At 40.2% G+C, this 144,179-nt stretch overlaps 1 protein-coding gene across 4 annotated transcripts; it reads right to left on the reverse strand.

Moving 5' to 3' along the window:
* Positions 1–4,592: 4,592 nt before the first annotated feature.
* adgrl2a (adhesion G protein-coupled receptor L2a) lies at positions 4,593–99,763 on the reverse strand. Of its 4 annotated transcripts, XM_084549158.1 has the most exons (23): positions 98,356–99,763; positions 78,882–79,066; positions 60,794–61,007; positions 49,036–49,145; positions 40,674–41,474; positions 29,374–29,661; positions 28,603–28,706; positions 27,806–27,991; positions 27,299–27,337; positions 25,262–25,445; positions 24,445–24,567; positions 23,825–24,030; positions 22,996–23,169; positions 21,522–21,731; positions 20,570–20,790; positions 19,862–19,928; positions 15,906–15,997; positions 12,860–13,028; positions 12,546–12,674; positions 11,732–11,828; positions 9,983–10,111; positions 9,230–9,247; positions 4,593–7,354 (listed from the first exon to the last, which is right to left on the reverse strand). In XM_084549158.1, exons 2-23 carry the CDS (start codon positions 78,955–78,957, stop codon positions 6,507–6,509), a joined length of 4,485 nt encoding a protein of 1,494 aa, XP_084405284.1. In that variant the 5' UTR covers positions 78,958–79,066; positions 98,356–99,763; the 3' UTR covers positions 4,593–6,506. The 4 variants fall into 4 exon arrangements, with proteins under 4 accessions (XP_084405284.1, XP_084405283.1, XP_084405282.1 ...); XM_084549157.1 differs by lacking the exons at positions 9,230–9,247; positions 9,983–10,111; positions 27,299–27,337; positions 78,882–79,066; positions 98,356–99,763 and adding an exon at positions 7,979–8,017 and having other exon boundaries at positions 7,213–7,354; positions 60,794–61,537; XM_084549156.1 differs by lacking the exons at positions 4,593–7,354; positions 9,983–10,111; positions 27,299–27,337; positions 78,882–79,066; positions 98,356–99,763 and having other exon boundaries at positions 8,818–9,247; positions 60,794–61,537.
* Between the last annotated feature and the right edge of the window lie 44,416 nt (positions 99,764–144,179).

Here is a 144,179-nt window from a genome sequence, read left to right on the forward strand (position 1 = left end):
CATGACAAGGTTCCACCGCAAAGGCCCCTCTGAATCTTAATGAGCAACTACAATCCAACAGAGACATTCATAATATATTTTACATCTTCTCTTCATAGTCTCCTTGCTCATTCGCCACCAGCAAGGAAACTCAGAATCAATATTCAGTTGCAATGCACACCCATACTCAAGGTTACCACAATTTTCCCTCTATTTATCAATTATAAAGATAGAACATGGCCCAGAAAATGTAGTACATGGTTTGAACATGTTGTAGATGAAACCAGCAATTAGGAAATTAATATATCTAATTAAATGCTTTCATCTGAGTCTTATATTAGTATGCAGCAACTGGGATGGTCTTTATGGAACGTTTTACTTTTCATTCATTCTGATTTGTTTCAGGCGCATACCACCAAGTGTTACATTTCCTTGATTATTTTTAAGTTTGGCTGCGGTGCACTGGCTCTTTGACAGGAGAAAAGGTGCTGCTGATAGATACTCATGATAACTCTCTGTTTTTTCCGTTACAGGATGGTGCATTTTTCACTTCATTCATCTTGCAGCTGGGAAAATGACTCAGAAAAGGAACAAACTTCTGTATCTGTTGTAATAGCTTTTGTTAAGAAGGCCACGATTGCTGTCCCATTCCAATTTAAAAGTTACAGTAAAGTGTGTTTTCTCATATCTGTGAATCTCCTTATTACAATAACAGCAGTGCTTTGAGAATAAAGATGGAAGTGTTCATCCCACCTTCACTATTTTCTTCTTAAGTATGTTTTAGAACCAAATGGGGTAGGTAAGTGGCCATTAAGTCACATGTTCCTTCTCTTCTTGCCAGATGATGAATAGAGATGGTAATGCTGTGTGAATGCAGCGGTATAATGGATTATTTTGCATGAGACTCAGTATACCGTAGGTGTCTTGTGAGTGGGAGTTATCTATATTGGCCTGGAGAAGCTTGTACACAGCAGGAGATCCTGTAGTTATTGCTCGAGGCTTCCCTCCGGCGAGTGCCAATGAGTTTATCAGAGGAACATTAGATTTACTGATGAGATGGGAGTCTCTCTGCTGTGAGGGACCTGAACACGGGCCTCGAAGAATGTATTGTCCCTGATTACTGAAAAACGATGCGGTAACTCATGCCATTACATAAGAAAACAGATTTATTTTATTCATTAAACACCCTGGAAACCGGACGCGTGAAATGTGCGTTACCAAGAAATATTCCTGACAAACTGCATCAAGACAGAAAACAAGACTGTAGCTAACACTACAATTACTATTATTATTAAACTTTTTGTTAATCTTCTTTTCTATTCTCTTCTATTGTGTATTATCCACTATCTTTGCTTATGTTGCCTTTGTGTGCACTTTATATCAGTTATGTGATGTGTAAATTGCCGTGCAAAACTCTGGAATTATTTATTGTCCTACTGTTATTTGTGCTATTAAAAATAAATACTTGGGCAGGTCTCTAATTATGTAGATATATTCAGTTTCATTCCTGTCAAACAGAAGGATACAGCGACTTGCACTTGCGTATTTCATCTCGATGAAAATGTGTTAGTCTTACGGGGTGATATTAATGGTTTACTCCTGTGTTTGGATGAAAAGAAGAATCCTTTTTGTATGGCTCACTGTGATCAGTGCTCAGATGGATCTCATTGAGTATCGAGAGAGTAGGGCCTGTACTAAGAACAAGACAAGACACAGTAGATTATTGAACTCCTGTGATAAATGGGTGACCGTGTGATGTGTGTTCTTTTGCAGAGCTTATGTTTTCTCAGTGCTGATGCAAGGCCGAAAGGCTTGAGCAACATTCATAATTACTTTTGATTAAATGAGAAAATAATGAATCATTCTTTTTTTTCCACAGTTTAAATGCAATTAAAAAAACTTCCTCATTACACACTGTGTATTACCATATACTGTACCTTATTGTTGCCTATGCGGTATGCAGACTTAAACAAGGAAAGGAAAATGTGAAACATGCACTGAAAGTATTTTTCTGTTTTATTACTCAAAATCCTGCAGAAACCTCTGTATCATCAGAGTCCAAAGCTCTGTCTGTGTCTGTTGATGTTTCAATGAGTAGAATAGACGGTGTAGTTTGTTCAAAAGTCTAAATGCATAATATACAAGGATCTATCAATTAACCTCAGTGACTAGATCATTAGCTCAAGATCCAATCGTCCTCATATTTTTGTTAATATTCTTTATTCTGATTACAAGGGCTTCTGTCTCACCTTCACATTCAGTCATAAGCATTAGCTGTCCCTCCTTGAGGTAAATGGGAACTCTGTATACTGGCGGGGAATAGTTTATTTCATCTTTTTTTCTGAGCCAGTCGCTCTCATCCTTTTTTCATTTGAAATCCTGCATCTAGTAATTTCATAATTATGGGAGGGGATTATAACGAAGGCAGCTGGAGCTGCAGGTTAATTGGATTTTTCACCTCGACGGGACCGGATCTAAGTCGCCCATGGGCCGCAAATCTGCACATTTGAAGTTGGGGACAGGACAAAAGAGGCTGGGGGAAGAAACGAGTGAGCAGTTAAAGGATCCCCTTTGACTCCAGCAGTTTGGGAAGTTACTTTTGCGCTGCCAGTTACTGTTTGTGGCTTCAGAGGTTTTCCTTTGCTTGTACACAATCGCTTTCTTCCACGCTGATGGCATCTATAATTGGCAGTGTTTTCCATTCACGGGAGTTACTGCTGCAGTAGTCATTGCAGTGGCTATTGATAACCTCGGAGAAATCCCCAAGGATTTGAAACGGAACTTTGCAAAGTGAACTTTCAATGAATGTAGCCCTTCAAGCACAGTGATATTATTTTATATCAAAATACTAAATGATTTGGATTGGAGGCTAATACGTAAGAATTGCTTTTGCCTGTTAAAGTTGTGAAGTATGATTTAAAGTCACAGGTGTGGTGTGAATTAAAGACGCACAAAATTATTGTTACATTTCAGTAGATAATGCTTGACACAGTTTATATGATTATTATATACTATAATAATTGATATTAGTTATCAAATATTTATTAAATCTCTAAGAGGTTTTAGCAAAAGAGAGGACATGCAATATGGGAGAGCATCAGTGCATTCTGTGATTTAGTAAAAAACACACAATAAAATATTTCTTCAACAGGAAAATGACTTTCATGCAGAAATCCTCTTGCCAGTCTCTGCTCCCCTTGTTTTAGTTGCTGTTTGGTCAATAACACCTCCGTCTCCAGCAGATTCACTCCGATTCTGCTGACAGTATTCTCTGCCTCTGTTTCTAGGGGCCGACTCACGCCTCTGTGGGAGGAACCAAGCTCTCAGCCCCTCAGCTCCTGGCCTACTTCTGAATCAATGTTTGACAAAGGGCGAGTCTCTCCCTGAGCAAAAGAAGGAGAATTAGAGAGGCTCCTGTATGGTGAGAAGGCCACACGCAAAGCTAGAGGGTGCCGAGTCCACATTCTCCGTCACAGGCAAACAGTCAACCCAAGATCATATTTCCCTGCCTCTAATAATGAAAATAAACCTGCTTACCCACAAAGTTTATCCACGTCTAAGGTCAATGTGTTAGGATAAACAAACTGCAGTTGGAGAGAGGGGTGAGGAAAAGGTTGGCAATTATTTGTTTGTCTGTGTTTTAAGGTTAGTGACCACTGACACCATTAAAATATAAGACTCTGCTGTTAGTGTGGAATTTGTTTTACAGCTTATAGAGAATCCTTAACAGACAAAGCTGGTGAGAGATGGCTCCAAGACTGTTTTTTCAGAACAAAGCAAGAGACTTGCAGGTTAGAATAACTTTTGTCACTAAGGCATTGGAGTGTTTACTGCAGTGAAATCTTTGAGTTTTAATGCTGCAATGTGCAGAAAAAATTAATATATTATGTTTTTTTGTTTTAGTTTTTTACAATTTATAACAAAATTTGCTACTGTCTAATAGAATATATTTTGTCAATAAAATTGTTCATTATTAAAAAAAATATATTTTTTAAAACATATACATGCAAACAGGGTTCCTATTGCACAAGTGAAATGGTGCTTCAGGTTTTACAGCACAGGTTGGAAATCAATATGTTTCTTTTCTCATTATTATGCATGTCATTATGCCTGCCATTTCGGCAGTCAACAATCACCCCAACACTTGATTCCAAACTGACATTCAAGGGGTCTGTACAAGAGATCACAAAAAAGAACATAATTCTTCTATGACAATTTGAAGCCTCAGATAATTGCGCAAAATGTCACATAATTGTTGGAAAAGTCAAAACAACACGCAGCCCACGCAGAATTATTTGCATTTTTTTTTTTTTTTTTTTTAATCTTTGCTAAGTTCTGAGTCATTTCCTTCAACGCCAAATGGTAAACTGTGTAATTTCCAGCCACCCTGCAGAGAGCTGTCACTCTACCTCAACTGGTGTTATATTAAAAAGCTTTGTGAATTAGCATTACCTGAGGCATAAAAATGCACAGAAACCGACTGGGCTTCAGCAGCAGCACACATTAATTAGAGCAAATATGGATGTATGATATATTTCTACAAATGCAGCCAAGAGTTAAATTGACCCCTTGTTAGGTCTGTAGACACATTTCCACTCCCACATGGCGTTAAAGCCAACATCTTACTACAAGAATCCTGCAGTGGCCCAGGCCCTTTAATGGTGTCCAATGTATTGCTAATTCAATAATATACTAAGTGGACAATGCTTTGAACCAGTGTCATTTTTGAACCTTTATTAGTGTTACAACCACACAGAGGAACATTTACAATGCAATTTTCCTACCTGAGTTTCTCATCTTTGAATCACATAGAAATTTGGCTTCTCTAACACATACGGTGGAATGAGTTCTCTCTACTCTGCAGCGCTTGAAGTAATAGCAGAACAAAATGCAAATAAATCCTCTACAAAATAAATTTACCAATTTGCCTTTCAAGGTGCTCGGGACTTACTTATAACCTGAGTCAAAAGTGTATTTTGTCCATAGCAAAATAATGAAACCTGCTTTCTCAAATAGTACCAAAAACACAAACCATTAAAAAGCAGCTGGCATTTGACAAAAAATCTCACATTTATTTTATTTGTTAAACAAGTGTTGAACTTTACATCAGTCTTAAGTGATGAGCCCCCTTGATAAAATGTTTTACATTTCAAAAAAACAAAAAAAAAACAAAAAAACAAAACTAAAACCATGAGCTACAGTACAGCATTGTATACCAGTGCTGGAAAATATTCACACATTTCCCATTTATTTTTTGGAAAGATTTTAATAAATAAAATATCCAAACCCAAGCGGGAGAACTACATTTATGATAGAAACTTTATTTTCAAGAGTCGGTTCCATCTAAATTGCGCTTGCCCACCCCTCTGCCATGACTGCTGAAAAGATCTAGCTCAATCAGAATTACACAAAAAAACTGTGCAATGCATGAATCACCTTAACTGGGTGTTTGCATTCCCATTCTACTAAAGCAATGCCACTTTGGCAAAGTCAAATAAACATATTTCAATGGGCAATATCAATGGAACTCATTAAGCAAAAAACACTGTTCACAAGTGGAAAGAGTGATAATGCATCTTTGTAATTTGTTGACTCCTTTCTTTTTATAAGCCTTTACGTTCAAACATACTACCAAGGATGAAGTGAACTTGGAACCATAAACACACTGTATAACATATGTGCAACTTCTACACAATAGTCTCTCAAACGTTAAATTTTGCAATTAAAAGGTTTCTTCATATTTACGGTTTCCCATGATTTTTATTTTACACTAGCAATACAACAAAATATATATTTTAGCCATTTTCCTTGACAACAGTTCAAGGTACAGTTGAGAAAATATAAGGCCAGGGGCTTGATTGCTAGTGGTTATACAATCCAAACTTCATGGTGGTGGAGAGCGACCAGGACCTTATATTCCTTTTCTAACAGTCTGATCAGGAACATTTTTACAAACGTGTCCATGTCCTGGTCCAGGGGTCTTGTTTTGCTTACAATTAAAAACCAAAAAAAAAAAAAAAAAAAAAAAACAAACAAACAAAAAAAACAGGCTTCATCTAGGATGTTGGGGAGTGTATGTACAACCCTTTACTGGGAAATTGCTGATTGGATGTAGTCAGTAATTTTTTTTTTTTTTATTATTATTTTTATTTTTTTTTGCCTTTTTTCTATTTTCGTACCTTAAATTTTTCTCAATTATTCAACAGCAGCAGCACATTTAAATACATAGTTGGCTTGTCTCTTAGAATTGAAATCTGACTCTGCATTTTATGTACAGTCTCATTCAAACTTTGCACTGCCATTGCTGTGCTCCAAGTCTGTTGGTCTGCAGGGGATGTAGGAAGATGTGGGAGAGTGGGAGATGGCAATGCAGATGAGGAGGGGAGGTTTGGAAATGGCTTGTGTATATGACGGGGCTTGTAGGCTCTCTTCAAAAATAAAACTAACCCTTCCCTTTATGAGTGTGTCCTCCAGGAGGTCAGGGCTGCAGAAAAACAGGAAGAGGTTTGGGGATGATTTAAATACGTTTAAAGGCTTGTCACTAGCTGCATCTGTCCTTCTCGTACGTCGCCTTCGGGGATGCAGCCCTCTTTAGTAATGGGAATAATGAAACCTTCGCTGCTTCCCCTGCCTATCTGGTAATAGGCTTGGAGCTGGTGGCCACCCCCTAAGTTAGGCATGCTCTTGTAGTAAACGTCCTCATTCTCACTCCTCTTGGAAGGGGACAGGTCCTCCACAACATCGGGGCTGCTCTCGGGGTATGGAGAGTCTCTCAAATTAGGCATACTAGTGTACAAGGAGTCTCTGTTTGGGGACTGCAGACTTTCTTCTGGGTTGGTGGGTGTCAGCTCGCTGACAAAGGTATCAACTCCTCCATCGGTCCTCACCTTCTTCTGGGGTGCATACAGAAGCGAGTGAGTCCGCTGGGGGATGAGCGGCGCCTCCAACTCCTGCTGATGGTGCAGCTCGAGGCCCACTGTGTCACCCACGTGGACCAAAGATGAAGCATCGGCTACGATAGCATCATCTTCGCTGCTGCTGCCACCTACCACCGTCACCTTGGGAGGAGCCCGCTCCGTGTGGTGGTGATGGTGGTACTGTGGCGGCTGCTGGTGGTGGGGAGGGTGGTGTAAACTGTGGTGCTGCTGCTGTTGCTGTTGGTGGCTTTTGTTACAGGCACGCAGGTTGTTGTGTACTAGCTCAGAGATGATCATTTTCTCGAAGGCAGCATCGTCCAGACTGAGGCCGCAGTCTACTACCTGCACACTGTCGCCAAAGTCCCCATTGCGGAGCGAGTAGCTATTATTAAAGTTACCATTTAGCGGTAGAGTATCCATTGCACTTGTATCCCTCACCGCACTGTTCAGTGAGTGCCCTGGAAAAAGAGCAAAACGTGAGGGGATTTTACATTAGTCAACACCAATAACCATGAGAGAAACACAAGTTTAATGCTGTTTAGGATGCAGTTTCACATTGAGAACTCAAGTCAAATTAAGCCATGCCGTAAGTCTGTTAGTTAGGCACAATCCTTAACATATATTACAAAGGCATGCATTATCTGCAATGAGAAATCATTTTACTTTCTCAGATATACATTTTGACTTTACCTTCTGAAAATTGCTTTAAAATAAGCGGGGCATTGAGCGTTTAAGTCTGCCACAAACGTGACAAAGCAATGAAAAAGATCCCAAACAACATTAAGAAACAAACTGAAACAGTAATCACCAACACAACACACCGGGCAAAGGTAGATGTCCACAGGTATGAAGCCACAAACGGGCAAGCTACAACACTTAGGTTTTCTAGCAACTAATAGGTTGGTTGTGCTGAAGGAAAGAAAAGGACAGGGATGGAAAAAAATGACACAGACAAAAAAGGGAATGTAGTCATGTATCAACATGAGACAGCCATCTTTGTTCTCACTACAAGGGGAGCCCACAAGCAGCACTCCACCATCACCACACACAGCAGGTGAAAAGACTCACTTTAGACAACTCACATCATGTCTGTCTGCTCAGGCTATCTGGTCTAAGAGCAGCTGATGTACAAAAGAAAGTAAAATGATTTATTGTAACATGAAGAATCACTCAAAAGAACAACAAAATGTAAAGTAAAGGTCTTAACTGCAACTTAGCAAGAGCAAGGGTTCAGCAAATGAAGCAAACAAGCCTTAAACAGCTTTTACTTTTATGGATTAAATGCCAAAAGCCACTTCGTTGAAGTTTTTTTTTTTTTTTTTTGGAGTTAGTGTTGGTACACTTGCTGTCCATTAGTTGGCAGCTTGTGTACCCAAAGCTGGCAAAGGTCAGAGCTTGCCGGCAGCCCGGCACTTGGCATCCGTCACAGTAACAGTTCCCAGTGAGACCACGGTCACTAGCAGAACAGTTCAAGAAAACACAGCCGCTGCAGAGGTCAGCCACGGTCATGTTAGGAATTTCTTAAAGCACGGAGGTCATGGAAAGCAGCAGCAGAAAGGATAAATATTAGTTATGCTGTGATTGAAAGAGCAGATAAAGAAAAAATGTGCTCTGCTATGACTTTTGTGCTGCCTTGTTGAATAACATGTGCCAGCTAAGATGAAGAGCATGGCAGTAATTCACTGTTTGTCCAAAAGAAAAGGAGTGACTGTAAAAGACAAATAACATTTTCCAGAGCCAGTCCGAAATTAGGGGAAATGGCAATAAAGAAAAGTGGGAAAAAAAATAGAAAGTACGGGAGACTGAACAGCTGCCGCCATGACATCCATGTGTTTACGCCTGCTAGCAGGCAATTTAAGGTCCAGACAGGTGTTGTCTGCAAAGTGTGAGGGGAATACTACTGGACACTGATACTGCTGGATGCCACATGAGGACAGGCATTAGGAGGAAAAAAGGAAAGCAAAGGAGAAGAAAAAAAAAAAAAAAAAAAAAAGAAACCTTTCTACTAAATACTTCTCTCTGACAGAAACAATTGTAACACATTTTCGGTCATTAAAATCACAAATTGAGCGGAAGAGAGAAAAGCAGAGTAATTTGCGGTAAATCTGTCAGATCTGGAAGATTACTTCAAGAGACTAAAGAAATCTCTTTATTATCTTTTAGATTAGAGCAGAATTTGGAAAGATTATTTTGTGAACCACTTGCTCACTGAGTGTGTGTTAATGGCCTAAAGTAAACCAGTGATTGTGCCAGGGTTTTGGTTGTTTTTTTTTTAATAAGCATGCTGAAAAAAATTTACATTTGATAGGCAAAGTTAAGTTTTACTCCCATACTTGTCTCTCTGTAGGTCACTAGAGGGAAGCACAAGGGAGAAGCACAAAACATGACAAAAGATGCCATTTCAGTTTCAAAAGAGAAGAGCACATATTAACAGCAGTCTTTACAATGTGACATATACTTAAATGTCATGTGCAACTGAGATACTGTGTAGCGATAAAGAAAAGTTTGCATGAGTATCATCTTTTACAAAACACTATATCTATGTATGAACAACTTATTGCAACGAGGAATTATTAGCCTGCAATTTGGCACACTTTAAGGAGAATGCTCCCACTAAAGCAAACAAAAAGTAACAAATCACCTCATAAATTCAGGAGAATAAATCTTAATAATCTTGCAGTTTATACAACAGCTTCAGGTCTGCACCACTGTTTACATTATCTCCAGGCAGAACATGTAGTATCTCTTTCCCATCTTAATCATTATGTCTCGTTTAGATAAGAGAAATATGAGAACACAGAGGCTGGGTCGAGGTGCACCGCAAAAATCTCTGTTGTGCGTGAAAACGTGTGCATTTTCACACACAGACGCACACACATAATGTATACGATCTATGCCCGACAAACACACACACTGCCGTATCAAGCGTTTGGGAGACAGTGATTCAGAAGGAAAGGCGATACTGCAGAACATCCTGCTTTACATTTGGCCTGCTTTATACTCAACTGAAGAGACAACGAGGGAGAGAAAGAAAAAAGAGAGAAGAAAAGCCAGAATGCAGGTGAAAGTATATTAAGTAAGCACACCTGGCGAGTTAAACACTGGAGCCGTGGGGGTGTTACATACGACTGTCTCAGCCAGTAAGGTGTTATAAGGGTTGTTAGTGCCTTGTGGTCGCAGAAGAGGATTTGTTAGTAGATAATTTCCGGTCATTCCTGGAGTGGCAAGACAGAGAGGAGCAGATAAGATTGGCAGTCGACAGTGAAAGCTTCATGGAGAAAAGAAAAAAAGTTGGTTTTGGAGGCATGTCACATCACCCAGGATCAGCGCCGAAAATCTGAAACTACGGCGTTTATTTCAAAGTTATGAATACAGAATAACATTTGAAAAGCAACCAGGGGAGAAACAAGAAACTTTTTTGTTTTCTGCACATGCCAAAAATATTCAATTCGGCCTTCTGCTGCTTGGCCCTTCATTTGTTAGGTATTGCAATTCGCTCCTAACCCATTTATTTACCGAGCAATTTTCAACCAACTGTGCTCATTACTGGATTCTTTCATTGAGGCTTTTCATAAAAGTCACATTTACTTATTATCTTGAGCAAGTGTTGTTTATCACGGCCTGTGATTATGCAAAGGTTTCACAGTCTGAACCAGGCCCAAATATAAATTGTCCACTATGAATGATAGGGGACACCTCTCAAGTTTTCAAATCAACATTTTTACGAGCCATTTTTTTGCGAAACCTTGTCTTCCTTTCTGATTTTTTTTCCCAGCTTGCAGTGTGTTTTAAGGAGTTTTTTTTCTCCACTGCCATTTATCACCTGTGTTAAATGCCATCTGTCATGTTGAGAAGTCTCCAGGGATGTTTTTAATGACAGGGAAGTGCTTCTAGGAGATAGAGCCCTCCTTCAGTGCACTGACTCTCCGGGGTAACTAGGCTACTGCACCCCGGAGTGATCAATATCCAACCTTTACATTAACATCTCCAGGAAATGGTTCTATAGGAATAAAAAGCCCTACTTCTATATTGTTACTCATGTATCGGCAAGTCAAAATGTGCTTCAAAGCCCTGGGCGTAATGTTTTACCTTGTAGGAATGGCAGCAAAAAAGAAAGAGGAGGCAAAGAGGAGGCAGCAGCAGGAGTCAGAGGAGGAGAGAGGAGGGAAGTTAAACTACCTTGGTGTAAACCCCCTCTCCCCTCGCATGCTTGGAAAGCCATTTCAAAGGCAGCAGAAAGCCTAACAACACACTAAGCACTCCAGGTCAGCCAGAGTTGAACATCATCTTCTCATCATCATATTTGTGCTCAAGCTAAATAATAAATGACAGTTTTTTTTTCTCTTCCTCCCTATAAATCCTCTTGTAAAGTAACAGAGGTCACCTTATGAGGCAGGGAACAAATAGCCTTTTGCTGCGTGTTAAGATTTTTCGAAAATAAAACTTTTTCACTCATGTTTTTTTAGTTTTGTCTAGGCTTCCCATGAGGCTGGGTATGAACTTTGAACAGCCAGCACTTAAATAAAAAACGTTCTTCCAACCCTGCCCCAATTTGTGTCTGACTTTACCGGCCAGAATGGCGGCGCACAGAGTATTTGAGGACGGATTTTTGTAATCCTTTGCTGGCAGTACAGGGAGACTACTCTAGGCCTAAATCTTTTTTTCCTTTTTTTTTTTTTTTGCTCTGTCTTCTTAAGTTGAAGGCATTTATTGCGTTCACCACAGTAAAATCCTGTATTGATGGTGAGATTATTGGAATTCGAAAAAGGTATTTTTAGGGATGATGAATTGTGTGCATAGGTGTGCATGTGGAGAGAAATGGGGTGTGAACTGACCTTGGTTAAGGGTGGAGGTGCTGTTGATGTCACCTGAGATAAAGGAGGACTCAGATTGCTTTCTTACGGTGTCATTCCACATTCTCCTGATACGACTCTGTCAGGTCAACAAGGGACAGTCATTAGGACTTTAAACAAGCCCGCTCACCTTTCAGATCAACTTTGATTTATTTTCTATGTACATACTACGGCCTATATCACTGGGCTATTAATATTCAACGAGGCAAGGGAACTACTAATGCTCGTGTTCTCTGTGTTCCAAAGCCAGTTTTATGTAAGTCAGCTTTTGAACAACTTCAGCTCCAATCATGACTCCTTTTAATAAGGCTGGAGGTTAAAGTGTGATTGGGATGTTTCTCTATAAGCAGAGTACATCTGGAAGTATTGTCTACAAAGGCTCGTTAGCTTTTAATAAGAAAGATATAAACCAAACACGTATGGTTTTTTTATGCAATTGTGGCTCTCCCCGCAGTGTGCCTGCAATACTCTTTAAACAGTGCACTAGTATTTCCTATGCACATGACGTTAGTGAGAAAAAAAGATAAAAGCAAGTGCTAAAGGGGGCAGCACAGAAGAAAGGTAGTCATGCAGTGCAGCAGAAGCTGCTTGTAAAATGTGGAATAATGTTTGTGTCCTTGATCTATCTCTGAAGCTTAAATGCAGAATATGCATTTTTTTAACATGATCATGATAAAAGTACATTCTCCTGAGTAATTGCTTAAACTTGTGTGCGCATCTGTCTAGGAAACTGTGTTCTGTTCTTATTGTTGCACTGTGGTTTAAAGGCTTTGACGGTGTAAAGCTGCCGGTCTACCTGTGTACCAGAAGAGTAGCGTGCGCTGGTCCGTGCGGTGGAGGTCTTTGCAGAGCTGTGTGAGCTTTCAGTCGGCAGCCCACCGCAGCAGTACGTGTGACGGAAGCACTTGCTGTACTCTTTGCGGACCTGCATGAGCAAACAGCCACGTGTTTACATACAATCTTGACTCTACATATGACTTATCCCGAAGCAAGCTGTGTTTGTTCTTTATATCAGCATGTGGCGCTCTGTGAATTCGCCGTGCGTGGATTTCTTTTCACCTTGAAAGAAAAATCACTGCACCTGAGCCTTGCCGATCAAAGGGAGCTTACTTTTTTCTGGAGGAGGCAGTGGAATATGAAGATAAACATTCCTTGGAAGGTGTTGAATATGGTGAAGAGGTACGCCATGACAACGGAGGCCTCGCTGATGAAGAAGAGGCCGAAGGACCACGTGAGACCCAGCAGGCACAGCAGGGCGAAAGCACCCATGACCCAGGATCTAAGCAAACAAACACAAGGAGAGGACAAATCCAGTGTGAGAGGCGTTCAGTGGACAGAGGAGTGGCTGGGATTTTTAATCACCCAATTTTAATCACTATGGCTTCGAATTAAGCTGTAAACCAGACAAGAAGAAAAAAAATAAAAATGACAAAAATATGTATATAGATAAAAACAACAACACCAAAAAGAACAAGAAAAATAGATCTGGGTTTCTGTTAACAACTTTTTAAATAACGTGTCAGAATACCCAACAGCACTATCAGAGAGCACATGATGTTTATAAAAGCATGAACCACTAATATAAACCGAGAATTCATCTAGAACTGGAGAACTACACAGATGTGGAAAGGGTTCAAGGAAAATTCCCCTGCTTTGTGTGTGAAGGTCCTGAAGAGCCTTCAGACACTGACAGCGGTCACAGTTCAATGCTCAAACACGCAACAATAACAACAACTCTGGACTTCAGGATGATGGACACGGTGAAAGGGACCAGTCACAAGGACAGTGGATGAGTAACTTTAAAGCTGCAGTTTGGGAAATGATGAGCTGGCGAAAGAAGGAAAGAAAAAGACAGAAAGAGGAAAAAAAAGAAAGAAAGAAAGAATAAAGGAGAGAATAAACTATAAGCTGAAGAGGAGACTTCTGGGCAACATGTTCTTACTTGATAAAACGTTTATTATCTTCATAGCTAGAGAGCATGATAGGCAGGAAGAGAGAAACACAATTAGATTAGAGCTCAGAACAGCGAGGGTTAGTCTGCATTTGAGTCAGATAGCTTCAACTTTGATCCAAGGGAAATCACGGGAGGTAATGAAATCAAGGATCTAACAAGAACTAAGACCTGTATGTTTGGCTGTTGGTGATTTAATTTAAAAAAAAATCCACATAAAGCATTTGGTCTGAGCACATTACCTGAATTCTTGAATTTGCATTTACGCTACTATATGCATGGGTGGTGTGGTGTGGGTAAAAGTTATCTGAGGTGCGTAGAAAAAAACCTTACCCAGGCAAATCTGTATTATAGTAGCCATCACAAACGCGATAATTACTGGTGTGGATCGCAGAACAGAGAGAGGAGGAGGATGACAGGAGAAGAGAAAGCAGAGGGTGTGCGTTAACTTTGCCTTCACATGCAACATGCAATGACCATCGAACTAAACCCCACTTTGAGACCAAACTCTGGCACGAAGAACACAAAGAAAATTACCACAAGGAAACGGCTATTAATACACAACGCATTTCAGCTGTATAAACAAGGTTAAGAGAAATCATTTAAAACATCCAAAATGCACACCAATTTGAATGCCTCCATGTTCAGCTAATGTGTTCTCTTGTGGTCTCCTTGATAAGGGAGTAGTCTTTCTTAAACAAACCAAGGAGTCTAAATAAGCCCTTGTCTGACCGTTCTCCCTGATTGCGGTTTTACCACAGTGGCGTTGTGTTGCACACATTCATTAAGAAAAAATGAAAACTAACAAACACTTGTTAAAAATAGCAACAGAGCTGCTCCTGCACCGAGTGGTGGAAACAGAAACACATAATGCTATATTGGTGCAAACTGACTTGCACTACAGCAACCAACAAGACCATAGAAATCCAAACAGGCTTTGAAACCTAAAGCAACACATAAATATTATATATATGTGTACATCGATCAGGGATACCATTATGAACACCTTCCTAATATTAAGTAGGTCTCTCTAGTACCTCAAAAACAGTGTCAGTTTCTCAGACTCATCAGAGAATGGACATGGGCCTTCTAAGGGTGTCCTGTGGTGTCAGGCAACAGAATGTTGTTAGTGGGGGCCTTTGGGTCCTATGGGTTGAGGGGAGGGGCCTCTGTGGATCATCCCACAGATACTTGATCAGTTTGGGATCTAGCGAATTTGGAGGCCAGGTCAACACCTTGTTCTGTTCTTCATGTTTTTTTTTTTAGTTGTTCCTAAAGCGTTTTTGTGTGTGTGTCTGTGTCAGGCTGCATCCTGCTGGGGATGGCTGCTGCCATCAAGGAGTGTCATTGCTATGGGGTGGGGGGGCATGGTCTGGCTGTGGGTGGGTGAGGTCAATGTTATTTACTTCTCCTATCAGTGGTTTTAATGTTATGCCTAATCGGTGTGTGTGTGTGTGTGTGTATGTATGTATTTTTTTTTTTTACAATATATACTAAGTACAAAAAAAATTAAATAAAATAAGTAACTAAATAAATAGTGCCTCAGAAAGCACTGCTTTCCCTTCCAGAAAAAAAAATTAAGTTACTCGAAAGGCCTTAGTAGAAGGGAGGCGGCCCGGTGGGGTGGTTGTCGTACGGTAGTGGCAGTTGTGTCTGGAATGATTTTTGTTTTTCTGGGATTAGAAGGTAGGATCCATAAAAAATCATTTGACATGTTCCAGTGGCAAACACACATGGTTTGAGCCGTTCCGCTGCACCCTGCCCTGCCAGAGCTAACAGCGCATAGTTAAGTTGCAGCCCGAGAGAGAGTGATGTGTGTCATGCCAGTGCAATTCTGCGGCTGGTGGTTTGGAGCAAAAACACCAAAGCACAAATAGACGACGACTCACATGTGTAGTCATCATGACAGTTAAGACTACAATCTAAAAAGTGTGTGACATTTAAATCAATATAATGAATTCCTCTGGTAAATGTTCTGTTTGATTGGGATAATTTAAAAAATGCTAAAGGAAATGAATTATTATTTTCTTTGTTACCTTCTAGTCCAGAAATAAAACACGGAGGGAGGAAAAGTAAAAAGCAAATCACCTCAAGCGTAAAACAACCTTTGTCTTTCTGGGGGAAGTGACAGAACAGCACCAGCGTTACAACATATAGCTGATAAGTAGGAGAATGCGGGGGTTCAGCATGTGATGCTTCACTTACTTTATATTCTCCAGTCGGCTAGAGTCTGGTTTCAGGGTGGTAGAGTGCTTCACCATTTTGTACATCGTGATCACCAGGAAGATGAGATTGAGCTGTCAAAACAGAGTAATGGCAGTGTTAATACATGAAGATGTATGACTCAAGATATAGCAGACAGAGAAAAAACTGTTAATTTGTGTATAAGTATCTAAAGAGGAGAGCCTTCAACTCTCTGCATGTCCACAGACTAATCCAATAAACATCTATCGTTCCAGCTAGTCTCAGACGGGCCGACTGGCGCCAAATTTAGTGTCATTCTATATCAATAAGAGCATGGAAATGCATTAAAATCCATCACTGTTAAAAAAAAAAAAAAAAAGAAACAGCCACACAGCCACACAGCAGCAGTATGGCAACGTCAGAGGGGAATGAAAAGTAGCAGGAGAAATAGGAGAGCCTCTTGTTGTACAAAACAACTGCATATCATTTTATGCACATAGTGAAATATTATAAGGTATAACCAGCTGCAAAAGGCTTCAGGGAACATGGTATATTTTGTTCGATTCTGGTGTGTGGCCAGATGAAAAGACAGGGAGAGAAAGAGGGAAGGGGAGATGGCGCTTGCTTGTTTTAACGTATTAAATCATAATGGAGCCAGTGGCACACATCAAGTTGCGACACGGATACCGTGCGCCGCGTTTCTGAGCACATTTATTTGGTACCTTAAAAATCAATACTGTGATTTAGAGACACAAAGGTTGGATGGTCCGAGCAAGGAGTCCCTCCAAATAATTTACTTGAAAAACATTTATTCTGGAGCAAACTAGTCCCTGACACAGCAGGTACATGCACTCACGGCAGACGAAGCAAAGTGTGTTTGTACTGCAAGCCAGGCATGTATAAATAATGTCAAGGACTATCTGAGAAAGAAGTATTGAGGTGTGTGTCTCCAGTAGAGCATATCAAAGCATCAAATATACGTACGTTTCTGTAACTGTGCCGTGTGAGTATGATAAAAAAAAACAACACATTTGCAAGGACAAAAGCTTTTTTTTCCCCCAAAGAATCTCTACAAATGATGCATTTCAGTATTACTGTGTAACATTTAAGGCACAATAACAACGACAAAAGGAAAATGGAAAGGAATAGCCACTACGAGGGACCTTTGTGAGCTGGACTCAGACCACAGCCATTTGCTCTTGAACAGAAATTCTCAGTGTTCTGGTGCTATCAAAAGACTGCCTGTGATCAATATATCACCCCTCCACATGCAATCAACTCATGGAGCCGCTCACAATAAGCCAGGTTCAAAAAGAAAGGGACGACTGGAGGAAAAAAAAAAGAAAAGAGGAAAAAAAAAAGCAGAGGGGGAAAAAATGTGAACCTTCTTTTATATCGCAGACGCCACTGAAACTATGTTTTGTTTCACAGCTATCAGCCATTATTTCTGTCAGCCGCCTGCATGAGTCAGACAGTGGGGGTGAGGGTGGAGGAGGGGCAGGAGGGAGAGGACTTTTGAAAAACCCTTTCACACAGCCTAGAGTGGTGACATGGATCCAATGAGACAGAGGAGAGGGACACAGTACTTTAAAGTAACCTAGCAGCATGGGACATGTTCCCACCCCCACCGACATGCTTTCGCAGTCCTTCCCGGGGGATCCCTCTTGCTTGAGCGAAGCTGCCTTGCCTCTATCCTTCACTCTGTCTCTCTGTCTCTGAATCATCACTGCAAGCCATGCAGAAGCACCTCGGCACACTGGGACTGAGGAGAAAGCTTTTTCTGAAGTGGACTGTGTGTGTACACACTGAACTCCAAATGAACTGCAGGGGATAAAATATTAAAGGTGCAGATGGAGCTGTCCAGATGATAAGAACTGCTCACGACGTGTCATGATCCAAGAGGCCTTGTGTTGAAGCTATCTCAAGCATACTAATGGCTTACCCCACCACTCATTACTTCCATGTTCCCCTTTCATGGAGCTAATACCTCCTGTGCCCAGAGACGGGGCAACCTCTGCTCAAGAACAACGATCTAAATGCCTACTCCCAGCTTTAGTTTGCAGCCCGTATTCAGGGCTCATTCTAGCCAGAAAAAAAAAAAAAAGAAGAAACAAGGAGATGAAACAAAAACAATAAGAAAACAACATGACCCCCCCAGGTCAAAACCAGGCACAAGCATGGTTTGTATGGCACGTGGGGGTCCAGACATAAGCCAAAGCAGCACCGTTTCCTCTCCTTTTCTCTTGCTTACGTGCCTTTTTTATCTTCTATCCCTCTCTCTCATTGACAAGGACAAAACCAATTTGTAGAGAAACCAGGGTCACAGATGGCGTAGAGAAACCTTGCTCCTGCATAGTCCCCTGAGATGCCCTTTTTCACAGTACTTTGTCTTTTTGAGTCAATTGTTGCACAGAATCAGAGGAGCTGCGTGCAAACCCCGAGCCAGTGCAACAAACCCTCATTCCTGTCACACATTAGCTCTGCTACAATACATTAGCTCCTCACAGGGTCATGATTCTATCTCTCCGGTCATCACCGCCGGGATCCTGATCATTATTTCCAGTGCAGACATATTTTTCATGCAAATCATTATGAGAGCCACACTCGATTGGAAAACAATGAGGGCCCAATTTAGGGAAAGGAAACATATTCCTGTGTGGCTGACAGAGCATTTGCTGAGACAGGGAGAAATGTATGTTTGCTTTAATACAATGTTAGCCTTTCCTCAATTATAAGCTCACACGTTCAAAGCAAGTGTTGAGAGGAAAAAAAAAAACAATGAAAACAAGAAACAGACATTTCAGCATTTACTCAAAGGCATTTCAATCCAACACAGACCGTCGTCAGGTCTTCTGTACACTTCCTCCTCCATTTTTAAATGCTACATGGAGTGGCAATGCCTGTATTTGAGAAAACTGTGAAATGCAGTCCAGTGAACAGTTCGTCTTTTATTTATTCTGCAACAGCACAGACAAAGAGCTGTACTAGTGTATTTTTCCTCTGAAAGCCCCTAGCAGTCTGTCAATAGTGTGCAGAGACCCACTGGAATTTGACATGGCTGCCCCTGCTCCGTAGTATGTTTTCAGTGTCAGCTTGATGTTCAACAGAGGTCACTTCATCTGTAGATACAGTGCCATGCATTAGGCTGGATAATGAGCACAATACTGAACAAATACCACCCATCCTCCCTGCACAGCAGCGCGACAAGTTTGCAGAGCTTCCTCATCCCTCAGTCTGCATGAGGGCAAAGCAAGACATGTTGTGGTAGACTGAGAGGGTACATGTGAGGAATACCACCTGCTATTTCCCTTGCGCAGGGAGGTAAGACTCCCTGAGGTCTCATTCTTCTGAGCCTCTCTGATGGAGCGGGAGATAATAATGTCATGACCAGTAAATAATTGCATGCCTCAATGGGACATATGTCAATATGATATGCTATATGTCCTTCACCCTTGATGGTCCTTGACCAAACAGAGAGGTGCCTTTGCTTTTCTTTGTGCCGACACTGTCAGCTGCTATTTAGTGCAGGCAGACAAACACACGAGGAGGCAGATGCAGAGGAGGAGAAAAACAGGCTATAAACTAACACTGCCATCTTGCAATGTGTGCTGAAAACACTGAGCCTGTTTTTTTTTCCCTACTTGATCATGAAAAGGTGTAACTTGAAGGACATTAAGAAATATCTATATAATGTGAAACTTTGTGAAGTGGTGTAATGTTAAAGTAGACTATGAAGTCCAGATCCTTGTCAGGTGGTGAGAGGCAGAAGGAATTGTTGGATGCCTCAAAATCTGTCCTAGGTGCAAAATTAACCTGTCATCACTGTTGAGACTTGGAGCCAAAATCCTGCTGACTTCTCCCTTCAGTTCAACAATCTCACTTCCTTTATCTATCTCCTGCATCGCTTTCATCTCACCCTCTCAAACCCTTCCTCACCCTGTCAGTCTCAGTATTCAAAGGAAAATAAAACAGCTTACCATGATGATAAAGGTGACAGGTCCGATAAAACTCCATATGAAATGATTATCCACACTTAGCCAGCACCTGTGACAGAGAAACACACGCGCCAGCTTTAGACAGAACACTCTACAAAAACAATATTGTGCTCCTGCGGCCAAATACTAATGGAAAGAAATTAATTTTTGGTCACTTGGGCTGATCACATTGAGTATGTAATTTATCTCTTTTATTTTATTATCAATATTTAACTTGAAGCCCTTTCACAGGTTCAACATTAATGTGGCTGTACAAAACAGTGGAAGACCCCATGTAGCCCCTCTTAATAGCCGAGTCTTAGCTGAGATATGGCCATTAATCTATGTAAAAGGTTTTTTTCTGTGCAGTGCTCTTCTCTTTAAGAGAGCATTTACAAACAAGAGGTCACAGGAGGGTCTTTGAATGGAGAGGCATTAATGTAGCTGCACCCTCCCCTGAAACCACAGTGTTGAGTCTGTCAGCCCCTTTCAAATGACATAAAAAATTGAATAGCTGCCCATCCCTGGCAAAAGGGAGCTCAAATGTTTTGGGGTAGTCTCCAGGGATGCACATTAGGTGCTGGCAGAAATGATGAGTGGATTTCTTTTCAAAATGTGCCACACGCAGACACAGCAGGTAAGCCCACACAGTGCAGCATCCAGCATGTCTGCACGGCATTTCCAAGAATGTGTTCAGAAAGCTGCTCTTACGCTTTCTTGGTCCCGTAGCTCCTGTAGTCGATAGCTGCGGAGACGCCAACCACAATGGCGGGGAAGAGGTAACCAGACACATAATAGTACTTCTTCCGTGAGTATTCGCTCTCAAACACCTCCACAAGCATGAGGTACAGCTGGACCCCCTCAAGACACATCCAGGAGAAAGAGGCCAGGAAGAAGAAGTGGAGGATCCCCGCAATGATGGCACATCCAATCTGAGATAAGAATAATTGAGTTAGACAACCAAAGAAACACAAATCAAGGATAAACAATACAGATTTCACAAAACTGAGAGGTTTATCGCGTTAACTTGTAGATGAACACTCATTTTTAACATGACAAGAGCTGTCTCCATGGCTCTTTCTTAATTGAGAATTGCAAATCATATACAGCAGCTTTATTAAAACCCACTTAAAAGGCGACATTCACTCTTTCTGCCTCTCTCTCATTCAGTAGAACACAGGAAACTAATGAAAAACTGTAATGAATATTCATTCACCACATGGGCTCCGACTATGCACAGGTTTAGCTTTCCATCAGCACAGTAGAAATTTAAATGTCATTTGTATTGTGAGGTTGGAGTTAGTAGATTTAATCATACAGCTCAAACTGGAAGCTTTAATTCACAGCTGTGTGCAGAAAAATGTTTTTGTGAAAAAAAGGTTACAAATTGCATGGATCTGGGCTCAGCTACGGAAACAGTGACTTTAAGTAAGAGAGGAAAAAAAAGCTGTCAAGTGCAAGACATGTCCTCTTAGTAATCTATATTAATGGTGGCGTTCTAAGCATGTCATGTCAGGGACAAGCAGGGAAGGTTACAAACAAACAACGCTTAAGGTCCCATCCATTTTACTCTGAAAGGGTTCATTGTTTTGGGAAGAGAGGAGATAAAGTGAGAGGGAATTAATCAAAAACAAATCAATAGGGTCAGATCGTTCCAGCTTACCCTTGGTTCCGTCATATCGATACCAATTAGGAATATTAACTCTGCGATGAAGAGATTAATGCACAAGTTCTTGTGGATGGTGTTGCGATCGCTCTGCAGGCCCCGGAAGAAGCAGAAGGTGAAGATGCTGATGGTGAGGCAGACAAGGGACACCACGATGCCGACGCGAGTGATGACAGTCAGGAGGAGCTCGTGTGTTCCAATGTTGCCCTGGGAAAAATAAAAGATAAATTATAAAGGTTATAAAATATGCTTATTGTGTGATTTGTGGAGAGAGAGAAGATACAATTTAGATTTATATATTTTATTTATTTTTTTAGCTGAGTGAGGGAAATGAAAGCATTTTGTGGTATATATACCATATTAATTAAGATGGACTTAGTTTAATGAAGACCAATAGTAGAACAATCAAGATTATGAGCCATATGAGTTGAAAGCATAATAAAGAAAAATAAAAGGAAATTATGATTACAACCATTATTGACTACTGACAAGCTAAAAAGAAATGTGTTCAGTTTAGTTTTAAAAGACAATTGTGATAGTGACATTTATTACCTTTGCAATATTTTTAAAATGATAAAATGTGTGAATGTGAAAAAGGGATGTCAGCATCTGTGATCATGCCAGTTATCAATATTCTTGATACATTCTAACTGTAACCCTAAGATCATCAGGGGGCTATGGGAATCTAGCATTTTGTGCCATAACCATGTATTATAGCAAAAAAACATGACTTTCTTAATAAGCTTACCTAGAAGCAATATGTAGAAATTATACAATAATGGACCACTTGGGAACACCACATGGGACAGAATGGTTTCTGGAACTAAAAGTCCTAAGACAAATAGTATAATCACATCCTCTTGGGTTGTCTGCATGAAAATACCATAATCTAAGCAAAACCATATGCAAAAACTTTATCACAGTCCCTTTTTATTCTCATGTCATTAATAACGCTGACTAATGCTGTAGTATGGTTGCTGAAAAAAAATTTAATTTGTAGAAATCCAGTATTTTGTTTGTCACTTCATCAACTAACTAGTTGTAGATGACTTATTCTAATAATTACAAGAGGTTTGATGTTGGTCTGTTATTATGAAAAAGAAAAAAGTGTGTGTATAAGACACATCTGTACTGTACCCAAAAAGACACTCCAAGATATATCTGAGGGATGTCAGTATCATAATTTTTTTTTCCAAAAATTATTATATTTATTTCATTCAATTTTGTAAAAACTGACTTTATAACCTGTCAAAGAAGGCTCTAAATATGCTTCAAATTAAACAACCTCACACCTACAGCATCAGCATAAATGGATCGACACTCTGAATCTTGCTGTGATCATTGCAGTCTAACACTGATATTTAAAACCAAGCATTTAAATGTTATGGGTCTGATGTAGACAAGATCAAAAAATTAGTACAGGTGGATTTGAAGGAAAACTTGGGAGGTAAATATAAAAAATATGACATACTGAGATTTCGCGGTGTGCCATGAGGATGGCAAAGTTGGTAAGGTGGCTGCATGAGCAGGTGGTGTGTGTTTTATTGGAGTCCAGGAGTTTGCAGCCTTGGGTGGACCAGTAGCCCATCATACTCCTCTCAGAGTAATTCCAGAAGGAGCAATTGGAGTTGAAGTAGTGCTCCATCTGCAGATAACAAGAGATATGGTTAAGTGTCCAAATAATTGACTTCCTGAAATTGAAGCACATGTAGAACACAGAGGCCATTTACCCCCTACTCCTACAAAGTATTTTTCTGCACTGATATGGATGAGGATTTTTCACTTCACAGCTCTTATGAAGCAATTCATATGGTGTATCTCATTTGGCACATGCTTGCCAAATCAACCGAAGCATGGTTGGGTATATGAGGCCTTAATAACAGAGAAGCATAATTGTTTGACAGCATGTCTTTGGAATTGCACAATTTCTCTGATAAAGAATGGAGTCACGCGTGGCCCTCTGGGAACTCTCGTGACAACTTTAAAAGACGAAAGATAATTGGTGCTCCAGTAATTTTATCCTAGATTGTAGGGCTAATCTAGGAGTTAATTTCCCCCACTATAAAAGAGAATGGGTATCATTTATATCCCAATGTTGATTAAAGAATTAGTTTTCATTAAGAATTCACTTAAGTTCTAAAGACTCCTTTAATTTGATGTTCAATGACTTAAATAAACTGCCAACTGACCTAGTCAGACATTTACAATGCAAATTGCAGATCTCTTGTCTACTATGGATGTTCCCTCCTGTAGTTTTTTCTTAATATGACCTGCCCATTCATTCCAGCAGGAAGACTCACATCAATGTGCTCCAGGGTAAAAATCACTGGGTCATTAATGAATACACGGCTGGACTCCTTGTTGATTGAGGCGGCGATGATATCAGAATTGACGGCCACCGTCACGTTGCGGCCGTAGGCTTCGTTGGCCATTTTGATGGTGGCGTTTTCTGTACTGAGGAACTGGCTTAAATTTTTGTAGAGCACAAAAACCAGCTTGGCAACTCCTGTAGAGTGAAAGATATAAAAAAGATATTAGACTGCGGAACAACAGAGAAGCTTTCAGAACAATTTAGACAAAACACAGAGACAAAACACACTAGACTAATGTATTTGAATATAACTGAATTTTATTTGACATAAAACCAATAACATGGTCTATGAATGAGCAAAAGATAAGTGAGAGATATCAACAGAAAGCTTTTACAACTGGACTCTCTTTACTAAAATGACGGGTCATGGGATTTTTTTTTTTTTAAGATAAACTTATCTACTACAGTACCACACACTGTCTCATAAAGATGATATAGAAGGACTGGATCAGGTCACATAATTACATACCACAGTATCTCACACAGAGAATAATCACTTCGTTTAATTAACTTGACAACGATTTTCTCTCTTTTTTTTTTTTTGCTTACCATTCCGACTGTTGAGCTTAACAGTATTGGCTGAAAGCTGGATTGAGATGCCACCCTTGCTCGATTGTGGAAATTTGAAATCCTGGACCTGGCCATCGGTGCTGAGCACATATACATCCAGGACTACCGAGTGCAGAGAAGCAAAGGATGGGCTGGGTTAGTCAAGAGAGATAAAGGAAAAACTGCAAAAGCACACTGGTCATTAGAGATTATCTGACACAAAAATAAAAGAGTGGAGAATACTGACGCCCGTGCTTTTATCGCTGAACAAACTGGACACATGAACATGTAATGCGAATTCTTATTGACAGTGAGCTACAAAAACCTCAGTCACAAAGTGATCATTTTGTCCCACTGACGCTCAAACAGCACTGACAGAAAAAAGAAAAGAAAAAAGGCTTCTTTATATGGTCTACCGGCTAAAGAAAATGAGGTAAGGAAGACAAGGCTGTGGATAAACATCATACTTTTTGGGACTCCACAGCAGGCTAATGTTCACATTAATGTATAGAGTTACAAGGTCTAGACGCATACATTTATAAAGTAAGCGTACGCAATCAGAGAATCCAGTCTATTTAATTGTCTGATATTCATCACTTTGTCAGTAAGCGACTCGTTAAACCCAATATGCGTTGTTTTTCTGTTCCCCCGAGGTTTAAACGCTTATTATGAAAACAACGTCCCTTTTTTATGAGGCGGCCTTGTTTTCCTATCACAGGAGTAACTCTTTCAATGAACTGAAAGCAATCAAATTAACCGAGCTTGCATCAATCATGAACTTTTGTCATTTGCTTACCACAAACTCTGCGTTACTTACTTATGTTGTCTGCAGGAACTTTGACAATGGCGGGTTCCATGAGGTTGTCGGCAAGGACAAAGGCCCCTTCCTCCAAAGTATCCAGTAACATGGTGGCTGCATGAGTCTGTTCAGTGCTGTTCATGTCCTGCCAGGACTTCAGGGCCTCTGGTCGCAGAAGGTTATCTACCGTGTCCACAATGGCCTGTATCGAGCGGGACAAACAAAAACAAACGCACAAACAAAACAAAAAAGAAAAGACACTTGAGTAATTCAGGAGAAATAAATTGGCTTGCATTAGTTTGACATGCAGACACTTGAATGAATGAATGAATGAATAAATGAATGAAAAGCTGTGTTGAAGCATCACGTCGGCAGGAATTAAAATGAGCATGAGAAAAAATTAAATGTATTTATTAATTGCACAAACAAAAAGAATAATTAATTACAGACATTTACTGAATAATATAGATAGGTTTTACAATTGTATCGACCATGAAGGAGGAACTGATGACAGAGAGAGAGAGAGAGATGAACAGGCACATCATTGATGGTGGGGATTTAGTTTCTTTTTCAAGGACGTTGCATCAAGGCAGGCAGTTAGGGTCACAGGGTATTGAGCCTATCAGGTCTGTCCGAAACAGGATATTAAGAGATGGCCTGATGAAAGTGCCAAAAGCCGATCTCAATTAAAATTCTCTAATTGCAAAGTTCATTTTGTAGAAACCTTCCCTTTCTATAATGTTTGACCTGTTAAACTTTTGTGATGCAAAATCCACGAAAAGAAATGTCATTTTGCAACCTTACACTACTTGCCAGCTAAAAGCCCAGGAAACAAAGAGGGCAAATTTGGCCGTAGTGTCCAGACAATGCAGGGTTTTCTTTGGGAAATAATCAAATCAATGTGTCTAATTGGGTAATCGATGGTGGCGACGGCCGGTGGGAGGGTGGGAGACGGCTAATGTGATGTTGCGTCAAGTATGGCAGATGTCAGATACCGCTGACTCAACGATCCCCAACCCAGATTCTATTTTGCTTTCAATAATTGTTGTAATTTGCGTAGATACAACCCCACTAATGGTGTCGCTACTTTTGCATTCAGGATGTCATGAGTATGACTGCTATATGTATTTTTTCCCCTTTCCTGCTTCCTTTATCAGTGCACGGCCATTGACTAGCTAATTAGCTTGATCCAATTTAACACCCTCCCAAAGGAGAGATCTGGATTGCGGGGGGTGACTTTGGTGGCAGGTGGAGGACACTGATGTCCCTAACGGTAGAGAGATATGCTGAATATACGGCCAAAATAGTTTGATACGTGTTCCTTTGACAATGACAGCGTTCAAGGAAAAATGGAAAAAATATTGTTTGATCTGCGCCAACCCTATTAACCAGAGAGAGCTACAGATTTTCACTTTTAATCCAGGAAACAAACGACCTAAAACCTGTGTCCTTGTAAATACAAGAGCCACCGTTTTTTACTTTCCATGCAGTGAAAGGTCAGGTGATGGTCCTTGAAAAAAAAACCGAGGCTTTAATAAATCACATAAGAACAAGTGAATTCAGGAGTGTTATATACTGAATTGAGCTCTAATAAAAAAAGGAGGAAAATATGCAACAAAGCAGTAAATCCTTCATCAAATGAATAATAGGAGGGATGTAAGAACAGGATGTTTGCTTGAGTTGTGGTGTTATGCATCCAGGCGTGCAATCTCGAGTAAACACAATAAACATACAATAGGGAAAAACAGAACGAATAACAAAATACACCATAGCTGCCAACGCATAGAGGGGAAAAAAAACACAGACACATACACATCCACGAGAAGAAGCCACCTCAGTAATTGGAGATGACTTCCCTTTGACTTAGAAAGCACTTTGAGTACGACTGTGGCTGTGTGTGAAGCAATTACTCAAAAAAGCAGGAAGCACAGGGAGGAGGGAGTACATGACAGTGCAGAGGGTACATGCTGCTGAACTTGGGCTAGGGCATATACAGCAGTACAGGAATAGAGGGGACAGCAGCAAGCAGAGTGGGCAGAGGCATTGCTTCAGTACCTTCATGTATGCCCTGCATGTCCTTTCTCGTTTTTGAAGCTTTTTTTTATCAGAAAAGAAAAGAACAGATAAAAAATAGAGACATGTAATTTACACAAATTCTCGAGTCTGAGTAAAGGATTTGTAGAAACAAGCCTGAGATGTACAAACTAACTAATAAATGAGCAGACCGGCCGCTCCCCACTGGTTTGAGCGTCACTGACCTGTTTACCAGGGGGTCTAAGAATAAAAGCACTTTGGCTCCTATTTACGACATACTGCCATATCTTCACTTCACAAGAGGTATTGCAATTGGTGTAGCCGTATTTTGGCCATTACAATAATGCACAAATGTTGATATGAGCACATAAATACTGCTACTTGTGAGAATCTAAAATATTCGTGAGTGCTTTTCTCATTTTGCTACAGCCTCAACTGGAAATAAACCTGAGAGAAAGGCAGACAGATTAGACAAACAATGTAAAACACTTCTTTTGTCTCATGCACTTCCTCAGCGGACGTGCTTACCTTATTGAAGCTCCGTCCTGCGGAATCCTTCTCGCTGGGTCTGAGCTCCTGCAGCTGAGCATCCAGGATGTCCACCAGCTGCTCCATCAGGCGCACCGAGGAGCTGACGTCCCCGGCAAATATGGGTCCTTTGGTGTGTTTGGCTAACTCGTTGGCCAAGTTAGCTGCATTTTCACCGCTGCGGATCTGTGGGGGAGGGTTGGGGGAGGGTTGGGGGAGGAGGGCGTTGTGAATAATGTTCACAAGAATACAAGAAGACAAGACTTGGAAGACTCGTTTTAGCTGTTTCTAACTTCCAAATTACACCTGAATGGCTCCTTGAAATAGCAGTTATGAAAAGGGGGGTTTAATGTCTGCTTAACGCAGGAGAAGTTGCTGTGATAGCTTTATTTATTTATTTTTACTATGCGGTATGGCAAAAGAGTGCTGCGTGCACTCAGCTGTTAGAACTATTTCACACATTATACATAAGGTAGAGAAAATAGGACATATGTTTCTTATTAAGGCCTTTAACATGAACACTACTGTATGCAGCCTGAGCCTTTCATGGCTTCCTTCAACATGTACTTTGTAGTTCTTTTGAGAGATGTACCTGTAGTTTGCCTGTGTAATGCATATACTAGCATTTGAAGTTGTTGAGCTGAGAAACGCCGCTTTCAAGTTAATATGACCCAGATCTGCAGCATTTTTTTTTTAAGTCTCTCACAAGACTTTCCATTATTTTGTCTACCGGTTCAGTGTTTATAAGGAACACATCCTACTAAGAAGGGAAATGGTAAGGGAGCGCTCATACAAACCTTCTGGGCTACTTGGTTGACCCAGTGGGAGGTACAGTTGCTGAGATCTGGGCCCTTTGGGTGCCAGTCCCCAGTGGAAAGGACACATAAATAAGAAGCTGTGCCTGGCAGGGAAAACAAGAAGAGAATAGTCAAGTTCATTCAAGTCAAATCAAATTTATCTTCCCATGAAATCATTTGCAGCACAACAAAGGACAAGAATAGAGACTAAAGGAAGAAGCTACACACAAGCATCACAAACATGCAAAGTCATGATTTATGAGTGTGTGTGTGTGTGTGTGTGCGTGTGCGTGTGTGTGAGTTTATTGGAATATTTTTTCACTGTATTGCTGGATACAGCAAAGTCACCAATTTTCCTTCTGCAAAATGATTCTCTGAAAATATTTTCAACAGCTCGTGCCTGTTTTTGCTCCAAAGTGGCAACGTTGTTTTTTTCCTGTCCTAATTACCCCTGTGTCTGATGAACTCTGAGCACTAAAACGATTTCACACACAATCAAATGAGGACTGCACGTCTCCATGCAAGCTCAGAGAGAAACAGCTGAGCCTGCTCCTCTGCAGCACAACCGTTACAGATTGCCTTAATCATGTTTTGACATTCTAACACCCTAACAGTCGTGATCGATTCCTCAAAACACCTGAACTGGTAGTCTTTGGAGATGAAACGACCCGTGTACTGTACATGTATTTAAGAATATCAGACAGATCTTACAAACTCAGGGACGACAGGCCGAGAGCCCTCGGCCCTAAGGCGAAAGGGAGCACTGTTTACCTCGCGTCCCCTTGGGACAAGGTCGCTCCACGAGCATGCCCCTCTGGGTCTGAGGCCACATTATGTCTCTTTTCTCAGTGGCCTTGCAGAAGCGCTCAGGTAGAGGGAAGGACTCCAGGGGTGGAGGGGAAGTAGTCTGTGGAATAACAGGAGGAGGCTTGAACGGTCCCCTGCTGAGCCCTGTTGTGGTGGTAGTATTGGCCACACCCCAGTGTGCAGTGGTTGTAGTAGTGGTGGTTGTAGTCCTCTGCGTTTGGGGGGATGTGGTGACTTCTGACAGTGGCGGAGCTGTGTAGAGAGAGAAGGTAAAGAGAGGCATTATGCGACAGTGTGCAGCCCACTGGGGAAAGTTTGAACATGATTTATGGAGTTTGATTCTCACCGGGGCACATATTTATCAGTCTTATGAAAACATGATACAGCGCTGAGAACAGAAGCAAAGACCAAATGGTAGTTTGACCTGTGGTTGCAATGTGAGGTCAGCTCATTAGTGCGGAACCCCTGGTGTGCACAATGTGGAGTATATCAAGTATTTCCCAAGAATACTCCGACAGGATTTCAAAGCTTGACCTTCTGGTGGGCAGATGACCTCATGTACCACTAAACCTTAACAGTGCCCCCTGTAAATATTTTTTTTTTTTAACCCAACATGTTCGACACTGTAATGCTTATACATCCAAGTACCCTGTCGTGTAAATTGCTGCTAAGTGCTTTGTGCAACAAGCGTATTTGCTTTCCCGTTGACTATGGCTTATCCAAGGCACTCAGTCTGAAGCGAACAAGACAATAATTACAGTAACATCCTCCTGCCTGGCAATCATTCTTGCTTGGGAGATTTTGTGGCATGGCTGATTAAATTTCACTAGAGCAACAGAGAACCTGTATGTGGAGCCATGGTGCCAGAACATTCATTTTACAGTTGTTTCTCCCTACAACTCATACTCTGATAAAGCAGGTGTGCAGTAACTCATGCAATGCCCCAGGCAAAAACAATATGTTTCAGTCCCGGCGAAGGGAGAAAATAGTGCACTCCTTACATTTAACATGGGCCACTAAGGGAAAACTCTAAAGACATTTTTCATGTGATTCACTACAGGAATGTGACTAAAAGTGTAATTACATTTCATAAAAGTTGAACACGAGTGAGTTTCATAGATGAAATGTTGATAAACACTAAATACGTGATAGAAATCTGTTTTACGCCACCAAGTGCAAAAAGAAAGCACAACCCCCTCCCAAAAAAATAAATAAAATATATATATATATTTGTTGGCTGAATTTAAGAGGTACATCAATCAAACAAGCTCTGATTGGAATGCGACGTGCATACTAAATGTAATCGCATTTGAGTACTTTGATTTCCTCCATTAGGCTGCCTGTAGAGCATGCGGCGAATGTGAAGAGGTGCTGTTACGCTGCTTGAGCTGAGCACAGTCATTCGCAGTAGTCCAACCAGTAGGGAAAACACAGACCGAGAGACAGAGAGAGAGAGCGAGAGAGAGAATGAAAGAAAGAAAGAAAGAAAGAAAGAAAGGAGGCCGTCGGAGGCAGAGGAAGGACAAGATAAACTGAGAGAGAAGGGGGATGGTGGAGATGTAGGCACAACAAGATGATGATGACAGGAAAATTCAGAAACAATGGGGCCAAGCTGAGGAACGCGAAGACAGTATCTGTCTTCTGGTGGGTTTGAAGGAGAGGCAGTCACACCCCAGGCTGCTACACCTCCATATCTTTTGCCTCCATTGGATAATAACTCTGGCTGATAGCAACCCCCAATCCTCCCCTACACACACACACACACACACACACTATCGCCACTATCACCATAGGCCCCACGGTGTGGATGAGAGGCTTCAGCACAGTTGAGCTGAAGGGAAATCACCTTTGAGGTTGGCTGCTACCTGTGGCGAATTAGGCTCTATTGACCAGAGGAGATGACTCTGTGTGCTCTCTCCTGTTGGGGGGCTATAGAACAACACATACAAACACACACACACACACACACACACACACACACACACACACAAGCATGTGCTGTTACGGTGTACACAGCTGACTGGCTGTTTTGACACTGACTGAAAGCAGATTTGGCTTGCTGGCTTTGCCTTAGCCTCCTCCTCCTCCTGTCTCTCCTCCCCTACCTATATCCTTTTACTCAACACAGTAAAATTCTCAGCTGCACAGCCTGTCACAGCGGTTGAGAGACAACCAGTGCTTAGTGTCCTTTCAGAACTAGCATTTAGCTGGCTGGAAGAAATGCCTGTCTCTATTCTGCACCAATACCCTTTTATTGCTATAACCCTTGTTTTTTTCATGACTCACTGAGACGACACAGAGGTGAAAGCAATAGTCACCGAAGAAATAAATAAATAAAAGCTTTCCAAAATTCTGGCTTACAGGCAAAGTTTACAGGCACGTCGCACTGTTGCTCCGTCTAAACAAAAATGAATGTGTGTCTCTATCGTTTTGAAATTATTATGGTTGTTTCTTTTTAAACATCTGGGTCAGATGCTTGGCGAACCTCCAGAAGATTTCCCAAGAAACTGTGGGGCCCTTTATAGGTTTCTCATTTCCAAAGTATGAAAGATGATAACGATAACACTTGAGTCTCAATGGGTGGGGGGTTTAGAATGCAGACAGAAATAAAATGAAAATGAATCGCTGTTCGGCAGCATGATTTAAGATAAAGGACTCACTACCACAGCCGATAAATCAAAGAGGCATCTGCGGTAATCCAAGCACATTCCTTTAGCATGTCAACTAACAACTGTATCTTGTCTACACCCCTCATTCGACAGGGCAGCTTGTCATGCTTCGCTGGGATGTTCCACGCTCCACTGACAACACGAACAATTATATCTTTGCAAATATTATTCTTTCTGTATATTTTTTCCTGCTACCTGTTTTCAAAAGCAAAATTGGAGTGATAATTAATCGGAACGAGAGTTAATACAAGGCAAGAAATACACGACATATTTGGCTCTGCAGAAGCTTTCAGTCTGCGAGGGAATGCACCATAGCGAACTGGATGGCTTTGTGAAAGGTAGCGCGGGATGTATTTGGATATGTCTCCATAGCACGAGACAAAATAGCTGCGCTGGCACTGCTAGAAAATTGCTATTCTGAGAGTGCCCCGTCATAGAAGGCAGCTTTACTTTAAAGAGCTTCATTAATGAGAAATATTACGAGGAGGACACATTATATAAATGGGCTAAAATAATCCTGTCGGGAGGTTTCATGTCATGTTTATGATGCAAACTAATCCTCTTTCCTGTGTGAAAAAGAGGCTAATGTGAATGTAGGCTATAGTTCCCATAGAGAGTCGTGCAAAAACAATGGAGCCTCTCTGACCACTGTGTACATAGCGTGTCAGGCTGTAATCCTGCCAGCAACACAATAATCTTATTACCTTTATGCCATAGCTTGGTTTAATTTAATCCAGTTAAAGCTGGGAGGAATTAACCCGTAAGTATTAAAATGGACACTACTCTCAGGTAGTCACTTCTTCACAGAGATGTCTAAGTGGATACGTTTATAAGCAGGGGCTGTGAGGGATGGGTATTGATCTGTTGGTAGTGCTGCAGCAGCCTTTTCCATACCTTTCTTGATTCACAACATGGAGCAAATATTTCTATTTTCCACTGTAGCAACACATGTCTGACACTGCCGAATACATCCCCCAGTGCAATATTCCTTTGATTACGACAAAAGAAGTGAATGCCACATTTGGGCTATATAGTGAAACCAGGATAGGATCCCTTGATTATTATGTCTCTGCTGCACTCAGCCCAAGGGGAAGCTTCAATTAGCTGTCATAGAGTGCGAGTTCATGGAGTGATTCTCCAAAGCACTACCAATAGTCAGGACAGACTTATTCATAACCTCTTTGTGTGATTCAACGCCCACACATTGTTGCACTTGAATGTATCTCGGTGGTTCTGTTATTACCACCGGGGTTACAGGTCTGGGATTGATGACAGGCAATGAGACAGAAGAGCGTTGTCAGAGCATATGCTTACACGTAAGCACTCAGGACCACTGTCTCACACACACCCACGCACAAAGACACACACCTGCAGCCCAGATGAGACTTTACCAGGACCCAGTATTCATGCCGGGGTGACAAATGAAAACTGACAGCGTGTGTGTCTTTTATATTATGTTTAATGGCTTCACTTTCAGTTGGCACGGCATGGTTGTTCATCAGGGTAATGTCTCATACACATTATCAGGTGCTGTTTATCTTTTGAGGGAGGGGAAAATGGTAAGAACACGCATTTAGCATTTGTTTCAGCTAATTTGCCACATACGAAGTTAAAAGAATTATTAGATCTCGCTCATCCCCTGCTCTGTCATGGAATAATCTCATCATGATGTGAAGCAAGGCTGCTTAAGAGATTTACCTCTTTGTTCGCATTTCTGTAGGAGACTGTTTGTGTGAAAGTAAAAGACTTAGTGTCTTTTATACACTGAAATGTGGCCCTGTGGTGGTAATCACACCCTAGTGGAAAAGGAAAAGCAAAAGTTAATAAGACTAATGGAACCTCAAACAATTCAAGGTCAGTTTCTGCCATCAAAAAAGGGGGCAATGTCTGGGCTTTGTGGAGGAAGAATCTAGCGGATGGAAAATAAATGAATATACTACCAGAGTATAGGTTAATTGGAATAAGGTGTTGAAGTGTGGGAAAAAAGCAAATCATTTTCTGTTCTAATGCTGCTGAAATATCCGTGTTTCAAACAAGCATTCCATCCAGATCTCTCTGGATGCAGCCTTGCATATAAGTTCATATGGAAATGGAGCTGTTCTTGAGTATGAAAAGTGTGATGATTTATAATGCGTTTGTGATGCATTTCGATATCTACCAATAATAACAATAATACACAAAGGAAATTGGATTACATGTCTTTCACTCTACGCTGCATTTGCAGCTGTGGAGGGGAACACAGCGTATGATTGCTTGTGTATCAGTAGTAAATATGAAGAAAGCTAAGTGAAAATTCATATAATTTCCCATGAGTCATGTCCTTGTGAGGTGTGTACAGTACACATCCATGTCTTGGGGAACAAAACCTAATAGCGGGATTGTGTTATTTACTGCTGTCTACAACATTTCTCACTTTCTCACAGCGCAAATGCATTGATTCATATGGACACGGGCAGACAGTGCACTCCCACTCACGCATACAGTAGCACAGACGTACATATAAACGCATGTATACATTCACATACACGCTCACGCACAAAATGACACCAAAGTATAGAGAACAGACACAGCAGCTGCCAGACTGCCGTCTGATTTTTTTCCTCTCCTTGCAGCTTTTTGTACTGTACGTGCCTCAAATTTCAAGCATTAACTCCACGTGTGCCGAGCAGACTGATATGTAACGTGCACACAGAGGAAGGTGTCTATTTTGGGATGGTAATACTCACTTGCACACAGATCCACATCCAAGAGGGTGAACACGCATTAGCGCGTGCACACTTGGGTGCAATACCACAGCTGTGTAACACAAAAACTCATGCAAACTTGAAAAACACAGACTCCCATAGACAGACACAATAATCAGGCCTGTATGAAATAAATCTCCTCAAAGGCGTGTGCCAGGGAGTGACGGGGGACCATTGTGATGTCTGAGTAATAATTCTTCTAATACGCCTTGTTTCACAGTCAGACTGTAATCAAATATGAGACTGCCGATCCCCTTGGCTATAGGACCCCCCCTCCCTTCTTTTTATGTAAAACAACTCTTTGTGACATTCTGAATCATAACCCTGGGTTTACTGTTGTCCACATACTTGTGCGCTGTCAGTGGGAATCATCTGGCCATGCTGTGTACAGCAGTTTAACATCAGCAGGTAAGACATTCCATGTGAAAGATAACTAGCAACTTGGGACTAAGAGAAAACATTAGGTTGAGCTGTGTTTCTGTCTCTGGGATGAAATGTTCTTTCTTATCACGTAGCAACTGGCCATTAATGTCTTATGACATTCAGCGCTGGAGCAACACCAAAGATCATGATCCGATTTCAGAGGAAATAGGTGACCCCTGACCTCATGTGTTCAGTAGCCTTTATTGTCAGCAGACACTTGATGGTTAGGTATTATCCCACGTAGTAATATCACAGACACTGTGAACAAGAGCGCAAATCCCTACTGTGAAATTTCCCTCTCGTCAGTTAAATTGATCCCATTATTATAACTAAAAATGAGACCAGTGGGTCATGATGTAGGCAGAATAACTACATAGTATATGGCAACTGGTATCGTCATGGAGCCTAACGGTAAAAAAGGAGAGCTTTAGCAAAAGATAGACACTTCAATTGTGTCCTGACACTGTAAAATGTCCTCCAAGCTTCCACAAAACTGCACAGCATCAGTGAGATCCTTGTGAAATTCAAGGACACGTTTAAGAGATCATAAAACTTTCTGAATGAACTTGTTTGTACTAAGTTCCAAAAAACAGGCAAGCAAAGAAATCAGTTCACTTTGTGTTTTAATATGCCCCCCTTTCACATAGCCTGATCAACGCAGGGCTGTTGTGGCTTTTGCACCTCACCGTTCTATGTTAAAGACAGGAACGGAATGGGGGCAAAGCTTTTGCGACTTTAAGCCGGTAGAGGCTGTAGGACAGAGCTGCATCAGCGCCTGTCTGAAAGGGAGAGCCAGCACACTGCGAGATGTCGCACTAGACCACCATTGTGTCACCCTTCACGCCTCTGATTAGGGAAAGCACATACTTTGGTGGCATTACGGCGCCTTTTTTTGGTTCCGTGTTAACGTGCATATGAGAGCAAAGGTGGCCTAGTGAGGGGATCTTCTTTGTGGCATCATAGATCTCTCTCCGTTCGCAAGGGGCTATAAATTCTGAAGTGGTGTTATAGACTACACAGTGATGTGTTTGATTTGGTCTGGTCTGGTCTTGGCTGGGTGTGTAGCCAAACTAAATTTGTGCGATGCTGACGGGAGCCAACAGGAATCCCATATGGGCCGTTGAAGCAATTTCACGTATCAAGATGTCTGGATTAATTTAAAATGGACGCAATTAAAACCAAGAGAAAATACGTTTCCATCCAAAGAATCTGTGTTTTCACTGTGGCACAAATCTGAACTAAATATGAACTTTAAACATAAACCCATGAGGCTGGTCAATCAGTGGACTGCGTGATCCTGGATTTTCATGTGCGTCATTGCCATCTTTGTTGTTGTGTGCGTAAAGATTCCCAGGAGACAGAGCAACGGATTGACTTAAATCCTGTCATCTAGTGTGCACTGCTATCACTAAGCATTATTTGAGCAATCTGACTTAGACTTTATTCTGGCATAGACTCTGGAATCTGGACCTAGAATGCACATATGTAGAGACGTGCTTGCACAGTTTCTTGCTCGGAATTGTTAATATCTCGATAGAAGGCACAACTTTGGGAGGGGGAGGACCAAGAAAAGACTGAGACGACTGAGGAGGGGTGAGCAGAAGGAGAGACAGAAATGGCAAAATTGAACGCAATGGGAAGATAATGAAAGAAAGGAACAATAAGATAGTAACAGACAGAGAATGAAACAATGGGATGAAGAATATGACAGGTGGACAGGAAAACAAAGAGGGTGATTTTCCACACGAGTACCCTCTCCTTTCAAACTGCTGTGTCCACTTGGGCAGTTGACAGGGGGCTACGGAGAGGGAGGATTGTTGTTTAGGCAAACAAACAAATAGGCCATTTTTAACACATCCTGATCCCTGCCCCTGTACCACCGCTGGGCACCTAGAAGAAAGAAGTCCCTGTCATTTTGCCGGAGCACCACAGATGGCTGTGAAAGCTGTTGACTTTGAAAGTATCCATCCCCGTTTCTCACTTTCCTCGTTTTGTCTCTAAATGCTGCACAAGTTGACCTCTGTGTAAGCACCGCCGAAGACAGGAATAAATCATAGAGGTGCTTATTAGAGAGCTGTGTATTCATCAGACTATAAGAGGTAAACTCTCTAGGGTGACTGGTAATGCATGCGAGTCACAAGCATCGGTAACAGCTGAACATTTTTGCATTGTGAAGCACTTTCATAACACACAAACTACAGGGCATTGTTTTGACCACATGCAGAGTTTTGTGAGCTAATTGGCAAGTCGCGTCAGTGAACCGCACCTTATAATTTTAAACAAATTGGGTTATTTTCTTTCTTACGATCCCCACTTGCAAATGTATAATTTGAGGTTGCAGTTAAGACTGAAAATGTATGCAAATGTATTGACAATTGAACAATTAAAGGGGAAGCCTTGAATTGTGCGGTTGCTAACTGCAGGACCGGGTGCTTTTACGCAGGAGTGATTTTACAGCAAGGGATAAATAAAAGATTTCCAAGGCTCACCTGTGTCCCATCTCAGCAGTGCCAGAGAGGGTTTGTGCACACGTCTGGTAAAAGAATACTTTATGGTATGCTTACTCAGTGATTTGAGGCTGCCATGAATAAACGCTCCATAGAAATGGGTACATAACGACTTTTCTCCGGGAATATCTCATTTAAATCAATTTAATCATCTCACTTACAAGATGCGACAAAGGAATATGTCTTTTTTTATGGGCTAGTATGTAAAAGAAGGAAAAACATGCATAGAGTCATGGTTAAATGAGTGGATTATGTTGCCGTTGGTCAAAGCCAAGAGAGGGACTTACTGACCCATTTAATGTCCACTTCCAGTGGAGCGGCTTGTTGGATGTGACCCCATCCATTCCCCCATAATCCTACAAGAGATGATCTTGTCTCGACACAAACAACGTTATTGGACTTGACGAGAACCCAACCGTCTGCCGTGCAGGGTCTCAAGATCATTTTGATGTTTTGTATTCCATGACGGAGCTATTCAAGTGACTGAGTTGTTTGTGCACTTGAGAAATACAAGGGAGAAGGAAGTAGGACGTGCAGTGCACACTGGCAAATGCGTGCAGTATCTCGCCACACTGACTCATACTCTGTACATGCTTTAGAATTCAGTTGAAGATAAAAAATCTTTTTCTCCTTTGAGGATTAAAGTCTATGAACACAATTCTAGCTTCTATATTATTAACATCTATATTACAGTCGCCCTTTTGTGTTCACAAAATAGGCTAAATGCTTGAAAGCATAATGTTTGTAGGACTCAACAAGCATGTGTCCCCATAGATATATAATAGAAATAAATATCCGAATTTTCACTCTATTGGGACCAGTGAGTGTTAAAGGGTTAATTAAGTATGTTCTGCTACACTTTCTGCGCTTTCGCATCTGCTAGTTACTTTGAGTCTGAGCAAAGGTATAATGATTCTTTTCATTTTTAGTTTTCTTTTTTCTCTTGAAGGTATGTGTTTTGGTATGCTCAAAACACATACCTTCAAGTTTTAACACCACAAAAGCATTCTGATTGCTCGTTTCAGTGCCAAGTGAAGCGGGCACGAAACGAGCATCAAGATATCAAAGAGAGGGCGTCTTGTGACAGCCAGGGAAAAAAAAGTGCCATCATTTATGTGTCAACATCGGCCATGTGGGAGGACAAGTCTATTGACATCTTGATGATCATCCTGGACCATTCTCCCTCCACTCATCGACTGCAACTTCACATACATTAGTCAGCAGCGGGGCTGGGCTCAAGTCTCGTTTGTCATGAAAGACAGAACAGAATCCTTGTTGACATTAAAATGAGGATGTGTGAATTCAGAGGGCCCGAGAAGCAAATGCTGTATGTCAGGTAGTGTATGTTTTGAAACATACTCAACAGAAAGGGAAGTGGGCTCCTTTGGAGGCTTGGGAGTGTGTAAATACATAAAGTTGTGCTCTGAGGCATGATAAACACAAATAACTAAAATGTAGTCTTACTTCAGGGCAGGTCATTTAAAAGCCTGATTTTGTTATTGATAATCAATGTTCATCTGACAAATGAATAAGTCAAATGAGCGTGCAGCCTGTTTATACACAGCTTCTTCCAGGAATCCAATGGAATGTAAAAACATGCTGCAATGAGTTCTTATTAGACGGAGGAAAAGGTGATATTATGATCTCTTTCACAGCAGCTTGTCTGCAAATTTAGGGCACTCGCTAAATCAGCTCATTTTCATTGCCTTTGTATGAATGTTTTTGAACATGACTAAAGAGACATTTTGACTGTGGCATCTCTCAAATTTTACTTTGCTTCATGCAAATATGTAATAAAAAATTAATCTCTCACTCTGTGTCTTATTTTGGGTGGAGAAACTTCAAACATGTTACCGGGTGGCGGAAACTTTAAATATGTTATTCCTTATGAGGGTTTCAGAATTCTGCTTATTGTACCGTCTGCATATTACTCATGCTTTCAAACCCGAACTACATTTTTTTGTCACAGTAAAGCTTGCCTTAGTCTGGCTAGACTGATGCTGTTCCACTGGTTGAACCCAATTTACCAGCCCTAGCCCATGTCCTATCAATATCAAAGTGGACAAGCGAACACATTAATAAATACTGAGCTCTCGGATAATCTGTACAATAGTTGCCTGACCTCTGTGGCTCATCACTGACTGCACTGAGCATTACGTTGACTTAGGACTCTGGGTGTGGAGGGGATTAGGATAATTACCGTTATTATATTCTCAGTGTAAGGACTATCGCAGGTCTAGGCTAGCCTCTGCTCAGCTCTTGACAGTTAAATTAAAAACATACGCTGCTGATGTGACCCCGGATGATTGATCATTGTTCCCAGCGTCTACCATCTCTTTCTTAGGCAGAACCCTCACACTCTGGTTACGGAGTGTAAAGTGTTTTTTTCCTCTTTTTAATGGCCGATGGAGATTTGGAGTTCAGCATCACTGGGGGAATGATCTAACCTTGCCCCGGGCCAGACTTTGCACCTGTCCAGGCATGTATGTTTCCAGAGGTGAGAGTAAATCTCTCTCTCTCCCTGTCTTATTCACTCTGAAAAAAAAGGAATATGCTAGCAGGGCTCCCTGGAGCCTTAGCACCAGGGACTCAGGGAACGCCCGGATGGTAAACCTCCCCAAATCCCCTAGATACTGATCCCGTATGATATGGTAACTGGCTTCGAGGTGTTGTTTACCACAGAGCTCAGCTCACTTCACCCCCCGAGATGCTTTCCTATACTCCAAAGCTTCCCATAACATATCTAGCACATATTAGATTCTAAATTAAAAATCAGTCAGCTGTGACACTCGATACATACGGTAGATGGGGAATACCAAAGGAATATCGAAGTGGACCTGACAGCAACTAAAGTCGCAATCTCAGCAATGCAATTTAACATTATTGTCTGCAAAGGAAATGACTGGGTGATGGGTTCTTACCATGTGCTGGATCAGGTGGGCCAAACTCCAGATTGTATCTCAGGATGTAAAAGTTATTCCACACATAGAGCTGGTTATCTCGCGGATTATAATCCACAGCTGCAATGTACTGGTACTGGTTGGGAAAGTGGATGTCAACGTATTCCCCATGGTTCAGTTTGGTATTGTAAATATAATCAATCAGGCTCTTGCTGACTTCGCTTTCATTGTCTTCATAGGTGGAGCGCACCACATACAGTACTCCACAAACCATGAAGGCATTGGAGGCTGAGCGCTTATCGTAGGCCGTGTCCCAGGTAGCCTCAAACCGCAGTGTGTAGGGGTTCAGCTGGCTGATTACTATCATGCCGTTGTTCTGCTCTGTGGCGTAGATCACCCACAGCCCGTTCTCATCCACCGCCAGGTCAATGTCCGTTTTGCCTCCCCACTTGTAGGGTGACGTGTCGTGGTAGTTTGCGTTGTTGATGATCGCCTCACCACTTTTTATTCGAGTCCGCAGGTCGAACTTCACGATGTTGCGGGTACGCTCCTTGTTGAAAAACACGGCTCCGTCGTAGACAACAAATCCAGTCCCATCCACCCGGTGAGGCAGCTTGTAGGTGATGGTTTGCCGAGCATTTTGGAAGTCATCCAGGGAGGAATACTCAATCAGAGTGTCTGTCCTATAAGGAGTCCAAGGCATGAAGTAGATTTTGTCGCCGGCTTGCAGTGGGTCTTTGCACCAGGAACCTGCTTGTTGCTCCGCTTCAAACAGAAAGGAAGGATCACCGACAGCTTTCAGAGTCCCAGGACAAAGAAAAACTAGTAATGGAAGAAGAGTAGAATGACAAACAGACACAGGTTAAAAAGTGAAAAATAAAACCGTATAATGTAAAACCGATATAACCTCTAACCCTTTCATTTTGTTTTATAGGTTGTCCGACAGGGGACAAACATGTAATAAAGAGTGGCCAAAACACAACTAAGAGCTATAGCCAATATTCACAAGCAGTATTTTGGTTTTGTGCATAGAAAGAACAAAAGGAACAGAAAAGTTGTTAAGCATTATTTAATTGTATAAAGTAGTCAGAAACGTAAAGAAGATTGGCCTCACAGACATTTACTGTTGAGTAGAACACAAACGAGTGGGAAACAGAACAGAAACAAAAACTTTTGGTCCTGTAAATAAAATAAAAAATGCAGCCAACTAAAGTCACTTGGCAACAGACGGGAGAGGTTATGAGAGAGCAGGAGTCAGCGGAGTCTGCAAACTGTGTGTACTTAGATGTGTCTCAGTTAAACCCCCTCCTCTACGATATATATACCTGAGAGACTTGTCATTACGAAGTGGTGCAAATGTCACAACCATTAAATGTTTTTTTTAAGTTCAGTAAGAGTCTCTTGAGGCATTTTGGTTGTTTCTCTGAGGCATAGGAGGCATAAGAATCAACAGAGAAAGAGCAGCAAGTGGTCAGGTGAGAATAATGGGAAAAAAGAGTGAGACGGGGGAGCTCGGAGAGAAAAGGGACAGAAGAAAGCAATAGCTTGAAAAGAAGGCCAAGAAACACTGTTACCATGGCATGCTATGGAAAAGGGGTTGGAAGCCAGGCAATATGAGATTCTGCTGAGTAGCCAAAGCACCCAGGGAGAATGAGAGGAGGATGTCCCTATGGACAGCAGCCAATACACCCCCATTTACATCTTTTGGCTGCGCGTATGCTATCTGTTTTATGGCCAGCCTCACTTCCCTTGTAGCACTACATTGGCTGTTAACATTACAGTTGGGGGCTTCTGAAGATAACGTCTGCAATGCGTTAGTAAAGGCCACCATGGGAAAATAGGTAGTTTACAACCAGATGCCACAAAACAAGGAGCTAGGGTTTGGATTGTGTCTGTTATTTACCTTTTTGCTCCACTTCTATTTTAAGCGTTGGAAGAGAGAATGAAAGGGGTGCAAGGGGAAAAAACAGATTAATATGAATTAACTGTCATTGCTATGGTCATATATGCAGAAACATGAGACATGGAAAAAGACTGGTACACCTATTAAATCAGGAAAATTGTGAGAAAGATGACAGACAGCCGTCAAAGTCCTGTCTTAGAAAAAGGGTTAGATTAGAACACTACAAATTGGTTTATGGAGCAGTGGTGGATGGATTTTTACATACCATTACTGATGGTAACTTCACTCTGGTTTAAAATTTGTGCCCAAGGAAAGTATGTGTGTCTTTTATTTAGAAAACCAATTCTGATGGGACCAACATGATGCCATGGAATCTCCTATAAATAGCTCACCACTTCAGGCACATTTTGCGTATCAAGCTATGCATTTTAAGCTTTTCGTCTTTTTATGACTTTAAATGACATAAAAGATGGTTAGGGCAAAAGCTTGTTTTATACTTCCACACCAAATCTATGTAGAACCTACATGAGTAGGCTACAACATTGCGAAAACGTATATTTTCGTGCTGTTGTGTCGGAGTCACTCTGTAATTATGTCGGCAAAATGCTAGCTGGTGATGGGAGTTGTATGCCACTATGCTGACTTTCTTGTAGTTTACTTCCAGTACTTTAGGCTATGGTGAGACGTAGGCCCTATTCAGGCCTGGTTCACACCTGGTATTAAGTCATTATCTTCAAACCTGCTTGTTCACCTCACCCAACCATTAAATGTGTATCCACGTGCATCTCGTGTTACCACTTGAGATCCATTTTCTGTATGCAAATAAACACCAGCATCATTTGGGGCACAATAGAATATTGTGCAAACGGTATTACTGTGTCATAACAACGGATTTCAACCAACAGATACAGTATGATGTCTGATAAACAGTTCTGTTTGTCGTGTGTCTGTCCCAACATAGGGGCATGATACAAACTGTGGAACAAGCTGTAAAGTCTCTCTAACGCACTAAAAACATGCACGTGGAGCTATTTCTTATGTAATTACCTCCGTCCTGACACGGATGATTTTAAAGTTCACACTGTAACGCCAACCCTGGAAGTGCTCATATGCAAAGTAATCTCACTGCTGTGCTGAGCTGTGTAGCTCTCATTACTAATGAACAAAGAGCACTTATGGTGCTTTTATAATATTGCGATCATTCATACATACATCATTTGGTTGTTTTTTTTTCTGAATGAACGAGGCAAAATTCATGCCCGTGCAGGAGGATGTCAGTTGGGTAGACAGTCCCTCAATGTGGCAAGGACACATTGTGTCTTCACACTATTAAACCTCCAAATGTAATTTGGGTGAGCAGATCTGAAATGCGTCCTCACACATCACAGTTTTCACACCTATACTTTATGCTGGCTGCGTGTGACCTGATCACCCAGGTCACTTGTTAATACTAGGTCTGAACGGAGGTAGAGACAGGGAAATGCATTTTAAACAAAGTAAGTTCGACATAACCACTGTGGTTGTATTTCTGGGGAGGTACGTGTCTGGCTTCAGCAGGGGGCATGCTGCTAGGTGCTGATTCAACGAAATGTACAAATTAAGCTTTAGGAAATTGGTAGGTGGTCCTTCATCAAGACTACACACAGTGTAAAATAAAATCCCAAAACTGCACAATGGGCAGGCATGCAACATCACTTATATGCTATTGATGTTACCAGGTTGACAAGACAGAATATTATCAGTTTAGTGCTAAATAAAAGTAAATACGATATGTTAGTAACAATTATTGGAGGATAACAGAATTTTTTTCTGAGCCTTGAAGTCATCCTCTGCATTCTATAGTAGTAAAGGCTGTTTCATGGCATAATTGTATTTATGAAAGTGATTTAATTTCAACTTTACTCTGTTGGCAAAGGCAAACTACGACACTTTCAATCCACACTAATCTTAAATCCACCCACCACCACCACAAACCAAGCTGAATTCGATGAAACAGTGTAATTATTTTCTTTTCTTTTTTTTTATAAGAGAAAAATAAAGTCATATATGGATAGTAGATAGCTCTATAGAGTATATTTGAAACTGGCTTTTAAATGGTGAATATGCCTTTTAAACATTCTGGACAAATTAACACTGGACTAACTGCAAAGGTTTCTGTGTTTCAGTTCTTGATTTTACTTCACCACTTTTAAAAAGAAGAAGTCAAATACACGGAGAAGAAAAAAAAACAAGATATCTGGGACCTAGTGAAGCAGGTCAGTGTAAACTGATAAAGCAAAATACGTAAATATGACTTTTTGGGTATTCTGTATTTCTCAAGACACTGCAAAATTTGTTTGATTGTTTTAGCTGGTTTCCAATAGCAAGTCTGCTATAAATGGGTGCATTTAAACAAGGCACTCTGAACGCAGCTGTGCTCTGAAGCCTTACTCAATCCATTAATCTGAGCTGTCAGTGGCCAGTAAAACATTAAGACATAAAAAGTTAAAAAAAAAAAGGAGCAGCTGATTACTTTTAACTACAACAACAAGTTTACATTGATGTAAAATATGGTCACGTTTCTCCGGTTGGTCTGAAGCCCAGGTCAGACTACAGACTGTTCAGCCAGGGCTGTGCTGTTCAATGAGCACACTGTTGTGTGTGAGGCAACAAAGATGGACACTGGAGAAAAATATATTCAGTGACATTTCTAACTATGTACAAAAAATGATCAGCCAATTTTTATTAAATGGCAGTGAAGCTATTAAACTGAGAAATGTCTTTGATTTAATTGTCATAAAACTTGCTTGACATAAAAAAGTCATTTTACTAATGTGGATTGATTCAGACACACTACTACTATTTGATTTATTTTTTCAACTACATACTAACTGATTAGAGGTGGAAATAGTACTCTCGCGAGCCCAGACTACATACATCAGATCCAACCTATTAGCTTTTGACTGTCTTTCTCTGATTATTGTTTTCAATGGCTTCACAAACGACAGGCTCTCACAATCGGTAGGCTTGGTCTGCAAGGATCAACATGAACATTTTGGGTATATTTACACCATGGCCTAATCTGCTCAAGCAAAAATGTGCTTTTCTTTGAATCCTGTAGCCCTTCTGCTCCAGTTAATTCATATTTATATCAGACTTTGAATCTGTAAGAAATTATTCAATCTGACCGAGGCTTCAGTTGCAAAAAGAAAAAAAAAAAAAAAACACTAGAAACTAGAGATTCAGAGGGATCCCAAAATGAATGCACGCCATTCTGAAGAAGAAATTTTATGCGTGTTGCACCTGACTAACAGATCTGATATGGATAAGAAGCAAACAAATTAACAACAGATCACAGAAGCTGCCTCGGCTACATAAAACATAGGAGGCGAGAAGAGGACAGAGAAACATAGCGTGAAGGAAATCTGGAAAGAAAGGGAAAAAAACATGGCGGGAGACCTGATGGCGTTAGTAGAAATATAAAAATAGAAGTAGAAATCAGTGTGATCAGAAATCGGTCAGTGGATGAAGAAAGTGAGTCAGATAGCCGAGGAGGTTTCCTGCAGATTGCACAGGGGAAGGGAAGAGAGTCAGTCAGTTTTCATCCAATAACATTCAAACAAACATGACACATATCCCAACCCAGACTAACCCCAAGACTCTAAACTTTCTCCACTAGCTATTATATTCTATTACATTCTGGGGAATTTCACTTTCTATCAACGATTTCTATGTCAGCTGTGATCATCATTAATTGTCAATGTTAACTGTTTATCTATGCATGTCAATTGAGGTTGGAGTGTGTCAGACTTGAATTAAATCATTATATGTGTAACTAAGGGGAGACACTGAATAAAAAACACCAAACGGGATCCATTGCTCATTTTATAATCTGGCCATCACTGTCACGTGGATTGAGGGTTAACCAGCATAAGCATGTGATGAATGTGATAATATTAGCAATAAGCACCGTTTATGCCCACTAGCACGACTCCACAGCTTTACATGAGAATAGAGTATAATAGATAAGCTGATTTTTTTTCTTCACCATTTCAAAATAGCCTGCACAGAACAGTCCTAATAAAGAAACATCTTGGCTTTTATGTTGCCTGATTCAAGCAATTACTGGAGCCAATTCAGATGATGACTCTGTGCCAGGTGAAGGCAAAATTTACATCCTTGGCTGCAATATGAAGATAATGTTGCTAATGAGGGCAGTTCATGACAAGAACTAAATTATAAAGCCAAATGGATGAGCATGGTGGAAACGTAGGCAACTTGTTGCAAAGGTCACTTGCAAAGAAGTGAAAAATTCCAAATTGCTTGTGTGATTAAAGACAATAGAATGAATGCCTTCGATATATTTTGAAAAACAAAAAAAAATGCTGATTATATTTCTTGCGACAGAGATTACAGAGATTTTGAGGAGCAGTAGTTCCTGGTCAAAATGAGGACACTCTCTGTGGTCCTGGTGCTGATCAGCTTAATGGGGATTTACTATGACCTCTTGCAAAACATCTTTTCAAGTCTTGCATCCCAGCAAATCCAGGGGATCCTAAGCTCTTGGACCACTGGAATGTTTTTAAATCCCAAATCTTGGTATTTGGCATTTGATCTAGTCCATCTGAAAACTAGAAAACTCTTGATAGGGCTTTGCCATCCCATCTGCAAACTAGTAATGGCTTGTTTTGGTGTGCAAAGGCTCAGTAAATCTTCCCCTATGATTGCCTTTCTCTATATTTGTCTGCCTCTACAAATTAATGTGGGGTATATGGATTATATTTTGGGGAAAAGGGGACAGAGGACCGGTAAGAGGAAAGAAACAAAACAGGGAACTTGCCTGTAAATCAAAATCTATCACACTTTACAGCGGGCTGGAGTGGGAAAGGTTGGGCTGGGCTTGTGTGGACTGAATCAGACTGGGTGAACACTAAACACTTACCAGGACAGTTGCGATTGGATACATTCTGTGTTCTTGGTCCTATTCTGGTTGGGCATGGACCTTGAGAAGCAAAAAGATGGGGCTACAGACATGCTTGAAACTGCTTAGAGTGAACTGAACACTGCATGTTTTATCTGACTGAGAGTCCTTGGCCAGAAGTTTTATTTCTCACCACGCTAGAGTGGTCTTGGCTGTTTCCTTGGTGCAAGACAGGAACAAAAGACAATCATAACAGTGGGTGGACGAGAGTGCACCTTGAGGCTAATCCTACTATTAAGGTTTGAGGTAACACAGCAAGACATAGGATCGATATTTTACTTAACTATACGGCAAGTGAAAAAAAAGTAAAGAAACAAGCCGTTAAGAGTTTAAGGTAAGAGCTACAGGATTGGTCTTTGCTCAATAAGTTGGACTCAAATACCCATTATTGCTTATTCCATTTTTAATTACAGGTCCTCAAAGCCTCAGAGAGGTTAACCTTTAAGCTGTAATGAGTTTCACCATCTAATGATGTTCACTAATGCATTCTGATTGAACACTAAAGGGAACAGCTTGGACAGGTATACTGGTAATGAGTGATGTCAAACAGATGTGTTAAACAGAAATGGAAAGAAGTGTAGAATAAAGGTGGATTATTTACATTCGTACTTGACTTCCATTTTCAGCTCATACCAAACCGAAACACATCTAAAGACATCAGTGTACAAAACACACATACGACTCTACAAGAGCTGCCAAACATTATCGCCCCATCACTCCCACTCTAATTATTTCAGTTCCACCTGATTAGCGATTCTGGCAATTCATCGGAATCTTTGTCATTAATCAGTTTGTAAAGGTTACACGGGGGAATTTCCTTCACAAATTGCAAATGAACATGGCAGCTTAAAGGACAAAGGGGGATTTTAATACAAAGGGCAATCTAAAGATTATTTGGGAGCTGAATGGCAATGAATATTTTAGCATCTGAGGAATAGACAAAATGTTAACACTATCTCTTTGGATGAAATATTACCTTGTTGACTTATGAGTGGAGCCATTCTGCTCCGTTACATAATGAAACATCTGTTAACACATTTCAACACCTGTTGTAGGGATGTATATTGGGCCATCAAAGATGAGCCATGCTTTTTGCCTGATAGACTTCTCCGCACAAGACTTGAGTAATGAAAGGCTCGCTTGCCGTCATGGAGAGTCAGCATGACTTCCTCTGCCCTCCCTCTATTCTGCTACCTCATAACCAGGCTCGTCGCTCCACTGGAAACACGGTGAGCACATCAATAATACGGGAAGTGCACAAAAGGACCAAAGGGTTTTACAGGTCATATTTCATGAAAAGTTCATGGTGTGATACAGATGGGAGAAGAAACGGAGTAAAAGGGTGCTGGAAGGTGTTGCAGACGGGGAAAGCGGGCTGTCTGGACAAGGCAGGGAGGAAATGGGACAAGAGATGGTATAACGGAAGACACGGCAGATTAAGGAAAAAAAAGAGGATGGGAGGTTTGGGGGGAAAAGGAGGAGGAAGGGTTTTCAATTCATGACTGAAGGGTTATACTTACTGTAGGGCACACACTCATACTGGACCTCCAGGTACTTGTAGGTGCCTGGGCAGGGGTCAGGGAAAACGTCTGAACCTGTGATCACTATGCACTGGGTCCGATTGTTGCATCTGGGAAGGGGAAAAAAACAGAGAAGAAACAATGACTGTTGTGTCTAAACGCATTCATGATTTTTGGGCAAACCAAATAACTGGAAGAATTAAAGGCACAAATGTTAAAACACTGTATATGACACACTTTCTACAATGTAGAAGTAAATTGTAACATTCAGCAAAAAGAATGGCAAACTGCCATTATAGTGTAACAATACTATTTAATTTCCTAGTGATAAAGTCATGGCCAACTCCTTTGTTTTTCACTCAGCGTGTTGCCTATTGGATCTTCTCCACCAGGTATATGCTGTAAAAGCGGCCTTTGTATTTTGTATTGTTGTGCCTTTTTCAAGAGAATGGATAATCTGTCTGAATGTGTATAGGCCAAGGGAAGAATCTAGAAAAAGTCTCTGTGGTAATTTGTCTCTCGCCGTATTACAATATAACCTGGTTTGGTCAATAACTGGACAACACTGGTTTAAAATCAGAGTTTTCTAAATCAATCTAGACGTTGCACAAAGTTTTATGCTTTATCCGTTCTTTAACTTTGTTCCCGCTTGTTGTGATCAAATGAAATCCCAAACAGCTGCTGAACATGCCTGTAGCAAATATAGAACTACCATAAAACATTATATTAAATATACACAAACAGTATGAAACAATATAATAAAAAAACAGTGAAAATAGATCCGTGTCTGATACATACTGGACTCCAGTTGCATAGGGACCTCATGTGATCTTGGAATTTACCCCTGACACTGGTGTTTACTGCGATGAATTTTGCATGGGATAAAAAAAAAAAAATAAAAAAAAAATTGTGTTTCACTCAAATGTCCTGACTTATTGATTTTAGCCTGCCCCGGCCGGGAATGTGTCTTCAAGCTGTGTATCTAGATGAGGCACCCAAAACTCCATCAAAGTTCTCATTAACGACCATTTCAGTTTCCGGAAGAGGAAAAAATACCACAAATGTTCCAAAATAAATTCAAAATGATAAATGTGTGTCATGTGGTGCATTTTATGCATTTATTTGTTTTAGTTTTATATCCCAAATCACATTAAGGTGTATCTGTAAATAATTATTACAAAGCACAATATTGGGAAAAAATAACTATTGCATACACACATTTTGGTTTTCAGTTCAGTTCCTTTGCAGCGGAGTCATAAGTTAATTTATGTCACTGCCTTTAACATCTGGAGAGCAGACATTGTAAATGAGCCACCGTTGTATTTTAAGGTCCAGGGAGTTGCAGGTGACCACCCTCTGGCTGCGCTGAAATCCTGATAATGACATCAATACCCCGAGCAAGCTACCAAGGGGACTTAAAATCTATTGGCAATGTGAGGAGCCCGATCAATAACTCTGTTCTGCTGATTTAGCAGGGACCACAGACAATATTTGTTTCTTCTTATCACAGACCAATGCGCCCATTTACAGCAGATCATTGGAAAATGTATTACTGGTTGCATTGTATTGTGCTTTGGGTTTTGCCTTTGTTTTGGGCTGCAGAGGTAATCACTGCTCTGTGTCCAAATGTTATTAATATAATATTAGCTCAGTGGAACAGGGTAGAGTTGGTTACTGTTGAGGTGCAGAAAAATAAAGTGGCACAGGGGGCTGGAAACCTGTGCTGTTTTAGTTTCAGATTGAAAACAACCACAGTTTAGGGGAATATCATAAATACGTGAAGGTTATTGTGGTTTACGACAAACAAAAGCATCAAGAAACTTAAGAGAAACTCCTGCATTGAAATGGAAAATGCACAAACTCTGAATATCGGCAGGGAACACAATTACCCATCGCTTATCTTTTTTTTTTAAACACAAAAGCAATTCATGTTACTGTTCCTCCTGTTCTGTTCAGTCAGCATGTGTGCCAATTAAAAGACTTCACACTTTTTTTTTCAAAAGCATCCAATAGAGAACACTTTATTTCAACAAAAGGTAATGTTAAAACAATACATCACAGAGCCACACCGTACAGACGGCATTTGTGTTCACATCTGAATGTGCATCTGTGTTTAGTTAATCTCGAGGGGCATTTCACTTTATTAATGACCTCCATGTGCGATAGTAGATATAAATATCAGCATATTGAAGTTGTTATTATGGAAATGAATTACTGTCTTGGAATTAAAACATGCTCCTCATTGTGTGACAATAATACACAGCTCGTTTTTGAGGCTAATATTTCATGAATCTGCAGCACTTTCCATATATTATATGGTCACTTTGATGATTCCGTCTTCTGTGCTCATGCATAAGCATATCATGCAGGAGCAATATAAATTACGATGCTTTATCCACCCTATTCCAGTGAGACTGGGAAACGAATGCCTAGTTTATATTAGGCGTATGAAACAGAATGATTTCAAAAATAAAAATTGTGACACTAATGAGACACACACTTGCCCTCATTACTCAGGCAAATGTATTGAACAACAGGACATAAGCACTAAAAAAAAACTCATATTTCCTTTGGAACAATGTTGACATAAGTGTTGATAGCTCTTTCTGATGTATTGCCCTAATTTTAGAGCAGTGGAGCAGGGGCGCCCTGATCTATGAGATTGTGTGACTCTGATTCCCGTCTCATCTGTGAAACCTCAGGCATCTCCTGAGACCAATTGAAAAAGCCCTAATGACTTCTTCTGTGCATAGTCCTAGCACTCATTTTGAAAGAGAGCATGTAATTGAAATTCCTCCCATAAAAAGTTCATGCAAGCATTTGGGTTTGCCAGGGCACAGGTCTCAAAGTGCACACTAATTAAATACATGTAAAATATGATATCTCTGACTATCTTTTGATAGTCTGAGGCTATATAGTAATTAATCATGTACATAATGAATATTAAGTCAAAGGAAGCCACTTTCTCCACTTTTCTCCAGAGTGAAACATTCCACTTCTATAAATACCTTGATTGCTCGACAAGATTTTACTGAAGCGAACGTGGAAAGAGTACAAATTCATTTTATCGTCTAATGCAAGAAAAAGAATAATTAACATTTGGCAAAGGAGCTAAATATCAAATATTTGGGGGCAAATTAGCTGGAACCATTTTCAGCAGGGGTATTATCTATTTGTTTGGTGAAGTGCCTGTTTTAGCTCATACCAAGGAAAATATACAAAGCCATCTGTGTAAAAAGAGATGTACTCCAATTTTCAGTACAACTAGTGTATGTTGAACACATTTGTCACATTTTTAATAAAAGCTTGGCCAGTTTAAAAAATATATACTTCTCAGTGCTTTGCGCCATTAATAGTTATTAAAAGTTCTAGTCTAAAATAAATAAAAGAGGTTTGAAGCATTATAAAATAATAAATAGACAATGTTTACATTAATACAATAATCTAAAAAGTACCATCATGTCAAAAATAGCAGTACCACTAATATTCTTGAAGTAAAACCAAAAAAAAAAAAAAAAAAAAAAAAGGACGGAGCTTCGTTCTACTTTGATTGCCTCCATTTCTCCCTGCGGCCTGTTAATCACGCTGAAGTATTCCAAATGTAATCCCATCACATCTCTGACCTTTTGGGAGAGGCAGACATCAGTACAATTAGAGTGTCATAGAAAAGGCTGCCTGGATTTGATGCAAATCTCTTTCAAAAAATGAGCACTCCCTGCTGGCAGTGGGAAGGGGCGCAATAAGATGCCAACAAGGTGTAACTGATAGCACTCCTGATGCCGTGTATCCACATGTAATTTAACCTTTTCCGCTGCCACCATAAAGCATGTCAGAGGAATAATTGGATGTGAAGATAATGCGTTAATTGAATAATAAATTGACTCACGTGAGAAAATCGCTACAAACAGTACAGTATTTAGTATACCAAATGTGGCTAAGGGGTTTCTTGGATCTAAAACCTGCTTAAATCATGAAGAACTTCATATCTGCTTTTCACAGATCCTTTGTTCAGAACATATACAATGTCCTTTTATTCAGTTCTGTTTAATAAAGTCAGGCAGGGTAAGGTCATAATTCAGCAACTTTATTCTACTGTCTGTTTATTTTTATGGCTCATTCATTTTCTAGCAATGAACAAATTTATAGTAAAGTACTATCTTGTTTCATATTTACTTCTAACATATATATTATCCTATGAATAAATACCTCCCAAGAAACACACAACAGAATTGTTCTGTATTAATGTAACTATTAGATTTTTAAGGCTGCCAAAACTACACATCAGGTTTGGTTACAAAAATTCAGCAAATCAAGTTAATTATAATGTCTGTACAATAGAAGAAATAGCTGAAAAGCTGCAAAAACTATAGTTGACATGTAAGGTAAGGTTTACATTACACCAAAATAATATGAAACCATTTTGAATGCAAAGCCTGGAACATTGCAAGGTCTTCTACAGTCATGTCTCTCATGTGACAGATCATGCGCTTCCCACGTGACCCGCACAGTTTAAATTAAGGTTAAGTTACCCCTTAATTGCTGATTCCTAGATTGCTTTGCTCCCACGTCTCGATTTTCTATTCCTCAAGACTCAGGAAGCATAAGCATCCATTTGTAATTTACAATATAAAAAATATCAGCAGCCGCAGTGAAAACAATCGCTGTGTAACTGGAGGAGAAAAGCGACATGAGTGAGAGGAGCACATTACAGAAAAAGGCACAATCTACTTCCTGGTGCTCCCAGTTTGAATTTCAATCAAATTAGCCTCTCTTAAACTCAAAGTGACCCGTCTAGCTCCATTTCATCTGAAACGCTGATGAGGTTCATGGCACAATTATCAAGGCAGACATCTCTCTCAAGAGGCAAGCCTGTTGATAGCAGACAGGCCATTGAAAAATTAAATCATTTCCAGGGCCACCGAATGGCAGCAAGAGAAACAATCTGTTGCGAACAGGACACAAAACACACACATACAACGCGCTACACACACGTTATGAGTATAATCACCTCCAGTATCAGTATATTTAGACCATCTTCTAAGGGGGTGGCCCAATAATCTTTCAGGAAATAGGTCATTAGAAATTAACCATTAGCATCCTGCTTTCAACTTAAAGTCTGACCCAATATCCGGCTAAGACATCCCAGAAACTTCTAATCACTGTCATGTGCTTGTATTTACGCTATATTTACTGGTGCTCAACGGGGGATTCCAGGGTCTTTAAGAGCTGGGGGAAGGCTGTCTGAGTCACATCCGTCCATCTCGACTATTGATTTTTAAACCAGCAAAGGTATATCGTTATGCCACTGAAGTCAATGAAAATGCTTTCGTGATATTGTGCTGGTCGAAATGTGACCTTTACAAGACGACATAAGTCAAAGCTAGAACACCCGGGTATAAAGACAGCATTACATCGGGGTGACTTAAAAACAACAATGATAATGTCCTGGTCCTGGAGTGGCCGAGACAGACTCCTCATCTCAATCCGATCCAGAATTTAAGGCTGGATGTAAAAAAAAAAAAAAGCTTTTCACTTTCAGGCTTGACCCGTTTTGCACAGAATGGAGAGAAACTGCAGATTCAAAATTCAGATTCAGATCTTTAACTAAATAATGGCTTTGAAGGGATGATTCACGCAAATACTCTGTATTTTTTAGTTGGGTAATTGGTTGCTTGGATAATTTAGACCCCTTTACACAGAGTGAGTTTCTCTGCTGATCAAAGTTAAAATGCCTAATTAAATCTACTTTAATTCAATGTTAAATTCTAATGAAACATCAAAATTATGAAAATGAATCTTTTTTTCTCAGCGCAGTGTGTGACAAGCTGAGTCTGATGCTTTAGAGCCAGATAGTAGTAGATTTAGAAGTGTAATTCATCGGCATATTTTATCAAGTTAATTTGGATGCACTGCATTCGGATTATATATTGTATAAAATCAATGTTGAGAGGAATGTGACATATTGACAAAGTTTCTTATCATGGTATATTATGTATTATATATACATATGGTTTTATTTCGCAATACAGATATGTATTATGATACAGAACATTTTCCATATTAGAAACACTGATTTTATTTAGAAACAATAAAATCAGTGCTATGTAGGCATGTAGCACTTTTAAACTTTACTGTCTGGCATACCAGGACTTTTCCACTTATACAACAAGGAGTCTTCGCACACAGGCCGTACTTTTCTTCTGTTGATTCATAATGACACTTTAACTACATTACCCAGGGGGCACTACGTTTTGCTCCCATCGTTCTGGTCTTGGTGGCATTATGTGAGGCTTGTTTGTTCTTCTAAAAGTGCAACGTCTCACGCTGACACCCGGTGAGACCTCCGTTTGCAGGCCTGATGCTTTCTTTGCAGCACAAACCCAGGCCAGTTTCAATAGGTAATACAACCTGAAGGAAAACTCGACATTAAACACAAAGATGCATAAATTTGTTGAATAAGTGTATTACATTTTGCGAAACATCCACGTCGTGTAGTATATTTTATTCACTCTAGCAGATTAAAATGTGATTATTATATTGACATAATTATTTCCAGATTCCTGACTGTCCACAAGAGCATTTTTTTTTTACCACTGAAAGCCCTGAATAAAATAATAAGTTAGTCCAGAAAATTAAATACATAGCCATATACTCAAGGACACATTTTTGTAAAAAGAATATTAGATGAGAAAAAAAAAACTAATAGACTAATCTGGCTCATCTCATTTGCTGCATAAATGCATAATTTCCAGGGATGTTAAAGAGATAGCTACCCAGTGATATGGTAAAATCTCTCACTGACGAGTACACCATACATACACACAAGGTCCACCTTTACTGTCACTGCGGTGACATAATATAGCAAGTGCATCTATTTCTCCAGCGTTTTACGTAACTTAATGCTGGTATTAGCGTTTGTTTGTCTAATGAGAATTGCTGATGACTGTTCATGTGCTTATTTATTTAGCACATCATCACCAATTGAGTGGAGAGCAGTTTCATGCCTCATGAACTTTTGCACACCCCTCTGAAACGCCCAAGTTGAATCTGAATCTTTATGAAATCTTAATCTGCTCTGCTTTAAATAAACACTAAAAACTGCACGTACGGAAAGGAAGAACAAGGCAGCGCGCTGTCAGGCGGTAACAATGGAGCTCCTCGGAGAGCCTTGCGAGCAGTCCTGTCACTGATATAAATAGTGTAAGCAGCAACATTTAGTCTCCAGGACTGCCTCACGTTCATTGGCAAGAACTTGGTTTCTAGATTCAGCTGATTACATGCTCGGATCACAATTACATGTCTGCTGTAGTCTCTCCATTTAATGTAATAACATTTGTAAAAACAAAACCAAAAAACTGTCATTAAAAGTATGGGACTTGAAATCCCCAATGATGGCTGGTAATAATAGTTTTCATGACAATTATTAATGGTATTGAGCTCATAGCTGTCCTCTAATCCCAATCTTCTCTGTTAGAGAGCTATCGGCATTGATCATTTTCATCAATGATCCGCTCCTTGGAAAACCCGGCCATGTTATGTTACAGCAATCAATGACCTTGTTACTGAATACTTACAATGAAGCTCATTAGTCAAAGGGAAATCAATAGATGTAAGCCACTTATTCATATTGTATATCTTAATATGTCCTTTACAGTGAAAATGATTTGTCAAGGTGTGCCACTGTCATATTTCCTTCTCTTCCAACTGTGATAAGGAGCAGCGGTCAGACTTAAATCAATAACAACTAAGCACCAGATGGTCAGCGCATGCACAACTGGATGCATAACAAAATAATATCTGAATAAACTTAGATTACAGTTTTAATCGAAATGACTCTGGTGAGAATGTGTTTGCAGTCATCATCATTATCATCAGTGTAGAAGAGGAAATGCAATCATAAAAATCCAAATGTCCTGAAAAGAAAGAAAAATCACATTACCGAATATTATTATCAATGAATTAATTATTTCAAACTGTACTGCCATGCAGTTTCACATCTGCTGGGGAGGTGTCCACGTGAAAAATTCCTGTACAGATTATCACCCACTTGAGTCGACTAATTGCTTGCAGCTGAATGTTCTAATTGAGCCGCAACAGTCCTAAGGCTATTTTCATAAAATCATTGTGCTCATGAATATAATATGCCAGCCAGATATAAAAACAACTGTGAGTGCCAACAGGATCTATCAAACGCAGCGATGCCTCAATCCAATTCTCCACACTTTGGGGTCACATCAATTTCGGATGTTTAAAAGTGAACACAGTTTTCCACACGAGCACTAATGTGATTTTCCCCCACACGCTTAAATTAGAAGACCAGTGTAATTATGGCAGCAAATATTTCTGGCTCTTCAGTCCCTTCCTTATTGGTGAGTGCTGTACAGTAGGAAATACATTTTCTTTCCATACAGTGGATTTAAGGAACATTTCAGCAGGGTTAGAACCAGCAGGAGCCAGAGGGCAGACCAGAGTGTTGACTTTTGGCAAAGTAAAGGGCTCATAGCAGTGCAGTCCAAAAAAAATCATCACATTTCTCATAATTATTTTTTGGCAGACTGGACATTCTTCCATTCTTATTTTAGTCTATCTTTTTAAATAAATTGTAAAGGAGAAATAGAATCACTAATTAGTTCCACATAAAATCTTAATTTTTGTGACAAATCTATGGCTCTGACTTATACAAATAATAATTAATTAATCTGCTCTCACATTTTCACGGCAATATCTCAGAATGACTTTTTTTTTTAAACGTCCCTTGGGTTTGTTTAGTACTCCCTTTGCTATCAGTCTTGGGAGATTCTTTTTTTGAAGTCACGCACCTGAGAGAAACCTTTCATCACAGGCTTTTTCTCCTTGAATGCACACATTTCTCTCTACGCGCTGAGTAAAATAGCTCAAAACTGACACTGAGATGCTAAAAACTTATTCAAAATAACATCTGAACTACGGCCTCTGGCACTCTCAGGATATGCTTATGAGGAATGCACTCAAGTCCTCTACAGACACTGGTGGAGACTTTGTTGAAGACACTGTTCGGATTTGTTGTCGGGCTCCTGCTGGGTCAGTATTTGTGCTTCAGTGGACTGTTTTTGTGTGAGCGAGGCTGAGGGCAGCGTAACACAGAAGGCCACAAGAAGGGAGCAAGCAGGCTGCAGCCTTTCAAGACAGACAATGTGAGTCAGCTATCTGACTTCATCAAATAGGAGTTGACAATAAACCCCCTGCATACAAGGGCTCCACTGTTTTATTTCATTATTTTTTTTTTATTTCCCAAGGCGGCTTGCCAGAGTTGCTGACGGTCTCATACCGTCCAATATCTCTGTCTGTGGCAGTCATATGTCATTCCGTTCTGTGCACTTTGGCTCCGATGGCATCCCTATGTGACAACTGGTCTCACGTATGAAATCTCATACATACGTGAAACCCTACCAGGTTTTGCATGTATATGCACAAGTCTGTGCACGTCTGTTGGTTTCCCGTCTGCACTAAATCATAATGAAGACAGTGAAAGCTCTGCCAAAGGATATTTGTTGACAATTGATTTTCCACAACAACAACCAGACAACTTAACTACAGAAGAAGTGGTATTTCAATATGAGAACTATGACAAAATGTTCAAAAGTTTTCAGTAAAAATTAAATGTTTGAGACGGATGAATGGACAAATTAATTAAATACTGTTTTAAACGGCAGTCATTCTGACCTGCAGTATTCACGGATTCATTTGTTGAACAAAAGCCCTGTACATGTAGTAATTGTATGATAACACGCCATGACAGAAAAAACATTTATGAACTAATCTATAAATTTCAAAAATGTAAGTAAATGTCTTCATTAAATGAACCGGATTACGTGACGAGGGTCCACGTGCTATATCGCAAAGTCTCCAGTAACCTTTTTTGTCGTATGTACCCCTTGGGTTTTTTTGTCATACCACACGTACCCCCTAACTCATAAGTGTCAAGGATTCAGTGGTCATATAAAACTGATTATTTAATGAAAATAATTCTTCTCAGAACACAGAACTACTGGACTAATCATTTGGCAGTTTTTCATTTAAATTCTAATTCAGGATAAAAACTAACTAAAAGCTAACTAAATAAATTATATATTATAATAAAAGATATTCTGTCTGCCTTTAATATAAAAATAAATAATATAAGCTACTCTTACCACTACCAAAAGAAAAAGAAAAAACCTTTGGAATTACTCCACTTTAAGACAGAAATCTCCACTTGTGTTGATTATCTTCTTTTACTAGATATTACGTGATACTATATACTAGACTCTAGAACAGGGGTGTCAAACTCATTTAATATGGGGGCCACATACAGCCCGATTTGATCTCAAGCGTGCCGGATCAGTAACCTAATAGAATAATAACCTAGAAGTAATGACAACTCGAAAGAAGAACGAGTAAATTAGGAGAATGTTTATTATTATTATTAAAAATGACATGTCAAAATAAGTGCAAGTTGGACACATTGTTGCCTGCTGTTTAGCCCTGCATTGTTGTTTTCTGTCCACTTCTCTTTCTAAAACAGTGGACAAATTAAGAATAACAGCTATTTCCATTGAAAAACTGCAGTGTTCTATGTAATTTTCGCACTTTGCCAATTCATGCTGTGGGCCAGATTAGACCCTCCGGCCTGCAGGCCGTACGTTTGACACCTGTGCTCCAGACACATCTAACCACGGCATGACAACTGCTAGTCTTATGCTTAAAAGCTACAAACCGGAAAAAAAGTCTCTTAAGTTGACTAAAACTAACTAAACACAGATGACTAACAAAAAACTAATATGCATTTTTTTATTTTTTAAACTACTAAATCAACAGCAGGTGCCATTACAATTGAAAGTGTAAAAAGCACCTACTATTAGTAATACATTCAGATGTATGCAAAACATTGTACTTGAACAAGAGCAAGCTATTAGAGCTACTGTATCTATAACAGCTTTTTCTTTTAACTTCTTTGTGTTGGAGGAACAAACAACACGCACACACATATGCACACGCGCCCACACAGGCACACATTAAAGGGATTTTGCTAAGACCCTGTAGCTCAGCCTCACTAATAAGACCAAATAAAGCTGATAGGCTAATGCTGACATGCTTAGTCGAGATTGCACATTTGAAACATAATGTATATAAGAGCGGAAATTACAATTGACAGAAGAATTACCTCCTGCAAGCTAGATCAGATCTGCAGTTTATCAGTAGCCAGAATAGCTCTTTGTTTTTGAGACAGGTTTGAGAAAGGTTCAGTTGTCATGCTCGTATTTCTAATGTAAATGTGGTGTCTCCGAGTTTACTGTTGTACTCCTTGACTCTGGCTGGTGTTTTTTAATCTTCTCCCTCTACGCTGTTTGTCAGAATTGCTTCACCTCCAAAACCTGATGAAGCTTCTCATTCTCTTTTGTTCAAGTTCAGCTGTCTCAGTATTGGCGCTAACATTAACGTCTTGTGGGCTATTGATGCTGACAGGCTACTGATGCCCTTTTCTTTATTTATTCCACACTTACATTCACTTTTGCTATTTCTGATGGAGTAAATCAATCTGACAGCAGCCCCATTATTCTCCTTGGTGAAAGATTTACTCCAAAGGCATAGGATGGAGAGGATTTTTTAAATGGAGGAAATCTGGGGGCAACCAGACAAAATGAAACAGTCGAGAGTGGTCCGAAACTAGACAACCGTTACTGTGGCCTGTCAATTATTTTGAATGTTTTGGTACAGCACAGACAGTCTGTGGTTTTACCTTTGTGACATGATCTTGTAGGCATCTGGAAGATAGCAGTTGACGTTCTCCATCTGGAAAGGGTCGGCATCACAGATCTTGTCATCTGTTCGGCCATAGTTGGCACTTTCGATCATTATGACATCACTTCCTGGACACCGCAGATCGATGGGGTAACCCTCACAAGACAGCTCTCTCCGCACTAAGCCAAATGGCAGGGCAGCTCGACTAAACCCTGAGGGAGAAGAGAGGCAGAAAGAATCAGTACACATCGAAGGGAAATGTGTGGCTGTGCTGACACAGAGGAGTACGCTGCAAAAGGCAGAAGACTCAAGACATCTCAGCTGAATATACACAAAGGAAGTATCTTCATGCATGTCATTTCTTATTTTATTCAAAAGACCCTAACTCTACAGCGATATCAATCACAAATCTACATCAAGAGCCAAGCCCTGGCTCAGGTTACTAGCCTGACATACAGACATCCATATACTGAGTGATCATTTCAGATTTCAACTGCACCGGGGAGTTAATGGTGTTAGTATGTCATCCTTGTGTCTTAACTGCTCATGAAAAAATCATCAATAACTGTCATTTATGTCTAGTTTGTTGGCTTAAATATCTACAGTACTCCAGACATCTACGTGAGCACACAGACACAACACCTAAAAATGAACAGCTGATGCAATTGATCAAAAAATAAATCATTTTGTGGTGTTTGTTTTTGTCAACAGTCACACTGTTGTCTTGTGTTTCATTTCAATATGAGAGAGCACTGTCATTGCAGAGTCTAACACTACGGACTTAAACTTTCAACTCTCATTTTTCTTTCTATAATGAAAAAAAAACTAACAAGCATGACAACAAGAGTGTAATTTAATCCACTTTGCAGCACTGACAATAGAAATGTGGGCTATTGGGAAGCTCGGGGAAAGAAGTTAGTAAATTTGAATGTGTGTGTGTGTGTGTGTGTGTCATGGAGGATGTGGGGGTAAGAAAAACAGAAGAATCGATATCATGGCTCTGCAAATACGAACAAGGCCAAAAGCCACACTTAAACTAAAAGCAGATTACATACAGTACATAAAATATATCAATCCACACATTTTATTTTTGGTCAGAGCAGTTTTTACAGCTATCTCATGTCAAATATTAAAGAAGAACAGTGGCAAGCTCATAAAAATGTGCCAGCCTCTACTGGACTTTGACAAAACCACGGGCGGCACTGAATAATAACAACAGCTTCCTTCTATCCAGTGGTGACTTTGTCACCTCTTTGAGGCCATAAATAACAGTGTTGCTAGCTGCAACTCGGTTGATGGCTGTGTTGTTAGTGTTTCCAATGGCTCTGTTTCCCTAATGAGGTTTAGTTCACAGTCACAGGAGAATAAAGAATGCCCTTACTACTTCTCATGCACTAATTTGTTTGGCTCCTGGACAAGTCTGAGTGATCCATATGTGCAGTTCTTTATAATTACAAAGCACTTTTTTTTCTTTTCATGAGTCACTCTGTCAGATGTTCTTTGTGCGGCGTCAGTTTACTTAAAGCCGCCGTTTAAATTGGCCAAGAAAGGCAGAGTTCATTTTATCCTATTGAATGCTTCATCAATTAACTACCAATACAATTATCTTTGTCTGATTAAATGCTAAGTTACAGTGGCAGGGGATTAGCATTCTGAATTGTGCTCCTCGAAGGGAAATGCCGCTGTGTTATTTTACAAAGGAAGATAAATGTCAGTTAGTATTGCCTGATCCTCTGCTTGTGCACAAATCAGGTGAAAGTCCTGCTTAAAAGGTGCTCACTGAAGAAGAGCTAAGGGTAAACAAAGGATACTGTATATCATTGTAGTGGAGGGCAGCCACTCTGGACTATCCAACCTCTATAAGACTTTATTTGTTTGGGAGCATACAATCATAAGGGAAGCCTCTTTTTTCATCCACTTGCGCTTTTTGACAGCAAACTTTCTCATGTGACCAATAGACATGAAAAAGTAAAGGCTTTCAAACATGATAGGTTTCAGCTGTATTTCATTCTTTGGAATCGTTTTCTCTCTGGAGTCGAAAAGAAACGCTTAAGGTGATAAACAATTTATCAGAGATGTTGGCTTGAGAGAAAAAAACCCAAGTGAAAAAAATGAAAACCCAGCATGTTAGGAACAGGACTTGACAGCCAATCTTGAGTTCATGTCAATGCATTTCAGCACAGCTATAAGACTGCACCACGGTGTTTAGTAACCATAAGAACCTATGTAATACATCACTCAATGCCACATTACAATTTTTCATACTCAGCGCATGACATGAAAATGGCAGCCGTATAATGGAGACTCGTCTATTGCTGTTCTCTCAGCAGTTGTCTCATCAAAAGAGAAAAAAGACAGCTTTCAGATTGGTTCACAAGTGGTGCAACAAAGACACATAAAGCCTATTTTTACATATATACAATGAGGAAGTGAAATGCTATGTTGTCTATGCCATTATTTAAGCAAAAGAAAATGGCTCACCATTATATTTGTTCCAGTAAAGCTAGAAAATACAATTCCAACATATAGTCATATTATTATAGCTTCGATACTTGAAGAATACTTCTCTGCTAAATTGCTGAGACCGTACTTGAACCTAACTCGCCTTACTATGAAGGTCACATAGACTTCAAAAGGGTAGAAGTAAAAGTTACATATGACTGGGTGGGATACATAACTTGCTCTGGCCTACTTTGTGGCTGGCAGTGATCTATTTTTCTGGCCATGTGCAAGACCTCTGAGTTTGATCTCCAAATCCACAGCCAAACCCACTGATGTTCTGTGTCCCAGGAACACTGTTAAAACACTTAAAACACTTAAATCATTCGGCAGAGCCTTTCCAATCTCTGCCTCTGGTTTTATGATTTAGAGCTGATGCAGTCTCTACCCTTAAGTAGCAAAACAGAGACCGGAGCAATGAGGAGATAAATGTATGCTCAAGTTTACCGTAAGACTCCCCGCTGAAGTACACTACCAAACTTTTCAACCATGCTGATGACAGGCTGTGTAATGAAAGGACATTTTTGTGTTCAAATTTCTGCAGCCTTTGCTGTGCTCTATGCGCACTTTATACGGCAGCTGGGTTTGTGCATCACGGACCAAGAGCGCGGCCGTAAACAACCTCCGAAAGCCTCTCTCCATTGATTAGGCCCGAGGCTGGACTACTTTCTCACCCTGGTGTCAGATGATATTTTTGGCTTATTGGGCAATGAGTGACACGGACAAGTCAATAGGACATCCCACAGTCCAGTAAACAAATTCACTGCAATATACACAAGTACTTCTTTTACCATCTCCAACTAATGCATTATTGTCTTCTACAAGGCCTTTTGATGCAGTTTGGAATGAAATCTTCCCTATTGATAAACTGAAGGGTTTTAATCCAGAGAAATGAATTTCTGCAACATTCATACAGGCCAAAAGAAAAAATGATTTACACTGCCATGCCGACATGTCAAAATGTGCTCTTTGTATAATGTTTTGTTAGAGTTTTTTTATACCGTATAATGTGTGACTTCTTCAAATAAATCCTCTTTGTCTGCTTTCATACAGATAATATGAAGAACCACAGCACCATCGATCATGCCTTGCAATTACAACAGAATAATATGATCACAGTGAATGTAACATAAACAAATCCAATGCTTACTGTCTCATTTAGCTAAATAATTTCATTATTCAAATGAGCCAGAAAAGTAATCATTATTTCGCTCATGGGGTCATTAGCATAATTATTCAGGGAATGCATGATATGGAAGTTATTTATTTTCCATACGGTAACAGTAAAACATTTCAAGAATATCAATATGTCGTGAAAGTATGAACTATGAGCCACAGAGAAAAAGCTCATTGTTAGCTGCAGCGGCTGACAGTACTTGTTGCTTACATTGTGTTTCAGTGACCTTTGAGCTTTCAACAAAGAGGCCGCTGAACCAACAAAATGGCGCCGCACACAGTGTACACCACTGGTGCATAGATGCAAATGTCTGCGACTGAGAGGATTTTCTAGCTGCATTTGTTTTACAGTGTGTGCGTGTGTGTGTACGATTTTGTGCGTTTGTATCGCACACACTGTTCATACTCAAAGAGAAACTCAGCACCGTGCTCTTCACAGGTAGAGCACACTTCAGACGTCTTAAAATATCAGATGTTATTTTACTCGCTTTGATGTGCTTTCACTCTGTGATAGTGCATGCAAACCTATACAGGGGCCGGAAAGGGAGATGTCTTATCAATCAAAACACCTAAGGGGAGGCGTTCCTTTCATTCTCCGCACTAATTAAACAGCAGGAAGCAAAGGATCAAGGCATAGTCAATAAAAATATAATATGGAAAGCTCAATGCTGTGGCCATGGCAACAGGGTGCAGCAGTGAAATTACTGGCCAGACCCTTATCATGGCCTTGTTGACACTCTTGCTAATCAGAGATTCTGGTCACCCGCCAACCCTGCGTACCACCACCACCACCGCTACTGCCACGAGAAAAGCATTTTACTTCCTTGTCATCAACTGGACTGAGAAATGATTACTGCCATTATACACTTGCAAAGCGTACTGTTGAAACTCCACTCCTGTAATCCTTGAAAATCTTGTATATTTTACAATCAACAAGTGATCATTAAAACCAGCTGTTTGCTAAAAAATATACACGAGTCTCTAAACCTTTTGACATGTGCTCATTGTAAATGTTGTTACAACATCCTGGTAATTGACTTTGATTGGAGCACAGGACCTCTATTTCCATGGGTTAAAGCACTTTATTGCACCAATGACAAACCTCTATTTAAAGCTTCCTGGGCTAGAATTTATTACCAAGTGTAACCTTTGCAATGACATTATGCCCATGCAGAATCTGCAGCTGAAGAACTGTGAGAAATCCCAGTACGTAAGGTGTCCCCATTATCCACAGTCTCTTTGGTGCTGTAATATTTTAATTCATTTGTTCTCACAGATGAGCCAAATCAATTGGAAAGTGACCATCTGGTAGGATATGAGTGTCACTGAAGCAGAGGTAATGAACAAAATGTCTTCCTATTTCACAGAAACGAGGAGTCATTAGGATCGTCTTCAGCCATGTAGAGACGGTCCAACGTGTAACACCGTGAAGCCAGAAATCCCATGATCAAACCCAAAGGGAAATTAGATGGTAAAGATACATGTATACAACCAAAATGCAGATTCTAAAAACAGCTATTTCGCCAAGTAAAATCGGAGTCTCTCCCAGTAAAATCATATTATTTGCCACCTCTGATTTTACAGAGTTACTGATAGAGGAACTATTCTGCTTTTCATCAGGCTATCTCGAATCCAGTAAATGGTTTTCATATTAAAATGACTCTTTGTAACTTGAGTTACACATGCTTCCACAGTTAGTCCAGGGGCAGAGCAGAAGCTGATCAAAAGACCTATTCAGCTGCTCACGCTGCCATCATTGTGCCCAGAGCACAAAAGAGGTCTCCAGATTATTTTGATGTGAAACCAGATAATTTTTCTGTCGAGAGCCAATGAGAAGTGTGACAGGGACGCTCCCGATGCTTGTCGTCTACCGTTAACTCAGCCCTTTGATTTGCCTCGCTGTTCTGATGAGAGCTAAACAGCTGCTTGTAAATGAGCTAGCATCTCTGCTTGGCCTGCCATTATTCTGCACTCCTGAGCCGACAAGGTCGCTTGCTGGGGGGGATTTTGGGTGAAAGAAAAGTGTGGCCTATAGCATTAGCTTGGAGCCACAGGAGACACAGCTTGAGTCCTCCAGGTTCTGCCACCCCCCACTCCTATCTATAGTACAAGCAAAGGAAGTCTGGAAAGGAAAAGAAACCTTTAAGTCAAGACTCTTCCCACAGTGCTGATTCTATAATCCAGAGATATCCTTTACAACAGCATGTATTCTTAAGAAGTCAGGTCCACGCAGGGGAGGGGAAGAAAGAAAATATTGCATATATCCTGCAAACAGCAGGGTATGAGGGAGACTGCCGACTCTGTGTGGCCATTGTGAAGAAGAATTACTACTACTATTACTATTGGCTTGACAGATATTAACATTCTTTTGAATTTCTTCATATTAACTTAAACTCCACACTGTGTTCATAGTTTTTTTTCTGCTTTGTGTGTTAAAAGCTGATGTCATTTTTGAGCATGGCTAACAGCAAACAGCAGCGACATATGGAACTGTGTACGTGTTGTACTTGTGTGTGGAACAAGGTCGAATGTATGTCGTATGCATGCCAGTCTAGGTTGGCTAGAGGTTAAACATAGAATGTCATATTTGTTGATGGTTTTTCTCAGAAATATTATAACAACTAAAATGCCATACATTTTGTATAAGAAATTATCTTTTAGTTCAAACATACATAATTATTCCACTAGACATGCTGCTGGAGGTTATTTTATCTTACCTAGGGCACTCTCTCAAGGTACGGTATTATATAGAGCCATGAAGGATTGGAATGCCCTTCCAAATGATGTCACACAACAAAGAAATATGGTAAATTTTAAAATGAAATTAAGAGATTATTATTTTGAATGTAATTTCAACCATCAGTAGCCTATTTTTTGTGTATTTTTTGTGTATTTGTAAATTGGGTCCTGATATTCATACTTTGTGGTGGTTCAATGTAGGAGCAGGTAATATATTTTTGTTTTTATGTATTAATGTGTTGTGTGTTAATGCTTTGTAGATGTCATGATGATGGAAAGACCCCAGGAAGAATAGCTGCTGCAAGTCAAACGCTAATGGGGATCTAAATAAACTAAACTAAACTCTGCAAATTAAGCCCATGACATCTAAACTATTTGACAACCGATGCTAAAACTCTGACGTATGTGACATTGAATACACTCACATGACATCTTAGCTCATATTTATATTAAAGGCTATCCTCTGTAGGGGAAAAAAACATTGATTCTTGTACTCTTATTTCATCAGTCTGTCGGCACTATGCACAGTGCTAGACTTAAAAAAAAATGAATTTGCACAAAGCCATGGTGGCCTTGTTTAACAGATCAGAAATCTGAATATATAATATATTGATATTTATATTGACGTATAAAAGTAAATCCCATATCATATTGTGTAGTGTCAAAATACGTGGAATACTGCTCCATGTTCAGTCTTTGAAATCGACTTGAATAGAGACAGGGAGACGGGAACAGAGAGATATTGGGAGAAGAAGAAGAGGCAAAGAGCAGGAGCAGAATGAGCATTCCAACCTCATTTGTATTCTCCACCATCCAGTTCACTCCAGTTCATTTACATCTCTGCTACTTCCATAGCAACAGCAGGGGGGCTATCAGGAGCATCTTTGATATAGGTACATGACTCTGAAAAAGATCTTGTCATTTCTCTCTGAATAGATGCCATGAAAAAAAAACTCCTCTTTTGGTTTAGGTGGGGCTCTTTAAACAGAAACGTATCCTGTCAGAGGTGTACTTCCATTGAGTTTATTTCTCATCTCCAACCAGCACTCGTAGACACATAAGCCTGCGCTGGAAATGCCATCATTGCACAGGAAAGGAATATGATCCTGTAGCTTTGCACTTGACAATTTTACTGTGTTCAGACAAAACACGAAAACTCTGAAAAAGAAAGGTTTATGTTTTTTTTCCTCTAATCCATAAGAATTTGAACAGATACAGGGCATCAAGTGTTGCAGCCGGACTAAATGAAAATGCACTGCACCAGCAGGAAAACACAGCCTCATCAAATTCCATGTACAGTTGTATGTAAATCAACCTTTAGGCCTAATTAAGCTCCATGGGGCTCATCAAGGTCATAAATCCCCTTTTTTCATAATGCATTATTGACTTCACATCATCTGCACATGTCGGCTGACTGCACTCGCACAAGCACACAGTGTCATCTCGCTGTCTAATATCGGATAGCCCTGGGGCCAGGAATTGTGTGAGTGTGTGTGTGCGTGCGTGCGTGCGTGCGTGCATGCGTGCGTGTATGAGAAAAAAAAAGAGGGAGAGCTTTTTAGGTCACACACAAAAAAAAAACAAGGACATCTTGTGGAAATGAAATGGCTGCAATGACCATCAAACAGTAAATTTTGTCTCATGGACCCTAGCAGCGGTCATTTTAAGTTAAATTACAATGCATTTTGAGATGATAAGAGTGGGGTCAAGGATTTTATCCCGTTTTATTATGACAGTGCTCATGTAAGTTCAATGCAATATTAGAAACTGGAGATGTAAACCAGTGGCTTAACTAAGAATTGATACAGATTTTTCAGAATTATGTGAGGTTTATATATAAAATTGTGTAATTTTAAAGTGGGCTGAAAGCACTTTAAATGTACTTTGGTTGATTAGAAGTGGACTTATCCTATGAGTCATCTCCAGAGGGAACTGATATACAGTTGTGCAGTGCCTGCTCATAGTGCCTTTTAGAAACAGCAAACTTTTTGGACCTTGTTATGCAACTTTATCAGCAACAATATATCAAGTGATTTCAAAATGGTGCAGAGTTTAAATGTGATACGGATGTGAGTCATATTTTTTTGTAAAAGACCATTCAGACTGTATTTGTCATATGTTTGTCAGAGCTGGTCTATGTCATTTCCACAGTTCCCATTACAAATAATGACTAAAATGGACTGAGATACATTGGGTAGCTCAGACTTCTTTCTCTGCTCCAATGAAGCGTTTGATGCTCCTCGATTCAATAAAGAAGCATTTCCCAATGGGTCACCAGTGGCAGTACACACAAATGAGAAGGGTCCATCTGCCTGGTTTGCATTCCCAGAGAGCACTTCCTCAACCAGACCACAGCAGTGGTTCCTCCTCCCAAGATTGGCTCTCATGTGTATGCATTTGTGCCACATTATTCAGCCGGTGCTTCAACTGACCCCCACCTGGCATTTAAATTCCCTGACCAACAGGGTAGTCATGCCCTGATGACACGACTGCTGCTCCAACTGAATTCTTTATGCAGCTCTTATTCAGACTAGACCAGAGACTTTCTAGGTTAGGCAGATTCTTATGTGACTCAATGCTATTTTTCCTCATCTACATAGGCCTTGTTCAAGGTTATGAACATTTACACAGTACTTATCTCAGAAATGCAACACAAGAGGAACAGTAGTTTTGTTTTCTTCTTTTGATGGAGGGACTATTATTTTCAGATTTCCTGTGGTTCAAGAATTGCATCCCTTTAACCCTTGTAAAGAAAGTTAAAATTGAATTTTACTCAATTTATCTAGGATTTATTGGGTGCCATTCAATCAAATCCAGAGGCTGAATATTATCTTGATGACTTTTTGTCTCACATATATTTTTCCCTCCAGTGAAGTGATTGTTTTGACATTCAAAAAGAAGCCCTCCACCCTAACATTATTTTCATTAGAAACTTTCAGATTTGGATTAACCTCATCTGAATCAGGTCCAAAGACTAGGCCTGCTTCCTTACATTCTCCCTCTTCCAGCCGTTTGCATGTCACAGCAGGGGCATTCTGAAGTTCTCATTTAAGGATTTATCAGACGTCTCTCATGTTTATCAGCCTTAATTATTGCTTGTTGGCTATTTAAAAATAATTTAGTGACTGCGAGGGGTAGTTGATGGAAATTAGGGCACAAGAGCAACTATTAAGCAAACGCTCCAGCTGAGCTGTGTCAGTATTATAAAAGACACACTTATATATTTAAAGGAGATGATTCAAAATTACTTACATCATTTGATATGGATTTATAACATTTTCCAGAGGGGGCATCTGTCTTTGATTACAATTTTATTCAGCTAATCATTGACTTAAAAGTGGGTCTCAGAAGCAGAAGGGCAAGCCCTTGACACTTGAATGCACTCAGTGGTCATTATGACTCACAAGGTCAAAAGCTGTGTCACATGCGGTCAAGTCGTAGTGATCTGCCAGAGCACAAATGGCCTGAGCTGGCATGTGTTAGGTTTGACAGCAAGTCAACCACCACGTCCTGCCTTCCTCTAAACGAGGACCGAGAAAAGTGGGTAAATGATGAACAGCTAAATAATGATGATAAACAGCATCATTATTTACTACAGCATATTTTAGCAGCCTGGGGTCAAGCTGCTTCAGACAAATAAACTTCACGCTACACGATCTTGACAAAAAGAGGTAGAATACTGAATGTGCTGCTTCAAAAATGGCCATTCAGAGTTCTTTCAAGAGGTCCTGGTTCCCAATCCTTTATATTTATGGGCGTAGTTTCACCACCCCCACAACCCGCTTACAGGAGCCTCTTTGGGATTTATGGCTGCTCTAAATCAGGACTGATAGCAAGAGGACAAAGAGGATTTCTCTAAGGGCAAACAGGGATATCTTACATCTGACTCTTGAGCATGAACTGTAAAATCCGTGATATCACTATCCTTTGTATATATTATGGTCTCTTAACAGAATCTGTCATTACATGTCCTGCAATCAGGTTTCTTTGCATTACATCCCAACCATAGACACACTTTCCCGCGAACTTGCCTTTCAACAGTGTCCTCACAATGAAAGCATGATTACGCACCCCTCGAACACCTGCAGACTGTTGTTGTTTACATGAGGTATTTCAGCTGTTATGGAATAGGCATGAGTTAATGGTTTCATAAATAGCAGTTCAAGGCCACTTCAATGCATTCATCCCTCAGAAGCTCTTGTTGAAATCATGAGGTGCGGTGGGTCTAAATTGCGCACACTGATAAATACGTGTATTTCACCTCGAGAAGGAAACCTGCATAAAGGAAAAGGTTCATTCATAACATCATGGCACCGGTCTCTAATTTAAAGAAAAGGCTCAAATCTATATAGATAACTGTTGAGTACTGCCATGAGACCTGAATGCTGCAGTCTAATAACCTTAAAATTCCAAAATATTACAGTGGCAAGCGGGACACAAAGCTACATTTGCCCTTTGACCGGATGAGCTCGTTCATTTGTCTGGCTCAAGGTGTACATGCTGGTACCCGTTTGAAATAGCATGTACACTGGGTAATGAAAAACATACTCCTCATCCACCCCTTCCAGACAGCACTTCATCAGCAGCCCTTGCGTGAGGTCTGTCTGCCGTCCTTGATGTCCACCACACAGGCCCTAGCAACATAAAAATATTAAAGAACCAAGAGGCCAGTGCTATTTCTGTCATCATAAGGATAGCTTTAGGTCTTTTCTCAGAATGCTTTCTTTGCTACATATACCAGAACCTTTTCATTGAATCCTGCAGCCAACCCAAGTTTAAGACATAAGTAACAAACAAAGAACAAAGGAGCAAACAGAAACTTTCAAAATGGGGGCATAGCTCTGACAAATTGAAGCCTGCTTATAAAAAGATGCCCACATACTGCTCGTCACATCTGCCACGGTCAGATCAGAGGCAACCAACACAAGAACAACACAATAAATGTTCCATGAATAAAAGGTTTTTTGTTATAGACCACTGCACTGGAGATTGATAAGTGATATTTGTTTTCAAACAGCTGGGAATCAGTGGAGAGGCTCAACGGGTTATGACAACATGTTTTGTAGATTGTTTGGGATATACTTGTTAGGGACCCACATGATTCTACCAGGGCAAGAACAAAGTGAGACAAAGCATGTCGATAAAATACAGACAGTTAGGGACATGTTGGTAGATGACTAATCTATGGTGCCTGAGATCCCACCCAGCAAGTGTCTCATGGGACTCGTGTGAATGCCCATTATCCACAAAGATCAGCACTGAGAATGATGGGAAAAGGTAGGTTTCACACCGTATCTGCAGCTCTGTCACGCTGAACCATTCTCCTAGACAACTCTGAAACCCAATTAGGGACCATGTTAGAGGTTGAGCAACATGTCAAGAAACACTGTCCTGTTGTTTTGTGGGAGATGTCTGCAAGACTCATGACTAGATTAGACAAATAGCCTTATCGTTGTAACGAGAGAAAAAACTCAGACTCAAAATAAGTGAAAAATGAAGGGACAAAGAACTTCATGTAATACAATTTAGTGACCCAACTATAACAGAGACACTGAGGAAAAGCAACTGGAGTTGAAACACGGCATCCCGTCTGAACTGCAGCATCAGTGTCACGGCCGGGATCTCAGCATGAGTTATGGATAGCAACAGCAAACAACAAACTAATGATGCTTCCCAAGGTTATCTCTGCATAAATAACCATTAAGAAGAGTGCTGATGCAGCAGCCCAAACCCACAGACACTGAACGCGGGCCACCAGAAAGCCGTTAAAAACCTTTGGCAAGGGCAGTGAATTAATAATTATGAGTTTCAGACATTTTGGGTTAGTGGAACATCTTTTATCTGCCTCAGTATCCAGGTGAAGGTCTGTGTTTGGGTGGGAGGGAAGAGGGTGGCATGATGTCAATGCCCCGCCATGCTTTTGCATGACAAACACCAACCTGGAGCCAGCTGTGACAAAGCCCTAATCCAGAAAATCCCTCCTTCCTTTGCTGAAAATCCTAATGAGGATTTGAAGTACTCGGCAGGGAGGAGACCCAGGGGCTGTGGTTACACCTTGCCACTGCTTGCTCTCCCTGTCATTGTCTCCTTATCTCCTTATTGGCCAAGCCTGGCTGGCGATGAAAGAGACATGACAGCATGGTGGGCCTTCGTACACAGGCCCCACGCCTGCCTGGCTCCACGGGAAGCCAGATTCCGCAGTCTGCCACAAACAACCAGGATGACATCAAGGAGGAGGTAGAAAGACAAAACCATCAGAAGTTGTTTAAGACACACACGGCAAGAGAAAAATCCAGCCCTTTAGCCTGAACAGTTTTGGTGCTGTTTCCAACATTAAGCTAATTGGAAGCTATAAAAACTTGCTTAATAGGCAAATAAGCGTTTCATAGAACAATTACCAAAGAAATTATTTGTTTCTATTAACAAATTAGCTACGGGGCCGGCCTTTTCAAAGTGCCTTAAATACCACATTAAGTGATCAGGGAACAGGAGTGTGGCGACGCAGTGGGATGCTATTCTTTTTCCATGAACACAATTCTGGCGCAAATGAGTACTTCAAAAGAACAGGTCGGCTGCCTGTGGTTCCACAAATCCTTATTTGACAGACAGTACTTTGATATTACTTTTAAGATAACATGAACAGCTGAGGGATTATTAGACAACTTGTTGCAGAGTAGGCGTATGATATTAGTTTACCTTATTGGATTTGCCTGTTCCATTCCATGACCCCTATCAGCCTGTTCTAATATAGCTGCATAAGCCGTGTGAACAGGCTTCTTCAAGTCCAATAAAAACACGTACATGGCCAATTCTGAAGTTGTATAAACATGTTTTCATGCTTAAACTAAAAGGTAAACTAGATCACATAAGTACAGTAGATCACAGTACTGGGAGGGGCCGGATCCTGTTTTTGCAGGTTCTGGTTCACACAAAGCCCTGGGCTTTTACATCCAGTAATTACATTTCAGCACACCTTGATGATTGTCTATTTCACTCCATTGACTTTGAGATGAAGGCTTTAAGTCTCATCGTGTTCCTTTTCACTTGGCACAATAAAGGGACTTTTAAAGGTGCCCTTCCCTGTTGCCCTTGAGAAATGTCAAACACTTCAAACATTTTAAGCTCAGAGGAGAAACAATAGTGCGGTTTCAGGGTGCGTTGAAGCAAATTAATTCTACAGGTCAGGCTTGCTCCCGCATGTTACAACTGAAACACAGCTTTTTTTTTTATGGAAATGGAAGGCCAACACTCAATCAGCAGAAAAGAATTGCTGAATTATTGTTACACAAAAATTGACATGACCTACTTAACATTGTTTGGCTCTCAATAAATTTCTTTTGCTGATTGTAATGTTTGCAGACTGTAAAATTATCTCATGAAAAAGAGAAAAAACAACATTCCTCAAAAGATTCTTCTGTGAATACAGTGGCAGTGTTATTTTTTTTAACTGGTTGTATTATTTTTATCTTTATTTTTTGCTCATTTAAAAACAGTAAGTCTGTTTATAAAAAGAGGAGCTGCATCACCACCAGATAAATTCCAGAGAAATGTAACACAGACACATTTTCTACTAATTCATTCTTGGAACTCCGTCCAGCATGTTGCAAACTTTACCCTCCCTTCCTCTTGACATAGAATCCTTTCTCTGCGCTCTAATTCTGCCTTGCTGTAATTCTAACAATCTCTGGGAAAGCCTTTGAAGAGAGCATGTGGCTGAGCAAGGTGTGAATTGTTATTCAGTTGCTGATACATACAAATCCTTTCAACCCCACCAGACTCGACTAAATTATTTTGGAAGACATGTGATCCCATTTAATCATGTCCTGCAAGGGAAATCATAGCAGTTTTTTTTTTTTTTGGTAAAAAAAAAAAATATATATATATATATATATATATATATTATTACCTCTTAAATTACACCTTCACCTCATTTCTGGTAGGTTTCTATGGTGACATCCACAAAGGACACCAGTAGGACAAAAAGAAATAAACCTGCTGCTCTAAAAGAAATAAACCTGCTGCTCTAAAAGAAAATCCATCCTGAATGCCAGAGGACAAACTTGAGTTGATGCAAAACAATATCAAGGATATAGAAAAAGATATCAGTTACTTCCCAAGTACTTCCTACATAACTCTGTTAATAAATAAATGTTTGTGGTATTGATCACAACCCAACTCATTACTTTGAAATACTTTGCAAAAGGGACCAATGTTTGCTTAAGCTGATACATTTTAAGGATGTTAAAAACACTATGTTTCTATCGTTGGTGGAGTTTGTGATTCCACTGGAAAGTTTCTGCTTGTTGCGATGGTTACTTTGTAGGAATGCTAGGGTTGTATTAGCGCGGTCAGCCGGCTCGTAGATAAGCTTTCGTCCAACAAGATTTTCGTTGGCTGCTCAGTGGAGGCCGATAGGTCTAACTCGAGCTTGTATAGCATTTTCCAGATGTCTACTGAACGCTTACTCTGAGTTGTTCCAAACTTACTTACACCATGTCAAAGTCGACGCTGTTGCTGCATTTTGTTAAAATGGATGAACAAATTACAGCATGCATATCATAGCTCCACAAACAACATTATATGTCCTCTAAAAACTGCTGTCTACAAATTGTCTTAAATGGTACATTCCTCAAACATTCTTGCACTAGGATTGCCAGTTAAAATAGTTATATATAGAGAGGTTGCAGATTAAAGCTGGTAAGCTTTGATCTGAGTGAGTTGTTATTGTTTCAGTATTTTATATCTGAACAATTCCAGCTATTTATCTTTATTTATAATTCATCTAACGGGTAGGATGCGCTAGTACTGAAATGTATATTCCAAGACTTTCAAACAACCACAATAAATAAAACCACAGCTATTACAAAAAATTAAAAAATATATATTGTAATTGTACCAGTAGTGCCATGACTGTAAACAAAAGACTTAAAGAGTATATATAAACACATATAGCTACATATACAAGTATTTCACTGCAATTTAACATATTCCATATGATTAATTTTGAAAGGGTTTAGCCTCAGGGTTCCTTTGATATGAACACTATGCCCTAACGTAATTCAAATAATAGGACAAATCAATTTTAGAAACCTAATGCAGCTGGCGGGGCTGCTGGGGTTGTGGATGCATATAAGCAAATTTTTTCATGGTTAAGATGGGAGGAAAATAAGGGAAATAGGGGATGAAAGCCTTGGTGAGTCACCTGAGAAAATACAGACTAACAGAGACACATAACCAGCGGAGGGTGAGAAATGTATATAAGAGGAGTTCAAAGAAGAACACAGTTTCAGTCTTAGCCAAGTCTATATCTCTTCTTCAGATGTAAAGAAAGAGAAGAAACTAACTTTAAAACTTTATTACAGCATTCCACTAACCCATTTAATTCAATTATAAAAATGCATTAAAAAGATATTAGGGGTAGACGCGGTTTAATGAAGCATGTTTACTTGGGGATATCGTTTGTAATGAAGTGTTTCTGGACTGATTTCTGAGACTGAGATGGGAAAAGGGAAGGAGGTGAGTGTGTGTGTGTGCTAACCAATGAAAGGGTAAGGTGAATGACAATATAAATGCCATAATAATAAAAGGGCTTGTTCCTTTGTTGCGTTTGGCCATTTGTTCCCATGATTTCTAGCATTGCGTGGTATTTCCTCATCTACTATGAAGCCTAATCTCTGACTGCAGAAGGGTATAGACTAGCTACTGTATGTGTCACCTCATAACATCTACAGTTAACACTATCACAGAGGTAACACCATACAGTGGTGTGTCAGAGGCCTTAAGGCTTAGACACACCAAACCGACATCAAAGAACTGCCGCCACAGAATGCCGACTGTGATGTCGCCTCATGTTGTCTGTGTCTGAACCAAAAAGTTACATTGAACACACTGCAAGACTAAAGCTAATGGCCAGCTTGGATGTACATTCTGCACCTGCATGCAAGGAAATAACTCTTTATACCTGAAGGTAGCAGTAGTCCTTAAAAAGGAAAACCAGAAGAGCTAGGACTGGCTAGGTGTGTAGAAAAAGCTACAAACCATCGTACAGAGCTGCCCTCTTCTCAGTCATATTAATCGGTTGGTCTACAGTTCATTATTCATTCGACATGACCATGTCGTTGTGAAAATATTCATGCATTTAAATGTTCAAGTGAAGATGAAAAACTCTTCTTGTGTGTATGCCCCCTTGACCTCACCATTTGCTTACTTTCGTCACATGTTTTCTCATCGTACAATGCTTTGCTAAGCTGAACCTCCAATGAGACACATCTCTCAACATGCAAACTTGGCTAAAAAGACACCATCAGAGGTCAGGACGTACGGCAAAAACCAGGGTTCGCAGACGCTCACCAACCGCCTGACACCAGCAAACTGGGAACCATTGGCTTGGCGCGTCACGGCTCTTAAACAACCATTAGGGGTACGTGAAGATCTCTCACTGGCTTCCCGTCTTGTACACACTTTCGACCGATTTGTGAGAAGCACCCGGTAAACACAGGATGCTCTGCAACATTGAAAGTAAACCCTCTGAGGTGGTAGCCATCATTCTAGCTCTCTAAATAGATTTACTTATAGGTCTTGAAACTGCTCTTTGCCTGAGGTTTTGGTTTAGGAGATGTTTTATCAAAGTGCTGACACTTACGGAAAACACATGATTGCACACAGTCACTTTTAAGTGAGTCTATACAGATAGTATCATGCTTTACTCTGATAGTAAGTAGTACGTCTTCAGATTTCATATTCAACTATATAAAGTATGAATAAGATCAAAGAGCACCCAGATGATGGACAAGAGACACATATGGTTTTACATATTGTGCCAATGTGGCTTGCTTCTCTTTAAATTAAGCATCCTGCAAAATCATTACCTACAAAGTTGAATCTGTAATCCTACATTATTGAGGTTTTTTTTTTGTTTTGTTTTTTTATCTAATAAAGCAGGTAGAGTGAACAGTTGGCCAGAGCTTCAACAGTTGGCTCAGATGAACCAAATCTGTTACGGCTCTGCTTATATTGCTCTAAAAAGATGCCAGCTTTGGTTTATTCTAAATCCAATCATCAAACCTCTAAAGTAATGTAGTTCTAGTCTTGTGATTAAACACTAATATGTGCAGGATAGGATTTATAAGTTATGTCTTGGATGCATAAATCTTACGATGCAGCTGAGAGTGATTTAATCAAAACTAAATGCAGTATGATTAAAACACATTCGGGCTTTATATTTTTCAAGGTGTGAAATCTGTGTGTGTCTGCCATGAGACACAACATTTTAGCGAGGAATTTACAAATGGATCCAGCTCTGATGCCACTGGGAACAACTGACGCTTTCAAGCAGAAAATCTCAGACAAATCACAATTTACCAACTAATGAAACCACTCAAGATTATCCCCCATCCGCCTGTGCCCACTGTCCTCCAAGCTGCATTACTTACACAAGCAATGTCTGCACTCAGAGGAGCAGATTTGGCTTAAGCCACAATTTTACCGTTCATGCTATATTCCTAAATAAGACAACAACAACAACAACAACAACAAAAAAGGAAATCTGGCACTGGCTTTCGGTGAGTCTGAAACATCACCCACTCAAAAGGTGCTGTAAAAATACTGGCATCATAACAAATCAGAATGTTTTTTTAGAGACAACATAGACAAGTTTTTTTTTTAAAACTTACCCTCTGTGGAGTGTACTTGGGCAAAGGTGATGAGAAACCAGCAGAAGGTGTGTAGTTTCCACAGGGAGCATGCCATGGTGCCTGGTGTTGACGGTTTGTGGCAGGTTTGTGTTGCGACTAACAAATTCTGGTTAGAAAAGTCCAAGCCACCTGGTCTCAGAGATGCTCATCATTGATCCTCTCACCTGTGGAGCAGACCAAAAGAGACGTTCACTTTAGGGATGAAATTTAGTCCACGTGTGAGCTCTGTGTCTGCGCGTCCTCACAGAGGAATCGACCCGTAACATCCGTGTCACACGGCACTTGATGAAGTATATACATTCCACTGCATAAATGTGACAAACCTTAAGCTGTGAAATGCCACAAACCTACGCAAGCTACTGAAATAAGCCCCAATAATCCTGAGAAGGGAAATCCCTTAATGGCATCTCAATGCTAACCATTTCAGTGGCAGGGAGGGGGGAGCGGGGTGGGACCAGGGCTGTCGTCAAACAGAGGCCCGCCCTGCCCATCTCCTCGTAACCCCCTAATCAAGGGATGCAAACATTATCTACTTTTTGTGTTTGCTTCTAAGAGTTTATACCTTTTAGGCATCTTTAAATTTTAAAACAGTTTTTTTCTTTTTACTGTCCCGTAGCACATCTCAGTGTGGAGTCATGCTGATCAATAGCACTTATGTTTGTGATCTCAAAGAAATTACTCTGTATACTGTAAAGCTTCCAGATGACTGAGCCTCAGAGTAAAAAAAATTATATCATATTTCATCAAATGTGGAAAGTCACCTTTACCGGAATACATTTTTAAATACACATAGAATTTCTCTTGTACTAAAGCAGAGATAGAAACGTAACAGTACTTCAGTTTGACTGATATTTTGGCACTCTTTCCACCTCTGTGCCCAAGCCAAACAAGCAAACACTACCAGGCAAATGGTCCCTTCTCTGTGTTGTGACTGACCGCCTTATCTCTCCAGCCCCTTCCCTCCCCCGCCCTTTTCTTACATCTCTCTAAACCAGAATTCCTCCCTCCCCACCTTATCCATACCTGTCTCTGTAGTACCAGTCTGAATGTTTGTTTTTGCTCTCTTTCGCTACAAAAGCAAATGGCCTCCTCCCTGACACAGATACAGTGCTGGAGCTGTGTAGGGTGAAACCTAATGCCTACCTGCGCGCCCAGGCATGCGTTTCACACTACTAACGGCTCCCTTTTGTCTGTGTGTTTACACGGCTGGGCTAAGCACAGTCCTCTCACTCCCATGAACCATTAGCACATTCACCATGGGATATGGCATCACTCCGGCAACAAGACACATAGGGCCCCATTAGAAACTGTTTTTTTTTTTTCTTTTTTTTTTAGCACATTCAAAAACAACATTCCATTTTTTTCTGCGTCTGCAGCCTGCAACTGGTAGTTAAAATTCAAGGGGCTGAGTGTTAACCATCATACTAAAGGCTAACAAGAAAACTCCACTGCAAAGACAGAGAGGAATTTTGTTAGTCATATACAGTAAGATCTGCACAGATCAGCTTCTGGTGCCTCCTCCACACTGGAGAATATCAACAGCCTGAAGGGCCTTTGATCTGTTTCGTGTGAGTTCTCAGACGGTGTAATAATTCATCAGTGAGAAAACATGTGGAGTGCACACATTAGCCAACAAAGTTATAATTAAACCTGCCACAATCACCTCATCTAGTGTGACATTGCACCTCACCTGAGACCTCTAATTTTAGAGCCATTTACAGGAGGTTAAGGGGATCAGAACACACGCAGCCACAGTGTATTTAGTTTCAATGGAATAATATGCAGTCATGAGGCTTGTCAAATGAAAGTTGATCACAGAGACCAAACATATTGGATTCCAACAAAAACCTAAGCCTTGTTTTTTATCAGGGCATGTGGCACCAATTAAGTTTATCAGTAAAGTGTCTACGTATAATCAGCCTGCACTCAAAGAGCATACAGTATAATGAGACCTTAAGCTGATTGTCTCCGCAATAAAGCTGTATAGTTAGTATATAGGCTTAAAGAGTCTTAGCTCTGACTGCTCAGTCACAATACTTAGATTACACATGTGTTTGCAATGTCTTGAGATGTGGATGATGATAATCTCATTCAATCATTCTATTGTTATGCACAATGATACAGATTTATTCTAGTCACGTGTTCACAGTTAAAAATACAACACTTTACACTAAGGTGTTTAATAGCTAAACTAAATTTGCCTATGTGCAAACTGATAAGGAAAAATGTGATGGAAAATGGAGACAAAATTGGTGATAGTTGTTTTTAACATAACTGTACAGAGCACAAACACACGGAATCTCTCCCTTGTCGTGACAGTAGTAACACTTGTTTCAATTCAGTTCATCTCACTGTCACTCTAAAAAATGAATTATGTTCCCGGCTTTCCTAGGCCTGTCACTCTTTTTTATCAAATGTAGTCCCACTTTGCATCTGCTTCACTCTGTGACCCCTGCTGTGCGTGCACAGATTCAAAACACACAAACTGCTAGATATACATGCCAAGTGCAGTTACAAGTACAGAGGCTGGTGCTGGGCTTACACGTCTTACGGCCTTGATGTGAGTAACATAGCCTGGTTATGGTCTGATCATTTCTATGATAATGCTTTACTCTGAAAGTAACTGAATTGCTCAACTGCTCACAGCTCCCTTCACCGCTGAGATTAACACTGGATTAACTGCTCTTCCCTGAGCTTGTTTATATATATCAATAGGACACCGAAAAATCTAATCACACTGTCTCCTCTAACTATTGTCTCAGGGTAGTATTTTGGCAAATAAAAAGTACCTGAGCACTTTATTATTACGTCCACAGCCAGTTAAAAGCATGTGTTTCAGCATATTTGGTGGCAGAGGGTGTTCATGTTTACATATGTAAACAAACTATTAGTATGAGTTTCACTCTGAGATAGCGGCATTGAATCAATACGATTATTCTTACTTTCCTGTCATCGCTGCTTAGTGTAAGGAAGAGGCAGCATGCTCAACAGACCTCCTGTGTCAGAATGTGAAAACAAAGACAAAAGATGCCTTTAAAGTGTTTTGCCTTCGAGGCAGTTGAGACCCCCCACCACAGAAAAAAAAAATGCAGATCCCTAGTACATGGGGATGGGTGTTCTGTAAATCGATGATAACAGTCCTATACTTTAATATATTTTGTATCACGCTGTGAGTGTTTAACATGCTGAGACACCAAAGGCGCAGACTGGAGAGAGACTGTCTGACTACCGCTCTCCTCATTAAACGTGCTGAGGTCTCCCCTCTCAGCTGGAGGTTTCTTTTCTCTCTCCTCCATCTCCTAACAGAAACTGACTGTCTTCTTAAATACTCCTCGGCTTGGGCGGGAACTCCTGCCCGCTTTTGCCGTCTGTAAAAATTGTTTTTGATGACGTCTCGGAGTGTACACCATTGAGGCCTAACATTATGACCACTTTCCTAATACTGTATAGGTCTCTGTGCCTCCAAAACAGTTGTCTCAGGCTTGTTTCAGGGCATCCCACAGATACTTGATCAGTTTGAGATCTAGTGAATTTAGAGGCCAGGTCAACACCTTGTGCTGTTCTTCATGTTTTTTTGAGTTGTTCCTAAACCATTTTTGTGTGTGTGTCTGTGTCAGGCTGCATCCTGCTGGGGATGGCTGCAGCCAATAAGGAGTGTCATTGCTATGGGGTGGGGGTGTCTGGTCTGGTCTAGGTGGGTGCTACATGTCTAAGTAACATCCACATAAATGCCAGGTCCAAAACTTTTGGACCTGCAAAAGCAGAACATTGGATTGTCACAAAATGGTCAATGTTATCTTCTTCTCCTGTCTGCGGTTTTAATGTTGTGGCTGATCGGTGTACATGCAGGTGACGTACAGACGATGAAGAGCATCATCGCCAGCATGGGTGCCTCTAATTCATGAAACGCACGTCCAAGGGAATGTTCTGTGATTGTTAAGCACAGATTGCCTAAGTGTCAACAGGCATCATACTGTTCTGGCTAAATATGAAGTCATTGCAGACAGATGTTTAAGTACTCTGAGAAACGGAGAAGCCACAGGGGCGTGGGCCCAGAGGTTTTAAACATATGTGTGCTTGATATATGCGCAATACAACAGAATGCTTTATAATCAACAACTGGGTGACAAAATTGTGAATTGTATGAGCAATTGGTCTTCTTAAGATAAAAACAGCTTACTTAACTGGAAGGAAGGGGGTTATTAGAGGGGAGGGGAGCAGGGATGATTGAAAAGGACAGTTTGAAATTTAAATGCAGCGGGGGTCTGAAAACAAGAGGCAGATGTGAAAGAATGTCGGGCTGCTTAGACAAAGCTCCTGGTTGTCCCTCTCTAGCTGTTATAGGGCCACAGGAGAATAGAAGAAGAGTTGGGCCATTCTATGAAACGAGGTCTGGGAGAATGGGGGGGTGGGGGGGTTAACGGAATAAAGAACCTGAGTGGGGGAGGGGGACTCGAATTACAATAAAAGACTGACAGCTTGCAAGTCTTGCTTGACCCTTGAATTAGCCCCTGAGCTTTCAACAAACCTCACGAAAGAGCCGGGATGTTAATTGTCACAGAACATCAGAGAGATGCAAAGGAAGGGAAATATGGGGCCAGAGATTCACTGAAATGGAAATCAGAAACCAACAGACCACCACATGTTGAATGAGGGAAACACATTTGGTTTCTATTGGGTTTTCCCAACAGTCTCCTCATACATTAATTCATACATACTATAAGACTCCTGTTATCTCTGTTTCTCTTGCCCACTTTGAGGGAAAGAAAACAGAAATACCTGGGGACGGAGGGCTCAGTCACAGAATACTGAGCTGTGGAGGAAATATATTCCCAAAAGCGATTGCGTTCCCGCTTTGACACTGCTGAAGATGTACAATTTGCAAGCGTAAATCAGAAAATTCACACTCCAGAGTGGAGAGATTGGGCTGGAGATCAGATGAGTCTAGAGCCCCACTGAGTGAGATATGGGGCAGGGAGGAATCAGAGGCTGACCCCTTCACTGAGGGAATGATTGAGAGCAGCACAGGGCCAGAGGAGCTGAATGACACCCAGCCAAACACTGTGTGACTGTTGGTGCCCCAAACGGAGGCCCTGACCCCGACAGGAGCTAAGCCAGTGAAATACCAGGTCAAACATGCATGCTGCGCAACAGGACTGCTGGGGGTGAGGGGGTTGATATAGGCGGCAGGCGGGGAGAATGGGTGGGAGACGGTTGAAGGAGCAGGGGACTTGAAAACAAAGTGTGAGGATGCTTTTTTTATGGAAAAAAAGAAATGTTACTTGGATTGTAAACCTATTATGGCCAGAGGTTTCTAATAAGGACAGGTGTTCTCTTGGGACTCACGTTACACTGTAAAGGAGTCAGATGCTTTTAACGTTTGTGCATCATAACATTCGTATTAAATGACTCATTACCCAGCGCTGATGCAAGCCAGACGTCCACAGAAAATACAGTAGGATGCAAGAGAGCCAGAGCGTGTGACTTAAGCGTGGTGCTTGTCATGCTCATTGCTCTTAGTGTTTGCACCATTCATCATTTTTATGAGCCACTCAATTAATCGATTAGAGTACTCCCCACTGGTCAAGGCATATGGCTACTAAATAAAGCAATCGCGAGCCAGGCCCTGGAACAGTTCAACGCATCAATATATTTGAAGAGACAAAATGGATGCTTTGTAAAAAAAATAAAAAATCTGAAAAAAAAGTATTTCAGGTGTACTTTAAAATGCGATAAAATGTAATATGTTTTTTATGAGCTTGCATGTTATTTTTCAGCTGTATTACTTGGCACTCAGTGCTATCGCCATCTGCCTGAATATATATTAAATCCATTGCCTCATAATCACTTTAGCAATGCAACAAAAATCCTATTAACGCTGAAAGATACCTACACCTGTCTGTCCACATGGATTATAACCGGATGATTTGTCACGGTAACAAAGTTTTAATACAGGTTCCATACATTTTTTTGTTCTAATTTTGATGTTTTATCCGGAAGTGAAGTGGATTATCTCGAATGAAATTTCAAAATGTCATTTCCACTTGCTGATAGCACAAAACTATTCCTTTCAGGTCTGGCGAGATAAGAATGATTCAGGCAGGCTGTTAAACGGTGTCTTTGCCAAATGTTCCTCCGCTTAGGAATTAATAGGCTGACATTAATACAGCAAGATAAATAGGCAGGTCAGGAATGGGAGCCCTGCCATTATATGGCCATCTCATGGTGATAGTACCTGCCAATCAAGTCCAATAAGTCCTTGACACAGTGTGATTCACCTTGAAATGCACAGAATGCACACAATATGTAGTGAACACGGCCCTGTCCAGAAATGCAGTCAAATTAGTTCACATAAATACTTTGTGATCCAGTTTGCTGCGGCAAAATTAGACCGAATAAACTGTGTATTATACAAACTAGGCTCAGCGTTTGACTCTTGTCCAAACTCATTTACTCAGTTTCAGCGTGAGTTCATCATTGTTCCATTTGTGTGAAAATAATACAGTGTATCTAAGCAAAGCCATGCAGAAACACGAAGGGATGCACGTTCACCGCCACACACAGCTGCTGGGGGGAAAGCAGCCGGAGCCATTCATGTTTGCACGTTTGAAACTGCACTATGGTGAACATACAAATTAATAGAGAGTTCAGAGATGTGGTCAGTGGTGTCACATTCACAGAAAAACACTATGCAGCTTGTGCAGCTTCTGTGTTTGTGTATAAGCCGGCGCTCATTTAAAACGTGTTTGTTTGCAAAAAAAGCGACCTAGACCTTTTGGATGCAAAAGCCATGGCTTTAGTTTATGATAATAATGCACTTTATTTACTTGGGTATGCACCAGTAAGCAGCTTTGGTGACCCTCCTCCTCCCTCACCTTTAAAATGAGCAGCTGAATGGTGAAAAACTCCGCTCCATCTTTCTATTAAACACCTCACCATCAATAATGCACTGTGATCGTGAGGCGTTATTAAACAGGATGATTAATTTTTAAGGTAGTGGGCAGCATCACAAAACATGAAGAAGGTAACGGAGAAAATGACTTGTTAGAGACTCATTTAAAATGGAAGGAGAGCAAGCGGGAAAATAAGCAATTTATCTATGTCTTTCTTCATCTAAGCAAGAAGAAACAAAGGAGAAACTGAGCAATTATCTTCGGGGCTAAAAACAGGGAGGGGGTGGGGAGGGGGGTGTTTTAAGTCCACCTTCAATGAAAGATGTGTCATTAAGTAAGTCCTTGGCTCTTGCTGAATGCGGAATCCTGATATTGTGTCATAGCCCATTTAGCAAAATTCCACATCTCAATTGTGTAAAAGCTCCTTCTCTTCTTTGTTTGATTGGATTGTTGAGCTACATCTTCTCCTTTGTGACTGGTATACAGTATTTACCATTTTCTTAATAGAAGCTTTCACGTGTATTCACCCTGTCATTGCATGGAGCACCCCACATAAAATGGCTCTCCATTTGTAGAAGAAAGCAACAGATGCTCTTTAAAAATTCAAAACTTGGAAAGCATTGATTTTGTGTTTCTGGATATTAAGATTTCTGAAGGGTGCTGATTGTTTCAGATTAGGGGCATTGTGCATGTGATGTGGCCAACCTTGGCTCACAGTCTAATTGAGGCTTTTAACCTTTGCGTGGCTCAGAGGAAGGACAAACACAGGCAAAATAAGGGACAATCTCACCCGTCACTAAAATAGAAAACGGCACTGGGACGTTACCCTTACAGCAAAAGCAATACCGCACGCATTATTCCGGCAGTGGAGTGGATGTAGTGCAGCCGACTTCATCCTAGCGCATTTCTATCCCGGCACTGCCGTATCTATTTTCAATCTAAAAGATGGCATGAATGCCTTTGTCAGACAGGGGAAGCGGTGTATGTCAAGCTAAAACAAGGTATAGCACTGTGTCTCGTCAGGAAGCTCAGACAAAAGAAGTGGGTGTAGTCTTTCCTGAATGCAATCACTTGTCAGCCCTAAATCTTCACTCAGCACTGTCCTGACAGGTAATGGTGCTTGTTAAACCTGATGAAGGTATATTGGCCTTTTTTTTCCATAGACAAAAAGAAAATGTCTAAAAGGCATTTTTTTTTTTTTTTTTGCTGCTGCTCAGAAATGAATGCTACACACACTCTCCTGCACAATAACATCAAACATATTTCTAACAAAAAGAGATAGAAAGAGAGCATAAAATCCCACATTCATGCACAGCAACACGACTGAGCTGAGTAATTTAAGTTGCTTTGAAATTTCAAGCTGCTTCATTAGATTTCCTTGTGCAGCTCCGGTGACACCTCTCCTTGCCCTTTCTCCCCACCTTCAGCAGTGAAAGCGAGAGAGGACAGTTTTGGGGGGCTGAGCCTTCTCCACAGTGCTCATTTGCATAACATCAGCACTGTGAGGGGGATTGTGATGCAAACAAGCTCAGATTGGCTCATTCCATCCCCCAATTTTAATAACTAAGGTGCCACAGACTCTGGCTCCTGCCTGCTCACTGTACAATGAATCTGCCTTCTTCAGGACGGAGAGTGGATTTTTCAAACATGAGAAAAAGTTTCGGGGAGCGTTTGGATATGGGACGACATCATGGAAACACTCAATGGCCCAAATTTAAACAGGAGAAAGATGGGAAATGTTCGTTATGGACTAAATCATCTTTTTCAAGAATATTTCCCCACTCCCAACTGACCATCAGTCAGGTTTGACATGATTGAAAACAAAAAAATATGTAAATAGATCCATGGCTTATGTTATCGTCCCCTGCCACCCACAGAAGGACAGCAGATAGAGCAATCACTGCTTCTGCACCTTGTCTATGTTTAATTTGTGTTTGCTCTTTTGTGATAACAAAAGGGGGGAGGGAAGAGACAAACAGGGCTTTCTTTAGTTTTCTTTTTCTCTCTCTCTGAATAACTGGACCAAAGTCACACACAGAGAGAAAGAGAGAGAGAGCGAAAGAAAGAGGGAGCGAATACAGGAGACTGTCAAGCGGACTGCGATAAAACATTCACCGGGATATTATCTCCCTGTCATAGGGCCCTCCTCTTTTGAATACCAAAGGGATTCAGATTCCCAACCAAAGTCTGAGAGGCTGACCAATTTTGCGCACCGCCAAATGATAGCGAGTCACGGCGCGGGTTGTACCTTTGAACCGCCGCGCTGGAGGTAGCATGAAGCAGAGATTTTAATCTGTGTGTGTCTGCATAGGTAAACCACTGAAGGGTAATTGCTATAGTTCTAAGTTATATCACATAATGACAGGAGAATAAGGCTCGCTCTGAATATGAAGTGAGTGTGATAACAAAGTCCCAGGGTGAAACAGAAGGTAATACTATGACAAGGGCTCTTGCCGTGGAGGAACATTCTCCTCTAAACAACAACAGGGAGTCAATGGGGACGTTGTTCATTCAGAGCCACATAATGAACTGAGAGATTAGAGTTTTATTTGACTAACATGGTTCATAGATCACACCATAAAACAACTTTTACCTGTTAACATGAGAAAAGTGTACAACGAGAGAATACACACAATTAATTTAGCATTTTGGAATTACACTGTAAAGCGCTGCATTAAGAGTAACATCGCTTTCTTGAACTTGAGCTGAAATTTGCAGCCTTTTACTCTTTTACTATCACCGCATTCCTTTAGAAGAAAGATTTAAAAAAAAAAAAAAAAAAACATGAAAAAGCAGCAGCTAGTTAAGCATGATGTAACTGGGCAGGTGCATCCTGCCTCTTCACAGCAAACAGCACCTAGGCATTTCCAAACAAATGGATTTATCAAGGGCTTAATCATTAAAAGATGAAAAAGAAAAATCAGGACATACGGTAGCAATGTTGTCTTTATTTGCAGTCCACCCTTCACAAAAAAAAAAACTCAAAAAATATTCACTTCTCTCCTGTGAATACTTTCTATCATCCTTTTACACCCAAATATCTATAGCAACAATTAGCACTTTTGTTTTGGGGCTATTACATCCTCATGCTCCAGTTGTATGAATTGTGTTATGAAAGCTTCATCACACACTTCTGTCTTGGCGCAAAAATTTTCCACTTTCGCTAAAGTTCTAATATCAAGTGTGCACCTGAGATATCCTTGTAACTACAAAACATTTCCTCACTTTCTCCGGGTAATGCCTGCACATCCCTCCCTCCCTCTGCTACACTCCTTACACTATGCACAGGAGCCTACAAGGCTTTTCAGGTGAGAGAATAAAAGATGACTTTTTTGACCCGTGCAGTAAAAGTGTAAAATGAGTAGGCGTTGCGCTGTCTGCAACATTCACCATCTCTTGCTGACTGTTAGGAGCAGCTTCTGTGTCCTGATAGCTATTTCAACACTGCCATTTATCTTAGGGAGGTCTTTTAAAATCATGCTAAATATCTAAACAAAATATACCTCTACACCTCCACACTAAGAGACTTGTTTTCGGGCACCACAAAGAAAACTTTTCCAACCTTTGGGCAGGTCTCGGCCTCTCTGAGCTGCAGCTCCTTCGCCTACCCCCAGGCCTGCTGGACCTATTTCTGATGGTAATGGCTGCAGGAGCCGCATCCTGTCAGCTCACTCCAGACTCACTGGTAATCAGCTCAGGCTGATGAATGACGGAAATGCCACTGGCTCCATTTTTTTGCAACGACAAAAATGCACCCATTTCAGCCCCCCCCCCCCCCGTTTGACTGTCCTCTTTACACGGCTTTTTCTCCCATTTCCATCAACTACCACAGAATAGCACTCATCACATTGGTTCAGCTGCTGATGCTGAAGCTAAAAATGAAACATGTGTTGCTGGGCACAGATGCAGTACTTGAGAATCCGTGCAGCTTGCTCTGAGCTTTCTGTCTGGTCGTCATTTAACCTTGCTTTGATTTGCTCACTGGGTGATTCATAAGCAAATAAACACACGTCTGCTTTAATGCTCCTAGCTGTTGTTTCGTATCAGAGCACAAACAGAGGAATCTTCTCCATTAAGATGGAAATACTTCACATTAGCTTGCCAGTGTTGGCGTTTTCTGGCATTTTTTAGCGGACTATGATGACCAGTTAGCCACTGAAAAAGTTTTCACGGCCGACGGCTCACTCACTGTATTTTTATGATTAAAGTCTTAAGCACATCTAGTAATATATTTAATGAAATTATTCCATAAGGGGATAAAAGAGTGCATTTGGTTTACAAAGAAAATCAGCTATCTCCAAATTTGATTTTTGTAAAATGACGGACAGATGATTCTTTACGGACAAAATCTGTGCCATTTCTTACAGTGCATTTAGACACCTGATTAGCAGAAAAGCAAACTGTAACAAAGATTAAAAGAAGGGCCTGTTTAATACCTGCCCACGACAGGCCCCTTATCTTCTTACTTCTGTTAAACAATGGCACATATAAGCTATATGAGATAGCGGCCCTAAATCCGTGTGGTGATTTTGTGGAATATATGAGGTAGTCTATTAAACATTTCTTGTAATTTTGTGACCAATTCAATTTTGTCTTGCTCCTCCACATCTCGCTCACTGTGATAACATACCAGATGTAGTAGAAGCTGCAGTTCTCACACTCGTCTTAATTACTAAAACCAGTTTGCTGTGGACGGAATAGCTGAATTAGACAAACAGGTCGGTCTAATGGATAAAGCAGTCAGGGTACGTGTGATTTATAGCAGAATTCACACCAGCAGAGCTGCCTCACACCTCATTTAGAAGGAGGCTCGATGAATTATTAGGGCTGCCTGTATATGTATTTTTTCTGCGCAAATGCCAAAGAGATCAAATCAGTACTGAGACACACTGAGGTGTCAATATTCCAAATTTCATTATAAATACATGAATAATTTGATGTCTCCATCTAGACACACACATTGTGGAGCAACTTATCTGCAGTATTTAAGATGTTCATTACCTCACCCCCACGGCAGTGGAGGAGGAGCTGGAGCCAACAGGCAGCAGCGAATGCCAGGCCTGGCACAGCTGTACAAGCAAAGCTGTAAAGAGAAGTCACCGGCCACTGTCGCTCAATCTTCCCCTGTGTTAATCCCACACTATCTGCATTCACGTCAGACCCACTCCTCGTGTTCCCGCACTGCTTTCACACTACTAAGTTCAATTTGGCAGGAAAGTGGACATGTTGCATCACTTCTCCTGGCCAAAAATCCTCTCTGCATTGTTCGACTTCAATTTATTTATTTTTCCTGAGACAGCATGACGCCTGTGTTATCACGTACAATTGATTAAATTCCTGCAAAACATTCCTTGCATCTTGATGTCGATTTTTTTTTTATATACATATATATATTCACCGGAGTGAAGTGTATGCAAAAGCGGAGGTTAACTGAGCATTCTCGAGCTAGATCCAGGCTTTGCGACTTTTAACGGCGGCGAAGCAAATATGAGTACATATGAGATTTGAAAGCCTTTAATGCTCCTGAATCTCTTCTTAGCTGATCAGATCATCTTCTGAATGGCCTCAATACACAAGCAGGGTGGTGTGTGCACAGAAGAGTCCGCTCCATTTATCTATATTCATCATTGACAATATTATGGAAAGACAACTTTCTGTCATACCATACCCCAGACTGATACTGTAGATGGACAAATGCACTGAAAAACGATCACTCATGCGCTCTTCAACCCTGCCACACTTTACAGACGGAACCAAATCCAGGCCCTCAGGGCAGAAATTGTATTTTAACATCTCTTTTCGGGACTGACATTTTGTCCTCTGTTTTCAAATGTTTTCCCAAGAAGCTCCTCTCCAGTTGACCCAAGCAGAGACCATTGCCTCTGGCTTGTCACAGAGAGAAGAGTGATGCGGTTCTACGGCTAACAGAGAGGGAAGGCTCTGTACGGAGACAGCAGCAGGTGCAGCTGTGACAGTTGCCGTGTTGTTGCTAGCCCCACACTGTAGTCAAGATGAGGTTCACAGATGTAGCCACTCAGTGCAGTGGTTTATTGGCTGCCTGAAACAATGCATCTCTGTCAGGAGCAGCTCCTCCTAAGGCCATTTCAGTATAAGAGTGCTCTGTATGAAACAAGGCGTAGAAAAAGCTCATTCTGACACACAAGGTCAATTCTGCTCCACAGCAACACAATCAAAGCTCCCCTTACTTCGCAAAAAAATAAAAAAAAAATAAAAATCCTACCTGGCGCAATCACATGCAAACATGCAGGTTAGAGCATATTTTCATGCAACGACAACAACAACAATAATAATAATAATAATGCGTAAGTTGTGTATACGTGGAAATTCTTATTCTAATGTATTTCCACTTCTAATGATTATATTATTATAATTAGCACACATTTTGCTATAACTATTGCTGTAAGCATTGTCAAAACACAATTCTGATTAATTATTACCAAGCTTCTCTGCTAACACGCCTCTTCAGTCAAACAAGTACCACCCAAGGCTGCACTTTATCCCCATGTGAATCTTGCACAACGTACATTCCACAACCCTACAACACTTTCAATATTTTTCGAGTCTAGAAAAGAAATGCCACGCATTCTGTTGTTGTGATTTTTTTTTCCTTTTCGAGGAGAAAAATCCAACCTGATTCTTTCCTTCGATTCTGAGTATCAAAGTAGTCCGCAAAGTCCAGTCCATCGTAGTGTATTGTCGGATCTCGGCGGTAGTGGAGATCTGAGATAATATGACTATTGTTTTCCTGTAAAGCGCCCAGTCTCTGCTTGTTCAATTACTGGAAGGAGCCTCAACGAGGGCGGTTAAATCATTTGCAGAGACATTATCTACGCAGAGAGAGAGAAAGACTGAGAAAGAAGGGGAGGGAGGAGTGGGGGAGAAAGAAAGAAAGAGAGGGACGGCATAGGGGCCGAACTTTAGTTTGGAGAGGAAATAGAAACATTTTTGTAGACCACACATGGAGGTTACTGTGAGGATAAAAGCAGCAGGATTCAGAATTCACTGCAGGAAATTAATAGACTAATACAGTTCTCTCTGTTTCAATGCCAAAACCCACATAATAAGATGAAATTGTTTTTATTACAGGTGATGATGGATATCTGCGTAGATTATGAAATTACGTAGAGTATACAGAATTTATGAGCGAGCGGCCGAGTTACTCCATTCTTCCGCACATATGTCGCTGACAAACAGAACCAACTCGTAAGCACTCGTCTGTCAGCGTGAGCAATCATTAAGAGATAATTTGATTGTTTTTTCAACCTCGGCAGTGTTTGATGTCTCTGGCATGGCAGCAATTGAACAGACAATTATTTTGTTGATTAGCATAGTTTTTAGCAACTTCCCATGCCTGTGATATTCCTCTGAAACTCCCAGACCAGACGCTCAGCTCCATCTGACTTGGCAGCTACGTTACAGGAACAAAGCTTCCACACTCCCCAACTAAACAGTGTACAATAAAATATCATTTATCAAAGCCTCAGACTTCCAAAGCAACTGGCTAACCAAATAATCATATAGCGTAAAATATGTAGTGACGTGTACACTTACACACGTACACAAGAATTAGAATTTCAATAAATACATATATCTTCTCAGTAGCTACACCTTGTCTGAGAATGGAAATTTACTTGAAGGTTTCCCTGTTTGTCTTTACTTTTTAATATATTCAGTCCCTTGAAATCAATGCTGCTTTCAAAGTGAATTCCAACAGCCTTCAATCGAGCAGCTTCTGTAGTCCTCTGAATTACCTCAATGTATATCAATATCCATACAAACTAGCAAAAGACTTTGGTTTTATAACCTATACTTTGTTCAGTTTTTTTTATACTAGGCTATTCTTCTCACCTTTAGTTTTAACATACTCTTTCTACATTATATAGTTTTCTTTGAGAGAATCACAGCGCGCGTTACGTCGAAATGTGAGTCAACACAACAGGTATGTAAATCACTTCTTCGATCTAAAATACAGCCCCAGAAAATGATACATCCAAATGTTGAGCTTACCACTTTAGTACTTCGCCGGAAGAATGTCAGTCTGAATTTACTGAAGGACGCCCACATCCCAACATGGAATTATTTTTGGGAAAAAAAAAAAAAAACGGCAAAGGGAGTAAAACTTTTCTCACTTGCAGCGAGTCACAATTGTCAAGGACAACAGCAGCCTATATGGAGGAGATATATTGCTCCGGCATGTTTACCCACACCATCCCTAAATAACAGCCCTGTCTTGCTGGAAAAGGGGGCTTTTAAGTGTGGATGTGCTTCGCTCTCCTATAATCCAGCCGAGACATTACTCCTTCCCCTGGCAGACGTCCGCAGATCCCCCCTCTCTCCCAGCCAGGCCTTGCTCTCCGCTGCTATGGCAGAGCCGCAATAACTGCTGTTTGCTTAGAGCCTTGCCTCCCAGGTTCTCCTCTGTCACACAGAAATTGAATATTTTCCCAAATAGTGTTGCAGCTGCGCACAGATAAGGACAAGTCCTGTTCACACAGCACAAAGAATGAGACAGGGTCGGTGTGTGCGAGTGTGTGTCTGTGTGTGTGTGTGTTGTCTAATCTCAAATTGTGTTAAGACTAAATTAAATGTGAGCAGGAAAATCGACTATAAAAATTTCATGGAAACAATTTTTCAATCTTTTCAAATTTGTCAATTAATTTTTTTATTTTCAAATTTTCTAACAGATAAAATTGGGCAGTTCAAATTTTGGGTCTGTAAAAAACAAAAAAAAAATCAAACAAAAAAAACACACACCCTCCCCAACACCACCTATTAGACTGATAACCGTTTCTTTCGTTTGTCTTGGGAGTGACCAAAACACACACTGCTAACAGCACAACCCAAGCAGGGCTTTCAACACGATGTCAAATACGTGAACTGCGATCAGAAACCAGGCCAGTGTGCTCCACACCCAGTCGTTTCATGACCACGGCACAAGAGTTTTTATGACCCAGTTCTGCACTTTGCTCTTCCCTTTCTTTCAAATACCTTTCAGAAAAGCACAAAGTGAGTGAAGCAATGAAAAAGAGATGCCAGATAAGCTCAGGGACGCTGCCACTTAACCAGTGCACAGAGACCTATATGAGAGCTATCGGCTAATATCCATGCTGTTTCTTGTCACCAGAGTGTGAATTCAGCCTCACGTCCCAGCGCCTATGTCCTTGCAGAGTAATGTTCTGCTAGGAAATTATTTAGGCAAGCAGAAAGTTTCACCTGCCATTTCAGGGGCACCAAATCCCCTGCTGCACCAGAGGCCTTTGGCAAGTGGAAACAAATGTTTCACAAAATGGCAGGGAGGGGAACACAGTGGCGCACAGCGTTTTACTGATTGCCAATCGTAAAATAAAATCAGTCATGAAAGGGGAGGTATTTTGGCCCACCAAAGGCCTGCACGTTACATCAAATTTGCCATAGCTTTTTTTACAGCCTTGTTTATTCCCTTTAATGGCGAGCAGTTATCCGCACAGTATGGCTCCATGTAGGTGGTTTAGCAACAGAAAAGATTGCATCTGAAAACACAAACCCACAATTTACACGCCAAATAAGCAACGGGATGTAAATCTAAATGCGTTAACTCCCTGCAATCCTCTTCTACTCACACATTCGCCACCTCTATCCTTTCCTTGATTTTACTATGGAGCAGCTGAAACACCATTTGCAAGAAATGCAATTTGAAACTAGTTCCTTACACAATGTTGGCGAACAAAGACTGTGATGCTCACGAAGGACAAAAAAAGATGCTTGAATTTGGTGGTGGATAAAAGCACGGCAGTCCTATAGTGCAATACTGGCAGAAACAATCCATTCAAACACAAAGCAACCTTTAAATCAGTCGTATTGACTCGCCAATTGCTGCTCGCACAAAGACAACAGGCTCATATCCACGCTTGCAAGAGAGAGTACGACACAAAAACAAAGTGAGCAAATGTGGCCACTGGTCAATGTCTCATATTGAATTAAATCAATAACAAATTACCTTAATAAAGCCAGAGTGGAACTGCCTGGCTTATTGTTGTAATTTAAAAATCTGGAGAAGCTATGAAAGCTGATCTGTTTTATGCAAAACAGCCACAGATAGAAGAGAACCTTAGCTGCTGTTTTGTGGGGACACATCCCAGCAGAAAACGAAATCTTTAATGTCACAAATTCTGATGCATTCACACCCACTCAGCCATTCACAGCCACTGGCTTAAGAGACGTGTATTCTGTGACAGTGCGTTATATACAAAGTAGAAAAATAGAGTGATATGTAGCACTTTGTCTCCCTCAATCCCATACAGGAGTGTGCCGGGCTGTATTGATCTGCGAGGAGAGATGAACGCACAAGCAAAGAGAGGCAATCTGGTGCTCTGGCAGATCAAGAGCAGCTGCAGTTCTTTGAAACCGGACGCACTTCCACTGAAACATAGACTGAAAAAGGTACTCTCATGCTAGACTCAATGGTAAAACGCTCATAATGGCATGCCCGGGCTAAACATATCAAGCAACAAGACATCCGAGAAGACAGTTTCCCTCTTCAAAAGGCATCCACAAGTAGATTGTGTTATTCCCACTGAACGTAGGAAGACTTATTTGTAAGACGCTGACAAACAAAACAATTACATTTTGCCACTTTTTAAATTGTGAATTCTAAAAAAGTAATCACTTGTGGTCCAGATGTGACAAACGTAAGCTACTTTTTGTCCACTAAATGCTTTTCCCCGCCTTACACTACCTACTCATTCTGAGTCTTAGCCTTATTGCGCGAAAGCCCCGACTTCTTCATCCACAACAGCCGCAAACAAATACACGCGAGATTATGTTATATACATAAGATGTCATTCGGAGGCTACTCACAAGAACGAAGGAAGAAACGAGTCTTTCAGTTTTTCCATGCTCACACACTCCTTCTGAAGCCTTTCAGGCTCAGCCAAAATCAGTGGCAGAAAATACACAATTGTGCAAGGGCTCTGTCCACTTTGATATGCTAATGTGTTCCTTCCAAACAGCTGGAATTTGCACTTGGATTAATTCAAACATTTATTTTCTCATGCACGTAAGAAACTGAGTCCAAAAAAAAAACAAAAAAAAACAGAAGCCTTGAAGCTTGTGTAGTCTTGATAAAAGAATGTATTAACCTATATTTCCAAGACATTCCTTAAAAACTCAACACAATTAGTGTGTGTAAATGATCAGTTGTGTGGTGAGGGAGATAAAACCACTCCATCCTCCAAACACTTGTGTAATTCTCATCTTTTCTGTCATACAGTTTTAGGAAAGGTAATGCAGCATTGCCTCTTCAGTCATTTTAAACTGTCTTTCTCAATAAATATATTTTACAGTGGCACTACATTCACTGGATAAGTGTGCTGAGCAGGGCTATTAAAGACTAAATACAGACACGAGGCTCATTCATGGACTCTAATCCAGACAGGAATTTGTAGCTTTCTCTTTCTCTCTCTCTTAAGATCAGACAAAATAAAAAAAAAGAATAAAAGAAAAAAAAAAAAAAAAAAAAAAGCTGAGGCCATGTGAAGCTAAATTTATCCCAATCCACTGATCGATCTCTGAAGATTGCTGCTCTGCTCCAGGCTGCCATGCATCACCGGCTGGCCGCTGTGTTTCTCCAGCGAGGAGAGGCACACACACCGCGCCGCATGTGCGCGTCTGCTGCCTACTCTTTAACACATGGTTGACAAGACACGTTCGGAATCGGTAGGCCTAAATAATACATGTGCAGTAAAAGGATCTAATTTTACTGCCGTTGCGCGACTATTGCGTCTGAGTCAAGTCAAAACAGCCAAATCTGTCCCCTTACATTTGTGCTGTTTAGTTTTATTTCTCCATTTGATTGATTTCCACGCGGATAGACCATTGCATCATAGGTTACCTCTGGCCAAAACTAATTATTACACTGGTAAGCGAAGGGAGGCTCGTTTTTCTCCCCCTTTCTTTTCTTTCATTTGGACAAATACTCTAACCCCAATTATAATGGATTAGCCCGTGAATGCTCTCAAGAATCACACCGACATCGCTCCTCAGGTCACAGCTCCCAGCATAAATCCCTATTCAAACCCAACAAGACCATCAGCAGGATTTAAAACCCCTCGGTGACCAAGTACCACCACCACCACCAAACTCAACTTTGGAGGCATAAATTCCAATTAAATGGCGCTTTACATGTTCTGGTTCACGCAAACCCGCTGCTCCCCCTACTTTTTTTAAATTGTTTTCACTCAGCCAAAACTCGGCAGCCGAACAAATCAATCCACATCTGGTTATGCTTTGATTAAGCACTTTTCAATTAACCACGGTACCCGTCGGACGATTTAGATTACAAACAAGGGGTGATGTGTGTTGAAGACTCGCCTATTGCCCAAACTTAGTTTACTCTTGTGTAATTTGTTTGCTTAAAAAATCCACTGGAACTTATTTGAAGGAAGAAAATCTGGGATTCTGAAGTGACCGAGGAAGAAATAAAAAAGTGACAACACTCCACTCAACTTAAAATAGCCAACTGTTTAGGTTTGTAAAGTGGTGTGAAAAAACAAAAAACTTACCTTTGTTGAAATGCAGTGAAGCCAGCCAGGCTCAAATGAAGTCGGTGTGGAGGAAGTGTGATTGTACAAGAAAAAGGAAACAAAAGTCAGATTGCTAAAGAGAAGTCTGATTTGAACTCCTCTGCGGCGAAGAGCCTGCAGGTCTGAGGCATGCTCCCCTTATCTGGGACAGAGGCTGGCTACCAGGCGGCGGGTCCCCCTCTCAGCCCGCACAGTCCCCTGCACCGGGCGCACACTTCCATGGCATGCAAGGTGTTGCTCTGCGCTCAGTCCTACTAACTCATCAACACCTCTGAGCAGCTAATGTGTTCTCGGCGCTCCTTTCCTCCGTGAAAGCAGCAGCAGCAACAAACAAGAAGAGAAGCGAAGCTCGGGGACCAAAACGCACAGAGTGACTGAGAGGGACACAGAGAGAGAAAAGATACAGAGTGGGGGCTTTTCAGTGTCTGATCAAGGGGAGAAGATGAAGATCGCTTCCCGATACTTTAGCCGCCGGTGCTGCTCTCCTGGCTCCTCTGACTGTGACTGTGGAGACTGGGCAAGTTTCAGCGGATCGCCTCTGGAAAAGATCCCGCTCACAGTGTTGAGACACTTGGTGGAAGCAGCGCGGAGCGGGCTTCCAGTAAACAGCGCCAGTGCAGTGGAGAGCAGGCTGCCGTCTGCAGGAGCAGTCTGAGCGGAGGACTCTGCTAAAACCTGGCATGGACTCTGGATCCTTGCTGACTCGGAGTCTAAACCAGTGCAAAAGAGACTAATCACTTCAACTTATTTTCATGTCTGGCAGGATCAATTTTTATCCAACACGAATGAAAGATTCAGCTAGATCATACAGAAAAGAAGGGATGTTATCAATATATTCATCTCCATTTTGACCCCTTTCTGCTTTAAGATGCAACGCTGTCTTCTTGTGGGCACAAGAGGCCCATGCTCTGTCACAGTAGGCAGTCCAGCCTATTCAACCAATGACAGAGCACTCATTCTACTGTAATACTTCCAAGCATCAAAAGGAACATGGAAGTACAGACAGACTTTTTCCCCCCTCCTCACTCAAACTGGCCCCGCAGGATAGCACACTGGCCCAAGCTGCGGTGGTCAAGCTGCTGCTGCTGTGTGGAGCCGAGCGTGTGCACAGCCGAGTAGTTTTTCAAACCAAGAACCTCTTCTCATTTTTTTTTTCTTTTACATGATTCATGACACCATTGGGCAGTCAAGAGAATTTTGTCAGACTGCTGCTGCTGCAGCTCTGACCCTTGCACTCTTTACTGTATGCCGTGTCTTATGTTGGTGACGCACAAAGTGTATTCACTGTGATGTGAGCCAAATAAACAAGTGAAATGTGAGTATTTTGTCCTGCATTGGGAAATTTTAGATGTGGATTTAGTTTTTTATTTTTAATCCCCCGTAAATCATATGCAGGGTATCTATTTTTTTATTCTAGTTTTTTACATTTCCTTTACTTTTTATATATATTTTTATTCCAGTACTTCTACAGCACCTAAGGGGGACCTTAGGTCACCTTAATTTCATTGTACAATGACAATAAAGACCTTCTATTCTATTCTATTCTATAAGGGAAATGCCCTTTGAAATAAACAAGCTCCAATATACAATTTCAGTTTTTATTAAAACCTTAAAATAAAGACATCTGTTCGAAAATCTAATTATCAGTGCAGATGTAATTTTTTTATTTATATCATAGCCTCTATCTTCACATCGGACTATCTAAAAGTAAACAAAACACGCAGGTCACAACTGTTTCATGTTTATTCTTGCATTTTCCAAAGAGTTGGAGCATGTTATGATCTGGTTAAGGAATTCTGTCCAGAAACATCAGGCAGAAAGTGGGTACACACCTGGCTTCAATAAAAACTGTCTTTCAACCACGACGGGGAAATGTGAAGTTGAGTCATGCTAGCCAGGTGAAGGTGAACACAGGCGAGAGAGGCAGACTTGTGTTTTCATAAGCATAATTTTACATAATAATAATAATACAGCTTTTTTTTTAAGGGACAAAAAAGAGAAAACAGATGTAATAAGGTCACCCAGTGACAGGCATCCATATTTGGAGAAATGTTTATTTATAAGCTGAGACTAAAAGCACATGTGGTGTCCGTGGCGACTGCAGCTGAAAATGCCATTGTGCATGGATTCATTTGAATATGTTCCCTCAGATTGTCAACAGAGGGCATTAGACTAATATTACCATTCTTCTGAATGTACATAAATCACTGAACTGAGAATTCTCAACTAGATAATATATAAACAGGTAAATATATTAGTTTGAATCACACAGTAATTATATAGTGTTGTTGGTGTTTATTTATTTATTTTTGTTAATTATAGAGCATGTGTGCATGACCCCAGCTTGTAGAGTCATTTCTCTGATGAGACACAGCAGTTAAATTGTTCATGTGCAAGATGTAATAATATCTTGCAGAGGTGGCACAATATTGCGTATAATCACTTACCAACTGCTGGCTCTGTTACTCAGACCAAAATCCTTCAGGGGAAAAACAGCGTCATAATTTTCAAAGCCTTATAAATATGAATGCAGTATACTCCGCTGTTTATGTTAGCAGCGTAGTAAAGATGTTCCTGCAGTGCTTTTCTTTTTTCATATCAGTTGTAAATGATGGTAGATGCTTCAGACGGACCTCAGTCATCCATGGTGAGTACAAACACGTCGCCCCGTTTCTCATGTGCCTCTTAACCTTCAATTGTTCACCTAATGATGCTTCTTGGTTCTTTCCCAAAATATTTGCTCGTAACTGACATCCCAGGCACACATGACCAGTCACAAGACTGCGGCTGACCCTGACAAATCTACATCCTTTCATGATGATGGACAAAGACCTGGCCACGTCGTGTGCCTCAGAGCACAATTAGCAAAGCTACGTCTAACCTCAGTCAGTCAGTTGTTTGTTCATTAGGAATTTTTGATCTTTACCGTCTCATTTTGTTACCTTGTACTCCGTTTGATCAAGACACAAAGCACTGTGCAACGGTTTTATGTTGTTTTGGATACTGGCATCCTCCAATCACGTCGTATCATCAGGGGGATTTTATTCTGCAGCAACCCCTCACATACAGCCACAGTCATAAATAACTATCTCCTGTGACAAGAACTGGGATCCTAAAATAGAGGCTTGAACTGGAGTTGGTATAGGATCACAAAGAGAAGCTGAGAAGGTTCAAATCCAGAGAAGACTTCACCACGATGCTTAGAAAATAACCTACGTCAATATGTTGACTTAACTTATATGTATTTTTTTCTCTTTGCTGATCTGTGTGAAGTTAATAACTGAATGAATTGTGACATTGTTACATCAGCTGAATTTACTTCTTGTGTACACTACAGAAGAGAGCAAAAAGTAAACCGGTTTTCTAATGCAGGAGAAATCATTTAAGCATACTCACTTCTTTTTACTTACTTAAGTGTTCAGAGCGCAGGTAAAAGAATGAGCTTTAGCCAATCAAAATGGGTCGCACTGCCTATTTTCTTCATGTCACATCTATTCCAGCCTATAGATGAAAAGTTCAAAGGCAAACTTCAAGTACGTACTAGGGACGTCTCTCTTCCTGCTTCCTTTGCATGAATTTGTTCCAAACCAAGTGAAACTCCTCCTGGCTCTCAGCATTCTCTCATCAATTTGGTCAAGCTGGCTTCAGCGGTCTCCTTGGTTATCAAACTCGTGGGGTGGACTCGTAATCAAAGAAGGCCCTCCCTTCACAGTGGAGGTTCAGTTAATATTTATGCAGCCATGGGCAACCGTGTAGCTTGGTGTTTTGACCTCGCTTTTTGCAGCACCTCAAGGAGCTTCCCCGTTTCTGCACTGGTCAAACTGGGCCCAGAGCTTATTTAGAGAAGCAACAGGGATTCTTAAAAACGTGATGTTAATTTAGCAGTTTTTATAAATCAGAATTCCATGCTGTGTATTAATTCATTTATATATCATTTAAAGGTGTCCACTGAAATATTGCCAAGAATTTTATTGGTACATGTTAGCAGATGTGTTGCTGATCACAAATTTCATCTGAACATTTGCCAGAAAATTTGAAACAATCTAATATCACGACCCACCATTATGTTCCTGAAACTATACAGCGTGCCAGTTAACACAATATTTTGTTTTTACTTTGCTGTTCAGGTTAATTAAAAATGAATGGATTACCATATGTTAATGATAACTTGTTTTTCCTCGCTGACAGCTGGTTAATCTTCTGAGTGGTTTCCCTAAGGCTCATAATTTGTGTTAAATACATTATCAACGGGTGTGTATACTAGCATGCTCCTGAGCCCAAATCGATAACAAATAAAAGACTATAACTGTTTTATGCCGTTTTAGATCAATACACTTTTCTTTGTCTCTCGTGACTGTATGTTTTTGTTGAGCGGACCTAAATGTGAGGCAACGTGCTAAGAGCTGCCACACCAAGTAAAAATATGATCAAGTCCCAATGAATGAGCAAAATGATCTCATCATTCTGCTCAAATTTCAGTTATTTAATCACTCCGTCTGTTCAAAAAATGCTGCTACAGTCAGCAGCCCCTCCCTTAAAGAACCCAGGACTTATAATTGACCCAGCAGACAGGAAGCAATTAAAAAGAAGTCAAACACATGAGGGGCTTTCAGATCAATTTAAAAAACAAAAAAAAACAAGGTCCGGTGTGGGCATGTTGGGCTCTGGCTTGCACAACTGTCAAATAAGTTGACTTTTAAAAGACCACACTACATAAACAAATCACTTTAAAGTAAACTGTGTTGTGGTGTAAACATTAAAGAATCTTAGCACTCCTTAAACTTTCTTCAACACTCACAGCATTTCAGAAATATCCTTTGTAGCATGAAACAGCTCATTGCTCTTTCTGAGGTTTGATGAATGAGACACGTGTTGGTTTAAACAAGCACAGAGGAGCAACAGATATAGGTGAAGAATCTCTATTCAAATGTTTTATATGGAAACTTAGCCAAGTGGAAACAGATGTGCTTCACTTGTGACCTATAAAAAATGATATATGGTCACCAGTAATATGGCTCAGCAGAGGCCAGCAGCTCCAATTTGCTTCACTTTGCCGTGTGGTACTCTGTGTTGTGTAAATGTGGACATATTTTTCAAACAAGAGATGTAGCATTTTGCACTGTGAACCCAGCGAACGCTCAGTGAAACTTTGAAACGACTTGGTTGAAAGAGAAATCCATTTGTTCGTGATTGTGACACATTTGAAACCAAAAGCTTTCCATCAAGCACAGTTGTTGTTATCACAATCGTAATTCATCAAGTTGATTTATTAAAATTCCAAAACAGAGTTATTCAGGAACAGAAAACATATGTGATTTGTTTTGGTGGTGTTTATTTTTTTGGTTTTTTTTTGTATTAATTTATTATCTTTAAATTTTCTCCTATAGATTGAGAGTTAATAAATATATCCCAAAAATATTCACAGCAAGAAAAACAACTCAAAAGTTTTTGGCAGATCTCCGTGACGGATTAATTAGTTTAGCAATTAAATGAATGAAGAAGGCTTCTTAGCATGATTATTTTTCACTTCTTCTCACAAGCTACTATACATATACAGTAGACTTGCATTAACATTCATTAAAACAGAATAGAGGACCAGTTCCCACTTTAAAACTCAAGCAGAAATAAGGCACAAATACACAAAGATGACCTTCCTGTGTCTGCTGAGAAGACAAAAAGGCTTAAAAGCACTGATGAAGAGTCACCGTGAGAGAAGACAGTGCTTCAGAAAATCTCCCTTTACCTGCACAGACAATAATAGAAATCAACTTTATTAGTGAACTGTGCAGAGGATAATCTGTCTGCGTTAATACCCTCTAGTACGAACAGAAGAAGTACGAGCAATTGTTCTGTCTAATGAAGATGAATGCCATACTGCAAAGACAGAGGAAAACATGTGACCTCACCAGTCCCTTTAGAGGTCAATAATCTTTTAGAATAATTGCCTGAAATTTTAATTGAAGCAAAATCTTACTTAAGCATTCATCACTCTGGACCGACATTCCTTCCTTCAATTTTGCATTCCGATTAATTCCACTAATTTAAAAGTAACTGCTTTGTGCTAGTATAAAGGAACACAATTATAAGTTTTAAGTACATATAGCTTATTTCCATAAAGCATTACCATTCTGAATACAGAGGCTGCTCACCAAGGCATTAAAAATGGCCAAATTTATGCTCGCTATTGTTGTAGATGCTTAAACTTATTACCAAGTCAACAACAAGGTTTTTCAATTTGTCAAAACTTGCACATATAACTAAACAAATTGCTCCTGAAGGCTGATTAAGTTCTTTCTTCTAAAAAAAAAAAAATAAAATAAAATAAAAAAAGGAAGCACAAGCGGTGTGCAAATGTGCAAGGTCATATATGAATGTTGCCAATACCAAAAGCACATCCTTTAATACATATTCTTTAATAGGTCCGGAGCTACACTCGTCACAATCATTTGACACAACTGTTTATTAAGCTAAATTAGTTTGAATGAAATATTTCCAAGTCACTCCAATAGTTCGCTTGATTAGTGGCGTGCTCTGGCTGGCATGCTGAAGAACAGATGAATCCAATAGGGGGAAAAGACAAGAAAGGGAAGGGCAACTCTAATTTCTGAGGACAATGAACTAAATTGTTCTGTCCCAATTTCTCAAGAGATACTTTGTAATCATGGCTAATTATTGTTGCATGGTAAAGTGGGAAAGGAATAATAGTCATCATTCCAGACTTGGAGGCTAAGAGTTTGCAAAATTAAGAGATATTTTGAAGATTTACAGAAGTTCCATTACTGCACACCTGAGATTAAATATCAGCAGTCATTTGTTAATTGTCCCAACTTTAAATACACAACACAGGGCACACCTTTCTCCTCAGAGTTTGACTGACCCTAATGAATTAGTATACAACAGTGTGCAGTGATCAAGGCAGCATTAAGATTAGATCTTTAAATACATGAAACTAGGCTTTACTGCAATATAAAAACACCCATGCACTGAATCTTAAAGTTTGAGTATTATTATTCATTCATGTATAAATAGCAATTACTGATTACTGTTGTAGTTGGTCAGGGACTGTGTACTGTTTTATACCACGTTCTGAGTGAATGCTGGTTTCTGATTGGCTGCAGGGTGTCCATAAATCCCTGTAGGACACCTACTGAGTAGTTTCCAGTTCATCATTCTCAATGAATGCGCTGCCTCGGCCTGTATTAAAGTGGGTTACCATAGCAACAGGGATGCTGTCAAAGCATTTGCATCAGCTGACGGACAAAAAAAAAAAAAAAAAAAAAAAAATTCTGAATATCTAATTTATAACACAAAGTGTAGTCCTTCAGAACGTCACTCTCTGAACGCTGTGGGATGGGAAAACAAGATGCAATAAGCAGGCTACGCTGCCCCTTCGAACTTATTATCGACATCCCATTCTCTATTCAACTCATTACCTCAAGCTGCAGCCAACAGTACATATGTACACAGTGTTTGTAGAAATGATGACACTGATTTGGGGCCGGCTGGATAGCTAGTCTTGTTGTTTTACCGTCAAATAATATTTTCTATTCGTGCAGTTCCTATTGACATGTACTGGAATAGTGAATTTGCATTAGAAACTCATGGGATGGCAATGATTGTTTCAAGTATTGGTTACATTATCCAGTGTTACCAGGGAAATTGAATTCTAGGCATTGAATTTAATAAAAGTCATGAAAATATAAATGAATGCCCTGGATGGTTCCTGCCTCTTGCGGCCTCCTTTATTCCCTCATAATGCACCTCCTCTGGCATGATCCCTTATGTAATTTATATAGTGTAAGTATAAATCTAATCTGTTTCTAAAAGTATAAAGTAAATGGAAACATTCAAATAAAATGTGAGTGCTTATATACAGCAATCAGCTACTCATCATTCATGAAATGGTGTTAAGACACAATAGCTCTGTGGTACGTGAAGCCAAACAGCCCCTTATTTATTATGGTTTGTGTATGAGTTTGATACAAAAGAAAGGCTAAAACTAGTTTCTGCACAGTTTCGTACCTGTTATGCTTTGACCTGCTTGATTCATTGAATTTTCTGTGTGCGTGTTTTGTTTTTCTTCACAAATGTTCTCAACAGCAAACCTTTCAGAAGAAACACCCAATAACCTTCATGGAAATACCACTTGGATTAGACCACATTTGACAATTGCGTCAAAGCTACCTCAAATTTGTCTGCATTAGGTTCAGCAAAGAGAACAAATTAGTCAGTGATGTCAGAACGAACATAAATACCTTAGTGAAGGCAGCTGAATAAATAGGGGTCAGTGTAATAAATGCTATAAATGTTCCACAGGCAAAGGGAAATGGAAAAATGGAAATGTGCAATGGATCCCATCCATATTTCAGATGATGGGATAGGCTTGCCATGTTTAACCTAACGCTGGGATGTTTGATTAACTGTGTTAATCATTTCCCATCTGCACTGGGCCCCTGTCTCTGCCTTTTGATTAAATTCCGACTAGTCTTGCATTGTTCATTATGTGTACTTGTCAAATAATTGACTGCTTGCAGGCAAAAAAAAAAAAGAATGTACGCCTTTCAGTCTTGATGAGGAAGTGCTTTAATATCATGTCATTCACTTTGCATGACGTGTCCAGGAGACAAGTGGAAGAGACGATGGGATAAGAAGCACCTCCTCATTAGAACCTCAGGGGAGGCAAAAGGTTATCATGAATTTGGCCTGTTTGGATTTCAACAAGCTTTTTCCCCCTCATACCCATGGTCAGACACAGCGACTTCATCCTGAGTGAACCCAGACCACATATGACGTACACCTGACTGGAATTCAGTTCACAGAACGAGCATCTCTAAAAGTGGTGTGATTCCAAAAAGGTAAGAGTAATTAAAATATCTAGGTAATTATGTATTTTAAGCTTGCTTAAGGCATATCGTTCATGTAAGTGATTTTCTCTAATCCACAAGTACACTATGGCATGTATCTTTTATTGTATGTGCAATGTGATTAGAAACATATAGTATTTGGATTTACAGGATGGAGTCGTTTTAAAACACTGGAACGCAAAATTTATGAATAATATCGGGTGTCTACTTTTCATATTCAAGACTTTCCACTGCCACCCTCCTTTTTAATTACTTTAACAGCGTAAGTGAATCAAATCATAAAGCTGTCAGCCTTCACTAAGAACTCAGACCTGCCGCGATAATGATACCTGACTCAAATGACAGCGCCATGCTGCGTTATTCCTGGGGTTAAGGGTGTGTAACTCCAGGCTCTTCAGCATCATCTTTGCTGCTGCTTCTTAATACAGTCATGTTTGTGTAGTCCTTAGGAAAAAAATCACACCACTTTGTATGCATATGCAGCAGGCTGACAGGAACGTTTTCCCTCCTCAAGAAACGCTCCACATGATTAGCCTTGTAACAGAAGTAGAACTCTGCTAAAGGTGAATACAGAATAAAAGACAGCAAGAAGGGCTTACGGTCATATAAGGTTGTTTTACAATGCTGCTGTGAGCCAAGATCACGGTATTTGTGTAAATAATTTATTTAATAAAAAGCTTGTTTCTTGGTCTTATCTCTTCACTGTGGAAATGAAATGAATTTACTTGCATGGTTCCACGCAAAACTGTCTAATGATGGACTTTTAATATTAAATCTCCCTATTGTCGCCACCCTACTCACTGTCAAATAGACAAAAGAGGCTGGATTTAATTAAACAACTACTTGTGGATTTCATCTCAATAGCTATGGCAACATCCTAATATCCTTTGCCAGGCTGCAGCAGGTTTGTACTACGTCACGTCTCGCTCCTCTTAAGCTTTACTCAAACTGCAGCCACAGAGGTCACAGAGAAGCCAGTTCCATTCAGAAACTAATGAATTTTGGGGTGGTAATGATTTGTTGTTGACAGAAAAACAGTCAAGAATTTCCTCCTGGTTATTTTGTTCATATTTAAGGAGAGTTTCAAACTTTTCATTTCAGACACTATTAGCTCTTAAAATGAAAGGAACAATGAAACCGGCATTTTTGGGATTCAGAGGGGAAAAGAAACTGCAAGAAACATTGCAGAAGAGCTGCAATGGGAGAGATGGGTGAATATCTCTCTATGTGTGTGTGGGAGGTTCTCCCTAAATTACCAGAGTGAACCTATAGGTCACTGGTTTGTCATGGTAAACATAATCTATTGGAATTGAGTTCAGCAGCTTTCCCACCATCTCCCCGAGGTGGCAAACGCTCAGCCACCGCTGCATTCTTGTGTGTCTTACCATTAAGACCCAGTGAATACCTTGGCGACAATGGTCATGTGGTCAATGAGGAGGCGGCCGTGGAAGCAGCTCAGACTTGGGCAAAGGGTGAGCACTGGAATGGACTCATTAAGTCACAGCTGTTGTGTTGGGAACAATGAAGCCAGGACACTTCTCAAACCTCTCCAGCACCCAGACATGAAAACCTCAGCTGAAGATGGGCTATAGAGTGGGGGAAGGACTGTGTGTGTACAATGGGTGGACGACTCTGTCTCTGAGAACATGGTAAATATTTATGGGTTTTGTTTCCATTTTGTGTCTAGAAATGAGTGTGGGGAAACAGGAAGTTCTTCTATGTGAATAGACTTCAATTTGTCCGGAATTTAAAACAAAAAACCCAACAACAATGTCCTTGTTCGATGACAATTTGCATCTTTTTGCACAAATTACATTTCTTCTAACATTGGAGGTGAATTGACCATCCTATATTATATTCATTGTATGTCCCCTTTCTAAAGTGGATATTTCAAGAGATTCAAACCTAACCCTGCCTTTGAACTCACCAAGACATGCCTCATGTCGACACAGTAAGAGGAAGCCAGGGAAGCAAAGCCAGTGACCTCTCTAAGGTCTAGGGGTCTCAAAAATTATAACACCCTTCCTCTCCACACAAAGCAGACCCCTGCTGCTGCAGTCTTGGTACTGCAATGCCAACACTATAGCGGCAGATTGGATTAGAGAGACAGCTAACTGTGAGATGGAGCCCAGGCTCACCAGCAGTCCCATTTCTCATGTAAATGCCACAACAGCTCATGGTGCCCAACATAATAGGAGGGATACAGCACAGTTAAAAGTTCCTTTGTCTGCAAAATTACAAACTGTGACATCAGTTGGTGAGGATATTTTTCTTTTCTTGTTCACTTTTGTAAAACTCTCAGAGCGCCTGGGAAATAACCAGAGGAGTGAGTCCCTGACTCATGTCATACTGTATTACTCTGCTAGTGGTTTTCTTGGAGCTGCAAACACTGGATTTGTTCTTTGTTTCCTTTTTCCTCTCCATCCTGGAGTTGGCGGTGTTTGCTTTGGAGCTGACAGTTAAACTTTTAGGATTCCGGAAGCCGGCCCACCAGCAGTCATGAAATCTTAACCTGTAATAATAAAGGTGCTATGAAACAGCATTTACACTGACAGCGAAAACCATGCTGCAGCGTTGAACATTTGAGTGTAAAGGTTTGAAAAATGAAACAAATACAGCAAATAAGGCTACATAAACACAGAGAATGTGTGTAGGAAGAGCCAGGGGAGCTCAAGTGCAGGTCATCAAATCTAAGAATTCACACCTTGTCACTTCAGAAGGCATGAGTAAAGAAGCCTACCCTCCAGCTGACAGAGGAGCTAACTTCCACTTAAATATTTATTTGTGTTTTAGGTGTCTGTAGATACCTCCTGCTTTTTTCCAGACGTGGTTTCTGTGAGATCAGGACCGCTCATCTTCACATGACCTCTAGTCACTCAAGACCTCGGTCACATTTTCATAATAAGGTCCACCTGGATCGTATCACCAGAAGTCGCCAGAGCAGTTTGTTCTGTGAAAAATGTAATTAAACTTAGTGGTTTGACATGTCATTATCCCAACAAAGTCTGGGCCTTGTGCTTCTGACTACTTCGCTGAAAAAAGAAACCATTGTTTGTGTTTATCTTTTTGAATTAGCAGGAACGTACTTTAAAATTAAGTTGGATCTCTGAGGGTCTTTTTTTTAATCATCACAAATCCTCTCTAACACATGCCTTCATGCTTCATCACATGCCTGTGCTGAAGCCTTTCTAAATCCTCACAAACTTGTAGTTTGTTTAAAGTGAGGAGCAATATGATAAGACGTCTCTTGGGAGGTGGGAGTCAGCTGCCATTTCAGTTAAGTGCAGTGGTGTGTATTGGTTAAGCTGGTATTGGACCATCTCAAATTTGCCCCTTGGTGTCAGATAAGCATACGCCAACTTCTACCAGCTCTCCAAACAGCACCCCCACACAGCTGTTTGCCTCCTTTGGGAGACTGCGAAGGCCAACTGTGCAGCCACTGAAATGAGCTGCTAATCCCTGTACAGGCTCCCAAGCATATTACAATGCGCCAAGCCACTGGTTCATCTGCCACTGTGCGAGTGTGTGCAATTAGTCTATAGGCATGCATGTGTACACTTAGGCATGTGTCAGTCTGCGTAAGTGGCAGCTGCTTGTACATGAGAAGGTGCAAATGATTGTTGTTGCTTTCCTATGTGACCCAAGTAATAGCTATGTATCCCCTTGCAGCATTTTTTGAGAGCGCAACCAATTGTCATTGCAGAGAGAATGTTCCTCCTCTTCCCAACAAGTGTTTCAGCCTTCTCTCAATGCCTTTCATTGAAGTCATTACTGGTGCTTATGAAAGTGAAATGAATGAGAGTGTAAGAGGATGGATGGGAGGTCATGGCCTCAGTGCCTCAGAGGAGTGAGGATGCATAAACTCATCACCCACTACTGATGGAGGATCGCTCTCTTCAACCACCATCTCTCCCCACACCACCTCCACCGGCTTTTGCCCTCACCCCGCAGGCAAGTGCAAACCTATAAGGCGGGGGCAATTTTTTACTCAAGTGATGTTCGCTAACAGCCATAAATAACACATTTGAAGGAAACTCAGTGTGATCACCTGAATCATTGTTGCAAGCAAATGGAGACGTCGGCTGAATACTGGAGGTCAGATCTGAATATAAAGAGAGGGCTCCCTTTAATATCTGCGGTGATTGATGTGATTGCAAACGTGAGCATTGCTTTGAATGGGTTAACGTTGTTGTCACCGAGCTGTTTTGAAATCAACTTATTTTGGTCTAAAAGTAAGAATTGAAATATTCCACAGTGTGACTGCGCCAGCCTTAAAAATAGCCGATCAAACCGACATTTCAGATAAAGAGCGCAAGCAGCTGCTTTGATTCCACAGGTAAATCTGTTCTCTATCAAGCTGGCCAAACAGATTTGATGGAGATTTTATGGACTGTCCTGTAACAGAAAGGTCACATCCCCCAAAATTAGACTGTTCTTTCAGAGTGTTCACCAGCAGTATGTATAGAACTTTGACTCTCTTCTTCACTGTAAGTCTTTCTGCAAATGTCAGCCTACAATTAACACGTGAAGTCACTTAGGTACTGTAGTGCAACTGAACGGGAGTTCTTTAGTTATAACTTTTCACAAAGAACAAGCCTCGTCAAAAGGTTTGAACTTTTAGGAAATTGATTCAGGAAGAAAACATGTTCACCAAACTGTAAATAGTCTGAAAAAATTTACTCATTCTCTGGCCATTCAGATGCATAGACGGTACATGAAAAAAAAGACAAACCTAATATATACCTTTGTTACATCCACTAAGGAGGACAAACTGTCAAAAAAAAAGCCTGCAAGGACCTTCACTATTTTGAATTCCACAGATACCAGACTGTCTACAAGCATAAAAAGGGCAATTTTTCACAGCTACCTGTCCGTGGCAGATTGTCCACTTATCCATCAGCAGGCCTCAAAACGAAAGCATTTGCCATGAGTTTTCATCTTGTGCCTGCGACGTTTGGCCAGGCGTATCTCGCAGTTATAGTCTTTTGTCTATAAGAGAAAGGGTATAAATATGATACATATGGTCAAAGTAATTCAGCCCACAAAAACGATAACAGAAGGAAAAAAAAAAATGTGGCACAATTTGTTAGAAAAATGAGAAGATCCTGACCAGTCATCACAAATGTGAGAAAACCTGCTTGCGGATGGAGGCACGTCTGGAAGACTTGGACAATTGTGTATGTAATCAGCAATTGCCCTAATGACAGCGCTGACATACATTGTGGTGTAGGGTTCGAGGGGAGTGTGTCAAGGGGGCTGGCGAGGAGGGAGGAGGGCCAGGGAAGACGGGGGGACTGCTGAAAGACCTGTCAGAGTCTCTGAGTGATGGCTTGTCAACGAAGCACTCTTGTTTCAGACAGAGTCAAGGCTCAGGTGGCTCCAGCAGGCCGTTCTACCTCCACATGGTGCGTCTCAGGTCACGCCCGTCCAAAGTACTGGCGCTTTTCTACACTCCCCACCATCTGCAGCACATTCCTCCCTTTCCCTGTCTTTACTAAGCTTTTTAATCTGCTCATTTTAGCACCTAAAGTCCTGAGTTGTATGGGCTTCCTTGACACACGCTTGAATAAATTTCAAATATGAATGCCCAAGGCTTCCATTTAGCTTGTTGGTCACACTCAAAAATACCTTCTTCCACTACAACTTCAGCTATGCTGTGTAATAGTCCTTTGGAATGCACACGGGTAGAAAGTACTGATGTTTAATACAGTATCCGTACTGTGTGGTAAGCTTAGTGTTGAATAAAGTGTTCAAATCATTTACCTAGGCAAAAGTAACGATACAGCAAAGCAAAAATAAATACTCTCTTTACTGCTCCAGTGGTGTGCAAGTACTTTTGTTATTGTTGTAGCTGACTGAGCTGAAGCTATATCAGTTTTGTACTACTGTTGAATTGTATTGTGTTGTACCAACACATCACCATTTTAGTCAGTGGGCAGCACCACAAACTACATCCTGCAAAATGATCATCCAGTTACGCCGTTTCAATGTGAACAGAATATTATAACAGTCAAGAAGGGGGATTTAGTGCAGAGCTGCTATATTAGAATGCATCCGTTTACACTAGTGTACCTAATGTTTTGCCAAGTGAGCGCATAGTTGGGCAGTTTAGTCGAGTGATTGTCTGAAGCATCACAAAATAATTAGTGGAGCGGAAGGAAACAAAACACAAGTTCCAGTGCACACATTTTTTCCAGATGAATGTAGTGAAGCAAAAAATATACAACAAAATAAAAACTATACTTAATTAAAATATAAATTACTTCTGAGCAGTAAACAAGATGCCATCACTTCCCACCAGCGAATATAGTACGTTCTCTTTTTCATAGAATTTATGATCAGATATATATGGATTTACTAACCAATTATGTTTCATAGAGAAACATAATTACTACATTTGATTAAATGTGTAGATTTCTGTGGCATTTTAATCCCCAACCCGTTCTCCTGTTGAAGTGTGCTTCCGACCACAAGTTGCTCACAATGGTAGGCCAATGCCCCACGTGGTTGCCATTAGCATGTACTTGAATGGGTGAATGAAAAACAAATGTGAAGCACTATACCGGTATGACTGCAGGCCATTTATAATTTTCGTTCATGTACCACATGCTAGGGAAGAAATCAGGGTGGACAAAGAGACTTAAGAACCGGTGACCCTCATCTGGTGTCAGGGATTTGCTTTTGGTGCAAGACAACAAAAGCACTCAGGAAACATCATGTTTTTCTTTTGTTATATCTTACCAAAGTGCACACTATATCCTCTCCTAAAATTTTCAATATTTACCAAGGTTACACTGATTTACCACTCCAAACCAAGTGCTATGAGTGCTGAACCACAACAATAAAACCATTTAAGCAGTTTAGTTGCTAGAAGCAGATATTGTTGGGGTCCATTTTTTTCCTAGTATTAACATTTGGTGACAATTGAGTTTTACATGAATACAATTTAGCTGCATTGTAATGTTTTTTAATTTTAAATTTTTTTCCAAATCTACACTGTGCAGTTCCTTTTTTTCATATTTTAATGTGAATACATACTCATTCAGTGCCTAGGACCTAGGCACTGAATGAGTATGACCTAGGCCCTAGGTCATAAAGTTGACCTAACGCAACCTGAATTGAATCTGTTGTGAATATTTTGATGGAAACAGAAATCTGTCAGGAAACATTTCCATATTTAGGGCAAATGTTAGCGATGTGCTGATTGCAAATCAAAGAAGATTCTCTTCTTTGACGCATCGTGCTAGAAATCAGACAGTTAATCACATACATATAGAACACAAAGTATGAGAGGTCTGTTGGCCATTATATGCACTTGACAGCTTAAGCACAACTATCATACAGGCGCATTTGCAGCAGTTGTTCCAATTAGTGAATGTAAATGAAAGGGCCTAATAACCGCTGATGAATAATTCAGATGTAACACTGGTGTCACATTGATTTGTTCATACCAAGAGTTGTGATAAAAACAGCCTCTTCATTATAAATGACCGCTGAATTACTCATTTGTGTCATGGCCTGAAGAGTGATGTGGGCTTCAGCATAGCAAGTGCTCATCAAATTATATTCGGGAGGGCATAGACTTCACATTATATTCAACAGGGCAGAGACTGAAGTTTATTTACAGACTCACAAGAGAAGTATTTGAATATCAAATAAAAAAAATCCCTGACTCTATGTTTCCAGGTAGCGTCAGTGTGTTTTGTTAAACACACAGGCACTCTTTTGAGCTATGTGTACTCATGAGCCCATCCTACCGTGCAAGTATTCATGTCATCTTTGGAAAAGGAAGAATATGTTTGAGGTTGTATACCTTGCTTTATGCTCATTGCATTTTCATATTGAATTTAGCCTGCTGAGTTGGAGCCCATTCAAAAATGCAGTGTGCCATGCTGCAACTGGAAAGAGGCGATATTGAACCAAGCTAATGTGCATTTCCATTGGCACTGTAGAAGTCTTTGACTTGATAACATCATTCTTTTGTCAGTGTTATACAGAACAAGTCTGCATGCTCCAAGGTACCCAAAGCCGGGCAGAACGAGAAAGAAAAAATAAACAGAATGAGTTGTTTCATACAATATGATGTCATCACCGAATTTTCCCTGTCACTTTAAAAAAAGACTAATTCTACTGCTGCTGATTCAGCTGTCTCACAATGTGTTTCTCTGTGTTGATGTGTAGGTGTACGTACGTATGTGCCAGTGGGAGGGAAGCTGACACGCTCTGACTGTGACAGAATTTAAATAACAGTTGCTACTGACCTAATTATGGTACTTGTGCATTACTTTGTAATGTGTCTGAAGCAGCTGAATGATAAATGAGTGGTTTGTGCACTCGAAAGCTGTTTAATTTGAAAATACACTCTGCTTGCAAGATTGGCTGAAGCAGCATTAGCTTTGTTAGCTCGTGATTCCTGGCAGCACACAACACTGGAGGTGTGTCATGGTGGTCCATAGGTCTGTGTATGTCAGATAAAAACGAAACTGCTTACTGGATCATGTGATGTACTGCGAGGTCACAACAACTTATTGCCAATGAGACAGGATGCTTGCCTAGGCAACTTTCAATGCTGGAATTTGTAGGAGACTGTGTAGGAGAAGCAAACCAAAGGAAACACAGTGGCCACTAGATAGAGATAAACAAGAATAAAAGATCATCCATTTGGAAAAAAATAAAGAAACAGAGCAGAGGTGAGAACTGAAGAGAGAGAGATACAGTTGGAAATGGAGCAAGAAGAACAAGCCACAGCAAAATCTTCCAGCATGAAAAACACTAACCACTATATCTCCTCCCTGATAAACCTCCAGAAGCTTATCAGCCAATGGGTAATTTCAATTAAAAGGGGTTTTGCAAGACAAGTGGTTAAATACCTCAGAGGGAACCTGTCACCACAGGAGAGGTGGCGGGCTGCCTCTACTAGACAGGAGGAGAGAGAGGAGAGGAAGAAGAACATAGTGCTGCATGAATGGCTGGACTTGGCCCCGGTAGTGGCACGTGATGAGCGTTATTGCATTAGCTCCTCGCCAATCACATAATGAACTCTCTGTCAGACGAGACAAAAGTCCGGCCACACCCCTGCAGCACAGGAAAAGCTAGAAGAATGCGATCGGTAGGATTAACAATGAAGGAGCCCTGAAGGGAGGCAGGGAGAGGCCTTTTGCCAGAGAGAGATAGGAAGATTCAGGAGCTTAGTGTTGTCAAATGTTTTATTCAGCCATGACCGTGAGTGCTGCCAAACAGATTAGCCTGTTTACCAAAGGTTCTCATTTAAGAGATAAATCTTTAAATGTTGGATTTTGCAGGGGAGGTTGGGGAAGGGTGGCATCTATGTCACACTAAGTAGGAGTGGAGGGGGGGTACATCCAACGCAACCGTATAACAAAGGAACTGAGTAGTAGAAGTAAAACTTCTCATTAAGCTCTGAGTTGTCTGAATTAATGACAGCTGTAAGCAGACTATGATCAATATGCCTCGGTATATCTCTCTCCCTGGGTGAGATGAGGATCGCGCTATCTTCACACCAAGCAGGTTGAACGGTTGCCTCAGACGGTGTGATGGGCGGAGAGGGTGATGATTTGACTGTGTTCTTTGTTGTAGCTCAATGGAATTCTTGCCGCTCTCCTCGTCTTCCCTCTCCACTCCTTTTGTTCTTGTCTATTACAGCGGGGGTGATGAGGCTCCCCTGGGCGTGTTCAGCTACAGAAGCCCAATCTCAGAGGATAATCATCTTCAAGATACATCAACAGGGCAGTTGTAATTCTGAAGACTTGGAAAAATGTGAAGCACGAAAACAGCAAAGAAACAGAAAAAAGGGAGAAAGGTGAAAAAAATGAGCTAGCTACTGTACTGTACGTAGAATCGTAGAAACTACCTTTCCTCTCCTCTGAAAATGTTTCTTTTTTTCATCTACATGGCACACTCCCATCACATTTGCTTTCCTCCCGACTGTTTCTGAGCTGAACGCACCCACAGTTTGGCTGTGAAAGCCTCCGTTTTCAGTCAACTTGTTAGAAAAGGACCATGCCAAGCATTCCACACCATTTCCAATTAATGATGCTGCTCTTGGCAGGAATGTAGTAAATGACTACCGAGAGAGTTGTTTTATTTCCCAAGATGAAGCATGCACAGCTTCCGTTTCTCACTCAAGAATTGATAACTACTAGATCCTATATGACCCACTTTCTTACTAATGAGAGGTCATCACACACCGGGTATAAATGTCAGGGGAAAATGCTGTCATTTCTGTTGGGCAATTCTTTAGTGCTTTATTGACCTTAAGGGACAGACCAGGTATTCCTGGCAAGTGGCAGGTGTATGAGTTAGGGACAAAAAAGGACAAACTACTGTAGGGCAACTTTTAATGGAACCAGTGGGACCTAAGTGTGTTTGTGTGTGAATGCTTTGTGCTTGTATGCGCACACACACTGCAATATAATAGAGACAGCAACTGGCTGATGATAACGATGTGATGGACAATGATTGACAGATGGATTGTAATGTTGGAGGGCTGTGGGTCTAACTGACCATCCACAATATTCAAGACTCAACTGTCATTTCTTGGCTGACACATGAGAACTGGAGCACAATCTATGTGCTCCAGTTCATGTGCAAAACAACAGCATTCGCTGGAAATCCCATTGGCCACCTGGCTATCTTGTTCAAATCAATAACATCTCAGGCTTTCACAGCTGTAGAGTGAGTGACCCTCCAAAATGGCAGCCATATGTCCATTAAAAACAAATAAATAACTTCTACACCAAATCCTGGCTATTAGGTATATTTAATAAGTGTAGTGCAGCACAATATTTTTTCTTCAGAGAGGCTACAGTTGTCAAAATGACTCTGCGAATGCTCAAAATCTGAGGGAGGGAGTGAAGTTACAGAGTTTCAAGTAGGTTTAAATGTGCAAATCTGAGAATTAACATAGGTCTTGACATGGAATAGCGGGGAGTTGTCATAGAGGATCATGAATATTCAAGCCTGTGACCTAGTTTGATATGCTAGAGCAGGACAGTGGGGTGCAGGGTAAAAATCCATCTGAACTTAAATGTACCACAGCAATGTGGTAATATGAATCAGCGAGGGAGGGATTTAATTTTAATTACTCAATCAACTGTTGAGCTACCTTCTGCTTAGCAAAAGTGGTTCTCTATCTCTTTACATCTTTATAATGTGACGATCCTAAACAATAAAGTAACAAACTGAAAATCAACCATTTCACAATCAAACCACAAAACACTGAGACACTCATACCAGCCCCCCATCAGAGATCCCTCCAAGACAAAGTGTGAACACCCTTCCTCTGAATCATGAAGCAACATACTGAAGTACACAAATGAAAAGTGTTTCATTCTTCCCAGACCATAAGTTAATAAAAAATCCACTCTGTTGGCACCAGACTGTCTGACACAAACTCAAATTGATTCATAATTGAGTTTGTATAGATTTTTATCCAGCTTTTGCTGGTTACATTAGGGCTTGACTAGTCTCATTTTGCAGTGGAGTGTGGAGCAAATGCAACCCATGCTTGGGGCTCACCGTGCACCGTGCATTGCAATAGCTTGCTCAAATAATAACAGGCTCTGAAGGACAATTTGACTTCTTTTTACTCATCAATGTGCAGCCACTGAAGGATGTATTTAGGGTCACCTTTTTCTGCTGACACAAGCCTTTGTTTTGAATATTAGGACTTACATTTGGGAAATGAATCCTAAATGGGTTTCAGAATAACATACTTTTTACATTAAATACAAATCAAGTTTTCCTTAAAACACTTGCAGTGAATTGTGTTCAAATGTATAACTCTCCCCAAACTATTTTAAAGTTTAAGACTGCACTCATTTGCAAATCCATTAATTCCCAGTGGGGATAAATCTTTTAAAATGTGTGATAAATAAGAAGTTTGTTTAAAACGTGAAAAAGCAATTTCTGCTAAACATTGGCCAAACGGGTCAAACACGCATTTGTTGGACTATTTTCAGCTGTGGAACATAAATTTAGATCTCCAGTGAAATTGTCTCAAAATAGTTTCCCCACACACAATGAGTAACATAATGAGTGCGATGGTGTGATTCATTATGCAAGTGTGTTTTTAAGCAAAAACAGATGTATATAGCAAAGAAGAATGAGCTACCACATGCCAGGGTCAAATTTGATCTCCGTTTAGGTACACAACAAAAATGACAACTTGGACAGATGTTGACTAAGATGGACAGCTCGTTAAAAAGGCCTTACACAGATAGACCACAAAAATGTCACCAAAGATATATTGAGATCCTTGGACCTGCCTGGCGTGACCACACTCGCCTTTTGTTGGTGCCTCACTTGGAGTGAGCGCCTTGTGATTAAGAAGGAGGCAGGTCATTCATCAGACACTGCTGTCCATTCAGCCCTCAGTGGGGCCTGTCATATAGGTCTCTATCCTGCCCTGAGCCATGGTCAATCTTAAGCCAGACAGCCACCTCCCGCTGCGATAAAAAAAAAAAAAAGAAAAGGCTAAGTTTGGGATTTATGTCCGATCGGCAACAGGCTTCAACATCTCCTCAGGGAGGACATAAAACACTGAGGAAAACAGAGTGTGACCAGTAACACACACATTTGTCTTTTATGGCTCGATATACTGATAATGATGTTTGATTTTCCATTATGTTCCAATGAAAGGTGAGAGAAACCAAGGCCAGTGCTTTGACGTCCACAGCTATAAATGCCCATATCTGTAATGTAAACTTTCCCACTGGCTCCAGTGGGATTAGACACCATGAAAAAGAGAGTAGTGTCAAGACCCCGAGGTGCTCATTAAGCCCACCTAGCGAACAATATCATCATAATAAAAAGGATGTGCTGAATCTTATCTGTATGCGATGCTGTTGGGTTTTTTTTTATGCGGAAGGACCCAAGGTGGCTCAAAGCAGCCCTTTGGTTGTAAAAGACAAGTCAGCCACCATCACTTACCCATCCTTTGTTTAATATGTCTTTGAAGGATCATGTGCATATTCAAATAAGGGCATATGTAGTGTGCATTGACAGAGCTTCATTAAAAGACTGAAATATTCCAATTTCATTTGGTAGAATCCCCAGTGCCATATTTATTGGTTGTCCTTGGCAATACTGAGGAACATTAATAAACCACACCAGTATTATCTTGCTTGTGGAATAATTAGGCAGCCCATGCTCAAGAAGATGGTGTATAGCACACAGATTCTATTAATAAGCTGTATATTGGTTTAAGATGCAAAGGCTCTGGATCTAACCTTGTCACAAGAAGAGCAGAACATTACAGCGTATTGGTTATGTGGGTACAAGTAATAATGGATTTTGTCCTGAAATAAGTAAACAGTGATCTTCTTACTGTTTCATTTTCATTCTCAAATATCTTTAATTTGTGACAAAATGTAGAGTCTGTTTTATTAAAATTGTTAACTAGATTTTATCAAGTAACTGTGTGACTGCCTAATTGAGATTGAAAGAAAATTGTTGAGATGGAGTTGAATTAAAAAAGCATTTTTTTTTTAATGTGTTTTGCTAATTTTGTTCAAGTGTCACTCTGCTTGAATTTCTGCCACAAACATTACCAGCCACTCCACACATAAAAAGGGCTGACACGAAAACATCTTATTAATGTATAGGCCCATGGCAATTTACTAATACCCAAAAGTGAACACGCAAGTCATGATTTGATCATTTCGTATCTCAGTGAATTCAGCTATGGTCTATCAGCAAATTATACACATAATACACATAATCAATAAGACACATAATAAACATTAACAGGTTCATCTACATATTCCCAGATACTGAATGGTATTTCTCATTTGTATAACAATAGCAAAAAGTACTTCAGCAATGGCATTTGTGCAGTTAATAAAATTGCTCAGACAGCAGAACATTTAGGCTTGATACCTTCAAAAATTATCTTTTGCTGTAACAAATCTTTAGTTGCAAAAAGGTCATGTGCCAAATATAATTTTCTATCATTTCTAAATGATAAGCATCATGGTTACTTACAGAGCTCCACAGACCAACCCAGAAGTGTCTCACAATTCAGCTACAAGGCCAGATCTCCAACGCTGACTCTCTTCTGCCGCTCTGACCATAATTACATCACTGACACAAAAGTGCAAAAAGCCAGAATGCAGAATGGCACTGAAACTGCAACAGAGTAGGAGAGGAATAACGGGTGGATGGTTAATTGGAGCCCGAAGAGATACCAAGGTGGAGCAGGGTTAAAGAGGTTTCATTGATATCCTTTTTTTTTTTTTAATTCTACCACTTAAGTTCTTGTTATGTTACTTATTTGCAGTGCAACCATTTGTGTGTACGCTGTGATTGATTAGACTGGCACATTTGTCTTTGAGACAGCTTTCTAAACTTCATTGTTGCCTGATGGGCCAAACTGGTCCAGATCAATCAGAGCAGCAAACAACTGCCTTACTCACACACACACGCATATAAACAGAGGCTTCCCACAAATTGTTAAGCAAACAGAGTGCTGATTTTCTGAATGCCTCAACTGCCCTCCTCAAAGGAAAAGGCTGCCACTCTCATGAAAAATGGCTAAACTCTATTGATTAGTGGTCAGTGGTTGAAAACAAGTGGAAATAAAAATTAGATGTACTTCACAAGACTGAGGCTATAAACGGGTTTCTGGACATAATAGTCTTTTAAACTGTATCCATATCCTGCTCTAACCCATCGTCAAATGCAAAAATGTACAAATGTGCATAAATGGTATAAATGAAGAGAGTCACTGTTTGAATACCTGGTGGGCTGATCTTGCATGCATGGAAAGAAGATAGGGTGAACAGGTTAATGTGGCTGTGTAAAAACTCAGTAATATCACTTGTATTTGATCAGCTGATATTGCGTCATATGTAACATCTGATGAAACCATTATCATTTGTTTCACATCTGCAGAGTGGACTGCCCAGAAATATAAATTGATTAACAATGATTGAGCACTGTGTCATGCATACTGATGGCCTGGTCAGAGAGTGAATGATATGCTTTATGTGTGACCCACTTCATCTTCAGCAGGCCTGTAAAAAAAAAAAAAAAAAAAAAAAAGCAACTTTAACTTTTAGTGAATAACTATTGATCTCCCAATAGCTTATTATGTATGGAAATATCTTGCTAGGAAGAAACGTCAGTGTGCTGGCAGAAGTGACCTCCCTCACCCTCTTATTTCAGGGTGAATGAGATCATCACCAGCTAATATGTGGTTGAAAAGTCTCCTACCTGCTGCAGCCAATTAGCCACTCTAAAATAGCTAACTGGAAATGCTAATATCATTTTCTTAGGTGCGCTGTGATTGCTGAGATGTAAAGCGCATACTTGGCAGACTCACTGTGTTTTCTGCAATTTAAATAATCATCGTCTGGTTTATTCACAGTTTTGCGTATTTTTTTATGGTTGGTAGTTTATGGTTTATTTCCTAAGTTGGTGATACTGAAATACAGTGAAGGGGAAATCTGTGGACATTCAGTGACGTTTCCTTTTTGAAACATTGTCTCTAACTGGGCAGTGACAGCTTCCTGCAACAGCAAAAGATCCCTGTCACGGTGTCTTCCAGCCAACACACTGAAGCCTTTCATACTGTATTTGTGCAGGTTTCCAGATGATTATACCCTCTGATCCCTGTGCTGAAATGCACAGATCTCGAGATGTGCTTTATCTCTATCTTAGAAACTATGCAGCGTATGATTCATTCCCAGAAGTTTACAATGACTGGATTTGCTTATTGCCTCCACCTCAGCCCTCCTCCAGGCAGCCGAGTCATGTCTGGCTGCCTAATGGGTTACTATCAGCAGCAGTGAAGTGGCAGAGGACCCACTTAAACACAGGCCGAGCCAAGAAACTGATCTCTGGTGAGAAGAATGTCTGGCTGTCTTCCCATGTCACGCAGTGGTGCTGATGGCCTGATAAAAGTTTTGGTTCTTCCCTTCCTGTGACGCTCCTGATCAGGCAGAGCAGTGGGAGACGCCATCTTTTTTTTTTTTCTTAAGCAAAAGGACCTTAAAGATAATTGTGACAAGCTGCTGACCCCCGTACCCAGGTCAAATTTCTCCAGGAAGGGGGTTACTTCCTGGCCAAAAACAAACTATCCAATCAAAACTATTTCAACTCCTTTACACCATCAGAGCACTCATCCCCCTGAGACTTATTTACTTATCAGTTTCCTCAGTAAGATAAACGTTGCACATAAACTGTGATGGCTCTGACTGACAAGCCACTGATACAGCAGGATGTGCCCCTTGGAGATGTGTTTGCTGATCTACATGTTGTTGAGATGCTCTTCAGAGGACGGCAGTTACTGCTGGCTGATTAACTGTTATTGTATCGGCTTTGCATGTATTTCAGAGCGTGAAACATATCGAAAAAAAGGAACATTAACTGTAGTGTTGTGGTAATATCGAGCTCAAATGGCTCCAAACAAATCATGAAACAAGGAGGTAAATGTGAGATCATTTACTATGCCTGCAATTAAAAGATTCCTTCATAAAATGTGCAGTAGATGAACAATATATGCCTATTTGGCAAGAATAAATCACTTTCCCTTATAGAATAGTAAAGAATAATGATGGTAACCAATTGATTTAACAGCAGAGCACTCTCTGACACTAAATACGCAAACACATTCTTGCCAAAAGCATGACGTTAACAGATGATTTCCCAAGGAATGGTTTGTTCAGGGGCCTAATGTATCTGAGCTATGTCAACAGCTAGTTTCACATGTCAGCAGTGTTGTATATTTAAACCTTTTTACACCTTTGATTGATGGCGCTAATGAGTGATATGCTAGGCTTTAATTTGTGTAGGCTTTATTTCAAATGTCAAAACAATGAGATACGCAAACCATTGCACATGTAGCACCTAAGGCTGTCTGTAGTTGAACAATGTGAAAAACAGCCTGTTTTTACAGCATCAGGAGTTGGCTTCATGTTAAATTATCATTTATTTTAGACAGTATTTGCACTCCTCACACAAATTCAACCTCCCTACACTCATTTGTTAATTTTCACAGTTTATTTGAGGTAGATTTGCAGCAAAATATTCTCACAGTGGAATTACAGTAATGACCTGGCCTGCTGGTTAGCACAGAGGAGGTGAAAGCAATTTTACACTTGGCCCACAGAGACCATGCTTCTAATTCCAATAGTCCTGTGTCTCTTGTTTTTTTTTTATTGTTTGAACCATTTGTTCAAAAATAAAAAATAACAAACTCAAGGGGCTTGGTTGGATATCTAAGCATGAAAAGCGAAAATTCTAATAAGCTTGCCTCTTATTAATTTCTTGAAGCTTCATTTGTTGGACTTGTTTGTGAAATAAAAAACCATGCCATGGAGGGGAAATGAATGGCGATTATTTGAAGATTATTCAGAATGTGAAGATTAATGTAGAAAAAAATGTGGTCAGGAGGATTATTCAGTCATTCACGGGGAAGGCTGCATAACTGCAACACTAATATGAGAGGTACAGTTTCACAGCAGATTTTAAAGTCACTGTGAAATGTAAGTAAGAGCGTCTTTAACTTCAGGAATGTCATATTGTTTTTGGAACAGAATATGTGTTCAGGATATAGATATATGTATATTCAGTCATCCTCTTTTCCAGTTGCATCAGTAATGTAGAGTAGATTCAATCATTTCCTTCAGAAATTAGTTCAGACCAAAGCAGGGTTAAAAGAAGACGAATACACTGTACTGTGTTAATATTTATGGTGCTCTAGATGGAGTCTGATCTGCCCCCAGACTCATTTTAAAGCAAGTCGACAACCTCAAAAACACAGTCTGGTTAGCAACAAGAACAAAGAATCCTGCAACAGATAACATGTCCAGACACTTTATAAGGAAGAGGAAAAAACACAAGACAAGAGTCTTGAAGAGAAACCTATGTGAACATTCCCAACCCTCCACCAAAGAATTCTACTGTCACTGAAAAAGGAAGTGTATCAAGCCAGTCATTCTGATGAAGTGACGTGGGCACACTGTTGGAGTTCACAGTTTTCAACTGTGTGAGCTACACAACCTTACCAGTGCAAAAATCTCTCTCCTTTAACAACACAGGAATGTTTACTATAGTAAGCTGTAGCCTCCCTTAGAGACATATACCCATCAGGCATAACATTATGACCACCTTCCTATTATTATTAACAGTTGTGACTCATCAGAGAATGGACATGGACCTTCTAAGGGTGTCCTGTGGTGTCTGGCAACAGAATGTTGTTAGTGGGGGCCTTTGGGTTGAGGGGTCTCTGTGGATCATCCTACAGATACTTGATCAGTTTGGGATCTGGTGAATTTAGAGGCCAGGTCAACACCTTGTGCTGTTTTTCATGTTTTTTTTTAGTTGTTCCTAAAACGTTTTTGTGTGTGTGTCTGTGTCAGGCTGCATCCTGCTGGGGATGGCTGCTGCCATCAAGGAGTGTCAATGGTATAGTGCCTGGTCTGGTCTAGGTGGGTAGTACATGTCTAAGTAACATCCACATGAATGCCAGGTCCAAAAGTTTCCCAGCAGAACATTGAACAACATGGTCAGCGTTATTTACTTCTCCTGTCAGTGGTTTTAATGTTATGCTTTATCAATGTATTTACCTTAATCCATGGTTTGGTGTACGCCACAGATAACTTCATCCATAAATTATCTATATCTGTAAATCCATCCACAAATTAGTCATTCGTAATCTGGTGGGATGAGCTTGGTCGCTCTAGACTGAGACATAAATTAAGTTGGTGCTGTAAAACTTGTAGATATATAAGTATAACCTTGAAACTGGACTTATGGCTCCAGCCCCACTCATTTATAGAGGCTTGGTTTTGTTTGCCCCCCATAACAAACTGAGGGCATTACTGAGACCAAGACTTTCCTATGAGGACTTTGGTGAAGTACCCTGGGAACCCAGATCTCAACATCACCACTGAGGCTGCCCAAACCCATAAAAAAAGACTACAACCTAACTACCAGGTACGTCAAAAAACTTGTGTACCAAGATATGGTAGAGTGTTTAAGACAAAGGGTATTCACAGCAAATAATGACTGAATTAACCTTTACTTCACCTTGTCTGAAGCTTATTGATCAATAAAATCTACTCATAGCATTATGTTCTCATTATTTTCTACAGCATTCTCACTTTACTTTATGTGCCTTAACATTGTCTACAGTACTATACGAATTTATTAGGTAACCAGAAACACAAGAAAATGAAGGCTAATTAGTTGTTTAGCATGGACCGTTTTAAAAGAAAATTCCAGTAACACTTCGCTTTAAAAATAAACATTCAGTAATTAGGATCATATTTTTGGCCATGACCATACTTTCAAATGCAAGATTATCCTGAGACACAAATACACTTACAATTATTAAATATGTAAGACAGTAAGGTCTAAGTATTATTTTGTTTTGAATGAAAATGAACATATAGGACAAATGTAGCAGCCTTTTTACAGTGAATGTTCCTTTCTTTCCTGTTTGTCATAAAACTGCACGGAGGATGATACAAAAAGTGGCTGTTCGTGGAGGATGTTTTTCTAAGATTCCGGTCACAGCGAAGACTTATATAAACATTTGAAGCAGAACAGATGGGTCCGAATCCAAAGGTCATGTTGTCATATCACAAATGGACTTATGATGCAGACATGTGTGGCAGCTCTTTAGAGCTTATGAGTCATGATGTCTGGGGTGGCAGCTAAACATTAGCTTTGCTTGTAATCCAAAGTGCTCAGCCTCTTGTGGGAGGCACGGCAGACAGTACCTTGCCTCGGCATATAAGCTCTAACCTCAGCCACACGCGGAGCTTATTCAATGTACTCTTAAGGATGACTGAGCTGTGTTACAGTACCTGATCTGGAGAGGAAATCTATGCTGAATAAAATCTATTCTCATGCTCAGCCACATTTCTAGAGTAAACACTTTTACCCTAATATATTCCAGTGTAGGTACAGAGATTAAAATTGATATTCTGGCCTCAGTTGTGATGTTTGATCAGCATTTACTAACTTTAAACTCTTTTACTTCTAGAAGGGAGGTTTGAAATCCACTATCCACTATGTGCTACACATTATTTCTGAGACTAAGTCTTTATTTGTGGGGGGAAAAAAGGTAGATTATATTTGCAATATGTTAAATAGTTTGGTATACATAGTAGATAAGATTTAAAATGTAATCTCACACACAGTTAAGTTCTCTGTTCAAAATTCTGACAAACACCAACATGTTTCTTCCCAACCACTTCTATCTACAATTCGGGATTTATTCATAATCTAGAAATATCCTAAATCCCTTTCATAAGATCATTCTATAATCTGCAAGAGGAGGACAAAAAAAGTCTACTTTAAGATAAATTCTGCGGTAATCCTATCGTATTGCGATGTATTAAATTATGGCATCGGGCATTCAGCGGCAGAGAGAATTTATTTAAAAGATATTTTAGTTTCTATAATGCCTTCCTTCATATTAATAATTGCAATGCACCTTTAGAGTGCATAACATAATTAAACATCTCAGCAATATATAGGAAGGAATACACGAAGTGAAGCAAAGCATACTTGATTTTTCTAAATGACCACTGGACTAGAAGGGTTTTTAAATTGTAAACGGACCTGTGGGATTATTTCATCACACAAGACATCTAACTGTTTGTCTAAACCTAACTGTTGGCTCTAATTGAGGTTAAGTAAAAGCTGTCTAGTTCTTGGCAGGGTAGTAATGTATCCCATAATTTGTGATTCCACTGAATAGGCACAGAGCATCACTGTGATTTGTCGAGCTGCTGCTATAAAAGGATTCTAGTTGGTGGGGAAGCACAGGGGCTCAGCGACAATTTAAAGTGTCACTTTTCAGCACAAATGTTCACGTGTTCGTCCTTGTGTTTTTGTGTATTTCCTCCAGGTGCTCTGCTTTTCCCCCCACGGTCCAAAAACGTGCAGGTCATGTTGACTGGAGAGACTAAATTGCCTGTAGGTGCAAATGTGAATCTGTCTTCTCTGTGGGACAGCCCTGCGATAGACTGGCAGGTGTTTCCCTGCCGTTTACCCTGCGCGTGCTGGGACAGACTTCAGCCTTGCATGACCCCATAATAGGAACATGTGGGTGTAGGAAATGGATACATAAGTTTCAATTGAAAGTTTTAATGCCACATGATGGTGTAAATCATGTTTCACATGCTTTTCAGACATAACAAGAATTCAACTCTTACCAGTCTCCAAAATATGATGAAACTGGTATCACAGTGCAACACAATCTCACGGCAGTTCGTCAAACAGTCATGAAACTGTATCTGTTGATCTGTGTCCATAGACAACAAGTGTGTTAGACAGAGCAGGACTTTGAAAATAATGTATTTCACTTGGCAGGAACTTTCATTCCTGCACCGCGGATTTGAAAGGCAGCCCAGTCTCGTGGTAGTTTGTGAAATATTCACACAATTTTGTCAACTGATTTGTGTATATGGACACAAAATGTTTTTTGTTGTTGTTAGTGTGTGTGTCTGACACTGACTACAACTTTTAGGAAGGTGATATACTGGCATTGAGAAACACTAGTGGTGGATTTAGTCACGCACAGGACTTTTATTCAGAAGTGCATTGTATTCATTTTTAAACTTCACTTGTTGTTCCCTTTCTGTTTGTGTCGCTTTTTTATTATGTATTCAGTTATGGTTACAGGCAAAAGAAATCTCATTATTTGTGTCCAAATACACCTTTCACAGTGCAGACATGGAAGTTAATGCCAATGGAAAGAAAAATCTTCTATTATAATAATAGTTAAAAAGAAAAATGTCACTTGTGAGGCACTTAGCTGTTAGCTTTATGCTGTCCATAAGTCACAGATGCATAGGTGCAACAACAAAACAAATACTCTGCAATCCAAAAAGGCAAATAACACCAAGACAAATTATATCTTCAAGACTGCAAATAAACTGACGGTTCCTATTAAGCCAAAAATAATGTGTTTGCTCAAAGTTTTTAACTTTCAAGAGTAATGTGGAACAAAGGTCTTTTTTATCACCCTAAATTCCTGTTTTTCATTATAATAGATGGTATGTTTACTCCTCAAGTGCATGTTTCAAACTATTTGGTTTGTTAATTTATGCTGATTAACTGTTTCCCCGGTAATTACGCTCAAGTAATTACAACATAAATCTTTTTTTTGTGTGAATTTCCTGCACAAAACCTTCATTTGAGCGCAGGTTTGGTGACAAAGATGACACATTAGAAACCAGATGAATAATACTCAGTCTTTCTTAATCAGAAATTATGTTTGTGAGCAACAGGAATTATTGAAAAATGGTGGGATTAAATGAGGGCTCACCCTCTCTTGAATTACTAATGACCAGGAGCTCAGATGGTCATTTTTACCACAGGGATAAAAAGTCCCGTCGGGGGTCTGATTGCAAAAGAAACCATCTGCAGGTCTATCATAAAAAAAATTTAAAAAATGGCTGATAGTAGTCTGCTGAGGTGGGCTCATCTACATTCTCCTGACACTGTGCAGTACCCTGGGAGGACTGAACAGGACATAAGAAGCCATAAATGATTTTCTTAGCACCTCAGGTCCTTACTGTGTTCAAGGAAATGACCAGGGTGTATGAGATAAAGAAGAACGTGTTTTAAAGCCCCTAGAGTCGGGGTGACGTGAATGACATTCTACAAGGTTGTAGGCTAAAGGAATAGAGGGGGAGGGGGGCACAACGAGGAATTGAATGGAAGACAGTGTGATTCACTGGCAACAAATAAACAGAAATAGGAAATAAAAACAGAAATCTATGCATCTCTCTTTGTCTGTTTCTACCCAGCTGGCCTTTGGCAGATGGGTCCCTCCATATGAGCTGGGTTCTGCTCAAGGTTTCTTCCTGTCAAAAGGGAGTTTTTCCTTGACGTTTTGTAAAACGTCTTTAAACAACTATTGTTATTAAATAAAAATGTTATATAAATAAAACCGAATCGAAAATTGAATCCATGCATTGAAAATTTACAAAAATACTTGTCGACTAATTTCTAAATGAAATATTAACACAGGTCACAGACCTATTACGTCTCAAGGTATTGACAAAACCTGTCGCTCACAGCCAGCGCCCTCTAACCCAACAAACCTAAATTGGAGAATGGTTGAACAAACTTTTGCATGTAATCACACACATATTTTATTCATGTAATGATATGCAATAATAGCTGAATCCTTCCATGTCAGCAGTTCCTGCATGCGTGCCCCAAACAGAAGATCCTGTAACTGAATAGATGAACAGTGTTTGCCGATAAATACCAGAATGAGTCTCGAAATTTAGGACACTCACAAATGCATATTTCCCTTTAATAAAAACCACTGTGCATTTTGTCCAGTTTTATTACACAGAATGGTTTGCCCTACTTATATCTGCATGCTTCTGTTTGGCTCGTAGGGCACTGAACAGGCAGTAATGATACATTTCAGACTACCAAACTTTGAAGGCAGTAGCTCCGACCTGGCTAAGCTGCTCCAGAAAAGTACGAGCTGTCAGGTATGACTAGTGTGTGGTGAGGAATGAGTTGGAAGCTAAATTGTACTGCAAGAAAAATATTTCACATCCACTGTATCGTATTTTAATAAACCACATTCTCCACCAGTGGGGGGATTATGACTGTCCATTTGTCTTGGCCGGGCCACCACTGTTAGGGAGATATTCTCTCTCTGTGCCTGCTCCATGCAATGTTAAAAGCAACGCTGGCGACTGCTGCAAGTCATTTGTCTCTGGTAACGCTGGTTCGCAGGAAGCCAGGACCTCAGCTCTTGTGAATGATACATTATCGCTATCACTTGGCCCTTGTTTAATTACATCCACGTATGGGGTCTGGTATCATATCCTTCAAAGAGAATCCATCATGGGAAACTTTAACCAGAAGTCTGCATTATTGTGTCATATAATCCTGTGTTTGACAGAAAATTTGAAAGAATATTTCAGCAATAACTTAAGAAACAGTATGGTATCTCGACAGCTAATCCATTAATACGGTTTATCGCAGCCGCAGAATATGAAATGAATTCTCTGACTTTGTCCTGGACTGCAAATGAATAATGAACAGCACATGTAGATACTCCCTGAAAAGCCTTTGAAGAACAACTTCTCTTTCTCCGAGTGACTGATTTTGATTTGAGCCCAGCGTTGTTTATTTATCGCTTGCCATTTAATTTCTTCACGCAGCCTTTATGTTGAAATTACACCCAATAGCCCCAGCAGAACATATGCTCTACATATTAAACCAATAAGTGTCGCTGCAATATATCTGAAACAGACTATTAAATGAGGTTGATATGACTCACACCATTATTTCACATACTCTATACGTTTATGAGATGTGCTTGAAAAAAGAATAGATATTAGTACATTCTTGTCCAGCGTTATACATTGAGACATGCTAATGCAATCCTTGGGACAGATACAGAGAAACGACCATGCTGTATAACCCAAATAAATAATGGAGATGATTTCCACATTATTTACATATACGCATAGCCTCTTTACACCCCTATAATTCTTCTGCTTAGCTTATTTTTTGGCCATATATGGTCAGCAATGATCTTATTATTGTAATTAATCATCCCTTGATGCACTGGGATTCTAACATGACGTACGGTTTAGACTGAGAGTAAATTCAAGCAACAAAAAACTATTTCGACTGATGAATAGATGATTTTTGGAATATTAGCAAATATAATTCAACGTAACTGTTATGTAAGTGTGGTTTCACTGCAGTGGCACCACGTGTCCAAAGAAAGTGCTTTAGATTTAGAGAAATTCCCAACCATGACTATCTTTATTTTTCAAAACTAATTTTTCATGCCAATTTGTGGTGTGGAAGCAGTTGTGTTTGTGCTTATTTTGCTCCCCGTAGCAAACCAAAAAAAAAACAAAAAAAAAACACATAAACAAACTAAAATGAGCTCTGCGTGAAGGCTGATGCATCTTGCCACATCCCAGTGCTACTAAACAACTTAATGGGCAATTGATAGACTCATAACATAGCTGCTCTGAATTTATGACTAATGTATGGTAGCGGCAGTGTTAAGACTGCTTCCATGGATAAAAGAGACTCACTAAAGTAAACCATGTATTAGTTTGACATGGCAACACTCGGGGGAACAGTTGGCGTGTGATTGTTGGCTTCTCCGTATTTGCATAATGTAAAACTAAACAATCAAGCAACTTGCTCTGTTAACACACTGCTCAGATATGTTGGTAGAGTTAATCTCTTGTCCTGCAACTGTTTCATTTTAGTCACATTGGCCATTTGTAAGCATTCCACATGCAATAAGATCCTTATGCATTCATACAAGAATGTGCTCCACTATATTCAGCAACTGCAATCTTTGGCCTATTTTTTCTTTCTTTCCCCAACTGATGAATTGAATAAGAAAATCCCTCTGTGATTTTCCAAGTAGGATATTTCTCTGACTGACAAAAAAAGAAAAATCTACAATGAAAAGTAAACTGACTCAATCTTGACTGATACTCATCCTTAATCTCTGCATGAGAGAGAAATAAAGCTGCGTTTTGAGTTTACCACCTAACTCAATCGCTCCCTGGGATGACTAATGTGTTGCTGGGACAGAAGCTTTGCAATGTGTGGTGAGATCTCCCAGGGCCTTTGTGGCTCTCACATGCTGGACATCCCCATTGAGACAGTAAAGAATAGGTGGTCACTAGGTATGCACACAATGAAACAGAACTCAGAGGCTAGAACAATTGCTCGAGCTGTCAGAGGGTGACAGAAACTGTAATTAATGGTATTTTCTATTTTCACAGAAGAGAATGAGCCACTGACAGAAGCATTATTAATGAGCGCAGCCTTGTTGAAGGGAATAATGGCAGTTTATTAGCAGTAAGACAGATTTAACAGATCTCTCTCAAACAAAGGGTTTAGACACATTGAAAAATGGAGACAATCTGCCCTAAAGATCTAATGGGAGAAACTGTTCAATAGAACAAAAATGTCTGTATTGTGATCATATTCTTTTTTTTTCTCTTGAAACCATCTGTTCGAAAAGTCAGTAATAAAAGAAATCTTTTTTTTGTTTTTTTCCCAGATTCTTATCTCATGAATAAAAAGTTGATGACAAAGTAGCATCAAGCCAGATATGTCTTTAGCTATCTCTGTAATTAATCTACACAGACAAATGTTTGACAGGTACATAGATGGATTTTCGTAGTTTTACATGTACAAATATATATAGATTTGTAATGACATGGTTATTTATTGAACAAAGATTTAACTGAGAATTGCATCAGGGGCTGCACTCTATATCACCAAACCAAACAGACATAGACTCACTTGTCAGTTCATTAGGTATGCTAGTGAAAACAAATGCATTCTAATATAACAGCCCTGCACTGAATCTTAGCTTCAAGGAGGTAATGGTAGTCAACATTTGTTTAAATTAACAAAGAGCCATGGTTCAACTGTGTTTCAATGTTGTATTATTTTGACAAACCCCATTTTAGTTATTTGACGAGGCTAAATGAACACTTAGCACAGTTTAAGAGCATCACAGACTACATCCTCCAAAAGAGTAAAATTACCACCTTTCTCATGCTGTTTTAACATAAACTGGATATTATTTTAATAATGAACAGGGATTTAGTGCAGGACTGTTATATTAGAATGTATTCATTTTCACCTAATATTTTGGTGACAAAGTGACTTTATATTGCACTGCTTGTATTTAAGGCTTAAAAGCAGTAAAAAGAATTTTGGGATAATACATTTCTTAACCTCAACAACACAAATATGTTGATTAAACTAAGTATTCATTTAGGTTTTAGACAGAAGCCATTTGATTCAATAGAACAATAGGAAAATAGTTTGGAGTCACTAAACTAACCAATCATACTGAGAAACTGTGCAATTACCCTGAAATGATCCCATTATTCCTCACACTATCTTGTGGATTTAGGCATAGAATAACTATTTTTGAAGTAATGCAGATAATGGCAATATTACCACTGGGTGAAAAAGATTTGTGTAATGTATTCTGGCAGTGTTTCAACAGATACTCCTCTGTTTCATTCATTTCACTGGACTGAAATATGGCTTCGATGTGATACTACAGGCATATGGCTTTGAATAGATGTATTCGATGATTTCCAGAAATGAAATGAAATGACCCCCCCCCATCCGAACCTATATTCAGTTCATGTAATTGATTCTCATCCAGCAAGTTTGACTGTATTATGTTTGTTTGAAAAGTTAAAAGAATTCGGCTAATTTCTCCACAACCAGGCAATACTTAACCAGATTAGAGTGGCCACTTCAAGCTTTGTTGGTGCATCCAAGTGAGGCAGGGCAGCCCAGCTGCAAAAGCTGATCAAAAGAGAGAGGGGGAATGTGATATTAGCATCAAGTGCTTCAGCGAGTGACTCAGACAAAAACATTGAAAAAAACATCATTATTAGACACTTCCTTTACCCATGTTTGGGAGTGAATATATCTGTTTGTCAAGCAGCTGTGTGCATCCATACATGGCATTGATTCGAACTTTAACCAGCATTATAAGGCAATTCCTCTTTTCCCTTTTGCATCTTCTTATTGGTAATATGCTAATGACATCCGCTGTGATTAGTGATTTTCTTCTAATCTTTATTCCACAGTGGCCTGAGCAATCACAGAGGTAGAGCTTCAAGATTTACAGCAGTGAGCTTCTTCTGACTGCTCTTCCCGTCTTCGCTGACTGGATTTAATTTGAATAATAACTAAAAATGTTGATTCAAAGGCCACTTTATTGCATCACTGTGCATATGCAGATTCAGTCATAACCTAACCTGTATTGAGTTAAAGGAGCTCAAATGAGGAAGTTCCTGGTTCATCACTAATGCATAAAATGGTAATGTCTTGCATTGTACACCGATCAGGCATAACATTATGACCACCGTCCTAATATTATGTAGGTCTTCCTTGTGCCTCCAAAACAGTTGTGGCTCATCAGAGAATGGACATGGACCTTCTGAGAGTGTCCTGTGGTGTCTGGCAAAAGAATGTTGTTAGTGGGGGCCTTTGAGTCCTATGGGTCGTTTTTCTTGTTTTTTGAGTTGTTCCTAAACCATTTTTGTGTGTGTGCCTGTGTCAGGCTGCATCCCGGTCAATGGTATTTACTTCTCCCGGCAGTGGTTTTAATGTTGTGGCTGTATGTGCATTAGCGTATTTGTATAGACTGATTCCTTTGAGCATTTATTTAACTTCCTTTTCATATCACCACAAAATTATCTGCAGTTTATAGCCAACACTGAACAGGAAGCTTACATGAATTGATCTGTACCAAAATTTTTATTTGAATTTTAAGCAATTACGGCACGTCAGCAACAACATAAAGAACCAATTGTATTCCCGGGGGAAAATGTGGGGGATGTCCAGATAACCCAAAATGTTTGCAGACATTTTAACTGGAGTCTGTCCAGAACAAGTGGGAAATGATTTTTTCTTTTTTTTCAGTTAACTTTCAAAATCACAAGGGGAAAAATAAGTTTAACAAACTGTACTGACCGAAAGTCAATTTCAGTTCCTGCATAGAACATTTAGTAAGAAATCATTACTAAGTTCAACCCCCTCAAGCTAAGCATTGAACATAAGTCTGTCATTTTTTCCAGCAACTTGAAATACTTTCAGAAGTTTTTGTTGAAGTCTACCTGTTATAAAGTGTCTTTGAATGGAGACACTGCAGGGTGCAGTTACTGGTGCGAGTTTGCATTGAAATGCACCTGGAAGCCCTCCCTAATTGGCAGTCATCTCATTTGGCTTTGATACCGCACGCCATCATCTGCATGAGCAGAACAGGCCATTGTCTGGGGAGGAAGTACAGGTGACTAACAGGCTAATCGCCAAACACAACGCGGGCGATGCTGCGGAGAAAGCAGAAGTTCGGCATGAAGCTATAAAGCAACTCCAAAGTAGTGTCAATTACAGTGCATATTCATAATATACTGTGCCTCCCTGCAATGTTTTAACTTAGCTTGCAAGGAACTGCATTATATGAAGTGGTAATGTGGGCAGTAAAATCTGACTTCAGACAGCAAGATCCAAGGACCTTCTAATTAAGAGCGCCATCTCAGCGACAACATGGGGAGTGATCTAATGGTGAGTGGCCATGCATGTTTTTACCTGCAGTGTGCTTTATCTACCAATGTCTCGCAGCAGGACCTTAGACCGACCTGTCTCCTCCTTTACTGCTGAGATAAGGAGTGAAAAAAACAGGCACTTGGAGCTAGTCAAGCACCATTACAACTTGAGTGAAAGAAATGGGCAAAGTGTTTTTGCTGTGTTGTATAAACAGCATCACCAGTGAGAGGTATCATAGGTGTATCTTGGCTTTGGTTGCAGCCACGCTGCTCCAGAAGGTGTAGCGGTAGCGTTCACACCACCTGCAGACGTGAAAAAGACCTCCCGCATCTTTTTGTGATGGGGTGAAAAGAAGAATTTGTGCCATTGCAGTCATGCAGGTTTCCTCCTCTGCTTAGCAGTCAACTAGAACCCATCTCAGAAATGCAAGGTGCTAATTACAAAAAGATGAGCTTGACAACTTGAACAAAACAAATTAAAATAAGATTGTGATTCAAGATCAAGGTCAGACAGAATCCTAACACCATATTTTGGATATTTGTTCTTAGAAGGGATTTATCTGTCCGAAATCTATAATCCCTTCCTCATAATCACGTATAATCGTTGTGTAAATCTATAAAATGAACCTGTACCTGAATGTCATGATTAATTATTGGAGTTTTCAGCAGTCTGCCACCAGGCTGACTCCAGGCAGCGTATGAACAGCAAAACCGCAGCTCTGAGAACGGGATAAAAACAGATGAAAAATGACTAACTAAAGTCAGATTGATAATTGAAATAGAACAGAATTGATCTGCCCACTTTCAGTCCACTAGGAATTAATGAGGTAACTCATTTAACTTTAGCCTATTTAGCCCCTAACTGGTGCTCACAAATGTCCTCTTATAAAATACAGCCATTTAAATAAACACCGCTGTATGTCTTGAACAGGTTTAACTTGGTCAGACATTTGTGCAACAATGTATTGGTGTGTCCCAACTCTTCTGAGGGTTGAAAAATGGATTTAGTTAAGTGCAGGAAGTATTATGTTTAGCTCAGGGCAAAGTGTTGTGTTGAGTTATAGCAGCCGATTACCCACAGCTCTGAACCGGGGACTGCATGGGGTATTTGTTTACACCAAAGGAAATGAAACTATTTCCATTTAACTACCCTGATTATTGGCCTCCACTGCTTCATTCCTCAATACATGTGAAATGTTTCCTACTGCTACAATGGGTATCTCTGCCTTGACCACAGCAGATGGCGGGGAAATAAAAAAGGTGTGTATTACACGAAGCATTGCGGAGGAATCCTGCTTTCCATTATGTCTTTATAACTGACTGACTTTTTATGCAGAGGTGCTGATGCAATTAGCTGTTCTCCTCCTCAGTGTGTGCCAGATCGCGCTTGGGTTTCAAAGAGTCAAAGAAACACTATCTTGCTCCAATTTCAGGGGACCTGTGCTTAATTTGGCCTCCTTTATCTAATAGAGTTTTTCTTTTTCAAATGCCATATGGTTCGGTGTTGGCTGAATCCAAATAATACACCACAATGGTCAACAAGCAGGGGCCAAGAGACTGATGTTTTATCTACGAAACTGACACATTTTTATCTCCAACTTTAACAAGTTTATCTTTAAGAAACCCCACTGCTGCAGAGACCATTATCTACGTTTCAGTTCTGAATATAAAACGCAGGAATGCCAGAAGGAGGGAGAAAAATAGAAACAGAAATATAGACCTTGGTTTTAAAAAAAGCTGAGTGCTAGGCGGCGCTTCCAAAATGAACATTGAAAACGCATATTTTACCCCCATTTATCTCCATCGCTTGACAACAACACTGACAAAAGCTCCATATCTTGATTTCCCACATGCATATACAGTATTCCTCCCTCTACAGTGTCAGCATAATCCCAAGATTGAGTGCGGCATAGCACTGCAAGAAAGGCAGAAGAGACAGAAGGGAGGTTGTGGGAGCCGGAAAGAACAATGAGGCTGATCCCTAGTAAGCTGGCCCATGGCCTCAACCCTCTGAGCAGCAATGGTGGTGGTGACTCTGTCACCAATGACACAGACGACGAGACAGCCCTGCTGTCCCTGATGCTACCAGCCCCCTGAGGAAACAACATGATAAGCATAGATAATAAATACATCCAAATGCGTCATTAGAGTCTACGTTCAAGGTGGTTTGTGGATATCATTCATTTTTATGAGACTCTTAGAAAGCAGATCTACTTTAAAAGTGAAATGCTCTTCCCACTTTGCTTGTCAGATTTTGCAAAACAGAGTCCACAAAACCAGTCAATATGCAGACATAGTCTATTCAGATAAAATGCCCTCCCTACCTTTGATTTACACACAAAGCAAAGTTAAGAAGAAAAAATTGTAGGGACAAAGAGACCTAAAAAACCTAGTCTTTATTGACGCAGTAGCTGATTCAGTGTTGCAGCTTTGGAACAAATCTGTGGAGCAAATCTACAATCTATTGTCTCCACAATATTAAATTGTTACCCACCCATTACGCTAAGCACAGATGCCTCTTCCAATCGGCAGCTGGTGTGCTGTATATTTCCGTTAATATTTCACATTAGCCTGTAGCGCTACATAATACCAGATGATTGCTTGTCTGTTACGGTATATGATGAGAAGTGTTCAGGGCTGCTAATGTGAGACGTCTCTGTTTACCACTTTGATGGATGGCCTCCCTGATAGGACCTGAGTTACGTTCAGGGGTGTCACAGGAAAAAGATGACAGATGGGCCCAGCTGTTAAAGATATCGACACTTTGACCAGACCATGAAGACATTAATCACAGCACAGCTAACCAGCACTGAGGGAGAACGGGTGACTTCCCTTATTAAGACGCAAGTTGTGACAAGGGGGATACACTGTATAATAGACCATTCATTGAACAGAAGTTATAAATATTATGGCATAGCACAAATGAAGACAATGCTGTGAAGAACTGAGGCGACCCTGTAGAACTTGTAACATGATTAACTGTCACAAGAGATTAGAGGCCAGTAATAAAGATAAACGGGGGGTTGTTGATGCTGTAATATAATATTAAGTGATGGCAGATATCCAGAAGTCAGTGTCTGAATGAAAAAGAGGACACTAATGGTTCTTTGGGATCTTCAGTCTCAGTCGCACCATGTTGTCATGTAGATAAGACTCAACTGGCACTCATAGTCTCACTGAGAATGGATATTGCCAAGTAGCTTCAATGTGGTACGTCTTGATTAAATATTTATCCACTTTGATAGCATCACCTTGTAGTTGTTTTCAAAGACATTTATCAGGAGAATGAGGATTGATTATTCGCCTTTAATCAGTGAATTATTGAATATGTCAGTGTTAATATTTCACTGCATTTCTTATACATGTGCTAATATGTGATTGTAGTATGTATACTTAAAGAGATTAACTAGGGCAGAGCAAGAAACTCCTAATACATTGGGTTCAACTGTCTTAGTTTCCACAGGAAGACCAGGCCAGCTGTCTGTCTCTAGTCACACAGCTCATGAGTGCAAAACAATATTCATGTGAGACGGAAGAAGAGGATGATGATGGATGTGTCCCTATCAATCAACAAAAAGAGATGCTGTCAGGAACGATTGGGAAGATGAATTGTGCGTTCATGTGATATCGGAATAATTTAAAAAATGTGTCTGCAACAAAGAACATTCACGTAAATGCTTCACCCCAAAGTTGACAAAACAACTTTTTGGTGTGACTTACAGAGTTGTTCTAGTCATATACGCAGAAACAGAGTGGACATAGGTAACCCTTGTGAACACTTGAGTCATGTTAGGCTGTAGTCGCTTGTAAGCTGCGTGTCTATCTGTCACATGAGTCCAACAAGATATGTTTTGGCAAATACAGGTGATTTTATGATTAGCATGCATATGTTTGAAATGAATCCCATGTCATGGCTCTCCTGATCTGTTTCATTTGCTCTTCTTTTTCACACAGACACTCAAAAACCTAGTCTGGTGTTGTCCAACCGGACCAAGTCATGTTGCATACTATTAGCAGTGTTGGAGAGTAACAGATTACATGTACCAGTGTTATGTATTTAGAATACAAATTATGAGTAAGTGTATTCCATTATACTTATATTGTTGAAATCAATGGATTTCTTGATGGTACTTTATGTTTCACATGTTTATTTACTTTCTGAATAAATTAAGGCAACTCCGCGCATCTCACAGAGTGCCCAAAGACTCTACAACGTTAAACCGTGTTTAGCAAGCTAATGGAGTCGGACCAAGAGGTGGAGCCGGGGCCAGCACAACAGAGCCTGCACTTCACATTAAAGAAAGAGGAGGGAGAATGTAACAACCTCCTTTCAGTGTCCAAAGACTCCACCTACAACCTGTAGAAGCATCTTAAGGTTTATGTTTTTTTAATTAGTCAGGTGTAGTCGTCTGCAGTTCTTCTGGTAACCTTGCTATCTTAACTTTTAAAAATAGTTGTAGGTAGCTGCATGCTTAGTAGGTGTGCCATTTGACAGTCTCATATATGCTATGGCTATTTGACATTCAAGCTGAAATGAGCTTGTGTGGGTTTATAGACTGAAGCATATGATTGCTGCATTCATACACTTATAAAATGCAATTCAGTGTGGAAGTAACGCGAGTATTCGGAATACGTTACTCAGATTGAGTAATGAGTAATGGAATAGATTACAAATCACAGTTTGGGGCATGTATTCTGTATTCTGTAACGGAATACATTTTAAAAGTATTCTTCCCAACACTGACTATTAGTATGCATACTATGTTTTCAGCATTATTTTACACTGCGCAATCAAGATGCAAGACCATCTTCCCCTGTTCTTAGCACTAGCCTTCGCCTTCTTTGTAAAGCTTAAAATGTGTTGCCTTGAAACGTGAGATGTGCCAGAAGTGCAATTCCACGATATCACTAAGAAACAGCCATGGCAAGGTGTACAAAACAGCTTGGAGTCAAAAAGACAAAAAGTACAACACATCTTGTGCATAGCATGTTAGTTGGTTCCACATTCTGATATAAAATTGCATGAACACACTGAAGTGAGGAAAAACTTCCCTAATCTGGAAATAAGACCATCCAAAGAACATGTGAACACACCATTAGATCCACTTTAAGAACAAATCTGGAACATAAAATGTATAACAATTTGTTTAAGTTAGTCAAGACTCAGACTGCACTACATCTCCAGTAAAGAACAGAATCTGGAGAGGTTTAAATAACATTTAACTTGTGAAGTACGAGTCTAAAAGCTCTTCATATGATCCAATCACACCTTCCTCACCTCCGCCTGTCATTGCTGATGTTATTATAATGTCTCACAATCTGCATAAAAAGAATGATGGAGCAGACAACACAAGTCGAGCTGACAAATTAGACTTGAAAACATTCATTAACATAATGTCTAGAAGTTCATTAATAACGCTGTTTTAAATTATTCATGGTCTTGTTTCACTAGATACAGCATTTTTCCTCCCGCTGAGCTACATATCACAATTGGCTGAAAACGGTAAAAAAGGGAGGGAAGTGAGGAAAAGAGGGGTTGAAAATAAAGGAATAGAAAATGAGAGAGAGAGAGAGAGAGAGAGAGAGAGAGAGAGAGAGAGAGAGATCACAACGCACACAAAGACGGGTCATTATTTTAGCACTGCAGGGGAGACGGTTAAACACCACTTTGTTCTGTTCAATTTGACTCTATGCGACACAACATGCAGCCATGGGTGTAAACCAGCTTATATCTTATTTCGAACAATTTTATGCATCTCATAAGTATGTCTGTTTGACTACCCACGGAGCTGTGTGTTTGCTGCCCAGCTTGGCATTCTATGGAAATCCCACTGTTGTTATCAAACAGTTACTGTGGCCAGCATTCATGAAAAAACAATTGTGCTGCTGTTTAAAACAATGCAAACCACTCAGCTGCTTTTGCAATGTTCTATAAATAGTTGGTTTCACCTTGAATTTCTCTACTTCCCCACACATCTTGTGCAGTGACCGTTACATGGACCAAATGCAATGGAGCAATGTTTCCAACGGCGGTAATTTTACTGGTTTGGCTTGCTCAGGGGGGCACTAAAATAAAACAAACCCAAGTTATCACTTATTTATTTTTATTCCAGTAAAAACAAAATCTAAATATGTTTTTGTCTTTGAAATGTTTCGTTCTCTAATGTCATGCCACACTTTAATTCCTCCAGATCTCAATTAAACCACAGCTTCATCAAGGTCAGCATTTGCACAGCAAACGGCACGAAACATAATATTTTCTTCTGTCCTCTTACACTTGAATACAAGATGCGATTTTATGGAAGAGATCTCCCTTTGTTTACTATAAATATTAATATCTCTGTTAAGTACAATTGTATGACTGCAATTTGGTTGGACATTTGTACTGCTCCACAGAAACGTCATGGGGTTTGGCAATTGCCCACGCGGCATACCTGCACAAATGAAAGTCATCTTATGTTCTAAATGCTAAGTGGGTTCATCCGGGAATGGAATAAATATCCGAATGGTGACTCTCACTCGAATATATTCTCAAACACCGTCGCTTGCCCCGGTGCTTAGCAACGTGGAAGCTGAGCAGATAAAAGGAGACGGAGAGAAAAATCCTCGCTGACAGCTGCTTTCTCCATGCTTCTCCATGTTGTAAAGATGTAACCCTCAGAACTGTGGTGAGACAACTGACCCCATTGTTCCTGGTGTAATTAAAGAGACCACAGCTGAAGCCAGTGAGCCACATGGCCAAAGGGGGCTTTTTTTGCACTTTTTCTGCGCTCTGGGAAGCTATGAAGAGTGAAGGGAGGAGGGTTATAATGTCAACAACCACATTTTTTATAATGTTTTCTTAACATTAAAGCCTCCGTGAGTTAATATAGATATGAACCTGCTCATTTATGTCTTGAGTTATGTATTTATTCTATTGCATAAAAAGAAACAAATCAGCATTTTCATTGTTGTTAACAGTGCTTCAATCATGAAACATATTTTTGGGGATATTTTGAGCAAAGCGAACTGTAGAAACTCATCAATATTTTAATCATAGCCGCTTCAAAAAGACTACTATTTTTTTTCTGAATTTTTTTAACTTTTTTTAAAAAAGTAGATCCACTCTCTTGCATGTTTCTTTTCTCTAGTTTGAAAACACAGTTATCACATTTTTGATTAATTTGAACAGCAGTGACACTATACAAATGTATACTGACATGAGGGATAATTATTTATCATATTTTTTAACCCAGATTTTCTGATCCTAATCTTTTTTTTTTTTTCTCAGTCATCTATTTGGTAAAATAGAACAACCGTATCACTGTTGCACACATCTCAGTATCTGCGATCGCATTCCTCTCACCTGTCCATGAGCCTCCGCCTGAAGCAGCTGTAAATCGAGTAATTTCACAGTAGCATGAAAAGTTGAAGACAGGCTTAGCAACAATGTCAAGCGAGACATGGAATCACATGTATCTATCCGTGTGACTATTTGATACGTATCAGCTTAAACCTTTGAAAACAGTGTCTGCATTACTTCAACAGTCTGAAAAAAATGTCCTCATTCTGTTAGTCCGATAATAACCAGTCCAACTTCAAAACAGTCTATTCTAATTAAAGTTCTGGTCCAAGGAATTCCACAGGCAGCAATCTGATGGAGTGGATGGATTCACATGAAACAGGCAGAATTTCAGACTTTGATCACCGAGGTATTCAATAGATGTCAATCACTCAGAAAACCTTGTTTAGATTTTTGCTGCACATTTGATATTTGATATTTCTGATGTTTTGTAATACCCATTGGAGGCACGTAGTATGGCATTAAACAGGAAACGTACCATTTGTGAGTAATATGTGTTCCCTTGGTCGGAATATTAAT

Source organism: Chelon labrosus (assembly GCF_963514085.1).
Source record: "Chelon labrosus genome assembly, chromosome: 7".
Classification (NCBI taxonomy): domain Eukaryota; kingdom Metazoa; phylum Chordata; class Actinopteri; order Mugiliformes; family Mugilidae; genus Chelon; species Chelon labrosus.

Coding starts and splice junctions, on each gene's coding strand:
- adgrl2a (XM_084549158.1), bottom strand. CDS start 78,957: ATGGCATGCTCCCTGTGGAAACTACACACCTTCTGCTGGTTTCTCATC. Junction 27,992..28,602: donor TCAACCAAGTAGCCCAGAAG/GTTTGTATGAGC, acceptor CCTCCCCCACAG/ATCCGCAGCGGTGAAAATGC. Junction 24,031..24,444: donor TAAGCTCAACAGTCGGAATG/GTAAGCAAAAAA, acceptor TTCACTCTACAG/GAGTTGCCAAGCTGGTTTTT.